Below are 144,179 nucleotides of genomic sequence, written 5' to 3'. Positions count from 1 at the left end.
GCAGCTGTTCCTGAACCTGGCGGTGTGGGACTTCAGGTTTCTGTACCTCCTGCCCGATGGGAGCTACGAGAAGATGGCACGGCCCGGATGGTGGATGTTGCCTTCTTGAGGCAGAACCCTCCTGTAGATACTACCGATGGTGGGGAGGGATGTGCCTTTGATATATTGGGCTGAGTCCACTACTCTCTGCAGCCTCTTCCTGTGTATTCGAATTGCCACACCAGACCATGATGCAACCAGTCAGGATACTTTCAACAGTACAGTTTGTTAAGAGTTTTCGGTGACATTGCTGAACCTGCAGCGGTTAGCATAACGCTATTACAGCGCCAGCGACCCGGGTTCAATTCGGGCCGCTGTCTGTAAGGAGTTCATACGTTCTCCCTGGGTGTCTGCGTGGGTTTCCTCTGGGTGCTCTGGTTTCCTCCCACATTCCAAGGACGTACGGGTTAGGAAGTTGTGGGCATGCTATGTTGGTGCCAGAAGTGTGGCGACACTTGTGGGCTGCCCCCAGAACACTCTACACAAATAGATGTATTTCACTGTGTGTTTCAATGTACATGTGACCAATAAAGATATCTTAAAAAATCTTAACCTTCTAAGAAAGTAAAGACCCAGCAGTTTTTGATTTATTTTATCTCGTCTTTTGATTTGGCTTTACAGGAGCTGAATGATATCAGATCGTAACCATGCTTTTTCAGGCAGTTACTGCCTCTGGTGTTGTGACTTGTAGCTCCGTCAATTCCTGAACCTTATGGCACACGGGAAGCCCCCTTAGCTTGCTGTATTTTTTCCTTGTCCTACAACTCACTCTGTTCACCGCACCGTTACCCCTTTAATCATTCCTGCTCCCAGCCGGTTGGCTGTGTAATTCAAGCACGCGTCTCCAGGCAACGCTGCCCATTAGAGGCAGGGCAGGGCCCAGCTTTCGGTTTGCCCAGATGCACTTCGAAGCAGCAAATGGCTTCAATTTACTCCGGCAACAGCAGGGGTTTAAACAGTGAAGGAAACAGAACATGTGGCAGGAAACACAACAACTTGTACATGGGACGAGCTGCCAGAGGAAGTGGTTGAGGTAGGTACATTAACAACATTTAAAAGGTACTTGGGCGGGTACCTGGATGGGAAAGGGTTGGACGGATACGGGCTAAATGTGGGCAGGCACAGTAGTGTAGCGGTTAGAGCAAGACTATTACAGCGCCAGCGACCCAGGTTCAATTCCCGCTGCTGTCTGTTTGTATGTTCTCCCTGTGTCTGTGTGGGTTTCCTCCCACATTCCAAAATAAAAAGGACTTATGGGTTAGGAAGTTGTGGGCATGCTATGTTGGCGCTGGAAGTGTGGAGACATTTGTGGGGCTGCCCCCAGATGCATTTCACTGTGTGTTTCGATGTACACGTGACCAATAAAGACAGCTTAAATGGGACTCGCTTTCATGGGCACTCTGACTGGCATGGACCAGTTGGGCCAAAGGGCCTGTTTTCCCTGCTGTGTGGCTCTAACTTCACCCGGTGAGACCAACGCATTTGTAGTGACTGGGTCACGTGCAAGCTAAGCTCACGAAGTCAGGGCCGATTGATAAGGAGCTCCCTGATGGAGTCAATGAGTCGCACAGCACAGAAGCAGCCCATTCGGCCCATCACGTCCATGGCTACCCTAATCCCATGTGCCCGCACGAGGTCTGTGCCCTTCTACACCTTGCCTATTTAAGTGCCTCTCAAGCATAGCGACTCTATCTAACTCCACACCTCAGATCTTTCCCCCTTCAGATCCCCTTTAAAACTCCTTCCTCTCGCCTTTAACCTGTTCCTGTGTTGTTGATTCCCATACTGTGGGTAGGAGATTTTGACTACCTCCCTTCTCTATGCCTGGCAGAATTTTATATACCTCCATCAGGTCACTCCTCAGCACCCCCCAGTCTATCCAATCTCTCCCCATGACTAAACTCCTCCAATCCAGGCAAGATCCCGGCGGATCTCCTCTGCTACCATCTCCGTTGCTCCCGTTGACTCTGGGCGTGCCTCTTAAAGTGCCCACGTCCTGATTCACCTCGTCCGCCCACCAGCCCCTGTCGCTGGCGAGCCGTGTCCGCTCCCGCGGAAGCGACACCCCCGTCTTAGATCTCTCGCCCTCCCTTTCGAATCCTGCCTGGCTCTGCCCCTTTTTCCAGTCTCCCTAATCACCTGCAGCCTCTGAGATTAGCAGCACGTCGCACGGGGAGAGAAGCTGCACCGGCACGTTAGGTCATCCGGTCTGGAGCAGTGTCCCTGAGTTGCTGGTTGCTGCCACTGACCTCCTACACTGTTACAACGAGACCCCATGCAAGCTTGAGGGATAGCACCTCATAGAGCCAGACCGCATGGGAACAGGCCCTTCTGCACCATGTAGAAACCACGGCCAAGAAAGTTCACCAGTGCCTCTACTCTTTCAGGAGGCTAAAGAAATTTGGCATGTCCCCTTTGACACTCACCAAATTTTATCGATGCACCATAGAAAGCATCCTATCTGGATGCATCATGGCTTGGTATGGCAACTGTTCTGCCCGGGACTGCAAGAAACTGCAGAGAGTTGTGGACACAGCCCAGCGCGTCACAGACACCAGCCTCCCATCAGAGTCTATACTCTTCGTTGCCTCGGTGAAGCAGCCAGCATAATCAAAGACCCCACCCTTCCTGGACATTTTCTTCTCCCCTCTCCCATCGGGCAGAAGATACACGTACCACCAGGTTCAAGGACAGATTCTATCCCGCTGTTATAAGACTATTGAACAGTCCCCTAGGACGATGAGATGGACTCTTGACCTCACAATCTACCTCATTATGACCTTGCATCTTATTGTCTACCTGCACTGCACTTCCTCTGTAGCTGTGACACTTTACTCTGTACTCTGTTATTGTTTTACCCTGTACTACCTCAATGCACTGTGTAATGAATTGATCTCTATGAATGGCATGCAAGACAAGTTTTTCACTGTACCTCGGTACAAGTGACAATAATAAACCAAAACCAATACCAACTTGTCCATGTTGACCAAGATGTCAATCTGAGCTAATCCCATTTGCCTGTGTTTGGCTCATATCCCGCTTAAAGCCTTCATAAAGCCTTCACATCCACGTACCTGACCAAATGTCTTCTAGCAGCCTCCCCTCCATGGCTTCCACCTCCACTTCCCGCTGCCTCGGGAGAGCAGCCAACATAATCAAGGACCCCTCCCACCCCAGGCATTCTCTCTGCTCCCCCCTCCCGTCAGGCAGAAGATACCAAAACTTGAAAGTACGTACCACCAGGCTCAAGGACAGCTTCTATCCCGCTGTTATAAGACTATTGAACGGTCCCCTGGTACAATAAGATGGACTCTTGACCAGATCTCTCATACACTAAAACACTTTATCTTCCAATCCACCTCGTTGTGGCCCTTGCACTTTATTTGTCTGCCTGCACTGGACTTTCTCTGTAACTGTAACACCATATTCTGCATTCTGCTCTCGATTTTACTCCCTAAATGTACTCATGTCTGGCATGATGTGCCTGGATGGCATGCAGCCAAAGCTTTTCACTGTACATGTGACAATAACAAACAAATGTTACCAATATTGCCTGTCTGGGACAGTCTCCATATCAAATTTTCCAACTTTAGATAACTTTCTCTATCAGGATTGGCCATTTCTGCCCATTGTCATTTTGGCTCAGACCTTTTTCCCCTTTCTGTTTCTATAGACGGGTCTGTTGGGTGTGTCTCACAGGCCGACACATCATACAGAGCAGCTTAACCTGTCTCTGCCACATTGCCATTTGGTCTCGCCTTATCACAGATATTCCCTTCATCCCACCTGTCACCCTCTCCCACCTTCTCATACGGTTATACAGCACAGAAACAGGCCCTTCGGCCCAACTCGTCCATGCCCACCCATCTGAGCTAGTGCAGGCCCACCTAGGGCAGGCACAGTAGTGCAGCGGTTAGCGTAACGCTATTACAGCGCCAGCGACCTGGGTTCAATTCCAGCCGCTGTCTGTAAGAAGTTTGTACGTTCTCCCTGTGTGTCTGCATGAGTTTCCTCCGGGTGCTCCCGTTTCCTCTCATTCCAAAGATGTACAGGTTAGGAAGTTGTGGGTGTGCTGTGTTGGCACCGGAAGCGCGGCGACACTTGCAGGCTGCCCCCCAGAACACTGTACTCAAAAGATGTATTTCACTGTGTGTTTCAATGTACATGTGACTAATAAAGATATCTGATCTTATTTCCAGCATCTACAGTTTACCCTCCACCCTCTGATATCCATCCCCTTCCTCAAACCCCACCTCTGGTGTCACCCCACAATTACACCGTCCAGCTGCTGGGATTCTGGAAACCTCTCCCCACCTCCCTCTCCTCTTAAGATGTCACTTAAAACCTGCGCTCTTTGACCTTTCCCTCGATCCTTCCAACGTGGCTTGTTGTCACATGCCCACAGTTAAAGATGCAGAACAAAGACCTCCTCTACGTCGGTGAGACCAAACGCAGACCGGGCGACCGCTTCGCAGAACACCTGCGCTCCGTCCGTAACCACGATCTGCATCTCCCCGTTGCCAGTCGCTTCAACTCCCCCTCCCACACTATCACTGACATGTCAGTCCTCGGCCTCCTCCACTGCCGGGAGAATTCCAAGCGCACACTGGAGGAACAGCACCTCATTTTCCATCTTTGGACCTTAGAGCCTAAAGAGGTGAACATTGAATTCTCCCACTTTAAGTAAACCAAACCTGCACCAGCACCACCCCCCTTCTTTTCTTCCCTTTCCTAGCCTCGCTCTCTTTTATTTCCACGCCATTTTTTTCTCTCTTTTTCCTCCCCTCCCCCTCCCTCTCCATCCCCCTCCCCTGCCATCTCCCTTCCCCTGGTCTCCCCTCCCTCCTCCCTTCCCTCCCCCTCTGCCCTCCCCTCCCCCTCTGCCCCCCTCCCCTCCCTCTCCCTCCTCCCTGCTCCCTCCCTCTGCCCTCCCCGCTTTCGCTCTGCCCTCCCCTATCACCCCTCTCCCCCTTTCTCCCTCCCCCTCCCTCTCCTCCTATGGGGTGCATACCTCTCTACCTTCGACCCACCCCCCAGTGGGCCGCCCTCCGCACCTCCCCCGCACCTGCCTATCACCACCCTGTGCCCGCCCCTCCTCCCCTCTTTTGCCCTCGCCCACTCCAACCTTACCTCTTCTGAATGCTCTGCTCTCCACTCCCTCCGCACCAACCCTGACAGGCAGGGACGTTGGATTCTCCCACTTTAAGCAATCCTCCACCACCCCCACCCCCCAACCACGCCTCTTCCCTTCTTCCCTTTCCCAGCCGACCTCTCTTTTTTTCTACCCCCCCTTTTTTCTCTCCTTACCTTTGATCCGTCCCCCGGTGGATCTGCTCTCCCCTCCTCCCCCCCACCTGCCTATCACTGTATCTCACCTGCATCTACCTCTCACCACCCTGTGCCCACCCCGCCTCCCCTCTTCTGTCCACCTATCACTGCTCTGCTTTTCCCTCCTATATATCGGGCTTCCCCCTTTTCCTGTCTTCAGTCCTGAAGAAGGGTCCTGACCCGAAACGTTGACCGGCTGAGTCTCTGCAGATCCTCTGCTTCACTGAAGCCAAATTGCTCCTCTTGTGATTCACCGGCTGTGCAATGACGTCACGCAGGCGGCTGCCTGGATTGATTGACGTAAACTGAAGACCAATGGGGACCGGCTACCCGATTGCGTTCGGAAGAGGGCGGGACCAATCGCCAGCCGGCGCGGTGGGCCTCGGCCGGTTCGTTGCGGTGCAGCCGCGGAGGGGATTTTTCCGGCGGAGCGGATTGCCGGTTGCAAGAAGGAAAATGGACCGGGTGTTTCGTGCAAACCACGGATTGCAGAGTTTTATGGGACCAGGGTGAAAATTGCAACGGTTTGAAACCTTGTGAGTCGGCCAAGTCATTTTCGGGAAATTGTTGCTTTCACGCTTGAGAGGACATCCGCAACTGCTGCCTTCTGATCCAACGCAGCCGCTTGCAGTCACTCACAGGTATCGAGAAGATGAGTGGCCACCCCTCAGATGGGGGGATCGGTCTGCAGAGCGCCTGCGTTCCTCTGGGCACCATGTCAGAGGCGTCGGTGCTTGGTGCATCGAACTGGGTTCAGGAACGGCTACTTCCCTTCAACCATTCGGTTCCTGAACCAGCCGGCACAACCCTAATCACTGCCTCAGCAGAGCAACACTATGACCACTTTGCACTAAAATAAGACATTGTTTTGGTGTTCTTTCTTGTAAAAATTGCGTGTAATTTGTGTTTTTCTCGTGAATGCTGCTAATATGATGCTATGTGCCCGTGATGCTGCTTCAAGTCAGTCCTTATTGCACCAGTGCATATGACAGTAAACTCAACTTTGACTTTGAATGTATTCACCAACGTATAGAATTGACAACACTATCAATGTATAGACAGGGTAGCATTGAATGTAAGTAAAACCACATACTGTTTCGTATTTATTGTACATATTTTCATGAATAAAGTTTATTTTTGGTTCAAAAATAAGTGTTCCTCATTGTTTACTGTGTGGTTGCAAAGGAAGTCTGGAAAAGGGTACGAGGATCCTCGTCGAGGTTCATCCCGAGCAGCCGATCTACGGGATGTTCCCGGGGTCACGCACCGAGACAAGCATCGAGTGCTGCTGGAAGATCATCAGCTCGGTGAAAGATGCGCCTTGGTCTGCCCGAAACTCGTTGGTTTTCCAGCACCGCGAGATGTCCGTCAGGGAACGTGGCCGACTGGCACATTCTGGGCTGCATGAGGATTAGTGGGGGACGCGCTGAAGCTCGGTGCAGCCAATGCAAAGGCTCTGTGGGGAAGGACCACAGTCTGGGGTCCGGGACAGTAGGGGCTGGGACCTGTGTAACAGCCTCTCGAGCACTTTATGGGTGTATTGCTGGAAGGGGCTTTGATGCATTGCAAATAGAATGTATTGGTTTGACAACACAAATGTAAGGAAGGGTGAGAAAGACTTTCGATCAGCTTTTCCTCACTGCTGTCAGACTTCTGAACCAGTCCCCTCTTTCACATCCCCAGGAGCCTGATGGCACGTACCACCAGGCTCAAGGACAGCTTCTATCCCACGGTGATAAGACTATTGAACGGTTCCCTTATACGGTGAGATGGACTCTTGACCTCACAATCTACCTTGTTGTGACCTTGCACCTTATTGTTTACCTGCAATGCACTTCCCTGTAGCTGTGACACTTTACTCTGTACTGTTATTATTTTTACCTGTACTACCTCAATGCACTCTGTACGAACTCAATGTAACTGCACTGTGTAATGAATTGACCTGTACAAACGGTTTGCAAGACAAGTTTTTCACTGTACCTCAGTACAAGTGACAATAACAAACCAATTCCTTCCCAGTGGTGCTGCCATATTCTCGGACTACCTCTGTCGGTTATTGCATTATTGTCACTAATTAGCATTTCTATTTGCACTACCTCAGATTGCATTACAGTCTCTGCACCATTCTGCTGTCCTATGCTTGTCACTGTATTGATTGCTATATTTATTATCACACTGTTTACTCTGTGTGATTCAGGCAAGCAAGGGATTTCACTGCACCCTGGTGTATATGACAACAAACTGGCAGGCACGGTAGTGTAGCGGTTAACATCATGCTTTACAGTGCCAGCAACCCGGGTTCAACTCCCGCCACTGTCTGTAAGGAGTTTGTACGTTCTCCTCGTGTCTGCGTGGGTTTCCTCCAGGGGCTCCGGTTTCCTCCCACATTCCAAAGGCGTACGGGTTAGAAAGTTGTGGGCGTGCTATGTTGGCGCCAGAAGCGTGCGGACTGCCCTCAGAAAATACTACGCAAAAAGGTGCATTTCACTGTGTGTTTCGATGTACATGTGACTAGTAAAGAAATCTTAGCTCTTCATCTACTCATTGCATTGTATTTCCTCTCTATTTTTATGAGTAAAATTTATTTCTGAAATAAAAAAAATCCCCGTGTTCAGTCCACTAGGAGTGACACTCAGCTCCCTGGTCCCAGCCACCTTAACTCCCCACTCCCACTGGGACCCACCGGTCTGTGGCCTCCTGTACTATTACAATGAGGCTCCAGCACAAGCTTGATGAACAACAACTCGTCTTCCACCTGGGTGTATTGGTGGAGGTGCATCTGGTACAGCTGCTGCCTCACCACTCCAGTGACCCAGGTTCGATCCTGACCCTGGGCGTTGCCCGTGTGTGGAATTTGCACGCTCTCCCTGTGACCGCATGGGTTTTGCTGTGGGTGCTCCGGTTTCTTCCCATGTCCCGAACTCGCGTGGGCTGGTAGGCTAATTGGCCGCTGTAAGTTGCCCCTGGTGAGTGGGAGAATCTAGGGGGAGTCAGTGGGAATGTGGAGAGAATAAATAATGGATTGGTGCAAATGGGTGCTTGACAATTGGTACAGACTCAATGGGCTGAAAGGCCTGTTTCCCTGCTACGACTGTGCCCTTTCTGCATCCTCTCCAGGGCCTTCACACCCCTCCTAAAGCTAAGTGACCAGAAATGGCACAAATCTCCAGATGTGGCCAACAAGTGGCAACTCTTTGAAAATACTGTCATGTAAAATGGGTGTGGCTGCCAAGATCAAGGGTCAATTGCCCAATGCTAAAACTGAGTGAATTCATGAGTCATTTTGTAGAGCAGTCAATAACCCTCACCAGTTTTTATCCATACACCATAGAAAGCATCCTATCCGGATGCATCACGGCTTGGTATGGCAACTGCTCTGCCCAGGACCACAAGAAACTGCAGAGAGTTGCGGACACAACCCGGCGCGTCACGGAAACCAGCCTCCCCTCTGTCTACACTTCTCACTGCCTTGGTAAAGCAGCCAGCATAATCAAAGATCCCACCCACCCTGGACAGGCTCTTTCTCTCTTGCCCCCACCCCTCCTTCCCCCCCACCCCCCCGGATAGAAGATACAAAAGCCTGAAAGCACGTACCACCAGGCTCAAGGACAGCTTCTATCCCGCTGTTATAAAACTATTGAACGGTTCCCCAGTACAATAAAATTGACTCTTGACCTCACAATCTACCTCGTCATGACCTTGTACCTTATTGTCTGCCTGCACTGCACTTTCTCTGTAGCTGTGACACTTTATTCTGCACTCTGTTATTATTTCACCTTGTACTACCTCAATGCACTGTGTAATGAATTGATCTGTACAAACGGTATGCACAACAAGTTTTTCACTGTACCTCGGTACAAGTGACAGCCATAAACCAATTCCAATTCCAAGCATAGATTTATGTTGATTGGTAGAAAGATTAAAATTCGAATTTAACATTAGAATTTACTCCCTAAGAGGGTGGGAGAGTGGAACTCAGTGTCCGGAAGTGGGGGTGGGTGGGGGGTGAAGGCAGAAATCCTCATCTCATTTTTGAAAGAAGTACTTGGACGTCAGCTCGAAGAACTGTAACCGACAGAGCTTCAACTCTGGAGCTGGGATTAACTTGACCTCACAATCTACCTCATCGTGGCCCTTGCACCTTATTGTCTGCCAGTGCTGCACTTTCTCTGTAACTGTCACACTATGTTCTGCATTCTGTTACTACTTTTCCCTTGATGTACTGATGTGGTGAAATGATCTTTATGGACGGCATGCAATACAAAGCTTTTCATTGTACCCTGGCATATGTGATAATAATAAACCAATTACAACTGCTCCATTTTTAGCCGGTGTGGATGTGATGGGTGAATGACCTGTTTAATATATTCCTATAGTTCAAGTAATGGAGAGATACGGGACGGAAACAGGCCCTTTGGCCCACCAAGTCCCTGCTGACCATCAACCACCTTTTCACATGAATCCTCCGCTAATCCCATTTTTTTATTCTTCCCACATTCTCATTAACCTCCCCCGGATCCACCTACACACCAGGGGTTAGTCTACAGCGGCCAGTCAACCTACCAGCCTGAACATCTTTGGGATGTGGGAGGAAACCGGGACACCCAGAGGGAGAATGGGCAAACTCCATGCAGACCGCGGCCGAGGTGGGGATTGAACCCGGGTCTCCGGCGCAGTGGGGGAGCGGCTCTACCAACTGCACCATCTGCAAGCCGACCACACTGCCGTGCACCTGGACTTCCACGCAGGCGAGACTGGAGCAGGAGGGCACTCTCCCTTCTCTGAAGGACACCAGTGAACCAGGCGGGCTTTTACTATCCTGTGGTTTCACAGTCACGTTATTGATCAGAGCTTCCCTACACCCCACCCACATTTACTTAATTCTCTCTGGAGCAAAGTTGGCTGAGGGGAGATTTGAAATAAATTGGTATTGGTATTGGTTTATTATTGTCACTTGTACCGAGGTACAATGAAAAACTTGTCTTGCATACCGATCGTACAGGTCAATTCATTACACAGTGCAGTTACATTGAGTTAGTAGGCACGGTAGTGTAGCGGCTAGTATAACGCTATTGCAGCGCCAGCGACCCGGGTTCAATTCTGGCCGCTGTCTGTAAGGAGTCTGTACGTTCTCCCCCTATCTGTGTGGGTTTCGTTCGGGTGCTCTGGGTTCCTACCACATTCCAAAGACGTACGGGTTGGGAAGTTGTGGGCGTGCTATGTTGGCACCGGAAGCGTGACAACACTTAGAACAATAGAACCATAGAACAATACAGCACAATACAGGCCCTTCGGCCCACCATGTTGTGCCAACCTTCAAACCATGCCTAAGACCCCTTCCTCCCACATATCCCTCTATTTTAAATTCCTCCATAAGCTTATCCAACAATCTCTTGAACTTGACCAATGTATCAGCCTCCACCACCACCCCAGGCAGCACATTCCATGCACCAGCCACTCTCTGGGTGAAAAACCTCCCTCTGACATCTCCCTTGAACTTCCCACACATTAACTTAAAGCCATGTCCTCTTTGTATTGAGCATCGGTGCCCTGGGAAAGAGGTGCTGGCTGTCCACTCTATCTATTCCTCTTAATATTTTGTATACCTCTATCATGTCTCCCCTCACCCTCCTTCTCTCCGGATTGAACTCCATCTGCCACTTGTCAGCCCAGCTCTGCATCCTGTCAATATCCCTCTGCAAGCTTCGACAGCCCTCCACACTATCCACAACACCACCAATCTTTGTGTCATCTGCAAACTTGCTAACCCAGCCTTCCACCCCCTCATCTAAGTCGTTAATAAATATCACAAAAAGTAGAGGTCCCAGAACCGACCCCTGTGGGACACAACTAGTCACAGCCCTCCAATCCGAATGCACTCCTTCCACCACAGCCCTCTGCTTTCTACAGAGGCCACCCATGGTTCCTTTCCACACAGCCAAGCCTCTCTGGATCCCTTGGCCTCTGACCTTCTGAAGAAGCCTACCATGCGGAACCTTGTCAAACGCCTTACTAAAATCCATGTAGACCACATCCACTGCACTACCCCCATCAATCTTCCTGGTCACCTCCTCAAAGAATCCTATCAGGCTAGTGAGGCAAGATCTTCCCTTCACAAAGCCATGCTGGCTGTCCCTAATTAGTCCATGATTCTCAAAATGCTCATAGACCCTATCTCTTAGAATCCTTTCTAACAGCTTGACCACCAGAGACATAAGGCTCACTGGTCTGTAATTCCCTGGACTATCCCTACTACCTTTCTTGAATAAGGGGACAACATTCACCACCCTCCAATCCTCCGGTACCATTCCCGTGGACAAGGAGGACTCAAAGATCCTAGCCAACGGTTCAGCAATCTCCTCCTTCACCTCATGAAGCAGCCTGGGGAATATTCCGTCAGGCCCCAGGGACTTATCTGTCCTAATATTTTCTAACAGCTCCAACACATCCTCTCTCTTGATATCTACATGCTCTAGAACATTACCCTCACCAACACTGCTCAGCATCATCAAGACCCCTCTCCTTGGTGAATACTGAAGAGAAGTATTCATTGAGAACCTCACCCACTTCCACAGCTTCCAGGCACATCCTCCCACCTTTGTCTTTAATCGGACCTACCTTTACTCTAACCATCCTTCTGCTTTACATGTACGAGTAAAAAACCTTGGGATTCTCCTTAACCCTACTCGCCAAAGCCTTTTCATTTCCCCTTCTCGCTCTCCTCAGCCCCTTCTTAAGTTCCTTCCTTGCTACTCTATATTCCTCATGAGCCCTATCTGATCCTTGCTGCTTACTCCTTATGTATGCTGCCTTCTTCTTCCTAACTAGTTGTTCCACCTCTCTTGTCACCCATGGTTCCTTCACCCTGCCATTCCTTCTCTGCCTCACCGGGACAAATTTATCCCTAACATCCTGCAAGAGATCCCTGAACATCGACCATATCTCCATAGTACATTTCCCTTCAAAAATGTCATCCCAATTTACACTCTCAAGTTCTCGCCTTAGAGCCTCATAATTCGCCTTCCCCAATTAAATATCTTCCCATCCTCTTTGCTCCTATCCCTGTCCATGACAATCCTAAAGGTTATGAAGCAGTGGTCGCTGTGCCCCAAATGCTCATCCTTCGAGAGATCTGTCACCTGACCCAGTTCATTACCTAAAACTAGATCTAATATGGCATTCCTTCTAGTCAGCCTGTCAACATACTGCCCCCAGAACACACTACACAGAAGATGTATTTCACTGTGTGTTTCGATGTACATGTGACAAATAAAGATATCTGATCTTCTCTAGTACAGGGTAAAAACAATAAAAGTACAGAGTGAAGTGTCACAACTGCAGAGAAAGTGAAGTGCAGGTAGACAATAAGGTGCAAGGTCATAACAAGGTAGATCGTGAGGTCAGAGTCCATCTCATTGTATAAGGGAATTGTTCAATAGTCTTATCACAGGAGTTGGAAGCTGTCCTGGAAACACTCAGCAGGTCAGGCAGCATATGCTCCAAGGCCAGATAATGACCATCAAGTTTAACAGGGATGAGCCAAGGGAAAAATATTGAGGTGTGGATACCCGGGGGCAAAAAAACTCTGTGGATTGATAGAACATCAGAGGATCTCCTGCATCCATCTGAGGTCAAGAAAGTGCATCAGGCATGTACTTTCTCGGGTGTCTGAGAAGATTCAGTGTGTCCACGAGGATTCTCTCAAACAAGACGATAAGAGGCATAGATCGAGTGGACAGTCAGAGACTTTTTCTCAGGGCGACAATGGCTAAAACGGGGGGGGGACATAAATTTGGAGGAAGGTATAAGGGGGATGTCAGGGGTAAGTTTTTTACACAGAGAGTGGTGGGTGCATGGAACGCACTGCCGGCAGAGGTTGTGGGGGAAGATACATTAGGGACATTTAAGAGACTCTTAGATAGACATATGAATGATAGAGGAATGGGGGGCTATGTAGGAGGGAAAGGTTCGATAGATCTTACAGCAAGATAAAATGTCAGCACAACATTGTGGGCCGAAGGGCCTGTACTGTGCTGTAGTGTTCTGTATTCTACAGATGCACCATAGAAAGTATCCTGATGGGTTACATCTCAGCCTGATACAGCAACTGCTCTGCTCTGGAGCAACAGAACCTGCAGAGAGCAGTAAACACAGCCCAGTCCGTCACCGGCTCCTCACTTCCTCCCATCCTGTCCATCTTCAGGAAGGCTGACGGTATCGACGAGGATCCCTGCCACCCTGGCCATTCCCTCTTCTGTCTTCTGGGAGGAGCTTGAATGCCCGGTCGCCCAGACTCGAGTACGGCTTCGTCCCCACTGCTGTCGGAGACCTCTGAACCGATCACCTCTTTCACATCCCCTTCCCGGTGGTGCTGCCGTGTTCTCAGACTCTTAACTCTCCCTCTTTCGGTTATTCCATTATTGGCACTTCGGCATTTCTTTTTGCACCGCTCCAGACTGCACTGCTATCTCAGCACCATTCCGTTGCTTTGCGCTCGTTGCTGTATTTACTGATGTATTTATTATTACCATGTATACTGTTTATTCTGTGACCTTCATCAGAACAAGGAATTTCATTGCACCCTGGTGTATATTTCATTGTACCCTGGTGGGCAGGCATGGTAGTATAGTGGTTAGCGTAACTCTATTGCGGTGCCAGCAACCCGGGTTCAATTCCGGCCACTGTCTGTAAGGAGTTTGTACGTTCTCTCCGTGTCTGTGTGGGTTTCCTCCGGGTGCTCCGGTTTCCTCCCACGTTCCAAAGACGTACGGGTTAGGAAGTTGTGGGCGTGCTATGTTGGAGCTGGGAGCGTGGCGACACTTGCGGGCTGTCCCCAGAACACTCTACGCAAAAGATGTATTTCACTGTGTGTTTCGATGTACATGTGACTAATAAAGATATCTTCTTATCTTATCTTATATGACAGTAAACTAATCTGAATCTGAGAGAACAGACCAGGCCTCCTCTGACAGACTCTCGGTATGGCTCGGGGGCGTAAGGCCAGATTTTTACCCTCAGCCACTCCAACCTTACCCTCCCTGAATGCTCTGCTCTCCACTCCCTCCGCACCAACCCTGACAGGCATGGACGTTGAATTCTCCCTTTAAGTCACCCCCCCCCCACAACCATGCCTCTTCTTCCCTTTCCCAGCTGATCTTTTTCCTCCCTCTTTTTTCCCTCCTTACCTTTGACCCATCCCCTGGTGGATCTGCTCTCCCCTCCTCCCCCGCACCTGCCTATCACTGTCTCTTACCTGCATCTACCTATCACCACCCTGTGCCCACCCCGCCTCCCCTCTTTTGTCCACCTATCACTGCTCTGCTTTTCCCTCCTATATATCGGGCTTCCCCTTTTCCTATCTTCAGTCCTGAGAAAGGTCCTGACCCAAAACGTTGACTGCCTGCTTTTCTCCACGGATGCTGCCCGGCCTGCTGAGTCCCTCCAGCATCACACTCAAGTCTGAGGAGTCAGGGACACCTCTCTAAGTGCAGGGAGAGGTGGAGGCGCCATCCCTTTAAGCTGCACACTTTTTCAGGAGACTCTCTGACGCCCCAGCAGCGAAAGGCTCTGGAGAGCAGGGGTAAATCTTTGTTTGCTTGTTGTTTAAGACTGAATCTTGGGAGTACATTTCAGGACGTCTTTGCACTCACTGCTCCCCCACCCCAGTCCTGGGCGATCGATCATTGTCGTAACACACGAAGCGCTGGAGGAACTCGGCGGGTCAGGCAGCATCTATGGAGGGAAATGGACAGTCGACTATTCGGGTCGAGACCCTTCGTCCGGCTGCCCGACCCCCTGAGTTCCTCCAGCACCTTCTGTGTTGCTCCAGATTCCAGCATCTGCATTCACTTGTGTCTCAATAGTTATCGTGACAAAGCTTTGTGCCCCGCCTTGGCAATCCGGGAAGGTGTCTGCGGCCTGGGTTTAGTAGCCAGTGAATCAACCTTTTTTTTCCTTTCAAAATACCTGAACGGTAAACTGGCGCCTCTCGGCGTATGTAACAGCACTCGGCATCCGGTGGATCACATGCTGACATTTGGTCTCTTGACAATGATGAGCATTGTATAAAAGCAGCATTCTTGTGAATGATGCTCTGTGCCTGTGATGCTGCTGCAAGTAAGATTTTCATTGCACCTGTGCACACATGGACTTGTGCAGATGACAATAAATTTGACTTTGACTTGTGTTTCATGGGCCTGCTTTTGGCAGGGGTCTTCGAAGGACGTAGTGTGCTTCAGCTGCGGTGCACTGTTCAGTAAACACAAAACCAGCGTCGGCGACAGTCCACAGCAGGATCTGAACCTCTCTCATCTTCTCTTCCAGCTCCGCCTGCCCTGTTCGGGATGCTCTACTGAACAACTCATCACCAGGTCACAAGGGGCCACAGCACGCACACGCGCGCTCTGTGCCCAAAAGGCTGGAGGTCCGAAGGCCGTTTGCCTTCTAACCTCTTCCTTGGTGCGGGTCCCAAGTCAGTCAGAGCACGACACGCTGATCTGGTGACTCTGGATCCTTGAACAAGAGCGCGTCAGCTGAGGAAGAGAGGCAACGATCGCCAGACCGATGATGTGATTGGGATCGCACCCTGGGCGCTTCCGAATTCCATTCCTGATGTCGAAGCAACACCTGGGCCCCAGGATTCGGCGAGTGAAGGAGTTAGAACCGGAGTGTGTCCTGGTTCTATTGCCTGATGGTGTTGGATCCCCAGGTCTCAGGATTCCATCTGTAATGTTGTTGGAACCCCAAGTCTCTTAAGATTCCAAATGTAATTGTGTTGGATCCTGGAATCTCTCAGGATTCCATATGCAATGGTTTTGGAACCCCAAGTCACTCACGATTCCATGTACAATGGTGTTGGAGCCTCAAGTCTCTCGGGATTCTGCATGTAATGGTGTTGGAACACCGAATCTCTCAGGATTCCATATGTAATGGGGTTGGAACATGAATCTTTCAGGATTCCGGATGTAATAGTGTTGGAACCCCATATTTCTCAGGATTCGACATGTGAAGGAATTGGATCCCCCATCTCTCAGGAATCCATATGTAATGGTGTTGGTGTCCCAAGTCTCTCAGAAATTTATATGTAATGGTTTTGATACCCCAAGTCTCTCAGGATTGCATCTGTCATTGTGTTGAAACCCCGGAGTCTCTCAGGATTCTACATGTAATTGTGTTGGAAACCCGAGTCCCTTGGGATTCCCTGTGTAATCTTGTTGAAATCTGGAGTCTCTCACGATTCTTCAAGTAATGGTGCTGGAACACGGAATCTCTCAGGATTTCATGAGCAATGGTGTTGAAACCCCGAGTCTCTTGGGAATCCGTGTGTAATGGTATTGCATCACCAAATCTCTGGGGATTCAAAATGTAATGGTGTTGGAACACTGAATCTCTCAGGATTCCATATGTAAACGGGTTGAAATCCACTGTCTCTCCAGATTCCATATGGAACTGTGTTGGAACCCTGAGCCGATTAGGATTCCATTTTTAATCGTGTTGGAACCTTCACTCTCTCAGTATTCCACATGTATTAGTGTTGGAACCCTGAGTCTCTCAGGATTCCCTGTGGAATGGTTTTGGAACCCTGAGTCTCTCAGGATTCCACATGTAATGGTGTTGGAACCCTGAGTCTCTCAGGATTCCCTGTGGAATGGTTTTGGAACTCCGTGTCTCAGATTTCCGTGTGTAATGTTACTGGATTCCCAAGTCTGAGGATTCCATATGTAGTGGTGTTGGAAACAGGATATACTGGAAACACTCAGCAGATCAGGCAGCACCTGCAGGAGGAGAAACAGTCAACACTTCAGGTCAAAGCCCTTGGTCGGAAGTGGGAAAGAGAGAAATTTGCTTACTTTCAAATTGCAGAGGTTGGGGGAGGAATGGATATGAGACCTGGGTTGCCATAGGGATAAACTGTACAGGCCGCCCCTGGGTTACGAACATCCGATTTAGGGACACCCCTCCCTACGAACCAGCTCGCATATTATTATTAAATTCAGTCCAATGTAGGTTTGCTCTAACCAATGGTGCAACTGGCTTCCTCTGTCTCCCCAGTTTTAGTAATTGTTCTTTCTTGTCGGTCTTATTGCTTTTGATGGCATTCTTTATCATACTGTGGAACTGTGGTTACCGTATCGAGTGATCTTTGTGTATTTTCCGACTCGTGGACAAAATCGACTTACGGACGCCTGAAGCAGAGTCAGAATCCGATTTATTATCACGTGAAATCTGTTTCTTGTTGTATTGTGGCAGCAGTACAGTGCAAAGACATAAAGATCTATAAATTACAAAAATAGATAAATAGTGCAAACAAAAAAGGAATAACGAGGCAGTGTTCAAGGGTTCATGGACCATTCAGAAATCTGACAGAGGGGAAGAAGCTGTTCCTGAATCATCGACTGTGGGTCTTCAGGCTCCTGTACCTCCTCCCCGATGGAAGTAACGTGAAGAGGGCATGTCCCAGATGGTGATGGTGGTTAGTGATGAATGCCGCCTTCTTGAGGCACCGCCTCTTGAAGATGTCCTTGATAGTGTGGAGGGTTGTGTCCGTGATGGAGCTGGCTGAGTCTACAACCCTCTGCAGCCTCTTGCGATCCTGTGCATTGGAGCCTCCATAGCAGGCGGTGATGCAACCAGTCAGAATGCTCTCCACTGTACATCCGTAGAAATTTGTAAGCGCCTTTGGTGACATACCAAATCTCCTCAAACTCCTAATGAAGTAGAGCCATTGGCAGGCCTTCTTCATGATTACATCAATGTTTTGAGCCCAGGATAGATCCTCTGAGATGTTGACGCCCAGGAACGTGAAACTGCTCACCCCTTCCACCGCTGATCCCTCAAAATGAGGACTGGTGTGTGTTCTCCCGACCTCCCCTTCCTGAAGTCCAGTCAATTCCCTGGTCTCGCTGATGTTGAGTGCAAGGTTGTTGTTGTAACACCACACAACCAGCTGATCTGTCTCCCTCCTGTACACCTCCTCATGGCCTATTAAAACGGAACCTGTTGGTTATCCGGGGATGCTTCTTGCATTTTCTTTCATTTCTAACCACTGATTCTGAGTAATTGTTGGAAGGTTTAAGGAACGTACAAATCAGGAGCAGGCCACTCGGCCCCTCCAGTCTGTTCCCATTCCATCAGATGTAATGGTAACCTCACCTCTGCATTCCCACACACCCTGATATCAGTTTATCTCCCCTACGCCCACCTATGTCGCCTTGGAAAATGTTCAAAGACTCTGCTTCCACCAGTCTGAGCTTCAAAGACTCACAGAGACACAGGAGACGGCAGATGCTGGAATCTGGAGCAACAAACAATCTGCTGGAGGTACTCAGCGGGTCGAGCAGCACCTGTGGGGGGGAGGAGCGGGGATTGACATTTTGGGTGCAAGCCCTCCATAAGGTCAATGACTGATCTTCATCAGAGAGAAACAAAATGTCTAATCTCTGCCTAAAATGGGTGACCCCTTATTTTTAAACACTGACCCTAGTTCCTGATGGTCCCACCAAGAAAAAAAATGCTCCCCACTGCCACCATGTCTCTTAGGATCATATATGTTTCAGTCCAGGCCTCCCTCATTCTCCTACACGCCAACAGATACAAGCCTCGTCTGTCCAACCAATCCTGCCCAGCCCAGGTATTAGTCCCAGACATAGGACAGTACAGCACAGGAACAGGCCCTTCAGCCCATCATGTTGTGCTGAACTAATAAAACTAGTAATTAAATGCCTCACTAAACTAATGCCTTCTGCCTACACAATGCCCATATTCCTCCATCCTCTGCATATTCTTGTGCCTAAGAGCCTCTTAAACACGTCTATCGTATCTGCCTCCACCACCACCCCTGGCAACACATTCCAGGCACCCACCGCTCTCTGTGTAAAAACACTTGCCCCGCACATCCCCTTTTGAACTTAACCCCACTAACCTTAAATGCATGCCCTCTGGTATTAGGCATTTCAACACTGGGGAAAAAATACCAGCTATCTACTCTGACTACGCTCGTAAGCTTCTCCCCTCAGCCTCCGCCGCTCTGGAGAAAACAACCCAAGTCTGTCCAACCTCTCCTCACTGCACATGCCCTCTGATCCAGGCAGCTTCCTGGTAAACCTCTTCTGCACCCTCTCCAAAGCCTCCACATCCTTCCTATTATGGGACCCCAAGACTTCTCTGAACTGTTTCTGCAGCATTCACATCTTTTGCAAAGCAGGGAGAGCAATGCTGTACACAGCACACATGCCAAGTTCGGTCTCACCAATGCCCTTTATAACTGGACCATCCATTTTTTGTGTCCATGAATGCATCCAAACTGGCAACGTCAGCAGTCGTACAGTGAGCTATTGCAGGTGGGCGTTGGGAGGGGTGGTGATGAGATCATGTGTTAGGAATAGAACTGCTGTCTTTTTGCACTAAGATCCACAGATGAGTTGAAGGAGGGCAGTGAGGCTGATGAAACTCCAGGGCATTCTCACCGGGGTGACCCCAGTCAGTTGTACAAGCCTCTCGTTGTCTGTGGTGAACCAAGCCCACTGTCACTGATATCAACCACCACCTTGGATCCCACCGAGATCTTGTCCCAAATCCTGGTCGATATTGAACATAATCCCAGTAATCTGTGCCAGCAACTTCTCCGTTCTCTTGCTGAAGAGATTTCTGTGTGGAAGACGGGATCCAGGATTTGGGGATTCTCCTTTCTGCAGCTATTCAGTTCCTGAGAGTTCCCACCACATCAGTTACTACCCTCAGTCATGACCGGTCAATGTATTCCAATGGGAGAATTTAATGTGGATTGTTTCTTTTAAAATCTAGATTCATTTCTCATAGAGCCGTAGCGTTATACAGCACAGAGGTAAACCCTTTGACCCAACTCGTCCATGCTGACCAAGACATCTACCCAACTGCCTGCGTTTGGCCCATAACCCTCTAAACCTTTCCTATCCATGTACTTGTCTAAATGCCTCGTGTCATAATTGTAGCAGCCTCGACCACTTACTCTGGCAGCTCATTCCACAGATCCACCACCCTCTCTGTGGAAAAAGTTGCCCCTCAGCTCCCTTTTCAATCTTTCCCCTCTCACCTTAGATCTATGCCCTCTAGTTTTAGACTCCCCTACCCTGGGAATGGTGCCGAAGATGATTATTTTACTCTAAACCAATTCAGGCTGATTAAGCTAAAAGGAGAGCTCACAAACCGTGGTCCTGACAGGGACACTGACCAACTCTGAGCCACGTGAAACACTTAATTCACAAAATGTGCTCTGAAGAAAATTTATTTGACCAACACCCATGACACCAGCCACCTCCAGCGATTGTCACTGTGAACAAACTCCAGCTCTTGCACTGGGTGCAGTTCAGCGCTTAAAGTCACTAACCATGGCAACAGCAGTGCAAGTTAACCCCTGCGGTCACTTGTGAGCTCGCTGGTGCCTCAGCAGGAGGAAGGCCTGTGTGTATCCCCTCCCACACACGGCACAGCTGAACGGCCTCTCCCCGGTGTGCATCAGCTGGTGCTTCATTCTCTCCGCGTACCTTTTGAAGCTTCTCCCGCACTCGGAGCACTTGAAGCACCTCTCGTCGCTCTGGCTGCAGTGGTGCTTCAGCAGGTGGGAAGAGCGGGTGAATCCTTTCCTGCACTCAGAGCAGGTGAAGGGCCTCTCCCCGGTGTGGACGGTCTGGTGTTTCAGCAGGTCACTCGACTGCCCGAAGCACTTGCCGCAGTGAGAGCACCGGAAACGCCTCTCGCCCGTGTGAGTCTGCTGATGGATCCTCACCTCCCCGGGGCTCTTGAAGTTCTTGCCACAGTCCGGGCAACCGAACGGCCTCTCGTCGGTGTGAACCCGCTGGTGTTTCAGCAGGTGGGACGACTGCGTGAAGCCCTTCCCGCACACGGAGCAGGGGAACGGCCTCTCGCCGGTGTGGCTTCGCTGGTGTCTGACCAGGTGTGAGGAGTGGGTGAAGCCCTTCCCGCACACGGAGCAAGTGAACGGCCTTTCACCGGTGTGGATGCGCTGGTGCCTCAGTAGACTGGAGAGCTGGGTGAAGCCCTTCCCGCACACGGTGCAGGAGAACGGCCTCTCCCCGGTGTGTGTGCGCCGGTGAGTTTCCAGCTCAGATGGGTAACTGAATCCCTTCCCACAGTCCACACACTTATGTGGTTTCTCCATGGTTCGGTTATCCTTGTGTCTCTCCAGGTTGGATGATCCGTTGAATCTTTGATCGTACACTGACCAAACGTACAGTTTCCCACTGTTGTGAGTGGGCCAGTCTCTCCACACTGTCCTGGTTAAAAGTCTGTCCTCAGTTGGTGCACTGCTTCACTGTGTGTGTGTTAGTGTGTGTGTGTGTGTTTGTGCATGTATACGTGCGTGTGTGTGAATGTTTGTGTGTTAGTGTGAGTGTATGCATGTGCGTGTGTGTATGCGTGTGTGTGTGCGTTTATGAATGTGTGTGTCAGAGTGTGTGTTTCCAGTCAGACTGCTGTTTGAAGTCTCTTCTCACTGACAGAACAGGTGAACATTTCTTCTCGCAGGTACAAAAGGTACAAAGAGATATTCAGCTTCCGATGAATCAAGAGACTCTCCCAGTACTCGACTGGACGTTAAGTTAAAACTGTCGATCTGCAAATCCTCCCTTTCTAATACCCTATAAAAAGGAATTTACAAAAGTTAATACTAAGGAATTCAGAACAGAAAATTTGATGCAATACTTCACTCCTTTGTAAACATCCCTGCCGCTTGCAAGCTCACTAAGAATGAGGAACCCTTCACGAAAATTAAGGTTTGCAGTTATCTTTATCCAATGCAAATCACCTCCTGCTGTTAGCATAGGAGCTGTTTGCAATACAGCCAAGCTTTCTGAAAAGGAAGAATGATTTGCATTCCTACACTGCCTTTGGGCTCCGTTCTGGATGACATAATGCATCAGTCACCCTGTGAAGTATTTTAACCCTTACCTCGTATTGCAGGAAACACACAGCAATTTGAGCCAAGCAAGTTTCCTTGAAGTAATAATGGCCAGGCGGCTGGTTTTAATGAGTCAAGAGGGGGATAAATATTGACTTGGGGGGCAAAACTCCCAAAGCTTTACATTCACCTGAGCAAACAGTCGAGGTCACCACATAACTTGTCTTCTGAAGGAGACTCCCTCAGGGACATTTGGACAGATTTTTTGTGCTCAAGTCTCAGGAGCAGGATTTAAAGCATCAACTTTCTGACTCAGGGACATCTCTAAGAGAGCAGAAGATGCCACCCCTTTAAAAGCTGCACGCGTTTTTAGGAGGCTGACTGATCCTTTCATAATGGAGGACACTGGAGGGCAGAGGCAGATGCCAGTCCACACCAGGGTCCGAACCCCCTGGTCTCCTCTTCCGGCGCTAGTGATAACTGAGGCTCCACCTGCCCTGTGTTGTAAGAGGAATTAAAGGGGAATATTTTTACCAAAATGGAACAAGACTGGAAATGAGCGAAGTACAAAGTGATCGAGGTGTTGAGAATCACAAGAGACTGCAGATGCTGGACTCAGAATCTGGTTTATTATCACTGATGTATGTTGTGAAATTTGTTTTGTGGCAGCAGTACAGTGCAAAACATAAAGACCTAAAAATTATGTTAAAAAAAGAAATAGTGCAGAAGAGGAATGATGAGGGTGTGTTCATGGGATCATGGACCATTCAGAAATCTGATGGCAGAGGAAATCGGGAGCAAATACTTAACTGCTGGAGGAACCCAGCCAGTCAAGCAGCATCCACGGATGCAAAGGGATGGTCAACATTTTGGGTTGAGACCATGTATCAGGACTAAGAGTATAGAGAGAAGATAGCCAGTACATAGAAGTGGGAGGGGGAGGTGAGACAGAAGCTGGTAGGTGATAGATGGAACCAGATAAGGGGAGGGCGGAACATTAGGCAGGGGGAACCAGGTAGGGGTGTGGAAAGCATCCAGGTGTTTGTGTGCATGAATCACAGAAAATTAGCCATCAGGCGCACCAAGTAGTTATGAAATCAAATGGCATGTTGGCCTTTGTTGCAGATGGGTTGGAGCTTAGATGTTGCATTTTGGGAGGTCAAATGTTAGAGGAAAGTATCCAGTAAATGGCAGGACCCTCAGGAGAATTGATATACAGAGGGCTCGGGCTGCAAATCCATAGCTTCCTGAAGGCACAAGGGTGGTAAAGAAGGCGTATGGCACACTTGCCTTCATCAGTCGTGGCGTTGAATATTAAATTTGAGAAGTCACGTTGCAGGTTGTGTAAAACTTTGGTTAGGCCACATTTGGAGTACTGTGCGCAGTTCTGGTCTCCTCGATACCCCAGAAGGACGTGGAGGGTTTGAAGAGGGTACAGAAGGGGTTCACCAGGATGTTGCCTGAATTACAGAGTATTAGATGTAAGGAGAGGTTGGACACATTTAGATTGTCTTCTCTGGAGCGTCACAAGCTGAGGGGAAAGCTGATAGAAGTATATAACATTATGAGAGGCACAGATAGGGTAGACAGACAGAATCTTTTTCCTGGGGTGAATTGGCAGGTACAAAAACAACTTTGAAAAGACAGTTGGGCATGGATAGGAAAGGTTTGGAAGGATTTGGGCCAAATGTGGGCAAATGGGACTAGCTTGGATGGGCATTTTGGTCGGCATGGACCAGTTGGGCCGAAGGGCCTGTTTCCATGCTGTCTTACTCTACTGTTCTAAATAGGGAAGGTTCATTACAATTATACAGGGTGTCACTGAGGGTGCACATTTCTGGTCCTCTTACCTAACAAAGGAAATTAGTAGCTTTGAAGAGAGTGGAAGACAGATTCACCAGCGTAATTCCTGGGATGAGATGATTGACCGATTAAGTCAGGTTCAGCAGGCTGGGTCTGTAGTCTTTGGAGTTTGGAGGTACGACCTTACTGAAACATCCAAGACATTTGACATGGCAAATGTTGAGATGTTTTCACCAGTGGGAGAATCTCGAATGAGGAGACACGATTACAAGATGGGGGGGGGGGGGGGCGATCATTTAAAACAGGTGCACAGAAGTTTCTCCCTCAGGTGGGAAGTGAATCTCTGGAATCCTCTGCTGTCGAGAGTTGAGGAGGCCAGATCATTAGAAGTACTTAAAGTGGGAGTAGATAAATATTTGAAAGATCAGGGGCATGAGGGCGATGGAGGAGAGTCTTGGGGCAGTTCAGCCCTGATCACGTTGAATGGCGGGGCAGATTCCTGCTCCAACTGTGTTCCGAGCTTCGCTGCCGGTCTTCTCACAGAGATCTTCACCAGTCAACAAAGGGGCGGCAGAGCGCAGGCGCGGGCTCTGCCTCCGGTGGTCTCGGGGGAGGAGGGCAGAGCAGCCCTCAGGTTCGTCGGCGTTGGGCTGCCCCACCGGGGTCCCGAGATCCCAGCTGGCAGACTGTGGAGTGGACTTTGCCTGGATGCCGTCCCCTTCCTCGTGAGGTGGCCGCTGCTCCGCGCCCACCACACAGACGGGATAGTGGGGCTTTCATACGGCAGCGAGAGGGACCTAAACAAACAGGAGGCCAGATCAACAGGACACCGGCGTGGCGTTAATGCTCACACAGTGGTGGGCCCACACTCACGTCTTGGCTCGCAGGGTGAGCTCGGCCACAGATACCCCTGCCCACTGCCCGCTCCTCGTATGCCCCCGCAGTCCTCCCTGTTCCGGAATCTCATGTTTTTGCATACCCGTCCCCGCCCGCTCCTAACTCTCCCCCTTCCACAGACAACCCCGCACTCCCTCCCTTCTCTCTGTGCACATTTGCTCACGCTCCCGGCCACGCTGAGATCCCCTGCACCGGGGCCGCGTATCCAGTCGCCCACCCGGCCCGCCGGCCGCAGAACCGCCTCGCACACAGATCCCCACCTGCCCAGGTTCCCGGTGGAGGAGCGCTGTGCTCAGTCATTTGCCGAGAATGAATGGCTGAGGCAGAAGGCGACGAGCGGCTCTCACCCCGACCTCCTCTGCATCTATTGGCGGAAGGTAGAACGGCCCACTCTTGACGTCGAATCACCTTATTGGTGCAGCCCCCGTCAGTCAAAGAGCGCTGGGCTGCCTCTGGATGGTCGAACCAGGGAGGTTTCAGCTCAGGATGGAAGTTAAGAGAGAGAAAGAGAGAGTGGGGTGGGGACAGGGACCAATATTCACCGCATCGGTCATTGAGTCCCTCTGGATCCCACGGAACCTCGGCTCTCTCGGGGTTCCACGGGTAACCCCGATGGAACCTCGGCTCTCTCGGGGTTCCACGGGTAACCCCGATGGAACCTCGGCTCTCTCGGGGTTCCACGGGTAACCCCGATGGAACCTCGGCTCTCTCGGGGTTCCACGGGTACCGCTGGTGGAACCTCGGCTCTCTCGGGGTTCCACGGATAACCCCGATGGAACCTCGGCTCTCTCGGGGTTCCACGGGTAACCCCGATGGAACCTCGGCTCTCTCGGGGTTCCACGGGTAACCCCGATGGAACCTCGGCTCTCTCGGGGTTCCACGGGTACCGCTGGTGGAACCCGGCTCCACAATGTTTCCATGGGTAGCATCAATGGGCGGCGCAGACTCAGCTGGTCGAACCGCTGCCTCGCAGCACCAATGACCCGAATCCTTCCTGACATTCGTTGCTACCTGTGTGGAGTTTGCACATTCTCTGGATATTAGGCTTTTCTCCGTCATCCTAAAGACGCGCGGGTTGGTGGGTTAATTGGCCATTGTAAATTGCTTCTGGCGTAAATAGTTTGTAGAATCGGGGGGGGGGGGAGGGGTGAATGGGGTAGGAGGGAGGTTACAGGAAAAAATTTAGTTGGGGTGGGATTGCTGTCTGGACTGGCATGGATTGACTGGCGCCCTTCTACGTGGTAAGGAAACGCGGAAGGCCGGCTCTTTCGGGAGTCCACAGGTAATGCTGATGTCCCTCAACGATTATGCAAGCTTCACCATTAACAATTCATTATGCAGACCCACAACCTTAATGTGCTTGTAAAATACAGCCGTTAAACCACTTCCATCCATCCCAACACATCTCTTCCCCTACCTTCTCTCTGAGAGCTAACTTGGATCTCTTCCCCCCTCCCCAGCCACCCCAACCCCCCATCCCACCCCATCCCATCCTGGTTCTGTCGAAAGGTCGCAGATATGTTTCTCTTTCCACAGATGCTGCCCGACCTGCTGAGTTTTCCCAGCATTTTGTTGTTCCATGTGATAAGTGATGCCAGTCCTAAAGTTACCCTTAGTTTGAACTCTGTCCCCGTGTCCCACCCTCTTTGCGGTTCTGCTGATTAAACTTTGTCACAGCAGGGAATGGAATTCCATTCCTGTGGATCCTTTCACAATCCTTAGGCTGTCCCAAAGTCTTCCAGCGCCACTGTTGTGACGTAGGGAGCCAACCTGTGTACAACATCTGGACAGACATTTATAGGCATTTAAAAAAAACAAGATGAACGACAGGCAAATATTAGACTCCGTACAGCTAGAAGAATTCGCTCTCCTGCCTACAGTGGCCATGGAATTCTTTAGTTCCTCCCTCAGAAGGCTAAGGAAATTTGGCATGTCCCCGATGACCTTCACCAATCCTTACAGATGCACCATAGAAAGCATCCTGTCCAGCTGCATCACGGCTTGGTGCGGCAACTGCTCTGCCCGGGAGCGCAAGAAACTGCAGAGAGTTGCGGACACAGCCCAGCACATCACGGAAACCAGCCTCCCCTCCGTGGACTCGGTCTATACTTCTCACCGCCTCGGGAGAGCAGCCAACATACTCAAGGACCCCACCCACCCCTGGTTATTCTCTCTTCTTCCCTCTCCTGTCGGGCAGAAGATACAAGAGCCTGAGAACACGTACCACCAGGATCAAGGACAGCTTCTATCCCGCTATAAGACTCTTGAATGGACCTCTTGTATAATAACGATGAACTACTGATCTCCCAGTCTACGTTGTCGTGGCCCTTGCACTTTATTTGTGTACCTGCACTTTCTCTGTAACACCATATTCTGCATTCATTTTTTTTCCTTTTGTACTACCTGGATGCACTGATGTATGGAACGATCTGCCTGGATGGCATGCAAACAGAACCTTTTCACAGTATGTCAGTATATGTGACAATAATAAACCAATTACCATCTCATTGGGTGCCTGTGAGGTGGTGTCTTTGATGGTGAAACACTCCCACAACGTGTCTGCCTTTGGGGCGCTCAGCTCTCCAGAGAAGTCTTTTCACGTTTGAGAACACCACCACTAAAACCACATCTAAAACCACACTGAAATCTCACAAGCAGCAGACAGCCTCGCTTTGAGGGATTGGTACGTGTCTGTGGGTGTGAAACCCGAGGTGCCAAACCTTGCCTCCGGAAACCGCACCTCGAGTTCTGTGGGCGAACTGTCAGGTGACTGCGCAACAGCTGGGAGCCTGACAAACATCGAACGAGACTGTCTCGCAATGAATTATCGCAAGGCGGGTCGGATTCAGTTGGAGGGAGGACACTCAATGGCCGTCTGCGAACAGATTTACCGCTTTGGAGACCAAAGAGATTCTGCAGATGCTGGAAATCTGGAGCAACACAAAACGCTGGAGGAACCCAGGTCAGGCAGCATCTATGGTGGTGGTGGTGAGGGGGGGGTTGATAATGGACAGTCGACATTTCAGGTCGAGACCCTTCATCTGGACTCAAAGATAGAGGGGAGAGAGCCAGAATAAAAAGGTGGAGGGAAGGGTGGGGCAAAGAGGTGGATCCAGGGTTGATAGGCAGATGAGGGAGGGGGGAGACGGGAACAGCGTCAGAAGCTGGGAGGTGATCGGTGGAAGTGCCAAAGGACTGAAGATGATGGAATTTGACAGGAGAGGACGGTTGAGCATAGAATCGAGGGAGGGAGGTGGGGAGGGCAGAGGGGAGGGGAACCACTGTGTGGACAACAGGCAGATGGAGAGGGTGGGGGAGAGGGAGAGACGTGGTGGTGGTGGTGGTGGTGGTGGTGGTGGGGGCCAGGTGGATCAGGAGGAGAGAAAAGGGACAGAGGGGGAGCATTTACCGGAAGTTGGAGAATTCAATGTTTGTGCCGCCAGGTTGAACTGCTGTTTTGCCTGAATACCTCCCAGTTATTGGTGGGAACGGCTGATGGAACCCCACTGCATTCTCATCAACAAGGCCCCAGCCTTGTGCTGCAGTCTGTTTGCTGAGAACCCCTCCTGTCGAATCCATAGAACAGTACAGCACAGGAACAGGTCCTTCGCCCCACGATCAAGGTAGATGGGAGAAGAGAGCCGGAGCAAGGGTTTGGATGATCAGCTGTGTTCGTATTGAATGGTACAGCAGGCTCGAAGGGCCAAATGGCCTTGTCCTGTTTCTATTCTCAATGTTTAATGTCGACGGTAGAATTTTTTAATATTAAGATTCATTTTTAACTGGAGGATTTTATTAGAAAAGAAAATGCAGCTGATTAAACGAAATGGAGGGCTCACAAATTTTGGTCCTTACAGGGGCACCCACCAACTCTGAGCAATGTGAAACAGTTAATAATTCACAAAATGTGCTCTGAAGAAAATTTATTTGACCAACACCCATGACATTAAGCACCAGCCGCCTCCAGCGATTGTCACTGTGAACAAACTCCAGCTCTTGCACTGGGCGCGGTTCAGCGCTGGACGTCACTAACCGTGGCAACAGCAGTGCAAGTTAACCCCTGCGGTCACTTGTGAGCTCGCTGGTGCCTCAGCAGGAGGAAGGCCTGTGTGTATCCCCTCCCACACACGGCACAGCTGAACGGCCTCTCCCCGGTGTGCATCAGCTGGTGCTTCATTCTCTCCGCGTACCTTTTGAAGCTTCTCCCGCACTCGGAGCACTTGAAGCACCTCTCGTCGCTCTGGCTGCAGTGGTGCTTCAGCAGGTGGGAGGAGCGGGTGAATCCTTTCCTGCACTCAGAGCAGGTGAAGGGCCTCTCCCCGGTGTGGACGGTCTGGTGTTTCAGCAGGTCACTCGACTGCCCGAAGCACTTGCCGCAGTGAGAGCATCCGAAGGGCCTCTCGCCCGTGTGAGTCTGCTGATGGATCCTCACCTCCCCGGGGCTCTTGAAGCTCTTGCTACAGTCCGGGCAACCGAACGGCCTCTCATCAGTGTGAACCCGCTGGTGTTTCAGCAGGTGGGACGACTGCGTGAAGCCCTTTCCGCACACGGAGCAGGGGAACGGCCTCTCGCCGGTGTGGCTTCGCCGGTGTCTGACCAGGTGTGAGGAGTGGGTGAAGCCCTTCCCGCACACAGAGCAGGTGAACGGCCTCTCCCCGGTGTGGACCCGCTGGTGGGTCAGGAGGGCGGAGGACTGAGCAAACCCCTTCTTACACACGGTGCAGGGGAATGGCCTCTCCCCAGTGTGAGTGCGACGGTGGACCTCCAGCTGGGAGGGGTAGTTGAATCCCTTCCCACAGTCCCCACACTGATAGGGCTTCTGCGTCACTTGGTGCTCCTTGTGTCTCTCCAGGGTGGACGGTCGGTTGAAGCCCCTTCCTCAGCAGAACGCATGCATGGATTCTCCCTGTGGTGAGTGTGGAGACGTTACGTCAGGTGGTATAACTGGTGTAATGCACTTAGTCATAGAGTTGTACAGCTTAGGAACAGGCCCTTCGGCCCAACATGACTATGCTGACCACCATGATGATCTATAACTAATCCCACTCGCCTGCATTAATTCCATATCCCTCTGTGCGCTGCTCATTCAAGTACATCCAGATGCCTCTTAAATGTTGTTACTGTTCTGCATCTATCAACTACAACTTGTGTAAAAACGTACCCCTCTCACCTTAAACGTATGCCCTCTAGTTTTAGACAGCCCTTTCATGGGAAACAGGCTCTGGCTATCTTCCCCATGTCCGTCACAATTTTATATACCTCTATCATGTCACCTCTCAGCCTCCTTCACTCCAGGGAAAGCAGACCCAGCCTATCCAATCTCTCCTGATAACTCAAGGCCTTAAATCCAGTCATCATCCTTTTCTGTACCCTCTCCAGCTTCATCACTTCCTTCCTGTAGTGTGTCGACCAGAACAACGCAGAATACTCCTCCTACACAGCTGAAACATGATGTCCCAACACTTGTACTCATTGCCTCTGCCAATGAAGGCAAGCGTGCCAAATGCCTTCCTCCCCACGCTGTCTACCAGTGTTCCCATTTTCAGGGAACTATGTACTTCTACCCCGAGCTATCTTTGTTCAACAATGCTCCCCAGTGCCCCGCCATTCACTATGCAAGCCCTGCACTGAGGTGGAACTTTCCAAAATGCATGACTTTGCACCTGCTGAGTTAAATTCCATCCCCACTTCCCCAGTTGATGCTGCTGTAAACCTCAGGCAACCTTCTTCACTGTCCACTGCATCACCAATGTTGGCGTCATCCATAAACTTACCATCCATGTCACCTGGCAAACAACAGGGGAGCCAGCATCGATCCCTGAGGAAAACCACTGGGCACAGGCTCCAATCTGAAAAACAACCCTCCACAACCACCCGACTCCATCCACCAAGGCAATTTTGCATCCAATTTGCTAACTCATCCTGGATCCCATGTGATCTCACCTTCTGGACCAGCCTACCGTGTGAGACCTTGCTGAGTGTAGGGAGAAGATGCCTCCTCAATCCTCTGGGTCACTTCACAAATTCGTGAGAAATGCCCTCCCACACACAAAGCCACGATGACCATCCCTAATCAGTCCTTGCCTTTCCAAATGCAAAAAAAAATCCTGTCCCTCAGAACCCGACCAGTAATTTTCCCCACCACTGATGTGTGCCTCACCAGCCTGTCATTCCCTGGCTTATCCTTGCAGCCCTTCTTAAATAAAGGCACACATTAGCTATCCTCAGTGTTCTGACACCTCACCCGCGTCTAAGGAAGATACAAAAGTCTCTGCTGAGGCCGCAGCAATCTCCTCTCTTGCTTCCCATAACATCCGAGGACACACCCGGTCAGGCCCCAGGGATTTATCCACCTTTATGCATTTCAAGACCTCCTGCGTAATGTTGACATGTGCCAGGATATCTCCGTCCCCTTGCCTGTACTCACTACTTCCACGTCCTTCTCCATGGTGAGTACAGATGAGAAGTATTCACTGACAATCTTCCCAGTTCCCCCATGGCTCCATGCAGCCTTGCCCTTCACTCTAACAGGAACATGTTGGCCCTGAGCTCTTCCCATCTCACTTTTGAAAGCCTCCACTTGCAAGACGTCCCTCTGCATACTAACAGCCTCTCCCAATCAACAATTCCTGTCTGATGCCATCAGAGTTAGCTTTCCCCACCAATTTCGAATGACTCAAGGACCGGTCCTCGTGTTTTCCATAACAATCTTGAAACGAAGGGAATTACGGTCACTGGTCCCAACGTGCTCCCCCCACCAACACATCAACTAATTGTTCTGCCTCATTTCCCAAGAGTGTAGCTCCTTCTCCAGTAGGGCCTTCTACATATTGCTTCAGAAAACTTTTCTGGACACATTTAACAAATTCCACCCCACCTAATCCCTTAGCACGATGGTGGTCCCAGTTAATACCAGGGAAGTTAGAATCAGCTACTATTACAAATATATGATTCCTATACCTATCTGTGATTTCCCTGTACATTTGCTGACTATTGGGGGTGGGGGGAGGCAAAGAGGGGGCAAGAGTACAATCCCATGAAAATGATCACCACTTTCTCATCTCTAAGCTCTACACATAGGGACTCACTGGATGCTCCCCAAGGTATATTCTCTCGAAGTACTGCAGTGATGATCTCCTTCATCAATAGTCCAACTCCCCCTCCTCTCTTACCTCCACCTCTATCACACTTGTAGCATCTGTACCCCGGACCATTGAGCTGTCAGTCCTGCCCCACCCTCAACCACGTTTCCATAACCTCTGTAATATCACAATCTGCCAATCAATGTTCCAAATTCCTCTGCCTTACCTGTCGGGCTTCTTGCATTGAAGTAAATGCAGTTTAGCCTTCCATGCTCCTTGTCCTGCCTCTTGCCCCTGCCTGCTCTAACCTCTGTATTTGCTCCTAATTTCTCATCTGTTGAGACTATTGTTTTGGGTCCCACCCCTCTGCCACACTAGTTTAAACTCACCAGAGTGGCACTAGCAAATTTTGCCGCAGGGATATAGGTCCCCCTCCAGTTCAGATGCAACCCGTCTCTCTTGTACCTCTGTCCCAGAAGGGATCCCAATGGTCCAAGTAGCTGAAGCCCTCCCACCTGCACCAGTTCTTTAGCTAAACATTCATCTGCCCTATCCTCCTATTCCTTCCCTTGCTAGCATTTGACACACCTCTACTGTTCTAATGATTACTCCATCATTACAACAGTAGAGGTCCTGCTTTTTAACCTTCTGCCTAACTCCCTGTATTCACTTTGCAGGACTTCATCCCTCTTCCTGCTGATGTCATTGGTTCCAATATGGACCACGAGCTCTGCCTGCTCACCCTCCCCTTTCAGAGACCCACTCTGTACCCACTTAAGTGTGTGTTTCTCAGAGCTTCACCATTCTCAGTGATTTTTTTTTTGAAGTTACTCTCTGTCTTCAACTGGAATTTCTCATCTGCAAATCCTCCCCAACCATCATTCCTATAACAACATTTATAAAGTTCAGTGCTGTGGCTGAGTACAGACAAGTGTGAGGTAATAGATTCTGCTGTGTCAAATACCAACAGAACCTAGAGTTGTGGACACAGCCCAGCACATCACGGAAACCAGCCTCACCTCCATGCTCTGTCTTTACCTCTCGCTGGCTTGGTGAAGCAGCTAGCACAATCAAAAACCCCACCCACCTGGGTCATTCTCTCTTCTCCCTTCAGGCAGAAGATACAGGAGTCTGAGGGCACGTACCACCAGGCTCAAGTTCAGATTCTATCCCACAGTGATAAGACTATTGAACGATTTCCTTATACGATAAGATGGACTCTTGACCTCACAATCTACCTTGTTATGACCTTGCATCTTATTGTCTACCTGCACTGCACTTCCCTGTAACTGTGACATGTTCCTCTGTATTCTGTCATTGTTTTTACCCCATACTACCTCAATGCACCCTGCACTACCTCAATGCACTGTGTAATGAATTGACCTGTATGATCGGTATGCAAGACACATTTTTCACTGTACCTCGGTACAAGCGACAATAATAAACCAATACCAACAAATGGCAGGGACCTTAGGAGTATTGCACAGGGGGACTTGGGGTGCAAATTCATAGCTCCCTGAAAGTGGTGACCCAGGTGGATGGAATAGTGAAGAAGGCATTTGGCACACTTGCCTTCATAGGCCAAGCCATTGAGTTTAAGAGTTGGGATGTCATGTTGGAGCTGTAGAACATGTACAGTTCTGGTTGCCACACTACAGGAAGGATGTGCCAGCATTATAAGGAGTGCAGAAGAGATTCACCAGGATGTTATCTCGTGGGGCCTTCCACATATTGCTTGAAAGAACTTTCCTTGATGCACTTAACAAATTCCACCCCATCTAATCCCTTAGCATTATGGCAGTCCCAGTTAATGTTAGGGTGCTGAGGGGAAACTAATAGAAGGACGCAAGATTACGAGGGTCAGGGTCTTTTCTCCAGGGTGGGGGAGTCTAAGACTCGAGGGCATGGGCTTAAGGTAAGAGCGGTGAAATTTAAAGGGGACCTGAGGGGCCTGTTTTCACACAGATGGCAGTGCGTATGTGGAACGAGCCACCAGAGGTGGTGACTGAGGCAGGTACAATTACAACATTTAAAAGGCATTTGCACAGGTAGATTGGTTTAATATTGTCACACGTACTAGGGTACTGAGGTACAGGTACACAGTAGTGTAGCAGTTAGCGTAACGCTATTACAGCGGCAGTGACCCAGGTTCAATTCCGGCCGCCGTCTGTAAGGAGTTTGTACGTTCTCCCCACGTCTGCGTGGGTTTCCGCCAGGTGCTCCGGTTTCCTCCCACATCCCAAAGACGTACGGGTTAGGAAGCTGTGGGCATGCTATGGGCATGAGCTGTGGGCGCCAGAAGCGTGGCTACCCACAGAACACTCAACGCTTGCGGGCTACCCACAGAACACTCAACGCAAAAGATGCATTTCACTGTGTGTTTCGATGTACATGTGACTAATGAAGATATCTATCTATCTAAACTTTGTTTTGCATGCCATCCATACGGATCATTTCATTACAACAGTGCATTGAGGTGGTACAAGGCAAAACAATAACAGAACACAGAATAAGGTGTTACAGTTACAGAGAAAGTGCAGTGCAGGCAGGCAATAAGATGCCAGGTCATAATGAGGTAGGTCGTGAGGTCAAGAGTCCATCTTATCATCACGGGGATAGGAAAAGAGCAAAGGGGTAAATGGGATGAGCATAGACAGGCATCCATATTGGCATGGATGAGTTGGGCCAATGGACTTGTTTCTATCCTGTACAACTCTACATGAAGGAATGACAACTCTGGTTTCTGTGGAACGTCAAGGGGCAGCACAGCTGGTAGAGCTGCTGCCTCTGGTGACCTGACTTCAGTCCTGACTTCCGGTGCTGCCTGTGTGGAGTTTGCAAGTTCTCCTCGTGAGTTTCTACCTGATGCTCTTGTTTCCTCCCTCTGTTGGTTAATTGGCCGCTGTAAATTGCCCCGAATGTGTAGCTGAGTGGTCAAATCTCACAGTCGTAGCAAGATACTGCATTGAAACGGGCCTTTCAGCCCACTGAATCTGCACCGTCCATCGAGCCCCAATCTGGGGTGAGTTGAGGAGAATGTAGAGGGGAGGGCGTAGATGGTCGATGTTTGATTCAGTGGGCCAGAAGTCCTGTTTCTGCACAGTACGACTCCATTCATTTATTTCTCATTTTACTTAAACTGTTGATTTCCTGTCCAACATACTCGTTCCTCTCCTAGAGTCAGAGTAATACAGTACAGAAACAGGCCCTTTGGCCCAACTGGTCCATGCCAACCACAATATCCTCCCTGCTAGTCCCAGTTGCCTGCGTTTGGCCCATAACCAAGCACCCCCCCCCCACCCTATCCAAATGTCTCTTAAACGTTGCAACTGTACCTGCCTCGACCACTTCCTCTGGCAGCTCATTCCAGGTCCCTCATTATCCTCTGTGTACGGAAGTTACCTCTCAGGTCTCAGTTAAATCTCGCAGCCCCTCTCTTCTTGTATCTGTGCCCTCTAGTTTTAGGCTCCCCAACCCTGGGGAAAAGACTGACCGTCCACCTTATCCTTACCCCTCATGATTTTATGAACTTCCATGAGGTCACCCCTCATTCTCCTAAACCCCAAGGAATAAAGATCCAGCGTGGCCAACCTCTCCCTATAACTCAGCATCCCCGTAAATCTCTTCTGCACCCTCTCCAATTCCAGTGTGTTGTATACCACAGGAATTCCTAGATGAAAACACCATTTGGTCTGGACAAGCACTCCTCACTGTGGATGATCACTAATCAATTAGACCACAATAGATTGAGACATGGATTAAGAATACCCCATTTGCTGAGCTCTTGAGGGATCTTTAATATCCACCCAAGAGGGCAGAGAACAATCCTTTGTATACTATCTTTTCCAAAAGACAAAAGCAAACATAGGCCAGGGAAACATTGTGGATTCTGTATTGGCCTGCAGACACAAATTCAAATCCCACCACAGCAAATAGAGAGTTTAAATTTAACATGTTTTTAAAACCCTGCGACAAAAAGTGAGCGTCTGAGTGACCAGAACACTTTCAAATGCTTGAAAAAGAAATCTGATACACTAACGTCCTTCAGGAAAGGAAATCCACTCTACATATGACAGCCTACGCCTGACTATCCGTTCCAGTCACGGGGGATGAGGGGGAAAGTGCCGGCACGGACAATGGAGGAAACTTGAACAGAATGCTCTCCACCTACGGGGGCAATTGGGCCACAGTCCCTGCCGTTTGTCCACTAGGTTCTGGGCATTATAAATGCTGAGCTTGCCAGCGTAACCTTGTGAATAGATACGTAAAGATCCCTTTGAGGTTGCTCAAGGGCGCAGTGGAGGAGACGTCATTATTTCCAAAAGCTTTTACCCAATGATTGGGGGAAATATGCATTGTCCTTTTTCAATCCCGACAGCAATCTCATCGTCCGTAACCATTCGCACAAGAAGCCATAGAACCTCAACTCCCTGCATGTTAAAAATTCTACTTAAAATACATTTTTTTACTCACTTGGTTCCTGATTGGGAGATTTTTCAAAACATCCCAACCACTGCCATTCCTCCTCATCCTGAACCAGCCCCGTCTCTCTTGTCCTGTGTTAGACACCTGCAAATCCCATCCTTCCCGTGCACCGATTGGTGGAAGAACCTCGGCCGGTTGGTCCGCCAGCCGGTTACTCCTACTCTGATTGGCTGATCGTACACGTCAATCACACCTCCCGACGACATTAAGCGGCTGCCCTAAATATTGTGATTTGCGTAGCTGAGGATTTTACAGTGAACAATTGAATGCAATCGTCTTCGGAAAACGGAGGGAAAAATAAATGCAAATTACTTCCTAACTACCAACCTTGCCTAAATGTTGTAAAATGGCGATCTGCTCCAGGACAGGGACAGGACGTGACATGAGGGTTTCCGGTACCCAGCTTTCTTTTTGTTTATACCCCGCCACATGCTCTACTTTCCGATCCGCCCTCTGCCCGTCTTCAGGTCGCCTGAATGGCGGTGCTCATACCCAGAATGCGCAGCGCGCCAAAAGGCGGCCTATCTGTGATTAAACGGCCACAAGTGCGCAGGCGCGAAGGGCCCCTCCTCGGAGGTGACACAAGCGATTGCAGATGCTGGAATCTGGAGCGGAAACAAACCGCTGGGGGAGCTCAGCGCCATCTGCGGAGGCAACGGGAGGGTCGACTATTCGGGTCGGGACGGATAATGTGGAGGGAAGACAGCCCATATAACGAGGTGAGAGGGAAGGTGAGACAGGGGCTGGTAGGTGAGGTGGAGGAGAGGGAGAGGGAGAGAAGGCGGTAAGCGGACCCAGATAAGGGAGGAATGATGGGCAGATGAAGCTAGATGGGAGGAGGGGTGTTGAGAGACAGATGCTGCTGGCAAACTGTTAAAGATTCATTATGTGGTTCCACATCACCTCCCAGCCTCTTGTCTCCACTTCCCCCTTCCCTCCCGGCGCTGTCCGCCTACTGGTCTGTTTCCACCTATCACCAGCCAGGAAAAACACCATCCCCATGTCGACTCTGCAAAGTCCTCTCAGAATTTAATGTTTGAATGAGGTCACTTCTCATTCTTCAAAACTCTCGAGAACAGTGAGCTAGCCGTCTCATCTGACAGACCTATCAAACAAGGAGCCAGTCTGGTGAACCTTCACTGCAGTACTTTCCTATGAAGCAGCACTCCTACGAGCTGCATCATTCTGCCACCCCAAACCGATTGATTGGCTGAGCCACCTATAAGCACCTTTAACATAGCAAGATGTCTCAAGATGCTTTACAAGAGCGGCTAGCTAACCACATTTAACTCTGAGTTACATATGGAGGTATTAGGGTAGATGACCAAAAACTTGGTCAGTAATGGGTAGCGCATTGAAACAGTTGGTGGAGCTGCAGTTTCACAGCTTCAGTGACCTGGGTTCAATCCTGACCCTGGCTGGAGTTCATATCTTTTCCCTGTGACCGCATAGGTTTCTTCCCAGTGCTGTGATTTCCTCACACATCCCAATGACATGTGTTGGTAGGTTAATTGGCCGCTGTAAATTGCCTCCTTGGTTTTTTTTTATCTACCTGTCTCCTGGTCTGCTATTCTTGAATCAAAGACTCTTGGCAGCAGATCTATCCCCACCATGATCCCGGGTGACCAATGACAGGTGGCTCTTCACAGAGAGCTCTGTCTGAGAGAAATTGGGTTCTGAGAACCTAGCGCACAACCATAGCATCTGAACTTAGAGAATGGGTGCACAGAATGGAGGTGTTGGAATTGGGTGTTTATTTGATATTTAAAATAACATATTTATGCAGTCCCTTCAACATCGTATGCCTTGTACGGCTGTTATAGAAAATGTGCCTCTGAGCTTCATGAGGAGTCAGGGTGGAATTTAGAGTAAAAACAGAAAATGCTGGGTCCTTCATCAGACCCAAAGCACCAATAGTTTCTCACTCCACAGATGCTGCTTGGCCTGCTGAGTATTTCCTGCATTTTCTGTTATTTTTATTTCAGATTTCTGGCATTTTGCAAACTTACAGGTCTTTTTTGATATCCAGAATTTGAGGTTGGCTGGAGTCCCATTACCCAAATCACTGCCTTCAAATAAGAAACTGCCAGCGACCTGGGTTCAATTCCGGCCGCTGCCTGTAAGGAGTTTGTACGTTCTCCCCATGTCTGCGTGGGTTTCCTCCGGGTGCTCCGGTTTCCTCCCACATTCCAAAGACATACGGGTTAGGAGTTGTGGGCGTGCTATGCTGGCACCGGAAGTGTGGCGACACTTGCAGGCTGCCCCCAGAACACTATGCAAAAAGATGCATTTCACTGTATGTTTTGATGTACATGTGATTAATAAAAATATCTCATCTCAAATGATATCTGGAAGGAAGGCCTTTTTACTGTATAATTTTCCTAGCCTGGGTACTTGACCTGGAAGGAATAAGTTCTGGGATTGGTCCTGAGGTGTATATGAATTTGAAGCAAATATTAGCACCTCAAGCCCGTCTGAATATTCAAAATGGCCACGGCTGCTCGGATTCAGTTCTACCTTTCACCCCTTGCTTAACAAGAATTTATCTACATTTGATTAAAAAATATTTAGATTCTGCATCTGCCCCCCTTTTGAGGAAGGGAGTACCCAAGACTTGTCAGCGCCTTTGGCCTCCTAATTCTAGATTTCTCCCACAGGGGGAAACACCCTCTCCAAAACTATCCTGTCAAGAGTTCCCAGGAATGACGTCAGGACCTGGGCGCTATTTGGTACAGATTTACCCCACAGGTACACGGGCCTAGGAATTTGCTGTTGGCAAAGAGCAATGCCAGTCTGTCACCCACCTTCAAATTATTTGAAATCTACCCCAGGGAACTTACAGGAGGAACTTGCAGTAACAGTCCAAATCCTTCCTAGTGAGGTTTAAAAATAAGATTATGTCCAGAATCTACCCCTTGCTTTTGAAATATTATGTTGGCAACCCCAGCACAGGGAGCTGAAAACATGTTCACAGAGAGGGGTTTTAGGGAACAACTTGAAAGAGGCAGAAGGGTTTAGGAAGAGAATTCCAGGGAATAGGGACCTAGTGGCTGAAGGCAAGGTTACTGCTGGCGGAGAGACCTAATGAGGCTGAGCAAGTGCCAGAATTGAAGGAGGATGTAGATCTTGGAGTGTTGTAGGTTCTGGAGGCGATTCCTGAAATAGCACGGAGAAAGGTCACAGAGAGACTGCAAAATGGCGAGAATTTTAAAACTGCTTAACCAGGAACCAATGGAGAACTGGAGCACCAAAGGACCAAATGGAGTGGGAGAAAAGTGGGACACTGGCAGCAGAAATCTGGATGTACTTGAGTAAGGTAAGGGATTGTTGTGTTGGAATAGTGGAGTCGGGGGTAACAAAGACGCAGGTGAGGTTTCAGCAGCAGATAAACTGAAGCAGGAGTGTATTTGGGCAATATTCTGGAGGTGGGAATAGGTGTTCATAATGACTGCATGGAGATATGGTCCAAATATCATCCTGGAATCAATTATGTCATCAAACTTGCAGTCTGGTAGTTTCAGAATTAACAGGAAAGAATAAGTAGTTTAGAGAAGGATTCCTGAAAGTGTGCAAGACTTCACTTTCAAGGACTGTGTGTGAATACTTAAAGGGAGAGGGATGATCTGCTTATGAGTACTGGCATGTGTCAGCTCCATATATTAAACCGGGAAAAGCATCTTAGGAATAGCAACTTCAGTTTGTTAAATGCCAGCTCCTTGCAGTAAAGGGAACAATGCATCTCAATCCTCTCCGGTGTTAATCACTCAACTACTTATGGCTGCGTCTCCAGCTGTCGAACCCCTAAGCTCAGAGATTCCCTTTCGAAACCTCCCTCTTTGAGACATGCGTTAAAATTTACCTCGGAGTCATTCTGCATGGAAACAGGCACTTTGGCCCACTAAATCCACGTCAACTCTCAAGCACCCATTCGCATTAATCCTTTTTTATTCTCATCAACTCTTACCCCACCCCCCCCCCACCTCAACTCGTGCATCTTTGAGACGTGGAAGGAAACTGAAGCATCCAGAGGAAACACACACGATTGCGGAGGGAATGCGTGAACTCTACAATGACAGTACCTGAGGTAGGACTGAACCCGGGTCTCTGGGCTCTGTGAGGCAGCGGCTCTACCAGCTGCACCACTATGATGTCCACAGTGATCATTCTCCTAAGGTCAGGAATTTGCAACTGAAGTTATTTTACAAAGAATTTACCTTTTCGATACTTGTCACAAAAGTGTGGGCAGGCACGGTAGCGTAGCTTCTGGTTAGTGCGACGCTATTACAGCACCAGCGATCCAGGTTCAATTCCTGCCGCTGTCTGTAAGGAGTTTGTACGTTCTCCCCGTGTCTGCGTGGGTTTCCTCCGGGTGCTCCGGTTTCCTCCCACATTCCAAAGACGTATGGGTTAGGAAGTTGTGGGCATGCTATGTTGGCGCTGGGAGCGTGGCGACACTTGCAGGCTGCCCCCAGAACACTCTACGGAAAAGATGCATTTCACTGTGTGTTTCGATGTACATATGACTAATAAAGAAATCTTATAATCTGCAGTCCAAAATGTACAACTTGTTGCTTGAAGGATTCTGCTTATTAAAATTGCCAACTAGACTTTGCTGAGATTTTCTTGCTAACTTGAATATTAAACAGAGTGAGACCTTTGTGATCCAAAGAGAAGAGTCCCAGGTGGGGATAAGAAATGTTAATTTGAATTGTTTATAACTGTCTGCACATTTATCAGTGAGACTACACCAGTGTTTGGCAGCTGGGGTGGGTGATGAGGCTTTACCTGCACAGGTTGGAGGAGAGTGGACTTTCTCACTGTGGTACCTGTGCAGAAAGGCAGCAGGTACTGCAGATCAACTCAAATTTCCATTTCCAAGAGGGACAGGAAAAATAGTGAGGATGCTGAAAATCTGAAATAAGGGGAAGAGACTTTGGAAATGGATCAGCTGTTTGGGTAACCTACATAGTGCGGAAATCGGCCATTCAGCCCACGGGGTCTGTGCCAACCATCATGTACCCATATACACGAATCCTACACTACTCCCATTTTATTCTCCCTACGTTCCCATCAGTTTCCCCAGATTCGACCACTCATCTACACACTGGAGGCAATCTACAGTGACCAATGAACCTACCAACCTACACGTCTGTCCTGCCATCTTGTTGATGTTAGCTTTGCTGTTTGTTGTACTCAGCTTGGCCTTGAGACATTCCTACAATAATTTTTTTGGAGACGGGACACTTAGCAGAACCATCATTTAACAAGCTGATCTTTTCCTGTTTATCTCGTAGAGACTCCGGGCTGATTTATAGGTGGCTTTCTTTGGCACATACCGCTTACTTGTACTCAAATTTGTCCTGTGCCTCAAACATGCTCTTTTCTTTTATCTTCTCATGCTGGGGCTTGCCCCCGTTGTCCACGATGTATCTGCTCAGTGATGCTTTCAACCAATCCCGTGCATGGGACTCAATGCTCCACATTCGCCTTCAGCAGTTCCTTGCTTTGCTTCATATTCCTGTTTGATTGCCTTCCTTCTGCTGCTCTGTCACTTTGGATGCTCTCCTGGAGAGGGCGGGGGGGGGATGGGGCGGGGTTTATTTCCAGGGTAGATCACCATTAGTCACCGGGCTGCCATTACGTTCTGCCTTGACCTGCTCTTTAGCCTCTTGGCTTCTTTCTCTGCCATTCTCTGAAGAGTTCTGAGTTTACCTGCAATATGTTTAATGGTCTTCCACTTCTGTATTTGCATTGACAACTAATGCATCCACTGTTTCCATCTTCCAAACCTTGGGAAGCAGATCATCTAGTCTTGATGGTGGTGGTGTGGGGAGGGGGGGGGTGGGTGGTCTATCGGCTTACGGTGCTATTAATTCCTCCAAGATTTAAACTAGTCCTTTTTTTAAAAACTCATCATTGATGATCTTTCATGAGAACTGGAAAAGATAATAAGAGATCCGACTGAAAGCAAAACCCCAGCCTTGGTTGTCATCTTTCAAAATTCCAGATTCTGGACGTCACACACCAGGATCCTCCTTGGGCGCAGTAGTGCAGCGGTTAGCATGACGCTATTACAGCTCAAGCGACCTGGGTTCAATTCTGGCTGCTGTCTGTTAGGAGTTTGTACGTTTTCCCGTGTCTGCGTGGGCTTCCTCCCACATTCCAAAGACGTACGGGTTGGGAAGTTGTGGGCAATGCTATGTTGGCGTCGGAAGCGTGGCGACACTTGCGGGCTGCCCCCTGCACACTCCACGCAGAAGATGCATTTCACTGTGTGTTTCAATGTACATGTGACTAATAAAGAAATCTTACCTTACCATCTGAAAACCTCTCTTTATTTTTACAAATTACTGGATGCCTGTGTCCCTTCTGATGTCTCAAGCCGATTTTGGACAGAAAGGACTTAATGGGCAGATTGGAAAGGTTCGTATCTCTTTCATCCTTGGTAGGAATCTTCATGCCTTAGAACTTGGAAGGTGAAAATATAATGCAGGTTATGGCAGGGTTCTGTTCCTGAGATCTGTTCATAACCTGAACCATTTGCAAGTTGGAAATGTGGCTGCACGGCATTATATTTAAATAAAAACATAGGCCAACCAAGGGCAATGTGTAGTTAAACCAGGGCATTTAACTCAACCATTCAGAATTCTCTGCAAGATGCAATAATATTACTGCAAACTGAGTTCTCACCTGACAGATGTCTCCTGCCTCGCAGCAGCCAGCAAATCCATCCACCCAGTCTCCCAAACGCTTGTTCACTTGTATGGGCTGTACATAAATTGGGCGTTTGTAACTGGGGAGGACCTGTATCATTATTTAAGAAGAAAGAGAGAGACAGGAAACAAGGAACGATAGATTATTTGGATTGATATCAATCAAAGGAAGAATGCTATAGAAACAAGTGGAGACAGGGCACTTAGAAAATAATGGGAGGGTTAGGCAGAGTCAATATGGATTTGGAGATGGACATGGACAACATGGATGTTAGGAAAATCACATCAAACAAATCTGTTAACATTGTATCTAGCAGAAGAGACAAGGCTGGACCGGTGGGAATAGTATACAGGGATTTTCATGGTGCAAAGGATTCAAATGGTGCAAAGGCCTCAAATGGTGCAAAGGCCTTTGAGAAATGCCATCATTAAACAAAATTTGGGCACATGGGATTGGAGATGTTTCTGTGGATTGAGGACTGGTTAACAGGCAGTAAGAGTGATTAGTGGGAATGGTACAGGGTCCATGATGAGAAAGGGAATGGGATGAAAAGGACTGTTCCCCTGAGAGCCAGTATTAACTTGATAGGCTGACTTGCCTTCTATATGTTGTTAGGATGGAGAAATACAGTTATGACAAGAGAATGTCCAGGCTGCCAATGTCTTCCTTGGAGACAGTGGGGAGATTTAATTGAGATGTATAACACTTTGGGAGGCCCGGATAGGGTGAAAAGAGCTGCTTCCCTCAGCAGAGAGATCAGTAAGTTAAATGTGAGAAGGATGAGAGAGAAGTTGAGGAAAAATTAATTTACTCAATGAGTCCTGAGAGGCATCTACAAAACAATGCACAAGTGTGGTAGAGGCAGAAACCTGGACTGTGTTTAAAAAGTAGCTGGGGGAGCCTCAGAGTAGCGCAATTAACCATGTCCATCTTAGCCATAAACAACATGAGAAAATATCGGAAGCACTCAACGGGTCAAGCAACATCAGCAGATATTTCAGATCAACGACTGGTCATAGAATTGGAAAAGTGAGTTGCAGAGAGGGGGAGAAGTGGAGAGAATACAGGTCTGTAACAGGGTGTGGACCAAAGTTGCCAAGGTACTTTTTTAAAAAAAATAGGTAAGAGTCAGAAGAGGAAACACATTTAAACAGAAAGGTACAGCCAGATCAAAGTCAGAGTTTATTGTCACATGCACAAGTACAGGAATGCACAGGTACAATGAAAAGCTTGCTTGCAGCAGCATCACAGGCACAGAGCATCATATACACATTTGCAAGAAAAGATCACAAGATCACAAGACCATACAATTAGCAACATAAATTATATAAGAACTGTGAAGAGAAAAAACATGGATGATTGTCCGAAATTATTAAATCCCTGACCTTGCCAGCATAGGTTTGATGGGCCGTAGGACCGTGACCTGTGCGGAATATTGCAGGACGCTCTCCTCATTACTGGGAGCAGGTCGGCAGCAAGGACCATGAAGCCCCGCCCCCATGGACCTCACCAGTATGGCGCCCGCGCATGCGTCCTCCTACGCCCACAAAAAAGATGGTTGCCAGTCCCCATGGCAACTCCGGCCGTCCCTTATTCCCGCGGACCGTTATTCGGAGCCGGTTACCGCGCAATTGGGGGCGGCGAACCTTCCCTCGTTATTTTTAAACGGTGCGAGGGTTTGAATTAATCCTGAAAATGATCACCTTTTCCTCCTCCTTCCCAACCGGACTCATCGGCCGGGGCAGGTTTGCGCCGCTCGGCGACGGCGAACCTGCCAGCGAGAGGACGGAGCGCTCCTGCTGATGATTGACGTGGCTCCCGACCAATAACGACGGGGGATAGCTCCCAGCGCCCAGTTGCTCCTCCAACCAATCACAGCCATCGAAGCCTTGACTTCCTGCCGCTGGGCGGGCGCACCCGAGGTGACCCGTTGTCCTTTGTCCGGCGCTGGAAGTCAGCCCGGGCATCCGTTGCAGAGATTATGAGCAAAAGATGCAATCAAATTTGTTCTATGCACAAATATAAATTTTGTGGAGGAAGATGTTGGCTGTGACTTTGCAACAGACGCTGTGAGCTTTGCGAGTAAAACAGAAGGTATCGGTGTGAATTAATATTGTGTTTAAAGAGGGCGGCGGGGTGCAATGAGCAAGGGTGACACGATCCTAAACAGGGAGTGTGGGTGAAGCTGGAGGCTGACTCCCAACCTGAGGGTTAAAGCAGACTTCCAACGAGCAGGGTCAGCGCAGGAAGGATCCGGTCAGGGGGATGGAGTTGGTTAAGGTCCTGAGGAGGGGAGCCATTCAATAAAGGGGATGGGGTGGAATTGGGTGGCGCCCAAGTAGAATGTAGGGGAGATTCTGTGCATGGGATCGGGGTGAGGAAGGGCGACAAAAAGTCCTCATTGCTTAACGTATGAGGAGCCTTGGGTGGCTCTGGGCCTGTGCTCGATGGAGTGCAGAAAGCTTCTCATTGAAACCTACCGGATACTGAAAGGCCTGGATTGAGTGGATGTGGAGAGGACACTTCCATCCGTAGGATGCGAGGGCACAGCCTCAGAATAAAGGGGCGTTCCTTTAGAACAGAGATGAGGGGAAATTTCTTCAGAGGGTGGAGAATCTGTGGCCACAGGAGGCTCTGGAGGCCAAGTCATTGGGTGTATTTAAGGCAGAGATTGATAAATTCTTGATTGGTTAAGGGGGTTAATGGTTACGGGTAGAAGGTGGGAGAATGGGATTGAGAAAAATCAGCCAGGATTGAATGGTGGAGCAGACTCGATGGGCTGAATGTCCTAATTCTGCTCCTATTATTTTATGGTCAGGAGTCGGTGTGGCTAGAATGAGCGTGTCTAAAGAGGTGGATTGGGGAATGGGGCAGGTGCCTGAAACAGAGGAGTGCAAAGGGGTCAAAAATGTTCTTTAACAGGCTGTTCTGAATCTTTACCCTGTGTATAAAGTGATCACTGGTGTAAACTCCCTTTATAGGAATTTAGAAGTGGATTTGCAGAGGTGTGATCACAAAGTCAGCATTTTGTTAAGAATCACACGATTCATCAGATTACCAACCTTTCAACGTGGAAGGAGAAATGTTTGTCTGTTCCATCCCTGGAAAAAGATCTCTGATATTGCTGTGACCTGGAAAGCACCGAGACCTGCTGATCATAGTGAGACCATTCAGTGCCGCAACTGTAGAATAAACTTCAACCAGCAACGCAGGAAGGTTTTCACCCTATTGATAGTGCAGTGAGGCCTTGACCAGACCGGTTTTCCAATCTGGAGGAACACAAGGACCTCCGCGGCACGGAGCGACCGTACAAATGCGGCGACTGCGGGAAAGGATTCAATTACCCGTCCCAGCTGGAAACTCATCGGCGCACTCACACCGGGGAGAGGCCGTTCCCCTGCTCCGTGTGTGGGAAGGGGTTCACGCAGTCCTCTGCCTTGCTGACACACCAGAGTGTGCACAGCGGGGAGACCGTGTTCAAGTGCTGCGTGTGCGGGAAGGGGTTCACCCACTCCTCTCACCTGTTCAGGCACCAGTATGTCCATGTGGAGGAGAGGCCGTTCACTTGCTCTGAGTGCGGGAAGGGATTCACTCAGTCCTCCCACCTCCTCAAGCACCAGTGCGTCCACACTGACGAGAGGCCGTTCAAGTGCCCCGACTGCGGCAAGAGCTTCAAGAACTCCAACGAGCTGAAGGTGCACCGGCAGATCCACACGGGTGAGAGGCCGTTCAGGTGCTCCCACTGCGGCCGGAGGTTCGGCCAGTCGTCCAACCTGCTGCGGCACCAGCGGGTCCACACCAAGGAGCGGCCCTTCACCTGCTCCGTCTGCGGCCGGGGCTTCGCCCAGTCCTCCAACCTGCTCACTCACCAGCGCGTCCACACTGGTGAGCGGCCCTTTGCTTGCTCCGAGTGCGGCAAGGGCTTCTCCCGCTCCTCGCACCTACTCACGCACCAACGGGTGCACACCGATGAGCGGCCCTACCGCTGTGACGGCTGCGGGAAGAGCTTCAAGCGGCCGGAGGACCTGCTGAGGCACCAGCGGGTGCACACCGACGAGCGGCCCTTCCGCTGCCCGCTGTGCGCCAAGCGCTTCCGCCACTCCTCCACCCTGATGAAGCACCGGCGGGTCCACACCGGCGAGCGGCCCTTCACCTGCTCCGTGTGCGGGAAGGGCTTTGCCCACTCCTCCAACCTGCTGAGGCACCAGCGGGTCCACGTGTGATGCACAGGGGTTCACGCCAGCCACTCTGCTGACGTTCCACACCCCCCCCCCCCCAACTCCCCCTCATTCCCTCCCACCCACCTGTAGACATAGCGAGCCCCCCCAGTGCCCGATACCCCAGGTTCAATCCTTCCCCTCCTCCATGAGCCGGGTTTGCCCCGTGACCGGGTGCTCCAGTTTCCTCCCCCATCCTTAAGACGTGTGGGTTGGTGGGTTAATTGCCCACTGTAAATTGCTGCTGGTGTGTAGGTGAGTGGTAGATTCTTTTGGAGGGGGGGGAAGGAATTGGTGGGAAGAATCCACCCAAAATGCTGGAGGAACTCAGCAGGTCAGGTATTATCCTTGGAGGGAAATAAACAGTTGACGTTTCGGGGTCGAGACCCTTCATTGGAAGCGTGGGGTAGAAACTGGGATCGATGCAGGACTGGTGCGCAAATGGGTGGTTGATGGGCAGCACAGACTTGGTGGGCCGAAGGGACTGTTTCCCTGCAGTGCGACTCTGTGACCAAGCAGCTTATTCAGTAAACCCAGTCCACCTGGGCCACTGCCGGGACGTGACCCTGCCTCGTCTTCTGTTGGGTTATAAACACCGCCTGGCTGGCGGGACCTGTCGACAGGAGCTAGCGGGACCTGCCTGTGGTTTGCGATGGAGCCTGGTGGTCTGTCTCACTGCTAGGGACCTGGGCTGTCAGCAGTGAGCACAGCCCAGCAATAACGATGGAAATTAAACTGTCCCTTCCAAATATCAACTGCCCTCCTTATTTGGGTTGGGACTTCTGGTGGTGGGTCACACACCCAATCCGGAATCTTGATCTCTGCTGACTGTTTTTCTTTAGAATGTGTTCCCACGAACAGAGGCCTAGATTAGTGGTACCATTACTGGGCCATTGCTTCTCAGGCCTAGATTAGTGGTACCATTACTGGACCATTGATCCACAGGTCTAGATTAGTGTTGGTATTGGTATTGGTTTATTATTATCACTTGTACCGAGGTACAGTGAAAAACTTGTCTTACAAACCGATCTTACAGGTCAATTCATTACACAGTGCAGTTACATCAAGTTAGTACAGAGTGCATTGATGTAGTACAGGTAAAAAAAAAACAATAACAGTACAGAGTAAAGTGTCACAGCTACAGAGAAAGTGCAGTGCAATAAGGTGCAAGGTCACAACAAGGTAGATCGTGAGGTCATAGGTCATAGTCCATCTCATTGTATAAGGGAACTGTTGAATAGTCTTATCACAGTGGGGTAGAAGCTGTCCTTAAGTCTGGTGGTACATGCCCTCAGGCTCCTGTATCTTCTACCCGATGGAAGAGTAGAGAAGAGAGAATGTCCCGGGTGGGTGGGTCTTTGATTATGCTGGCTGTTTCACCAAGACAACGAGAGGTAAAGACTAAGGAGGGGAGACTGGTGTCCGTGATGCGCTGGGCTTTGTCCACAACTCTCTGCAGCTTCTTGCGGTCTTGGGCAGAGCAGTTGCCGTACCAAGCCGTGACACATCCTGATAGGATGCTTTCTATGGTGCGTTGGTAAAAATTGGTGAGAGTTAAAGGGGACAAACCAAATTTCCTTAGCTCCTGAGGAAGTAGAGGCGCTGGTGAGCTTTCTTGGCCGTGGCATCCACGTGGTTTGTCCAGGACAGGTTGTTGGCGATGTTCACTCCCAGGAACTTGAAGCTGTCAACCCTTTCGACCTCAGCACCATGGATGTAGACAGGTGTATGTACACCACTCCCTTTCCTGAAGTCAATGACCAGCTCTTTAGTTTTGTTGACATTGAGGGAGTTGTTGTTACGGAGCCATTGATTCACAGGCCTGGATTAGTGGTGCCACAACTGGGCCATTCCCAGGGAATTTTACCCAGGGAAGGGCGAGGAAAAGGGAAGAGGAAAAGGGAAGAGGAGAAGCAGCATGGTGGGGGGAGGAAGGGGGGAAGGGTGGGGATTACCTAAAGTGGGAGAATTCAATGTTCACAGTGCCAGACTAGAGTCAAACTCAACAGGGTCTTCTTTCCCTGCTGATTCTGCCAAGCCCGTTCCCTTGGCTGTGGTTTCACTAGATAGTAGGTAGGGACAGTGGGAACCTTGTTCATCCATTCATGTGCGTCACTAATTAGATGACGAGGCATTTGGCTATTTGGAAACACACCAATCCAAAAGATTGGTTACGTGCACTTTTCGCGGTTTAATGTGTCGCGTCCACAAGATGTAATCCGATAACGAGATCGGGTCCCACCCTCGCAATAAGGGAACAAAGACAGCCAGGTGGAAGGCAGTCATAACAGTCAAAATATTTAACTCTGGCTTGTTCATCACCAAGCGAACGTGAGCTTTACATACTAGGTCACCCTCGTCATATTACCACTAGCTATCCTGACCACAGGAAGCGCGGGGGGCATAGTATGCTCAATCTTTACTATGCACATGGTGGTACAATTTACAAAAGGCATACTATAAATAAATATCATGATCCAAATCCATCGGTATCAATGGCGATATTAGATCTTCAAAGCCGCCTTGATACAACTGGTTTCAATATCACTTGTCCATAAATACCTGTAGTAAATCTATGGTCAGTCTAATAGTTAGACTACAGATACTTGCGGCAAATGTCTTGTGTTTACTTATTCCCAAAAATTTCATCAAAGTATCGTTGTCTTTAGCCCACAGACCGCGAGCTCCGATGACAAATCCAAAAAACTTGACGATCTGTACCTTCGTCAGATCTTTGACTTGTTTAACAAGATGTCGGTACTTATTTCGTTTTTCAGACCAGGCTTTCGAGATTGAGTCGTTGTTGTTCTCAAATCTGATGGTGACGTCTACTACGGCCGCCCTATTTCCTTTTACAAAGATTACGTCTGGCTTCCATATTGCGCCACCATCATCCCTTAGATGTGGTTCAATAAAAGGCTCCCACTGATATTGTTCTACCTTCATCTTCAATTTATCGACGATCTTGTTATGTCGTTTTATGTGCATATCTTTAACCGCCAAACACTTGCCGGAGATGTGCGCGAGATGGTCTCATTGGCGAAGCCATACCTCTGGCATACTTTCACTGCATCAGGAACCCCTCGACTATGCGTATACCTTGTGGGATACTGCCCGCACCTTAACAGAATGGTGTTCACGACCTGGTATCCCTTCCAGGTTTGGTTGTTACTCAGCCACATATTTGAAGTCGCGTCATTTTTAAATTCCTTAATACCGACACCTTGATAACTCCATCTATTAAACTCTGCCGACCGCCAATCGATGTTAAATTTCGGCGGTCTGGCTTCATTCTCGTTCTCTTGTCCAAAATCAGCTTCCAATTTCTTGTAAAGACTCTCCGGGGGTCTTTCTGTTACTCTGGCTTGCGTAAATAGATCTTGAGCAATAGTGATATCTTGTATCACTGCAAGCTTCTTAAATTTTTCAACAGTGGCCTCGTTGTTTTCTCCAGCCCATTCGAACGAATGCTCGATGATGATGTCCTTGGATGTCTTGAGAGCCTGTCGTTTTCTAATTATCGCAATTGGAATTTGGATTTCTAATTTAGGTATACACAGTCCCCCATCTCTTATTTTGGAATATAAAATTCCATCCGTTGTATCTGGGGGCGAGGTGCAGTATATCTTTGACGGTCTTCTTAATAATTCTATCAAGTTCTCTAAGTGTGTTCTGAGAAGCTTCTGTTAAGATTAGATGGTAATAAATCCTTGGTATCATGTAGGTATGGAGCAGTACAACTTTTTGCATGGGTTTAAGTTTTGATCTTTGTAATTTATTGAACCATGCATCGAGTTTGGACGCTATATTTTCTTTTGAAATCCCGCACCAGAGGTTGACCTTTGCTCCAAGATATTTTTCAACGTCCCCTGGTGGTATATATGTTAGTTTTTCTGGTCCAAATCGCCGCTGTTCTTTAGAGTTATAAACGTACGTCTTCTGAGCACTGATGCAGTGAAAGCCCTTTGTTTTCTTGATGTTAACGTCCAGGCCGGTGCCTTTACAAAAGTCACTCAAGATCTCAATATTTCTGGCCATACCCTCATAGGATCCACTTAAAATTGCAACATCATCTGCAAAAGCAAGTGCCGTGCAACGCGATCGTCCACTTGATGTTATAATCTCCACTTCGTGGCCATGGTGTTCCAGCGTCCTGATGAGGGGGTCTATAGCGATATTAAACAGGATCGGCGAGAGGGGATCGCCTTGCTTCATGCCCCTCCTAATCTCGATTCTGTTTGTTTTACCCACACCGACTTCTACTACAGTAGAAGTGTTGTTATATAAATCCATTACAAGGTCAATGAAGACCTTCAGCGCGCCCACCCTCTGTAGAGATCTCATTATCAATTTATGCCCAACCGAGTCGAACGCCTTCGCTAGGTCGACAAAAAGAACAGAGAGTTCCTTACCACTACGTTTGGAACCTTTTATGATGTTTCTGAGGATGGTGATATTCTCATTACAGCCAGGTGTATGCAGTAGAAATCCCTTTTGTCGATGACTGATTTTCACCGACTCATTTAGTAGTTTCGCCAAGATCTTGGTAAACAGTCAGAGGACCATTGGGCCAATGGTGATGGGCCTCCAATTGTCCAGACTCTTGAGCTGTTCTTTTGGGATTAATACTGTCCTGCTTTTTATTGAGGCACTCCGGTATGGCACCCGACCTGAGCCACAACGTAAACAGTCTTGGTAATAGGTCACCTTCGTTGTTTAGTAGACCTTTGAGACCTTTCTTCTTAATTCTGTCAGGACCAGCAGCACTGTCTTCCTTTATGCCATGCAGTGCCTCGCTGACCTCAGATTCCTTGATCTTCTTCAGGAGATTCTCTTTATCAAAGTCAGCAGTATGCTCTTCGAGTTTTCTTAGGTCCGCCTTCTGCAAGGTTCCAAGACGGAAAATGAGGTGCTGTTCCTCCAGTTTGGCTTTGGAATTCTCCCGGCAGTGGAGGAGCAGAGGACTGACATATCTGTGATTGTGTGGGAGGGGGAGTTGAACTGACCCTTGATCCAGTTGTGGTGCTCACAGAAAGGCTACAGCACTAAGAGTGGCCACAAGTCTGTGCTGCCTCAGGGAGGCCTTCACCCCATAATCCTGCAAGTTTTCTTCTCAGTACTTATCCAGATCCCTTTTGAATGCCACAACCGTATTTGTCTCCACTGTTCCTCAGCACACTGTATTCTGGGCCATGAACACTCAATGTATTTAAGAAAACAACCCGTGTGTTACCTTTGGTTGTTCTGCCATCCGTCTTCATTCTCTGCCCCCTGGAAATCTTGAGCTCTCTGCCAGAGAGGAAAAAATTCTCTCTATCTACTTTGTTGATCCTGTTTATTATTTTAACTGCCCCCCATCCCCTTTGTGACATCCTCTGCTCAAGAAGGACAATCCTAGCTTCTCCACACTGTGAAGTCAAGTCCCTTATCCCTGGAGACATTTCGGTGAACCTCTTTGGCACCCTGCCAAAAGCCCTTGTACATTTCCTAGCACGTGGCTCCCAGACTAGACACAATATTCCAACTGTGGTCATACCAGTGTCCTCTGAGGGTTCAACGTGACTTCCTCATGCTCTGTGCTTCTACTTACTAAAGCAGTTTCAACAACCTGGATGGGGTGATTTCTCCAACTTCAGTGCAGCTAGCCTCTCCAGTTCCTTCTCCACTCTTTATCTCTTTTTTGTACACCAGATAGAATCTTACCTTGCATTACCTTTTGGTAATTGGTTTATTATTGCCACATGTACCAAGAAACAGTGAAAAGCTTTTGTTTGCCTGCCATCCAGATAGATCATTCCATACACAAGTACAGTGAGGTAGTACAAAAGGAGGACAAAAAACAATGCAGAATATAGTGTTACAGTTACAGGGAAGGTGCAGTGCAGGTAGACAAAGTGCAGGGGCCTGATGAGGTAGATTGGGAGATTAAGAGTCCATCTTTATCATACAAGAGATCTGTGTTCAAGAGTCTTATAACAGTGGGGTAGAAGCTGTCCTTGAGCCTGGCGGTACATGTTCTCAAAGTTTTGTGTCTTTTGCACGTAGGAAGGGGGGGGTGGTGAAGAGCATGACCAAGGTGGGAAGGGTCCTCGGTTATGTTGGCTGATTACAAGGCATCAGGAAGTATAGACGGTCAATTGAGGGGAGGCTGGCTTTCAAGATGGACTGAGCTGCATTCACAACTCTCTGCAACCTCTCGCCATCTTGGGCAGAGCAGTTGCCGTACCAAGCTGTGATGCATCCGAATAGGATGCTTTCTGATGGTGCATCTGTAAAGATTGGTGAGGGCCATCGGCGGCATGCCGGATTTCCTCAGCTTTCTGAGGAAGTAGAGGTGCTGGTGTGGCTGGAATTGTTGCTGATGTTTACACCAAGGAACTTGAAGCTCTCAAGTTGCTTAGATTCCGGCAACAACATCGTTCTTGGTGTAGATTGCAGCAGTCATTTAATACTTCAGCCACTCCTTTGGCCTCCATGAATGGATTTCCTTCTTGGCCTCACTCCTGCACCCACATTCCCATTCATGTGCCCACTGAATACTTTTATGTTCGCTGCCAGTCATTCCTCGCGCACTTCCTTTGCTTCTCTAATTTCCTCTTTGTACTTCCCTCTGGGCTTTCTGTAATTAGCCTGGTTCCCACTTGTGTTAACAACCTGACACTTGGCCTGGTCCCCCTTTTAGAATTGTGCCCCCTAAGTTTACATTTCCTCTTCACATTCTTCCTATTTTAGCGCAACACTTCACATTTCATGTGTTCTGTTGTTTTCTGCTTTACTCTTGATCATCGAGGGAGTTCAGAGGTACAGTGCAGAAACAGGCTCGTTGGTCCACTAAGCCCATAACAATATCAACCACCCATTCTCCCCACATTCCCATCAACTCCTCAGATTCTACCAGTCACCTACACACTGGGGGCAACTTTCAGTGGCTAATTAATCTTCCAATCTGCATGTCTTTGGGATGTGGGAGGAAACCCAGGCGGTTAGAAGAATAAGCAAACCCCACCTGAGGTCAGGATTGAACCCGGGTCTCTGGAGCTGTGAGACAACGGCTCTGCTGACTGCGCCACTGTGCTGCTTAATATTCTGAATTTAACTTTCCTACCCTTCTCCCTCCTGGGAATGTGTCAAGCCTGCGACTGAAACATCTCCACCGTAAAGGACACGCGTTGTTCAATCCCAGTTGTGCCTGCCAAGCATCAACTCCAATCTAATCGTACTTGATAAGACAGTTGGCCTTCTTGCCCATTCTTCATATCCCTGATTCCCCTATTGTCAAAAAAACTCCACCTTGAATTTATTTGATGGCTCCACCTCTGCAGCTCAAAATGTTTCTCCTCCTATCAGCCTTAAATGGTGGACCCTTCATCCTGAAAATATGATGCCTCCTTCCAGACTTGCCCTCTCTTAGGTAGTCCGCAGGGTTGGGGATGACTTGCTTCCATTTGTGTGGGTCCAGAGCTGTTTGTGGGATCGACAGATTCTGCTGCAGATGAGGTAGGTTGTACTTAATGGCACTGGGTGGGTTGTTGGTGTTGTGCTCTATTTCTGCTGTTTGCACAGGCTCCTGCATACTCTTGTCGAGGAGACTCGAGGTGCTCTGTGGTGTAGCTGCCTCACAGCTCCAGAGTCTCCCTCCCCAAGGTCAATCCTGACCTTGGGTGCTGCCTGTGTGGAGCTTGCCTGGGGGAATTGATGGGATTGCTCTGAGCACCTGCATCGATTCATTGTCTTTAGTGTCATGTAAATTCCGGGGTACTCTATTTTGAGCAGCAACAGGCTGGGGATCCTCACAAGTTTAAAGAGATTTTTTTTAAAGGAGACTTTGAGAAAGTCCTTGAAGCATCACAACTTGATAGCCAGTGAAAAATCTTTACAGCATCTTAGAAATCATAGAATTGTCGGGATGAGTTTGTTTAGGCAATCATAGAATTGAAAGCCATGCACCTCACTGAGGCAAGTACAATTTGTTACTCACTTTATTCCTGTAATCTGCAAATTTTCCCCAGAGTGCCTGTCCAAATTGTTTCTGAAAGTTCTGACTGACTCTGCTTCCAACTCCCTCACAGGTAGAGGCTTCCACTCTCCATTTAAAAACATTTTCCTTCAACCTTGCTTTATCTTCTGCTGAACACATTAAACCCGTGTTTCCTGGCCCTCAAACCAACCTAAACTCCCCAGAATCTTGTATGATCATTTTGCTTAGCACTGGCCAATCTTATTTGACCTTTCCTCATGAGGCAATTCTCTCATCTCAGGAATCAAACTAATGAACCTTCTGGGGTGATACGTGTCCTTTATGAAGGAAACCACATGGTTTGTCTAAATTTCATTCCATAAATTTTCATCAAGAAACTGTTTGTTTCTTTCCCAATAACCTTGGTTAAAGAGCTGATAAAGCCCCCATATCTATCCCACTCCTTCAGTGTCTTCAATAACAACGTTCCCCCAATTGAGCCAATAGGTACCAATAGTCACTTTTAGAGTTGTGCGTTGGTTCTCCAAAACAGTTGAATTGCTATGGTTTAATGATTTAAAAAAATTAGAACACAGACATTGGCTCTTTTTTGATTCAGAAACAGTTTTGACTGTTGTCAGTTCATAGGGACTTTGGAGAATCCTTCTTCAGTTTGGCTGCCCAAAGAAATTTGCCTGTACCTTAGGTAATGTGTAAACAATGATGTGAACTAACAGGACCACAACAGACCCACTTTCAGTACAGACTGGTGTCAACGAGGGTGCCTCATTGCCTCCACACCTCCCCTGATCCTTCTCAGCCACAATGCTGCACCTCACAGCCAATGAGCTTCCTGCCTTAGTGAACGTAGGCAGATGCAGGATAGGCCATTTGGCATCGCCTCTGCCATCCAATTAGATCAAGGCTGATCTTTTACCTCAGAGCCATCTTCCTGCACCAACACCGTATCCTTTGATTCCCTTAAAATCCAACAGCACTTATCTCAAATGTACTCAGCAACTGAGCCTCCATCACCCTTGGGTAGGGAATGCCAAGGAGTCACCATCATCTGGGTGAAGAAATTTCTTCTCACCGCTATCCTGAATGGCTGACTCTTTATTCTGAGACCCTGACCATTGTTTCTCAACACCCAAACTAGGAGAAATAATATCCCTACATCTACACTGTCAAGCTCTCCATGAATTTATACATTTTGATGAGGTCACCTCATTTTTCTAAAGAGTATTTACCTTGGAATGTTAATCTCTCCTCATACAACAAAGTCATTATCCAGGATTCAAACTGGTGAACCTTGATTGCGCTCCCTCCATTGTATGTACATCCTTCCTTAGGAAGGGAAATAAGATGTGTTCACAATATTACAGATACCCAAGGGCTCCATACAATTGGAGCAAGATGCACTCCAATCCTATTGCAGTAAAGGGCAAAGAACCATTAGCTTTTCCAAATGGCTACTGAACCTCAAGTATTAACTTTGAGTAAGTCACATACAAGGACATCTAGATTCCTCGAAGCAGTAACACCTTTCAAGTTCTCAGCATTTAAAAAAATACTCTACCTATCCCTCAGGTAGTGAAACTTTGATGAAAAACACTATGATGCTGGAGGAACTCAGCAGGCCAGGCAGCATCCGTGGAGAAAAGCAGAGTTAATTCATTTATGAGATTTATCGGGTAACGTAATTCTCAGCTGTGCTGGAAATAATAATGCTGGATGGTAATTGCTTTGATAGAGACGCGACATAACTGGTTTGTAACTCAGTCTCTCTTTCATAACTTCTGAGGTATAATCTTCAACCAAATGAAACTTCCATTGTTTGTATTGAATCATTCCACGACGACGAGCAATTCGTATCAAATGTTCTTTCATACTAACGTAGTGCAATCTCAATATTAGTGGCTGTGGTTTTTGCTCTGGCGAAGGCTTTTGTCTTATTGCTCGATGAGCACAATCCAGAATAGGCTGAGCAGAAAACAATTCAGAGCCAAACACATCGACCAGAGGTTTAGAAAAGAATTCAATGGGGTTGCCAGTTTCAGCATTTTCAGAAAGACCGATGATTCTTACATTCTGTCTCCGACTGCCGCTCTCTAAATCAATAATCCTCTGTTTTTGCTGTTCCAGCTTTTGTGTGGTCGTAATCAAATCTTTTTCAAGTGAGTTCAGTCTGGAATCTCTCTTTTTACCAGCTTGATCCAGCTCGTCAATTATTTGCTGCTGTTTAGCGCTTTCCTGAATGAGTGTATTTTTTCTGTCTTCCATATCCTTTAAAAGTGTTTCCAAATCAGCAAATCTTCGATCAAGCTTTTTATCCAGTTTAGAAATAGCTTCCAAAGTAGGTTGAGGATCTCCGTTATTCTTGCCATTAGCTCCAGCTTTGGATCTGGTATTCATTTTGACAGTTAAAAATTAAAATTAATCTTGTAACAGTATTGTAAAAGTCTTATTAAAGGGTATTACATAAAAGTTAAATGGAGCAGAGCCAATATATGTCTTACTCCATGCAGCGCCACCAATAGACTCCACCCGTGGAGAAAAGCAGGCAGTCAACGTTTCGGGTCAGGACCCTTCTTCACGACTGAAGATAGGAAAAGGAGAAGCCCAATAACATAGGAGGGAAAAGCAGAGCAGTGATAGATGGACAAAAGAGGGGAGGCGGGGTGGGCACATGGCGGTGATAGGTAAATGCAGGTAAGAGACAGTGATAGGCAGGTGTGGGGGAGGAGGGGAGAGCAGATCCACTGGGGGATGGGTCAAAGGTAAGGAGAGGAAAGAAAAACAAAAGGGGGTAGAAAAGAGAGGCTAGGAAAGGGAAGAAGCATGGTGGGGGGAATGGGGACCTGAAACTTTACGCATTATATTTCCACCTTGCTCACATAGCCTCTGCGTCCTCCAGTAGCCCACACTCCCACCTAACTCTGTGTCATCGCCAGACTTGGAGATAGATTGTGGTCAATCCCCTCATTCCAAATCATTAATGTGGATTGTGAACAACCAGGTCCCCATCACCGATTCCAATGTGAAAATCACTCATTTGTTCCTCTTCTGGTTTTTTACCTTTAACCAGTCCACAATCCAGGCCAGAATATTAGTGAATCTATCCACAGGACAAATGAGAAACTGTACAAACTATACTTCCTCCATCCCAGAACCAACCTCAGTCGTTAAGGTGAATATGCCTTAAACTGAGTGTATTTAGCAGGATAAATGGACAGTGGCAGCTAAAATTGGGCTCTCGTGTTTACTAGAATCCTGAAAAAGACACTCCTGGCTCTGGTCATGGTAAGAGACAAGGTGAATGATGCTTGTACAGGAAAGCAAATGGTATGTTGGCACTTATTATGAGATGATTGAGTACAAGTGTAAAGATGTCTTACTGCATTCATACACAGCCTTGGTGAGACTGTGTACAGTTTAGGTGTCCTTACCTAACGATGGGATATACTTGGCATTGAAGGGGCGCAGCAAAGATTCACTAGACCTGTTCTGAAGATAGCAGGTTTGCTGTGTGATGAGAAATTGTGTAAACTAGGCTTGTATTCCCTAGAGTGCAATGAAAAAAACTTACTTGCGATGTGCCTGTGATGCTGCAGCAAGTAAGTTTTTCGTTGCACCTGTGCATACATGTACTTGTGTGTATGACAATAAACTCGACTTTGACTTTGAATGAAAAAAAATCTCATTGAAATTTACAAGACCCTTACAGAGCTTGACAGGCTGGATGCCTGGGCAGGTGTTTCCCCCTGCCTGACCAGTCTAGAACCATGGGTCACAATCTCATAATAAGAATTGGTCAGTTAGGACAGAGATGAATAGAAATTTTGTTCATGCAGAGGGTGTCAAATCTTTGGAATTCTCCACCTTGGAGGGTTGTGGAGGCTCACTCATTTAGCATATTCAACAGAGAGACTGATGTATTTCTGGATATTAGGGGGAGGTGGGGATAGTGCAAGGAAATGGCATTGAGGTAGAAGGTCAGCCATCATTTTGAGTAATGATAGAGCAGGCTTGAAGGGTCACATGTTCTTTTGTTCTTATTTGGGTAAATTTAAGAGACTGAACTCCACGTCACCATCGGCATTCACTGAAATATTTGACAGAATGAAAGGTCCTCTACAACTTGACCTGCTGTACAATACTGCTACGCCACCCTCCCCCCCCCACCGGCCAAGACAATGAGTCCACGACATGTTGTAGAAAACACAGTCCACTTCCCACTACTTGGGAGCCACCTTTCAATGAAGACAGGCATTGAGGATGAAATTACCATTGGCCACGAGCATTGTGCTTGAAGATCACGACCTCATCCTGACATGATGCTTGTGGTCTACCAGGCAGCACTGATCCGTGCTGCCTTGTATGCTACAGTATTCACCTTAAAGCACAGGAGATGTACCGGCAACACGGTCTCTGCAAAATTCCTCCAAATCCACTGGTGGGATAAATGGACCAATGGCAGTCTCCTCTCCCAGGTTAACATCCCCAGCACTAAGATGCTAAATACGCTCACTTGGGCCATACTGTTTACTGGACTCCTGAAACAGACACTCCTGGCTCCATCAGGGCAAGAGATTATCAGCAGGGCAGAGTAAATGATTCAAGGAGGTTCTCAAAGCCTCCTTTGCAAAAAAAAGTAAAACCATCCCAACTCACAGAGTTGTCCATGACTGTCAGAAAAGAAGAATTCAGGATAGCATTGAAAATCTTGAGTTTATTTTCTGGGAGCACACAGAAGCCCCTGTGCAAAGGCAGAAGGATTGCACCGCCTCCCAGAGTCTTCCTTCTTTCCTAGTTCTGGATTTTGATGGCCTGAGACATCAACTGTGTTTGTCAACCCACTGATGCTGTTTGACCAGCTGAGTGCTCCCAGCATTCTCTGCTTTGGTTTTGCATTTGCAGTCATCTGCTCCGACTACCTCCCCGCCCATACGCCTGCTCTGTCCGGTTGCGACCCCCACCTCCGCCTCATCAGTTGCCTCCAGACCCTGAGAACTGCACAGGAAGCAAGTAAACCAAACCCCAAGGTATGGCATGGGAAGATTTTGTTTGAAAACATTGCATTGCTTTATATAAAAATTTGTATAAAAATTACATGAATAAAGAATCCTGAACCAATTATCTGCAGAAAGAGCTGCTAAGTGGATTATTATGGATGGGTATCGATGCTCAGCATGGGAGTGGTGGGGCCAAAGGGTCTGTTCCGTGTCTGATTCCACAACTTCATGGGGAAACCTGGGCTGCTGGAGCAACTGAGAAAGGGCTGACCCTTGTTTGCAGTAATTGGCAGAATTGAGAGACTGGCCAGCAACAGCCACATGCTCTGCTTGGAGCCATGAGTAAAGCAGCCTCTTCAATTCTTCCTCCCAGTCCCACTCTGAGCTACACTGAGACCCAGTATAGATCAGGGTTGAGGAATGCCACCTCATCTTCTATTTGGCGACTTTGCGACATTCTGGACTCAATATCGAATTCTCCAACTTTCCATAACTCACCGCCTCTGTCCATATCAGAACCAGCTACCTTTGCTGTACATTTATCTGTGATCTTGGTGCAGACTTTTTCACCCCTCTCCTTCAGCACACCCTGGCCTACTATTTGCAACACATCACACTTCTTTGTTTACCCTCTGACATCCCCATTTACAAGTCATCCCCGCAACGATCCTGCCCTCACCCTATTACAGATGATCTCTTTTTCCCACCCATCTCTCCTCCACCGGCTCTGCCACTTAAACCCGAGTAATTCTCTCTTTTCCAGTACTGGCAAAGAGTCTCTGCCCTGAAACATTAAACAAGAGATTCTGCAGATGCTGGAATCTGGAGTAACGCACACAAAATGCTGGTGGAACTCAGCAGGTCAGGGCAGCATCAAGAGGGAAATAAACAATCTGTCCTGAAGGGTCTCGACCCGAAACGTCGACTGTTCACAAGATCACAAGACAAGAGAGCAGAAGCAGGCCATTCGGCCCATCGAGTCTGCTCCAAGGAAAGGGAAATAGAAATGAGAAATGGGGAATGGGGGAAGAAGAAGAAGAAAAAAAAACTATTCTAATCCCAATTTCTGGCCTTATCCCCATATCCCTTGATATCCTGACTATTTAGATATCGATCTATCTCCTCCTTGAACACCCCCACTGATCTGGCTTCCACTGCTGTACGTGGCAAGGAGTTCCACAAATTCACCACCCTCTGGCTAAAGAAATTTTTCCTCATCTCTGTTTTGAAACTGTACCCTCTAATTCTAAGATTGTGCCCTCTGGTCCTGGACTCACCCACCAAGGGAAACAGCCTAGCCACATCTACTCTGTCCTTTCCTATCAATATTTTAAATGTCACTATGAGGTCCCCTCTCATTCTTCTGTACTCCAGCGAGTACAGTCCAAGAGCCGACAAACGCTCCTCATACTTAAGCCCTTTTATTCCTGGAATCATCCTCGTAAATCTCCTCTGAACCCTCTCCAACGTCAACACATCCATCCTAAGATGTGGGGCCCAAAACGGCGGACAATATTCCAAATGAGGCCTCACTAGTGCCCCGTAGAGCCTCATCAACACTTCCTTACTTTTATACACTATACCTCTCGAAATGAATGCCAACATAGCATTCGCTTTCTTTACCACCGATCCGACCTGGTGGTTAACCTTTAAGGTATCCTGCACGAGTACCCCCAAGTCCCTTTGTACTTCTGTGCTTTAGATTTTCTCTCCTCCTAGATAATAATCTGCCCGCTTATTTCTGCTTCCAAAGTGTACAACTGCACATTTCCCTACGTTGAATCTCATCTGCCATTTCCTTGCCCATTCTCCTAAACTGTCTAGGTCCCTCTGCAACCTTCCTAGCTCTTCAATACTCCCTACTCCTCCCCCTATCTTGGTGTCATCCGCAAACTTAGCGATGAAACCATTTATTCCATCATCCAAATTGTTAATGTACAAGGTAAAAAGGAGCGGTCCCAACACCGACCCCTGTGGCACACCACTAGTAACCGGTAACCAGCCAGAACGAGATCCTTTTATTTCCACTCTTTGCTTCCTGTCAACCAGCCAATGCTCCGCCCATTCTGTTATCCTACCCATAATTCCATGACCTCTCATCTTATTAATCAGTCTCTTGTGAGGCACCTTATCAAAGGCCTTTTGAAAGTCTAAATACACAACATCTACCGCCTCTCCCTTATCCACCTTGCCTGTGATTTCTTCAAAAAACTCCAATAGGTTGGTCAGGCAGGATCTTCCCTTCACAAAACCATGTTGGCTAGGACCTATCCTGCCCTGCGCCTCTAGGTATTCCGTAACCCCGTGTTTGAGGATAGATTCCAATAACTTTCCCACCACTGACGTCAGACTAATAGGTCTGTAATTTCCTTTATGCTGCCTCCCTCCTTTCTTATACAACGGAACTACATTCGCGACCCTCCAGTCCTCCGGAACCACGCCTGAATCTATCGATTTCTGGAAAATAATCGCCAATGCCTCCGCTATCTCTACAGCCACCTCCTTCAGAACCCGGGGATGCACCTCATCCGGTCCGGGAGACTTATCAGTCTTTAGTCCATTTAGTTTTCCTAGCACCTTCTCCCTAGTAATCTTGACTGAACTCAATTCCCTTTCGTGAGACTCCTGACTAACCAGCACATTGCTGATGTCCTCCACGGTGAAGACCGATGCAAAATATTCATTCAATTCCTCTGCCATCTCTCTATCGTCCATTATAATAGCTCCTGCACCGTTATCAATTGGTCCTATATCAACCCGTGTCTCTCTTTTACACCTTATGTATTTAAAAAAACTCTTAGTATCCTTTCGAATGTTATCCGCCAACTTCCTTTCATAATTCCTCTTTTCTTTCCTAATGACCTTCTTAGTTTCTCTCTGCAGGTTTTTAAAAGCTTCCCAGTCCTCTGTTTTGCCACTAATTTTTGCTTCCTTGTACGCCACCCCTTTTGTTTTTATTTTAGCCTTCACCTCTCTCGTTATCCACATTTGTGCCTTTTTTCCATTAAAAACCTTTTTTCTTGGAATATATCTATCCTGCAATTTCCTTATTTCATGTAGAAATTCCTTCCATTTCTCCTCTGCCGTCCCTCCAGCCAGCTTACTCTTCCAATCAATTAGGGCCAACTCCTCTCTCATACCATTGTAATTTCCTTTGTTCCACTGAAATATCGATACACCAGTTACCAGTTTCTCCTTCTCAAACTTGAAACTGAACTCAATCATATTGTGATCACTGGTTCCCAGTGGTTCCTTTACCTTTAGTTCCCTAATCACCTCTGGTTCATTACACAGCACCCAATCCAAAACAGCCGATCCCCTGGTGGGCTCTTCAACAAGTTGCTCCAGAAAAACGTCCCTTAGACATTCCACAAACTCCCTCTCCTGAGTACTACCGCCATTCTGGATTTCCCAGTCCACCTTCATGTTAAAATCCCCCATAATTATCTTCACATTGTCACTCTGGCATGCTTTTTCTATCTCAAACTGCAACTTATCGTCCACTTGCTGACTGCTATTAGGGGGCCTATATATGACTGCTACCATTGTCCTTTTACCCTTGCTATTCCTTAGCTCCACCCACAAGGATTCCACCTCCTCTGACCCAATATCCTTCCTTTCTATCGATTTTATATCACTACTAACCATCATGGCCCCCTCCCCCTCTGCCTACCCGCCTATCCTTCCTATACACTGTTTACCCCTGGACATTCAGTTCCCAATCACATCCGTCATAAAGCCATGACTCGGTGATTGCCACAATGTATTTATTAACCTGTAGTTGTTAAATTGAACTTAATTTCCCTCCATAGATGCTGCCTCTCCTGAGTTTCTCCAGCATTTTTTGTGCCTTGACCTAAAACGTTAACTCTGTTTCACTTTCCACAGATGCTGCCTGACCTGCTGAGTGTTTCCAACGTTTTCTGCTCTTGTTTCGTATTTACAGCTTCTGCTGTTATTTTGATTTTCATTCACGGTTGAACTGCGGGACTGGCAGCAGAATTCCCACACTGTCCCTGCAACGATTGGTGGAGACGCGTGATTGGCGGCGGAGCTCCCACACTGTCCCTGGAACGATTGGTGGAGACGCGTGATTGGCGGCGGAGCTCCCACACTGTCCCTGCAACGATTGGTGGAGACGCGTGATTGGCGGCGGAGCTCCCACACTGTCCCTGCAACGATTGGTGGAGACGCGTGATTGGCGGCGGAGCTCCCACACTGTCCCTGCAACGATTGGCGGATCCACAAGATTGGCAAAGGTTCCGCCTCCTCCCCGCTCAGTTTCCCTCCTTGATCTCCAGTTCTATGAGCGAAAGAAACAACAATTGCGGATTAAATCAAAACTAATGGGCGCTAACGACACCGAGTTAGGCGAATGAAAAATATCAAGCAACATAAATACTGTAAATACTCCAACTCACCAGCTGCAAGGCGGCGACCTGCCTGCCGGCTGCGTGACGTCGATCGACGCATTACGTCATCAGCGTGCCTCCGGGGGTGCGTTGCCCCTGGCAACGAAGCGGAGGGCCCACGATGTGGACCCCGCAGAGTTGGCCGGCTCTTTAATTCCCCCTCTCGGTGTAATGTTAAACCCCTCTCTGAAGTCGCCTGCAGGAAGGCTCAGTCAGCACCCCGAGAAATCCCTACCGGGTTGGGGGAGCGAAAGGGCCGCGGATCCAGGCGGGATGCCTCTCCCGGCCGTCTGCCGGGAATGCGCGTGCGCAGTGTGTGTCAGTCAGCCGGCGCGGCAATTCACTGCGCACGCGCAAGGTGGCTGCATGACGTAGGAAGGTAGATCAAGTGGTGGGGGCGTATCAAGAGGTGTGTGATTGGGCTCCGCCCCCGGTGATTGACAACGCGCTCGGTTGTCCCTGGCAACGCGCTCGGTTGTCCCTGGCAACGCGCTCGGTTGTCCCTGGCGCAACGCATGCCAAATACCAGAGGAGCTCAGCAGGTCAGGCAGCATCTATGGAGGGAAATAAACAGCCGACGTTTCGGGACCAGACCCTTCATCAGGACGGATTGTTCATTTCCCTCCATAGATGCTGCCTGACTTGCTGCTGTTCCTCCAGCATTTTGTGGGCGTTGCTCCACATTCCAGCATTTGCAGACTCTCTTGTGTCTCCGGTTGTCCCTGGCAACGCGCTCAGTCGTCCCGGGCAGCATAAAACAGCACAGGAACAGGCCCCCAGTCCCACGATGTTGTGCCGAACTGATCTAGTCCCTTTTGCCGACACGATGTCCATATCCCTCCATTCTCTGCACAGTCATGTGCCTATCTAAGAGCCTCTTAAATGCCTCAGTTATATTTGCCTCCGCCAACACCCCTGGCAGCGCATTCCCTCTACGTACAGACACCCACTACTTTCTGTGTGAAAAAAAAATACTTGCCCTGCACATCTCCTTCGAACTTACCTTCCTCACCTTAAATGCACGCCCTCCACACAACGCAGCTCCATTTTTGTATTCGATGCACTTTTTCTGCGCTCACCCCGCATCAAGCACAGACCCCGTGTTGTTTCCCTGAGACCTGCACGAGGTCTTCACGGGCTCATTGCAAGAATGAACTAATTGATTTAGATTGAAAGCCCCTGGCATTGAAGGCTGAGTGCTGGAGAAGTGGAATTAATATAGGCAGGTACCTGATGGCAGGGATACGGTGGGCCGAAGGGCCTACTTCGGTGCAACAATACTCTAATCCCACTACCCATGTTCCTGTGTAATTTTCCTCTTTTTCATTCAATTTCCCCATTTATATTAAAAATTTTAAATTTAAAAAAAATTTAAATTAAAGTTTTTTAAAATTTTATTTACAGCATGGTAACAGGCCCTTCCAGCCCAATGAGTTCGCGCCGCCCATTTTAAACCCAAATGAACCGTACGCCTTTGCAATGTGGGAGGAAACCGGATCACCCGGAGGAAACCCACGCAGACACGGGAGAACGTACAAACTCCTTACAGACAGCGACGGGAATCGAACCCCGATCACTGGCGCTGTAATAGCGTCGCGCTAACCGCTACGCTGCTGTGCCGCCCTTAAAAGGATACAATGCTGGAGGTGGTGGATCAATCAACACCTGTGGAGAAAGAAACAGATTAAATGGTCCATGTTAGGTCACTGACCTGAAATATTAAATTTATATCCTTTCACAGATGCTTCAGGACCTGAGTATTTGCAGCATTTTGTTTGTTTTTATTTGAGGTTTTCTGCATCTGTAGTTTTTTTTGCTTTCTTTTGATGGATGTTATTGCATTTGTATCCACTATCTTTTCAGTACATTCTATATCTTCACAGCTTCTTGTACAGATTTTCCTAATGATGCCTATTATTTTTCTTGCATTCACCTTCAATTTCTTTTCTCTGTCAATATTAGTCTTTGTAAATGGTGTCTCCTTACTGGATCTCTTTATAATTTTAAAGACCACTATCAAGTTTCCTCTTTGTTCTCCTTCAAGCTCAAAAGACTTCCCTGCTTTTCCAGTCTGTATGCATAACTGTCAAAGTTTTCTGTATTCTTTACAAAAGTCATTGTAACCTTATGCAACAGAGAATATGGCTGAAAATGTGCTGGAAATACTCAGCCAGTCAGGCATGTTCTGTCGCAAGAGCATATTTGGGGTAGATGGAATACATTGGTAAGGGAATTAGCATATGGTAATAAAAAAGTAGGAATAAATTGCACAAAGGAATGGGAGTGTTAGATAGAATAGAGAAGGAAGTAATACCATATTATATGGAAGGAGATTGAAAGACAACAAGTGGTAGATGTAATGTAAGATAGGGAAATGTGAGGTACTTTGCGGAAAGAATAAACAACAGTCTGAAGGGAACATAGGTGCAGAGGTACCTGGATTTGTACATGTGCATAATTCCTTGAAAGTGGAGGGGCATGTTAGCGCGAGTGATTGGTAAAGTGTGTGGGATCCCAGACTCCACCAATGGAGGTATAGGGTAGGTATGTTGAACTTACACAAAACAATGATTAGACCACAACAGGAGTCTTGTGTTCAGATCTGGTTGCCACACTTTAGGAAGGCTGTGAAGGTTCAAGAGAGGATGCAGAGAAGATTTACTGGAACGGCTCTGGGGATGAGGGGTTTCAGTGTAAGATTAGTTTGGAGCCACTGGGGTAATCCTTGGGAGCAATGAATGTTGGAAGGAGATTTACAGTGTATGAGATTGGCTTGGGGTAAATAGAGTGAAGATGTTCTTGTGACCAGGAACATTTATCACACAACAAAAATTTTAAAACCAAGAGGGATGGGGGGGAAAAGCATTTTTAATCAGCGCAGTTAGGATCTGGAATTCACTGTTCTTCAGGTTGGTTGAGACAATCAGTCAGTGCCTCTAAAAGGAGATTGGGCAGACACATGAGAGAGAGAGAGAAATGCAAGGCTATGAGGAAGGAGTGGGGGAATGGGACTGAGCAGGGGTTTTGGCCTGGAGCCAGTGCAGACTTGAGGGGCAGGCTATAACTGCACAGTTTTCCTATCCTCAGGAAGCGGTGGGTGTTGAGGACAGTATTGTCACTGTACTGAAACAGTTTGGCTAGGGGCGGCACTGGTTCTGAATTAGAGCTCTTCACTGTTACGGCCAGCACGTGGTCTTGTTCTATAATTATTGCAGTGTCCAGAGTCCTTTGTTTTTTTTTGGTATTGTGTGAAGCAATAGGCTTAAAACTGGCTTCTGTGAATCTGGGGCCATCAAGAGCAATATGAGATAGCTCATACACTTGACATCTCTGGAGGTGGTTACAAATGATTCACCTTTGACCTTACCACTCATATACAGGGTTGGTATTGGTTTATTATTGTCACTTGTACCGAGGTACAGTGAAAAACTTGTCTTGCATACTGATCGTACAGGTCAATTCATTACACAATGCAGATACATTGAGTTAGTACAGAGTGCATTGAGGTAGTACAGGTAAAAACAATAACAGTACAAAGTGTCACAGCTACAGAGAAAGTGCAGTGCTATAAGGTGCAAGTTCACAACAAGGTAGATCGTGAGGTCAGAGTCCATCTCATTGTATAAGGGAACCGTTCAATCGTCTTAGTGGGGTAGAAGCTGTCCTTAAGCCTGGTAGTACGTGTCCTCAGGCTCCTGTATCTTCCACCTGATGGAAGAGGAGAGAAAGGAGAATGACCCGGGCGGGTGGGGTCTTTGATTATGCTGGCTGCTTTACCAAGGCAGCGAGAGGTAAAGACAAGAGTCCAAGGAAGGGAGGCTGGTTTCCGTGACGCGCTGGGCTCTGTCCACAACAGTCTGCAGTTTCTTGCGGTCCTGGGCAGAGCAGTTGCATCCAGATAGGATGCTTTCTATGGTGCATCGATAAAAGTTGGTGAGTGTCAAAGGGAACATATAGAATTTCTTTAGCCTCCTGAGGAAGTAGAGGCACTGGTGAGCTTTCTTGGCCGTGGCATCTACGTGATTTGACCAGGACGGGCTATTGGTGATGTTCACTCCCAGGAACTTGAAGCTCTACGTTATTTTCACTGTTTAATTTATTTTAAAAAGCGTTCCGTGATCCAGTGAGCAATCACACGAGGACATTGAAAAAGCCTGTCTGCACCTGGTGTTGAGGGTTCTGCTTGTTGAGGACCTACGTGCCTCAGGTTAGAACTGAACCCAGCAAGTGCTCAAACCTAGAGGAAAGTAGAAGCAGTGGCATTACGAGAACTTCAAACTTGGACTGCATGCAGACCGGCAATTGAACAAATCGCCGGTGATTCTTCTCCCTCGCTGGTATCAGGTTGATGCTGGTCCCCGGCACAGGTGTGCACGCATGCTCAGACGGCCGATGGTCACTGCGCCTTTAACCACTTACCCAGAGGGCTCCGCTGTGCGGAGCTCCGGCGCATGCGCGAACTGTTTGTGTGTCGCCGCGCTTGGAGGTTGAAGCTGCGAAACCTTTGGCTGGTGAGTGCGGGCGACGGTAGGGCGTCAGTAAACCTGCGGTTAGATGTCGCTATGTGGGACTAATGATCATGGGAGTGTGCCTACACATCCCGAAGACGATCCAAGAGCTTGGAGTGCGTGTGGTTGCCGGACAACAGCAACACAACTGTTACCCGGGCGGTTCGGTCGCCATCTTGGTAGGGGCAAGAAGGGCAGTGTGGGCAATCAAGGCGCATGCGCTGCTTTCATCGTGACGAAACAAAGTAGCCTCAGTGACGAAACGGGTGGGGCCTCGGTGAGGGATCCGGGTGGGTGGGGTTTCGGGGTCCTAGTGGGCACCCATGTGAGGCTAATTGACAGCAGAGCATTTGGCTACAGAGGCATCACACTCAATTGCTGTTGCACCTTTAGCATAGAAAAAGATGAGGTCACTTACTCTGGGTTTGCAGTCAGATAAGTTAGTGTGCTTTCTAAAAGGCGGGAAAGAAATTGCCAAAGAAATTTGGAAGTTTATTTACACCGTTGCCATGTGATAGTTGGATAGATTGTTGTTAAATGCATTAGGGGATGTGGGGCTGATCATAGATCAGCTATAACGTCATTGAACAACAGATCAGAGTTGAGGGGACAACCGGCTTGATCCTTTTCCTCTGTTTTAGAACCTCTTTTGATCATCATCTGGTACTCCTCAGTGTCAAAGGATGTGCGAACATGCTCCAGTAAAAGCTCTGTATTGCTGTAAAGGCAGTTTATAAATTCCAGTCATTGTCGAATTTCAGTGCAAATCAAGATTTTTGAGGTGGGGAAGTGATAGTCAGGTACCTCATGCAGAATCGCAGAGTGACTGTGTAGCGAAGACAAAACGTGCCATGGGGTTGCAGCTTTGGATAAACAAGAGAGGGAAGAATATTGAAACTAGAATTCTGTTCTGAAATTCTTTTGTGAAACTGATCTGACAGTCACTCGATTCAACAGGACCCGAATGTCGTCGGCCTTTGAATGTGGAAGGAGAAATGTTTGTTCTGTCTGTGGGATAGAATTTCAGACATCAGTGTGACTGGAAAAGCAGCAAAACCCATGGACTGAGTGAGTGTTCCATTGCACTGACTGTGGAAAGAGTTTTAAGTCTGACTGCATCACACCGTTCACAGTGGGGAGAGACTGTGCACATGTCCCTTGATCGGGCAAAAGTTCAATTGATTGTACAACCTGGAGAGAGACAAGGATGCTGGCACCACGGAGAAAAGATATAAATGTGAGGACTGTGGGAAGGGTTACAATTACCCGTCCCAGCTAAAAATTCACCAGCGCACTCACACTGGGGAGCGGCCCTTCACTTGCTCAGTGTGTGGGAATAGATTTGCTGAGACATCTAGCCTCCTGTCACACCAGCGAGTTCACACTGGGGAGAGGCCATTCGCCTGCTCCATGTGCGGGAAGACGTTCACCCGGTCGTACAACCTGCAGACCCACCAGCGAGTTCACACCGACACCAGGCCTTTTAAATGTCCTCATTGCGGGAAGAGTTTCAAAAGCAAGAACAATCTGCAGACGCACCTGCACACTCACACTGGGGAGAGGCCAATCACCTGCTCCATGTGTGGGATTGGATTCACCAACTCGACTGACCTGCTGACGCACCGGCGAGTCCACACTGGGGAGAAACCCTTCACCTGCTCCGTGTGTGGGAAGGGATTCGCTCGCTCGTACCATTTGCTGACTCACCAGCGAGTCCACAGTGACAGCAGACCCTTCAAATGTTCCGAGTGCGAGAAGAGCTATAAGACCGCAAAAGATCTGCTGATGCACCAAAGCACTCACACCGGGGAGAAGCCGTTTTCCTGCACTGAATGTGGGAAGGGATTTGTTCGGTCGCAGCACCTGCTGAGACACCAGCAAGTTCACACCAAGGAGAAACCGTTCGTCTGTTCTGTGTGCGGCAAGGGGTTCAGCCAGAAGTCCCATCTCTTTGGACACCAGCATCTCCACACGGGGGAGAGGCCATTCATGTGCTCCGTGTGTGGGAAGGGGTTTATCCAGTCATCCCACCTCGTGATTCACCAGCGGGTTCACACTGGGGAGCGGCCGTTTGTCTGCCTGGTGTGTGGGAAGGGCTTCACTCTGTCGACCTCCCTGCTGAGGCACCAGCAACTTCACCCGTTACCACAGGACTTTGGATCCCTCTCTTAATCACGTCCTGGACTGAACGGCATTCATCCTGATGTTTGGGGTTTGTGCTTTTGATGTTAACTCCTGTTAGTGAGTTGGGATTAAGAATAGCAGGTGTATGTTTCTCTACCCACCTCCACCACCAACACCCACCCCCCCCCCTCCCCCCCCCCCCGATCCTCCCTCCTCTCCCCAGGTTCCCACCTTCATAAAATATCTGTCTCAGGCTAACGTGTGCTCAGCGCAGCAAAGGATGCAGCCTCCACTAACATCCCCCTCTGGTGTTGAAGGTGCACTCACTCTAGCCCCATCTATCTGAGCCATTCCAGTGGCGCTGCAACATGGGCATCAGTGTGGAGAATTGTCAGTAAAATGCCAGAGCACATGAGCAGTGAGATGAGACAGATGAACAAGGTCAGACAAATGGTGCTAGTGGGTGGGCTGTAGATACCTGGAGCACTGGGATCTGCAGACATTGGGTGGATTGGTTCCAGCTCTGCTGGCATTTGTCATCCTTGTGGAGAACGTCAGATCCGTGGGTTTGGGGGCACAAGAATGAGCCGCTGGAGATGAGCAAATAGCCAGGGAACTTGTGAGACCAAACAGCATTAAAATTAATAACTTAGAAGTGGACATTAGGTGCTTGCATGTAACCATGTGGAGTAGTGAATTAGATTAGTGAGCTGCAGAGGCTTGCATTGTGGTAGGAGTAGCGGGTCACTTTGAATTTGGCTCAATAAAGGGCTGGATTCAGCACTAAGTACCCCCTGGCTGCAATGTAAAACACGATGATGCTGGAGGAACTCAGCAGGCTGGGCAGCATGCGTGGAGCAAAGCAGGCGGTCAACGTTTCGGGTCAGGACCCTTCTTCAGGTCTGAAGATAGGAAAAGGGGAAGCCCGATATATAGGAGGGAAAAGCAGAGCAGTTATTTAGACAAATGAAACAATGATATGTGTCATTGGGGCATGTGACTTTGAGTTCCAAAGCTATTTTTCCATGTAATGAATTGCTTGCCACATTCCATGCAGAAGAACACATTTCGCCCAGCCTTTTTGCTTTGCAAAAGTTCAGTTGAAAATGTTTTCCAGGCACGCATCCCTTCCGTAAATTGAGGAATGGCTATAAACGGTCCCGTCGGGCACTCCCAGGGCAGGTACAGTGTCGTTTTGGAAGAGTATAAAGCTGTTGGCTGAAGGAAAACCTATGTTTTCAGTCAGAGAGGAGAAGATGTTGAAAGCCTGCTTTATCTGTCCACAGTCTTGGATTGTTTGGGATTCAGCAATGATGGAGCAGATGCTTCCTCCAACTATATATTGGGAGGGCCAAAGCCACTTTGTTTGAGTGCTGCTGCTGACTACAACCCTCTCCCTGGCACATGTGAAATTGACCCAGACTGTTGAACCTTGTTGCGCGATTAGCTTCCAGCTAACTGTTATATTTTCACCACCTGCAGCAGGCAGAAGCCGTGGGTTCCCTTAATTTGTTCTGCGGGTGTGAGCCTGGGTTGGATTAGGTTTCCTCTCCAGATGCAGACCTGGCCACCATCCCTGTGCTCCGTTCCCCTGATGTTTGTGTGCTGAGCCTCCCCTGATTCAGATAAGGCATAGTCCAGACCACACATTGTTCTGGAAAATCTCCAGTATCGTTTGCTGGCTGTAAATTTATACATTGCTCTTTATTTATAAATAGACGTAACCGTACAGATTTACTTGGATGTAGAAATCCCAATGGTTCGGCATCTGGCTCACTGGGTGCTGATTCCCATACTCCCTCTGGTGCACCGGGGCCTGGTTCCTGTGCTTCAGATTAACTTGTCGGGACCCCGATTCCTGTGCTACCTTCTAAGGTACCAGGTCCCCAGTACCTGCGTTGCCTTCCAAGACTAAGATATCTTTATTTGTCACGTGTACATCGAAACACAGTGAAATGCATCTTTTGCGTAGAGTGTTCTGGGGGCAGCCCGCAAGTGTTGCCACGCTTCCAGCGCCAACATAGCATGCCCACAACTTCCTAACCCGTACGTCTTTGGAATATGGGAGGAAACCGGAGCACCCGGTGGAAACCCACGCAAACGTGGGGCAGCATGGTAGCGTAGCAGTTAGCGCGATGCTATTACAGCGCCAGCGATCGAGATTCAATTCCTGTCACTGTCTGTAAGGAGTGTATGTTCTCTTGAGTCTGCGTGGGTTTCCTCCGGGTGCTCCAGTTTCCTCCCACATTCCAAAGACATACAGGTAGGTTAATTTGGGTTTAAAATGGGCAGCATGGACTCGTTGGGCCGGAAGGGCCTGTTACCACGCTGTAAATAAAATTAAAATATTTAACACTGGGAGAACGTACGAACTCCGTACAGACAGCGGCTGGAATTGAACCCGGGTTGCTGGCGCTGTAATAGTGTCATGCTAACCGCTACACTACCATGCCTTGCCTCTAACACACCGGAGTCCCAGTTCCTGCTCTGCCTTCCAAAAGACCAGAGCCCCAGTTTCTGCACTCCCTGGAAACTTACCAGGTTTCACAATAAAATTTATTATACAACTGTACTGTAACATCTAAAAGAATTAAAGTGTGTTGGAGTTTTAACTGGAATAACACCCAGTGGTCTGGAAAATCTGCCGGTCTGACTTCATTGAAGTCCTGAGTGCGTCTGACTGATGGAATTTTACAGTATTGGGAATGAAGGAACTGACAAAGGGAGAGGCTTCTTTGGATCTGCACACGTGGGTGGCAAGGTCATGACAGAAATTGCAGCTGCCAGTTTGAGGCACGTGGAGCAGATCGGGTGCATGTTCCCCTCTCATTTTGTTCCCTAGATTTGAATTGTTACAATTGTGCTCAGTGAACAGGAGAGAATGTAAAACTGGCTTTGTTGGATAAAGTGGAGTAGGGAAAAGAGTCAGGAATTTGGACACCAGCTGGTGAGTCTTAAACAAAGCAGGAGAGAGGTTGTGACTTGCAGTCTTGATGTATGAATGGGGAAAGAAAATTCTGCAGAAACTGGAACTGTCTGTACTGTATTTTTGTCCTGTTATTAGTGTTGACTTTTCTGAACATTTTTTACAGGGTATTAGGTGTGGAGGATTTGCAGATGGAATATTCAATCTAAGCATCTGTCAATTAAGACCTGACAGTCACTCCAGTCATTGGCCTTTGAAAGTGGAAAGAGAAATGTCTGCCTGTTCTGACTGTGGGAAGAGATCTCAACCATCCATGTGACTGGGGGAAAAAAAGCTCCGGGACACGCACACAAATGAACTCCCCCACCCCCTCCCCCAGGGGAGAGTGTTCCAGTCACTAACCCAGAAACGGCTTTAACCGGTTCCACGGACTGTCAAACACTGTCCCCTTCACGGTGGGGAGAGACTGTACCGTTTTATTCTGTGCGCAGACAAGGCTACAAGTGATCGTCCAACCTGGAGAAACACAAGGACACTCGCACCGCAGAAAAACCGTGTAAATGTGCGGACTGTGGGAAACGATTCAATTACCCGTCCCTGCTGGAAATACATCGGCGCAGCCACACTGGGGAGAGGCCGTTCACCTGCACCATATGTGGGAAGGGATTCACTCAGTCTTCCCACCTATTGACACACCAGCGCGTTCACACTGGAGAGAGACCGTTTGCCTGCTCTGTGTGCGGGAAAGGATTCACACGCCTGTCTAATATGTTGACACACCAGTGGATTCATACTGGGGAGAGGCCGTTCACTTGTTCGTTGTGCGGGAAGGGATTCACTCAGTCTTCCACCCTTTTGACACACCAGCGGGTTCATACCGGGGAGAGGCCATTTACATGTCCCCTGTGCGGGAAAGGATTCACAAGCTCTGCCAACCTGCTGACTCACCAACGTCTGCACAGTGGAGAGAGGCCGTTCACCTGCTCCACCTGTGGGAAGGGGTTCACCCAGTTATCACACCTGCTGACGCACCAGCGGGTCCACACTGGCGAGAGGCCTTTCACCTGCTCTGTGTGTGGGAAGGGATTCATAAGCTCGTCCAACCTGCTGACCCACCAGCGGGTCCACACTGGGGAGAGGCCGTTCACCTGCTCCGAGTGCGGGAAGGGATTCACTCAGCTGTCTCACCTCCTGACTCACCAGCACGTCCACACTGGAGAGAGGCCCTTCACCTGCTCCATCTGTGGGAAAGGATTTGCCGTTTCGACAAGTCTGGTGAAGCACCAGCGAGTCCACAGCAACAAAAGACCCTTCAAGTGTTCGGACTGCACAAAGAGCTTCAAAAGCACCAAGGAACTGTTGAAGCACCAGCGTACCCACGCCAGGGAGAAGCTGTTCTCCTGCTCCATGTGTGGGAAGGGCTTTGCCCAGTCATCTCAGCTCCTCACGCACCAGAGGGTCCATGCCGGAGAGAGGCCGTTCGCCTGCTCCGTTTGCGGGAAGGCCTTCACTCACTCGTCGCACCTCCTCACACACCAGCGGGTTCACACCGGGGAGAGGCCCTTCACCTGCTCCGTGTGCGGGAAGGGCTTCACTCAGTCATCCAACCAGTTGAGGCACCAGCGGGGTCACGTCTGATGACGGTGGGGAGGGGGGGTGGGGGTGGATTAGAGGAAGAGTACTTTGGCCCTTTTTAAGCCTGATCACGGCTGGTCTCTACCTCAATTCCATTAACCAGGCTTCGAGCAGCGGACCTTGACACCATTACCCTGCACAAACGTGTCTTAAGAATTTGATTAACTGCTAGGTTCCACTGCAGGGGCAGGTGCTGCCTCAGTTCTGTCATAAACTCGAGGATGACTCTTTAAAGGAAATTCTCCCACTCCATAACTGATTTATTTCCTTCCCTGTCATCAGACTCAGCTGTCTTATCTGTGTGTTTAAAAAAAATATAGATCTTTGTAATGCTTTATTGTTTTTATCTTGGCCACAGAGTCAAATACTTTCCTTCTGTCGACAGTTAAATGAGATGAAATAACCATTGGTGAAATAATGAGGTGCTTTTCCACAGAAGGAATTATTTTCAGTCAGTGAGCTCAACTTTCCCTCCCCATCTCTCACTCTCACTCGCACTCGACAATTTATTTCTTGTGATCTTATTGAAAATTTTTTTTTTTATCAGTTTTCACTAAGTGACCAATATCAAAGTTGAGGACATCACTTTCTCATCTGACGTGTACGATTCCAAGATCGATGGGCTGCTTAGTAGTTTGTCAGATGTAATCTGGTTAGTTACAAATACTTGGCATGATGTAAATATGCTGCACACAAGCTCTCTGCAGAGAAAATTGCAGGGTTGGGATCTTAATTGTGCAGAATAATTAAAAAGGAAGATTTGTATTATATAAAAAGAATAGTCTTGGTATCTTATGATTCTGATTTCTTGTACGTGGAGGCCCTTGCATTGTCTCACTCTTGCAGTCATAGAAAATTGGGGAGACGGGGAGATGTTTGGCTCATCGTGTCTGTGTTGGTTGAGAAAGAACTCCCCAGACTAATCCCAGCAGTAGCTCTGTTTCCCTGTCGGTCACAGCTTTTGAAGCACACACCCATGTACTTATGATATGCAGCAAGAGTTCCTGCCATCTTTCAGGCAATGAGTTTTAGATATTTGTACTGGGTCTCTGAACAAAAAGATCTCCTCTTGGATTGATATCATGCAGGTGAAGTTAGTAATACAAGGCAGTGGATGTACCAGGTTACGAAGTGAAGAAGGTGGGCTAACATCAGCAGAGGTATCATTTGTAATATGGTGAGGACCCAGCCTGATCTGAGGAACAGGAGTTTGGTGAGTTGTTTACATGAATAATGTATCATGGAATTAATCAGATTTACTAATGAGATTAATGAGTGTCTCAGTTTCAGTAGATAAAGGCAGACTCTGAGAAGGATCCTCAAATGAGTGTTTCATTGTGTGGACATAGCCCTTACTGTAATTCTCCAACATGCAATATGACATCCAAGCATCTTTATCCTTGTTGGACCTGTTAAACCTCAGGAGGTGCCCAAGTCAGGGACTCCACAAGGACAGCAGTGGAGGTTAGGACTGAACCTGGCTCTGCTAGCTGTGCCATTGAGATTACAGAGAAGCACAAAAACCATGGAGTAGTTATAATGAGGGACTTTAATTGTTCCAATGTAAACTGGGATAGAAGTGATATTAAGGTCAGTGGGGCTGAAGGTTTCCTAAAATGCATCCAGGATCATTGGATAATTTTCTAGAACAGCATGTTTCTGGTCCAACAAGGAAGCAGGCCTTGCTTGGTCAAGTGCACCAAAATGAAGGGGAGCATCTGGGCAACAGTGATCATAACGTCAAGAGATTTCAGTTAGCTGTAGAAAAGGAGAAGCCACAATCCAAAGCAAAAATTATTATTTGGAGCAAGGCCAATTTCAATGGGATGAGTGTGAATCTGCCCAGATAAATCAGAGCAAAGAAAGCATGAACAAATCCAGAGCTCCCTGGATGACTGAAGAGACACAAGTGAAAGAAAGTGGGCAGGTACGGTAGTGCAGCGGTTAGTGTAATGCTATTACAGTGCCAGCGACCTGGGTTCAATTCCCGCTGCTGTCTGTAAGGAGATTGTACGTTCTCCCCATGTGTCTGCGTGGGTTTCCTCCCACATTCCAAAGACGTAAGGGTTAGGAAATTGTGGGTGTGCTATGTTGCCACCGGAAGCGTGGTGATACTTGAGGGCTGCCCCCAGAACACTCTACGCAAAGGATGCATTTCACTATGTGTTTCGATGTACATGTGACTAATAAAGAAATCTTAAAAGCTGCTCAGAACAAATGCCATAAGTACCAAAGAGAACCAGGCTGATTACAAAATAGTTAGAGGGGAAGGGAAAACAAAAATAAGAGAGGTAAAGGCAGAGGCAAAGGTGGCACGGTAGCGTAGCGGCTAGCACGACACTATTACAGCACCAGTGATCGGGGTTCGATTCCCGTCGCTGTCTGTAAGGAGTTTGTACGTTCTCCCGTGTCTGCGTGGGTTTCCTCCCACATTCCAAAAGACGTACGGGTAGGTTAATTTGGGTTTAAAATGGGCGGCGCGGACTCGTTGGGCCCGAAGGGCCTGTTACCACGCTGTAAATAAAATTTAAATTTAAAGTTTAAATATAAATAGTAAACAGGTAGTGCGTGGAGGAGTGGGACCTATTAGGAATATAAATGGGAACTTGCATATGGATATAAGGGAGGTATGAAGATACTGAATGAGTACTCTGCATCTCTCCTCACCAGGGAAGGGGATGCTTCCAAAGTATTAGAAAAAGAGGAGAAGGTAGCTGAGACACCACGCTAAAAGCTGATAACTTGGAAGAGTTGGCTGAACCTAAGGTAGGTGAGTCACCTGAACTGGATGGGATGCGCCATAGGATTCTGAGGGGAGGAAATCAAACCTCGGTGGATGTGGGGGTGGACGGTAGTGTAGCGGTTAGGGTGGGATGTGGGAAACTTTCATTTGGTGTGGGTATTGGTTTATTATTGTCACTTGTACCGAGGTACAGTGGAAAAACTTGTCTTGCATACTGATCGTACAGGTTAATTCATTACACATCAGGGAGAGGGGCAGCAACTACAGGCTGGTCAGTTTAACCCTGGTGGTGGGAAAACATTTAGAAACAGGATTAATTATCACCCGGAGCCAAATGGGGTTAATTAAGGCAAGCCAGCATGGATTTGTTAACGGCAAATCACTCTTAACCAATTTGGTAGAATTTATTGATGAGGTAATGGGCAGAATCAATGAGGGTCATGCTGTCAGTGTTGTGTGGGTGAAGTTCCAGATGGCTTATTGCTGAGTTGAAGCACATTATATAAATGGGAAATTGACAGAATGGCTACAAAGTTGGCTGCATGACGGTGAAGACTGGAGGGTGGTGAATAGTGGTTTTCCCAGGGATTGGTGTTAGAGCCATTGCTTTCTTTAAAAACAGATTAATGAGCTAGACTTGAGGGTGCAAGCCACAATTTCTAAACTTCTGGATGACGTGAAAGTTGACAGTATCGTGAACCACACGGAGCATTGTGATAAATTGCAGCCGGACATGAACGGGCTCGTGGAGTGAGTTGATGGGTATAAGATGAAGTTTAATGCGGAGAAATGTGAGGTGATGCATTTTGGTAGGAAGAATGAGGAAAGGCAACGTAGAATAAAGGATATTATTGCGAATGGGACGCAGGAGCAGAGGGACCTATGGTATGGGTGCACAGGTCAGTGGAAGTGGAGGGGCACCCATACCATAGCCTTCTAGATCTTCACCCACACAACATTGACAGCATGACCCTCATCGATTCTGTCCGTGAAAGACATGCACAGTTCTGGACTTCATCAATAGAAGCCTCAAGCATAAAGGCAGGGATGTCGTGCTGAAAAGTCATAAAACACTGGTTCAGCCTTAAGTGGAGTGTTCCATTCATTCTGGTTTGCCTCATTATAAGGAGAACGTGAAAGAATGGGCATGTGTCCAGAAAAGATGAACGAGAATCGTTCCCAGAAGGAGGGACTGCAGTTACAAGGATAGATTGGAGAGGCAGTGACTGTCTTCTTTAGAGAAGTGAAGAAGTATATCAAATGGTGAGGGATCTGGATAGAATGGATGGGGGGAGGCTCTTCCTTTGCAGGTGGGGTCAAGAATGAGAGGTCACCGGTACAGACTAAAGAAGAAGAGAATTTAGAGTGACATGAATGAATTTTTTTTACACTGTGTGGTTGGAATCAAAATGCACTGACTGCAGATGTGGTGGAGACAGGGTCCACGATGACTTTTAAGGAGGAACTGGATTAACATATGGTGGAAAACTTGCAAGACTACAGTGAAGGGCGGTGGGAGTGATGGTGGAATCAATGTGGTGCAGTGGCAGGGAGCTGACTCGGAATTGATGGGCTGAGTGTCCTCCTTCTGCGCGTTAACTATTTTATGAACTTCGATCAGGACAGGCCCAATCCACAAATGGGGACAAGAAGTCCCACATGGAGTTGAAGAGTCTCAGAGCAGGCTCTCACCACAAGAGGGTGGTGAATATTTTGTAAGAGCTGCAAGGAAGAGGTGGTGGAGGCAGACACAATTACAACGCTTAAAAGGCACTTGGACGGGTACTTGGGTGGGAAAGGAGCAGAGTGACATGGGCTCAATGCAGCAATTAGGAGCCGTGTAGATAAGCATAATGGTTCGCATGGATGAGATGGGCTGACAGAGCCTGGTTCTGTGCTGTACGTTGCTACGATGAGAACGTATACCCATGCTGTTCTATACCCTCCATAGTTTTCTCATTTCCTTCAATCTGTCGGTTGTTGCCGGCACCCAGCAGAGCCGTCAGTCCCATTTCCCTGCAACCCGCTCTTTCTTCACATGCCCATCAACTCCCCTTGAACCTGTTGCCACCTACGTAGAGGGGTGACTGACAGTGGCCAATTCAGCTCCCAGCACACCACTGGGGTGTGGGAGGAAACCCAGAGCTGCCGAAGGGGGTGGGGGAAACCCACGCGATCACGGGAAGAACATACAGACTTTGCATAGGCAGCACCCAAGATCAGAATTGATAAGATATCTTTATTAGTCACATGTACATCGAAACACACAGTGAAATGCATCTTTTGCGTAGAGTGTTCTGGGGGCAGCCCGCAAGTGTCGCCATTCTTCCGGCGCCAATATAGCATGTCCACAACTTCCTAACCCGTACATCTTTGGAACGTGGGAGGAAACCGGAGCACCCGGAGGAAACCCACGTAGACACGGGGAGAACATACAAACTCCTTACAGACAGCGGCCAGAATTGAAGCTGGGTCGCTGGCACTGTAAAGCGTTACGCTAACCACTACACTGCCTGGGTCTCTGGAACTGTGGGGTGGTAGCATTACTTGCTGAATCACTATTGCCTCCTTTTTTAATTGCAGTCCTGTTCAGTGTAATCCTGCTCACTCCTCGCTCCTGATGTCCTTCAACGTCTCTTCCCCCCCCCCCCCACCGCCACCAGCCAAATCCCACTTGCCCCTCACTCCCTGTACCCTTTCTGCCACCTTCAGGCTAATCCTATTTGCTGCTCCCTCCTCCACACCCTTCAATATTCCATTTGGTCCAATCCCACATCCCTTACTTCCCTTGCCCCTTCACAACCCACTGAGCTGAATCCCACAACCCCCCTCGCTCCCTGTACTGTTCAATATCCCACTCACCCCTTGCAATTTTTCTGCTTTAAATACCTGGTGTAATCCCTCTGCTCACTCTCTGAGAGCTGGTTACGCTCTGGATGGCATGCAAACAAAGGCAGGCACGGTAGTGTAGTAGCGGTTAGTGTAACGCTATTACAGTGCCAGCAACCCGGGCTCAATTCCCAGCTGTTGTCTGTATGGAGTTTGTACGTTCTCCCTGTATCTGCGTGGGTTTCCTCTGGGTGCTCCGGTTTCCTCCCACATTCCAAAGACGTATGGGTTAGGAAGTTGTGGACATGCTATGTTGGCGCCAGAAGCATGGCGACTCTTGTGGGCTGCCCCAGAACACTCATCGCAAAGAGATGTATTTCACTGTGTGTTTCAATGTACATGTGACTAATAAAGATATCTTTTCACTGTATCTTGGTACATGTGACGATAATAAACTAATTACTACCTGGCTGCTGCACAGCCAGGATCCTGCTCCCTCTATAGGTGCCTCCAGGAAACTGCAACTCCATCCATCCACCCACATCTCCCCAACGTCCGGCACTTCCCAGACCCCAGAGTTATCTGTTCTGAATTACAGGGCAGCACGATGGTGCAGCCAGTAGAGCTGCCACCTCACAGCTCTAGTGACCTGCATCCGAGCCTGCCTGGTGGAGGCTGCACGTTCTCCCGGTGACCCATGTGCGTTTCCTCCGGATGCTCCGATTTCCTCCCACATCCCACAGTTGTGTAGGTTGGTAGGTTAATTGGCCACTGTAAGTTACCCCTGGTGAGTGGGAGGATCTGTGGGGAGGGGAGTTGATGGGAATGTGGAGAGAATAAAATGGTAAGGGTTGGATTAGTGTAAAATGAGTGCTCAATGGTTGCTGTAGACTTGGTGGGCCAAAGGGCTTGTTTCCATGCTGTATCTCTCTCTCTAGCACACTCTGCATTTCCATCCTTTCCTTGCATCACGCTGGAAAAAGCTTCAACCAATGGAACAGCCTGAAGAAAATGATATTTATTCATTAGTCACATGTACATCAAAACACACAGTGAAATGCGTCTTTTTGTGTTACTGAGAATGCGCTGGGGGGCAGCCCACAAGTGTCGCCACGCTTCTGGTGCCAATATAGCATGCCCACAACTTCCTAACCCATACGTCTTTGGAATGTGGGAGGAAACCGGAGCACCCGGAGGAAACCCATGCAGACACGGAGAATGTACAAACTCCTTACAGACAGCGACGGGAATTGAACCACGTCAAGGATGAAGCTTCGCCCGACCATCCAACCTGGAGGGTCTGTCGGTATGGAGACAGAAGAGCTCCAATTACCCAGTCCGGTTGGAAACTCACCAACGCATTAAACCGACACATCGCATCTCCTTAGTCAATACCCTGCATGGGTATTGTTCACGGTGCCCACTTCTTGTGGCAAGCTCATGCTCTGGTGTCCCTGGAGAGAGGATGGTGTCTGCTGGTGTGCTGAAGCTCAGGGGGATTTCAGAAGGACCAGGTACTTGATGGAGTGTCAAAGGCTCACGCCACTGTGCCCTTCACACTCCTCTAAAGTGGTTCACGGGGCTCTATTATTCCCAAATATGGTCCAATTGGTGTTTAATGACATTGCCATTGCCAGCTCTGACCACTTCGAAGTTAACTCCAGAGATGGGACCCAGAGCACTGTGAGCTGCTCCACCATTCACTGAGGTTGGGGCTGACTCTGAGATCGGTTTCTCCACTTTACCAACACCTCCCTGCCTCTGCTCTTGCAAGATTCCCCAGGAGTTTAAAAAAATTCATATCTCACACTTCTCAAAACACAGGAGGAAGCTGTTTGGCCCATTTAGTCTGTGCTGTTTCACCAAACAATTCCATTCCCAACTAAGTTTTCTTGTAACCTACTCTCACCATATTCCCTCCAACTCCTCCAACTCCCCCACCTCCCCCCCCACCCAGGTTGTACTGCTCATTATGGACAAGTTACGCCTGCCAATCAACCCACCAGCCCTTGCACCTGTGGGGTGCGGGAGGAAGCTGGAGCGCCCGGAGGAAACCCACGCAGGCTGAGGGAGAACATGCAAACTCCCGGAGACGCCACCTGAGGTCAGGATGGAACCTGGGTCGCTGGAGGGGTGAGGCAGTGGCTGTGGGATGCAGGAGAAAGAAGACCGAAGTGCTGGTTATGCTCTCAGTGTGCCTACGAGAGACTGTTTGTGCTGAGGTATGTTTCACACCGTTCAATTCTTTCCCAGGTTGTGGCTTAATTTCCAGCAGGTGACATCAATACCCAGCTGGGAATGTCAAACAAAAAATGATTGAAACAGATTTATTTTTGTAAGGCCAATCTATCAGGGGTTACAGCCCTAAAGGATCAGAATCAAGTTTATTATCACTGAGATATGTTGTGAAATTTGTTGTTTTCGCAGCAGCAGTACGGTGCAAGACACAAAAGTTACTATAAGTTACAAAAATAAATAAATCATGCAAAAGAGGAATAACAAGGTTGGGTTCATGGACCTTTCAGAAATCTGATAGCGGAGGGGAAGAAGCTGTTCCTGAAACGTTGAGTGTGGGTCTTCAGGCTCCTGAACCTCCTCCCCGATGGTAGTAACGTGAAGAGGGCACGTCCTGTGTGGTGAGGGTCCTTAGTGATGGATGCCAACTTCTTGAGGCACCGTCTCTTGAAGGTGTCTTCAGTGGCAGGGAGGGTTGTGCCCGTGATGGAGCTGGCTGAGTCTACAACCCCCTGCAGCCTCTTTCAATCCTGTGCATTGGAGCCTTCAGACCAGGCAGTGATGCAACCAGTCAGAATGCTCTCCACTGCACATTTGTAGGTTCACTGTTGGGGCCTGACGCCTTGAAGGGTGTTCTGATGTTGACCTCCAAGACAGAGATCACAGGGTTGCTAGATGCTGTGGGGATTCACACAGGTGTAGTGTTATTCTCCCTTTCAAAGCATACGTAAAAGGCATTGAGCTCATCAGCGAGTGAAACATCACTGCCGTTTATGCTGTTAGTTTTCGCCTTATTGGAAGTAATGGCATGCAAATCTTGCCACAGCTGTCGTGCGTTCAATTGTGCCTCTATCTTCACATGGAATTGCCTTTTCACTCTTGCAATGGCCTTCTGTAGGTCGTACTTGGACTTCTTGTAGGGTTCTGGATCGCTAGTCTCGAACACCACGTTTCTAGCCCTCAGCAGAGTACGAATCTCCTGGTTCATCCAGGGCTTCTGGTTTGGGAAGGCTTGGTATGTTCTCGAAGGCATGCACTCATCCATGCAAGAGGGCCTGTCCTGGATGGTGTGGGTCAGTGATGGATGCTGCCGTCTTGAGGCACTGCCTCTTGAAGACATCTTGAAGTAACCAGGAATAACTGGTGCAGAGGCAACAATCTGCTGGGGGATCTCGGCAGATCGAGCAGCATCTATGGGAGGAAAGGAGTTGTCAACATTTCAGGTCGAAACCCTGCAGTGGCATTTCGACCCGAAATGCCGACAGTTCCTTTCCTCCCACAGATGTTGCTCGACCTGCTGAATTTCTTCAGCAGATTGTGTGTTGTTTCAAAATCCAGCATCTGCGGTCACTTGTGTCTCTAACCGGTGCAGGTGGCCAGTGGGAGAATCCAGGAGATGTCAATGGGCATGTGTGAGAGGATAGGTTCCGGGGAAATTAGTGGGAGGAATGGGATTGATGGGATCTGAACCTACGTGCCTGCAACACTGCTGCAAGCAAGTTTATCATCGTACCTGCACCTCACCGTACTTGTGCACATGACAATAAACTTGACTTGCTGAGACACAGTGTAGACTTGATGGGCTGAATGACCTCCTTCACAGATATATGAAACCTGCTCCATCACCATCATGACTGAGCTGGGCAGAGCTCAGCCGTGACACGATGGCGATGGAGCAGGTTTGAGAGAAAGAATGGTCCCGTTTCCCTGTGCTCCCATTTTACAGAACACTTCCTTCCAGCCCACTTACTTTCAGCCAAAACAAACCTCGGCTGTAAGGATGAACTGACATTAGCTCCGGGGTATGATCAGTAGTGCCACGCAACGCAGCCTCTTGTGAACCCTCTGGTACGTCAGCGAGTGAGCAGACTGCGGGAATCCTCTTTCCCCCCACACGGAGCTGGTGAATGGCCTCTTACCCCATATGAACTTGCTCCTGTGTCAGCGGGTTTGATAAGTGACTCAGTACAGGTGAAAGGCTTCTCCTCCTGTGGATGTTCTGCCGGGTCAGAAGGTGGGATGAACTGCTGAATCCTTTGCCACAGACACGGCGGGTGAATGGCCTCTCCTGGTGTGAACTCGCTGGTATTTAATGAAGGTGGAGACTGCCTGAACCCCTTCTCGCAGTAAGTGCGACTGAATGGGGTCTTGTCCATGGATGGACTTGCAATGAGAGCAGCTAAAGGGCCTTGTCACTGATCAGCCAACAGGTGGAACAAAGCACCGAACCTCTTCCCATGTGGGAAGCAAACAAGTGGCTCCTCTCCAGGTGTTTCTGGAGGGCAGAGTCTGCAATGAATCCCTTTCTACATGTGGAGCAGGTAAATCTTCTGGCCTCACGTGAAGGTGCTGGTGTCTCAGGATAAATGACACAGTGAATCCTTCCCTACACACAGAGCAAGAGATCGGCCCCTCTCTGGTGTGAGAGTGTCAGTGAGTTTCCAGCTGATACGGGTGATTGAATCCCTGCTCATCATCCCCACGATTTCACTGTGGCGCCAGTATTCTTGTGTTCCTTCACACCCCCGCATGGTTTCCCACCACTGTGAATGAGGTGGTGTTTTTTTTTAGCCTATTCAATTGCTTAAAACTCTTCCCAAAGAACACTCTCAGGCAGGCACAGTAGTGTAGCGGTTAGCGTAACACTTTACAGCGCCAGCAAACTGGGTTCAAATCTGGCCTCTCTCTGTAAGGAGCTTGTGCGTTCTCCCCGTGTCTGCGTGGGTTTCCTCTGGGTGCTCCGGTTTCTTCCCACATTCCAAAGACGTACAGGTTAGGAAGTTGTGGGCATGCTACGTTGGCGCTGGAAGCGTGGCGACACTTGCGGGCTGCCCCCCAGAACACTCTACGCAAAAGATGCATTTCACTGTGTGTTTCAATGTACATGTGACTAATAAACATATCTTACCTTATGAACCTTATCTTATCACATATGTTTGTGTCTCAGTGATTTTACAGTCTCAGTCGAGTTTGGAATTATTCACCCAGGCAGAACAGATAATAATTTCTCTTTCCATGTTCAAAATCCTATGATATTTATGCCTTGATAAACAGAGTAACTCGAAATGATTATGGATAGAAAATAGAAAAAAAAACCTGCAGGCGTTAGAAGTCTGAAAAACATCCTCCCCAGATTATGCACACCCGTCTCATGTACAGCCCTTACATGTGCACATAGGTTCGGATGGATTTGCCAGCTGCTGCAGGGCTGCAGCCCATCTCCTGCTGTGCGGAAACTCGGTTCACCGCCTTGTCTCCGACTTGCAACCGGTTTGGGTGTACAAACGGTTCATGGGAATGGAACCCTGCTGTAACCTGGGGAGGACCTGTGAAAGCAGAAAATGCTGGAAACACTCAGCAGGTCAGGCAGCATCTGCAAAGAGAGAAACCGAGTTAACATTTCAGGTTCAAAAACCCTTTATCAAAACTGGGATAGAGAGAAAACAAATTTGTTTTCACTTGCAGAGAAGGTTGGAAGAGGGATGAGTAGAATAAAGGGAATATCTGAGATAGGGCGAGACCAAAGAGAGGCAAGGGAGGATATTGCTGGAGCCTTGCTGAGATTAGATTTCTTTATTGTACATCGAAACACACAGTGAAATGCATCTTTGCTTAGAGTGTTCTAAGAGCAGCTCACAAGTGTCACCACGCTTCTGGCGCCAACATAGCATGCCCACAACTTCCTAACCCATTCATCTTTGGAATGTGGGAGGAAACCGGAGCAAACCCACACAGACACAGAGAGAATGTACAAACTCCTTACATACAGTGGCTGGAATTGAACCTGGGTCGCTGGCGCTGTGCTAGCATTACCCTAACTGCTACATGACCGTGCCTTTGTTTTACACCTTTGTTGTCACACTGAGGTGCTAGATGACTGGAGGAGAACAAATATTGTTCCTATGTTCAAGAAGGGCAGCAGGGATAAGCCAGGTAACTACTAGCCAGCGAGTCTCTGTGGTATTGAAAAAAATTCCAAGGGACAAGATTCATCTTCATTTGGAAAGGTAGGAAATGATTGGGGATAGTCTCACTAATTTGACTGAAATTTTTTGAAAGGTAACTCAGTATATTTGTGAGGGCAGTGCAGTAGATGTTGTCTGTGTGGACTTTAGTAAGCTCTTGGACAAGGTCCCGCAAAGGTTAGGGCCCATGGGATCTGGAAAACTGGATCCGTAATAGGAAGCTAAGGGTGATGGTTGAGGGTTGTTTCATTGATTGGAAGGCTGTGACCAATGGTGCACTACAAGGGTCAGTGCTGGGACCTTTGACTTGTAAGGATATTTTTATTAGTCACATCTACATAGAAACACACAGTGAAATGCATCATTGTGATATTCATTAATGACTTGGAAGTGAATGTACGAGGTGTGATTAGTAAGTTTGGGGATGACATAGAAATTGGTGATGTCATTGGTAGTGAGGAAGGTTTTCTAAGTCCACGGCAATTGTACAGATCAGCTGGAAAGTTGGGTGGAGCATTGGCAGGTGGACTTTAGTGTAGCGGTTAGCATAACGCTACTACAGCGCCAGCAACCTGGGTTCAATTCCAGCCGCTGTCTGTAAGGAGCTTGTACGTTCTCCCTGTGTCTGCGTGGGTTTCCTCCGGGTGCTCCGGTTTCCTCCCACATTCCAAAGACGTACAGGTTAGGAAGTTGCGGGCATGCTACGTTGGCGCCGGAAGCGTGGTGACACTTGCAGGCTGCCCCCAGAACACTCTACACAAAAGATGCATTTCACTGTGTGTTTCGATGTACATGTGACCAATAAAGCTATCTTATTTTATCCTGACAAGTGCAGGGTGATGCATTTTGAGTGAGCAAACAAGGGTAAGACATACACTGTGAACGGTAGGGCTCTAGGGAGTGTTGGTGAATAGAGAGGGACCTTGGGGTACAAGTCCACAAATCCCAGAAAGTTGCAGAACAGGTGTGGAGAGGGTGGTAAAGGTTTATGGGCTGCTTGCCTTTATTGGCCGTCGCAAAGAACGTAAGAGCTGGGATGTCACGTTACAGCTTTATAAAATATTGGTTAGTCCGCACTTGGAGTATTGTGTGCAGTTCTGGATACCACACCACAGGAAAGATGTGATTGTACTGGAGAGGGTGCAGAAGAGACTCTCCAGGATGTTGCCTGGATTGGAGCATTGCAGTTATAAGAAGTGATTGGATAGGCTGGATTCATTTGTTTCTGGAGCGGAGAAGGGTGAGAGGTGTGTCAAATTATGGGGAATAAGAATCTTTTTCCCATGGTTGGGGTGTCTCAGACAAGAGGCATAGAGGTAGGAGGTTTGGGGGGGATCTTAGGGGTATTTTTATCAAACAGAGAGTAATTGGAATGTGCTGCCTGAGGAGATGGTGGAGGCAGGTACTCTCAGGATACTTAAGAAGTGTCTAGACGAGCACTTGAATTGCCAAGGCATAGCAGGCTGTAGATATAATGCAGGTATATGGGCTTAGTGTAGATGGATACAATAGTCAGCATCAACAAGGTGGGCCAAAGGCCCTGTTTTACGTGCTGTTTGACTCTATGACAAATGGGTTGGTGTGGCAGTTAGAGGCTGTTCTTTGTGTTGTGTGTTGCTAACAGCAGCACCGTGGCGCATGCCCAGCAGGTTGGGTTGACATAATGGAGAGAGAAAACCCTGTTGTACATCACTAGTTCTCACGTCAGTCCGCTGTGAGATGCTGCGCCTTTTCCTGCTGAGGCCCCATTCCCTGGAAATCCACCCCAAACACCACCCCCCCACCCCACCCCACCCCCTGAAACCACTCCACTCACTTCTGAAATTACCTCCCAACACCGAACCTTTGGTGTTAAATTTTCTTTGGTAACATTAGAATCAGACGGTAGAGAAATAGGCCCTCTGGCCCACTGTGTCTGTAACAACCATCTAGTAGGCATCCACTCTAATCTGTCAACTCCCCCTTGCTGGATTTTGATCTTCAGTAGAGAGGATTAAGTGACGTTCAAGGTCAGGATTGGGTGCAGGTTGGAGGGGAACCTGCTGGTGTAAGTGTTCATACCCACTTCCCACTATTGTCCTTGTTGGTGATGGAGGTTGCTGGCTTCCCAACAGATGAAAGAGTTTCTCTCAGCTTCTCACCACTCTCAGAACCTTCAGTGGCTCAAACCCCTTGATCAGCCCTCTCATTAATCCTACATACCAGTATAATGGGGAGAGGGGAGGGGAGGGGAGACAAGGTCGGTATGTGCAATTTGTTCTGATAACTCAGCTCTTCCAGTTCCAGTGACGTGAACCTGCAGCATACCAGAGCTAATTATATCCTTAGGGAGGTGCCCTGGGCTGTCCACAGGCTGTCTGGGGGTTTACCCCGACCTCTCCAATTCTACTCCTGTCCTTGGTGTTCTGCGCCACATCAGTACTGCTACCCATCCCGCCAGCGCAGCTCTCCCCACCCAACTCACCTCCCGACCCAAGACTCACCCTGCCCCGCAACACCACAACCACCGCGCTCTGTCCCCCCGCCGACCAGACACTCCCACCCTACCCCAGAGCACCTCATTCTACCCCCCACCCCATCCTACTCCCTCACCCCAACCCTACCTGACTGTCCCCCACCCCACACTCTATTCCCTACCCTACCCCCCACTGTACCCCCCACCCCACACTCTCTCCCCTCTATACCCCCCACACTCCCCACCAGCCCCTCCGTATCCCCAAACCGCTCTCAACCTACCCCATCTCCGGGTCACCCAGCCACACACCCATCTTACCACCCCCTCCACCTCACGTCACCAACCTTGTTCCCCGCCCGAACCCTAACCCCGCTCCGGCGCCCACCCCACCCCTTCCACCAAGAGCCTTTCCCATGAAAGCTCAGGGCTCTGTTGGATGTATACAAAGAGGAATCTTCTGCGTAGATCATCGGGAAGGTCCCTAATTACTAAATGAACTGTGGACATAATCTAAACTAACGCTTGCTGCCCGGTCCATTTCCTCGCCCTGGTTACCCAATCCTCCAGACCCGCTGCTGTCAATCACCCGGCCCTTGCGTTCCGCCCTCGTCACAGCTTTCGCCTGCCCCGCCTCACGATCCGGCGGAGCGGTTCACTATTGGCCTGGACCATCCGTCAATCATCCCGCCCAGGAGCCAATGAACGCAGACTACCACGGGAGCCCCGAACCGCGAGTGTGAGACCCAATCAGAGCGGGCGCAATGGAAAGCAAGAGCATCGATTGATGTCCTGGCACCAACTGATTACAATTTTATTAAAACAAAAAAAAAATACATAAAATGCTGGGAAAACTCAGCAGGTCGGGCAGCATCTGTGGAAAGAGAAACAGTCTGTGACCCTTCGTCAGAATTTTTGATTGCAAGTATGATACGAGGAGCGCATGCGCGTTAGTGATACCCTGGCAGTAGGGCTGAATGTACTTTATATAGAAAGGCTACAGTATCGGGTCGGCGGCTCACTGCCACCTTCTTATTGGCAATTAGAGATGGACAGTTTTAAAATATGAACCTCTAGTTTCTGTGGACCAGCATTTCACATTACCCTCAACTATAGTTTTAAAGCCCAAAGTATATATGACCACATACTTACCCACGCTGAAATCTATTTGCTGGTTTTGCCCACTTGTTTCATCTGTTACTATCTCTGTACTCTAATGCTTCCATCCACACTGCTTACAAAACTGCCCGTCTTCTGTCATCATCAAACCCGATACACATGGCTCTCTGTCCCATTGTCTGAGCAGTTCCAGTGAACAGATGAATCACCAAGAGGTTCCTTTGGGATGCCACCAGTCACTTGTTCCCAAGTTTAGTACCTGCCCATTATCCCATTGCCACTCAGCCAGTTTCCCAACCAGGTCAATAACATATCCAGTTCCATAATCTGCAGCTTCAGCCGATGGTCTCCAGAGAAGCTTGCTTGATGCCTTCACAAAGTCCAGATAAATAACACCCAGAGATATTCTCCCATCAATAATACTTCAGTAATTGCTTCAAAGACTGTCATGCGTGACCAGTCCTTTACAAATCCAGGCTGCTCGCTGTGGTCAGATGAAAATTTAAGGCATTTTCAAGTGGCTAAATTACTGGACCAGTAAATGAGAGGTGTGGACTAACATTCCAGCAATCTGAGCTGGAATCCCACCAAGGTGGCTGCGGAATAATGATTCTGAATCACTGACCGGGTTCCCCCAGTTAATAATCTTGGGAGGGAGGCAATTAGTAATAGTACTGGCTCCAGCGGAGGAAATCTCTCTGCCTTAACTGGTTTGGCGTATATGGCTGGTCTCTCAAATATCCTGAGTGGCCTCACACACAAGTCACTGAATTCAAGGGCAATTAAGGATGATAAGTGGAGATGCAACATTTGAGAGATATTTGGACAGGTACATGGATGGGAAAGGTTTAGAGGGATATGGGCCAAATGGAGCTTAGATGGACATCTTAGTCAGCATGGACGAGTTGGGCTGAAGGGCCTGTTTCCGTGCTTTATGACTCCGTGGCAAGAGACTGCAGAATCTGGAGCAACAAACAAACTGCTGGAGGAAATCAGCAGGTTGAGCAGCATCTGTTGGGGGGTGGTTTCTGGAGATAGGAATTGTTGACGGTTTTGGGTCGAAACCCTGCATCAGGACCGAGAGTGGAGAGGGGAGATGGCCAGTATGAGGAGGAGAGGAGTGGTGAGACTGAGGCCAGAGGCGATTAGTGGATTGGGGGTGGGGGGAGGGTGTTGAAAGATGATGGGCAGATCGAGCCACGTAAGGGAATTGAGTTGGGAGACACGATAGATGGAGGCAGACAAACAAAGAAGGAGGAAGATGGAGCCAGGAGGGGGTTGGGCTGGGGAGGGTGAAGGTGGAGACAGCCGCTGGAGGCACATAAGTAGGAACACAAAGGCTACCAGAGCTGGAATCTGTTGTAAGGAAGGTGAGAGTGGGAACCATTAGGGGGGAGGTGAAAGGCAGAAGGAACCAGGACCAGATGGAGGGGCAGGGGAAGCCGGTGGGTGAACTGTGCGGGCAGTAGGTGTATGGAACCCGGGGGATGGGCTGAAGGGGTTGCGGGAAAGGGAATACAGAGAGTTGGGGTGGTGGTGAGAGAAATGGAGGTGAGGGTTACAAGTGCTGGCCTTGCCTGCGATAGCCACGTCCCGTACAAAAGGGTCACATTGATTTTAGTGTGCGCCAATATCAGTTTCCTTGCCACATCTGTCATGCTCTCTTGTACTGTAAACTCCACAAAAAACTAAAGAAATTGCCTGCCATTTCCTTACTTTTATTCACCAAGTTCAGCTGTACGTAGATTTTGATACATCTTGCATGTTTCTTTATATCTGCCCTATCTCTAACTTTTACTAGCATTCTTTAAATCTCTCCACATTGCCCGGACAGGCTTTTTTGTTAGAAAATATAAAGGAAAAGCATCCTGTTGTTTAAGTCCTTGATTACCTTTTGTCTGGACAAGGAAAGGTTATTTTAAATTGAATAAAGCCTGTACGCTTGGAGACACAAGGGACTGCAGGTGCTGGAAAATGGAACAACAAACAATCTGCTGGAAGATCTCAGCGGGTCAAGCAGCATCTGTGGGAAGGAAAGAGATTGTCCAGGCTTCGGGTTGAAACCCTGCCCGCTGAGTTCTTCCAGCAGATTGTTTGTTTTTAAGTCCGTACACTTACTGGTTCTGGGACATACTATTGCAGAAGGTTATCCTCCACACACTCAAAAACATTGGCGTCAGAGCGCAAGATAGGAAGGAGTGCTGTGTGGCTTCCTCAGTGTGTCCCAGATATGGTAGCGCAATGCAAAGTGACTTTACCACACCCCCCCCCCCCCCCCCACCCGATTGTCCTCTGGGCTTCAGCTAGCTGATGACAAACACTCAAAAGTGAGGAAGTAAAGGGTTAAAAACTGTCACCATACCTATAGCTGATGGAAAAAATACCTTGCAAGCAAGAGTACACAAGCTGCTGACTCAATGGATAAGGTGTTAATTACTTTGTCCAGGACCTTGGTCAGTCCCGTTATGCTAGACAATAGGAGTACTGGGTGCAATAAACAACGAGTGGGAAGCTTGTCCTAAACAATGAGGGGTGATACCTGTCTTTGAATTTCTTGATTATAACTCAATTATGCTGGACAATAGGTACGATGTCTGTCTCGGGATCTCTGTGGCCTGACCGAAACTCGTGGCGCCGCATGCATTTAAGTGTGCGTGACAATATCTGTATAAATTTCTGTCTGCTCCTTTGTACGGGGAGACCTCGGGAAGCAACTCATAACGAGTGCCAAAGAGACCTCTCCTTAGCGGTGCACTGCAAATAAACACGTTTTATCGAATCGACCTCGTGGCACTGTGTTACTTTACAGCAGACAGAAGTGAGAACTTAATTTCCAGACGACAATTTGGTGAGCCAGCCAGGAGTCAAAGACGAGGTCTCGGAAGTGGCGTGGGCGATCGACGGGGATAACGACTACCTGAGATGGAAGGGCCCACAAGGTACGATTCACCTTGATCCCTCTCAGGGAGTTGGACACCTGATCGATCCCTTCGCTTGTCGAATATCCTCTGACAGACTCCTCGAGAACCTGTCCGAGTGCCACAGGTAAGAGGGGTTCGAGTCCCCAGTTAAGTTAATTTCATGTTCGGGGTTCAAGTCCCCAGTTAAGTTAATTTTGTGTTCAGGGTTCGAGTCCCCAGTTAAGTTAGTTTCGTGTTTGGGGTTCGAGTCCCCAGGTTTGGGTTTTAAGTTTGCGAATTGAGCTCTAGGTTTTGAGATCGGTTCTTCGGTACTACCACCCTGCCTTAGACCGGTTCTTAAGAGGGGAAATCCCCCATGGGAAGGTCAGGAACCTGCAGTGGGTGAAGGAAAGAGACCAATCTTATAGATAATCGTAGTGATTTGTACTGTACGATCGGGAAAAAAAAGAGACAAACCCTCGATAAGTCTGGGTCCAATACCCCACTATCTAAGTTATGTAAAGACGATCCGAAAAATGAGAGTAACTTCCGTGAATTATCGGCATGCCTCAGTAAAAAATTGGGAAATGAAAGATGGCCATTGGGGGGATCTTGGGATGTGGATAAGTGCCTAAAGGCAGAAAAGGCGATTTGGGAGCGCAATACGGGGGGAGAAATGGGAAATATTAATGTCTACTTGGAGAAAGACGGCCAAAGACCTAACAAATAAATCTAAACAGAATAGTTGGGAACATATGTGCGCAGAAGGGGAATTAGTGTGTGTGATGAAAAGGGAAATCCTAAGAGTTGGGAAGTCCTGAAGTCTCAGTGCGGAGACCACGATGCTGAGAGGAACAGAAGGGAGATGGAAGGGGTAGATCAGGAGAATAAGGAAAAACGTAGGAATAAAAATAAAAGAAATAAGGATAAAGTGGAGGTACCTCCTGACATGTCTGGCATGTCCCTGTTGTTCCAAAGTAATGATACGATGAAAATGAGAAGCATTGGATGGTCCGACCCACCGACCCTACCTACCCCCCCCACAACCCCCCCGTTTCACTGCCGCCCCCATATAATGCGACTAGTCCGCAAACCGTTCCGCTCTCACCACCGATGACTGCTAGCCAAGTCCCGTCCCAAGGACAATTCCATGGACCTATTGTGTCGCGAACCAGGGATCAGCTTAGACAGAGAGAAAGCCCGCATACGAACGGCTCTAAGGACACAGACAAGCGGCGGAACTTTTTGGTAGGGGACAGACCTTTAGTACATCCTCAGACAGACACCGATTATGACTCCGATTCTACCCCTGATTATGACGACCCTAAAGGTCCCGGCCCACCACCTATGTTGAATAAAGGGAGTCGAGGCTAAAAGATAATTCCCCAACAGGAGTGTTCCCAATCCCAATCCAACCCAAGCGAGCACTAATCCTACGATCCAAATCTACAGCCCTTGGAAGCCTCAGGAGATGTGCCTAAGCATGAGTCAGGCGCCCAACCGTAAAACCAACCTGGAGGATTTCATAGATTATGTGCTCGGAACAATTCAGATGTATCAGGCCACACCCCAAGACCTTTTCAGTCTTTGTTGCATGGCCCTTACAACTAATGAGGCGGAAAGATGGAAAGAACACTTGGGAAACTATGCGGACCGGACAGCCTTTCAAGTGGCCGTCTGGCCTCAGGACCAGGTAACCACCATTAGAACTGCCCTTCGTAAAACCCTTCAACAGCCTATTGACATAACTAAGGTTTTAGAATGCTGACCGAAACAGGTTGAGGACGGCCCAGATTTTTGGGACCGTTTCTGTTCACTTTACGGTACCTATGTGGGGGATGATGCCTACAACAGAGGCAACGCCTCCCCCCAGTTTAACGCCCTCCTATTACAATGCATCCCTGAGGGAGTGGCGTCAGCTATCCGCACTAATAACCTGAACTGGCCTGACCACACATGACAAGCCACGAGGAGGGCTCTCGTCCACTTCTGGAGTAACGGGTGCGATTCGAAAGCCACAAAGGTAAAACAGGAAATGGTCCAGAGACCCCCTCGGCCCCAACCTCCTTACTCCGATAATATGAGGTATCAAATGGAACAGCAGTTTTGCATTCCAGGAGGGGTTGACCGGCCTGGTAAAAGGTATCCACTGTACCCCAACAACCCAAGAGCCCCAGCGTACGGGCCCCCTTGTGAGCCACCACCACCCCCTCATAATTACCCCGGACCCAGGGGACCCCAACAACCCGCACTGGCGAGTGTCAGGTCGACAGGATGCTACCTAAGCGGGGCACCTGACCATTGCCGGCGGGACTGCCCCCACTACTGCCATCAGCAGACTAGATCCCCTAGTAGACGACAACCTTTTTCAACTAGTAACCCGTTTTCTGCCTGACGGTTTCTGAGCTATGGGGAGTAGCCATTCCATGTACCCTACCCTCACTGATAACCCGGTCGATGCACCCATCGTCAATTTCTTAGTTGAGGGAAAGCCGATCCCCTTTATGATAGACATGGGGGCAAATACTTTGACCCTCGAAGCTCCTTGTATCACCCAGCATGATTTTAAACTGTCCACTGCTTCAGTTCCATTGAGTGGGCTGGAGGGACAAGAAAGATCCTACCCCTTAACTGAACCTTTACAAGTTGGATTTGGAGATCGGGAATGTCTGCTCCAATTCGCAGTAACCCCAGACCTAGGGGTTAACTTGGCTGGGAGGGACCTGCTCTGCTCCCTCCAACTCAAAATACAATGCCTGGATGAAGGAATTACCATTACTGGTCCTAAACCCCATAGGATCCTCTGGATTCGCCAGCCTCCTCAGTGATGGATGGTGGACTTCACGAATGGAGATTTTGACCCACCCTTGAAAACCCCTGACCTGCATGTGATGCTAGCTTATGACCCCACAGGGGTCTCAAGAGAGCTAGAAGGGTTGTATGCTCCCCTCCTGGGTAGCATGGTGACTGTTACTATTTTAGGGGAAGTAGTGGGTAAGGAGGGGGCAGCACTTTTAGTTCAAGTGCCTAATGAGTTGTGGAATCAGTCAGGCTTGATGTCCCCTCACATTACCCTGTCAGTTAATGAGGGTCATAAACCGAAAGAGCTGGGATTCCTAGCCCACCAACTTGAGGCACAGGCAGACACAGGCCTTTACGGGGTTCCCCAGATACTGCCAGAAGGGACCCTGACTTATTACCTCACCCCTTTCTCGGTGACAGGCTGTTTATGCCACCATCAGCCCCACTGACTCCCTTCAGACGAGCCAACCGCTGATTTATGGGCTGCGTTGAAAGCTGAGGTAGGATTCACCCCAGTGACCCCAGTCCAAATCCGTGTAAGACCGGGAGCACAACTGCCTTCCGTCCCACAGTACCCGCTTCGGAGAGAGGCAGTTGACGGAATAACCCATTTAATAGATTCATTCTGCAAACAGGGCATTCTAATTCCTTGCCAATCACCTTGCAACACCCCCATTTTACCCGTCCCCAAACCCGGATGGATGGAATGGCGCCTTGTACAAGACCTGCGTAAGGTCAATGAGACAGTGGAGCCACTACCTCCTGTGGTCCCGAACCCAGCCACCATTCTCAGCAGCATCCCTGCTGACTTCTGTATTTTTACTATTGTGGACCTGCAGCATGCATTTTTTGCAATTCCCCTATCTCCCGACTCGCAGTACCTGTTTGCTTTCACCTTCCAAGGTCAGCAATACACGTGCACGCGTCTCCCGCAAGGCTTTATACACTCTCCGACTATTTTCTCCCAAGTTTTGCATAAACAACTTCAAGGGTTGCAACTTTCTGACAAATCCACCATTGTCCAGTATGTCGATGACCTTTTATTGGCAAGTCCCTCGGAGCCCGCCAACATCGCTGACACCAATAGACTACTTAATGCACTCCGCTCTTGGGGATACGTAATACCTCCACAGAAAGTACAACGAACCCAGCGTCAGGTGAAATTTCTGGGCACCCTCTTAAGTTCTACCAAGCGGCGGCTCACTCCTGGACATATTGCACCCATCATTGCTACCCCACCACCCGCTACCCCGAAGGGTATGCGCGCCTTCTTAGGTTTAGTAAATTTCTGCAGACAATGGCTACCTAATGTGGCCCTCCTTACCAAGCACCTCACACTCTTGCAAGCCAGTCCGTGGGACCTTTTGAACTTACCGAGGAGCAAAAGGAGGTCTTTGATAAGCTCAAACAGGCCCTTGCCAGCGCCCCGGCCCTGGGACACCCTCTGTATGATCGCCCATTTCAGCTTTTTGTGAATGTTCTGGAGGAACAGCCGTCCTTACTCAAACTCATGGGGATAGAAAAAGACCGGTGGCATATTACTCCACTCGGCTGGACCCGGTTGCTAGGGGGCTCCCGCCGTGCTCACAGATGCTTCCAGCAATCTACTCCCTGGTAACAGCAGCCTCCAATATAACCCTGCAACAGTCAGTGGTCGTTCATTCCTCCCATACCGTAACAGCACTCCTGACCTCCCATCAGACGCAAGACCTTACCCAGGCCCAATTAAACAGATATGAGGTAGCACTCCTGAATAACCCACTCCTCACTTTTGCCTACTGCACCACCATTAACCCTGCCACCTTTTTAGAGGCCCCACTGGAGGATCTTGCAGATCCACCACATGACTGTTCAATGCAAACCACTTTTTGACTACACCCCGTCCGGACCTTTCGGATGAGGCCTTCCAGTCAGCAGACTTAAACCTTTATGTGGACGGCAGTTCCTACGTCTCTGAACAGGGAATCTGCCTTTGCGGCTGCGCCATATAAACAACTCCCATGTTGTGGAGACTGCGTCTTTGCAGCCACCAGTCTCAACCCAAAAAGCAGAACTCTTTGCCCTGACCAGAGCTTGTATTTTAGCCAAGGACAAAGTAGCTAACATCTTCACTGATTCCCGCTATGCTTTTGGAGTTGCCTGTGATTTTGGCCAACTCTGGGCGCACGGGATTTTTGAACTCTACAGGTAGCCCCATACAGAATGCGGCTTACGTAAAGAACCTCCTCCAGGCCATCCTCCTCCCTAACAAATTGGCCATCATTAAGTGCTCGGCTCACCTTTCAGATGCCTCCCTAGTAACACAGGGCAATAGCCGGGCAGATGCAGAGGCTAAATTGGCAGCACACTAGGGGTGTAAAATCGTTTCGACTGCAGAAAAACAGGCAGTTGCTTGCAAGCCAAAGGTAACAACGCAGGGCACCCCAGACATGGTCACTGTGCAGCACTTACAGGGGGACGCCCCTGACTCAGAAAAACAAATGTGGAAGGCGCATGGGTGTATGCACTCTGCACCACACGGCCTGTGGATTACTCCAGTTGGTCAAGTATGTATACCTGATTCTTTGTTACCAATGCTTATTGACTGCCTACATTCTGACACCCACATTGGCAAGGAGGGAATGAGTAACATCTTACTACGTACCTGGTGGCACCCCAGATTGGAGGAAGCAGCACAAGGCAAAATACGATCATGTTTGATATGCCAACAAACCAATGCTGGGAAAGGGGTGAGGTGCACCCCAGGCAAAAGCCCCTTGCCAGGGGGTCCTTTTGAATGTATACAACTCGACTTTATTGAATTAACGTGTGTACATTGTTATAAGTACTGTCTCGTTATCATTGATGTATTTAGTAGATGGATTGAAGCTTTACCAACCACCAACAATAAGGCCTCAGTGGTGGTGACATTATTGCTTACAGAGATCATACCAAGGTTTGGGGCACCCTGACAGATAAGTTCAGACAATGGTCCCCACTTCAGAGGGAAAATAAATAAGGAGTTGTGCGAGGCACTGCATATCGAACAACAGTTCCACTGCACCTACCACCCTCAGGCAGCAGGTATAGTAGAACGAGCTAACAGCACCCTGAAGAATAAACTAACTAAATTAGTATCAGAGACGGTCTAAATTGGCTGAAGGTTCTCCCCTTAGCATTATACCACATGAGAATTACCCCCCACTCAGCGACCAGGGTGTCAGCTGCCGAAATCATCTATGGACGTCTGGGAAGAACCCCATGGGATGCTGACACCCAGTCCCCCACCCAGGTTGACCTTAATATCATGGAGGATGAACTACAAAGGTATTTCAGACAACTTAAGTCCTCTCTAAAGTTTCTTCATTCACAGATGGAGAGTGCCTTTAAAAGGACTGCCCGACGTGGAAATCGGAGATTCGGTACTGATACGAGATTGGGAGCGCCCTAAACTGGGACCTCGGTGGAAGGGCCCCCTCCAGATACTACTCCAAACTCCTACAGTTGTGAAAGTACAGGGCCAGGAATGCTGGATTCATCTGAGTGACTAAACGATGGCCGCCAGAAGAAGGATGATATTTCTTAGATTCGGACTCCTCACCATTACCAGTACTCTTGTGTGGGCATTAGAGGATAACTTGTTTTACAAAATACATATGCAGCTACATGGGAATCGCACCGTTTGTTACCCCTTGGCAGAGTCAGTGGAAGGTCTTTTTGTAGCCACACCAAGCTGGAGCCCCAGGGCCCTCTTAAAGTATGAACACTCAAAAACAAAAGAGGGGAACTTACAGGAGGATGTTGCCGGGTAAATGCTTGCAGGGAACAGTAACAGGTCCTAGCAGCACAACCAACCACCAGTCCTTCTCTCGCTGCTTCACCGGTAAAGGATGGGGTTGTGGGATAGCGATCGTACAGCACACGATATCATGTGCCACCACCTCTTGTACAGAGACAAAATATGGATTTGGGCGGGATGGTTTAGGTGTGAATGTGCCGCCACTAGGTGTGTCACGTTACTTGCAGGGGAGCGATGGGTTTGTGGGGAAGGGAACAGGATCCACGTGAAATTGTCTAATGTCTCTTTAGAATGGCTAACCAGGGAGAATTACTTGAGAGAGCATGGGAGAGATGTTGCTGGAATCTCTTGGTATTCTCAGATGCCCAGTCCACAGCAATCGGGTAATGTAACCTGTTACCGGGCTAAGGAAGGGTATGTGTTCCTCTTTAATGGTACTTACACTACCGCCACCCCCACTCTGCCAGCCTGGTTTGCAATGGGAACGATCAGGCCGGTCACGGTACCCTGCCCCCGGAAGGCTCATGTCCGATGAAGACCTGTGGTGCGGTCAGTTAGTGGGGAGTTCTGTGAGGACTGGAGGGAGCCTATTACGTTGGGATCTCCCTTATCATCGTTAGGCTATGGGTTTCTGAGTACTCTCTCTCTGGAGGGTTCGGCAGGAACTATAGCCGCAAAAAACCGGAACTACCTTATTTGTGGACTGGTCGTGCAGGGAAGCAGTACTATGAAGGGCCTGGAGGCAGTGAACAGGGAACTGGCGGAGCTTTGACTTTATGCCCAGCAGACCCAGTATGCTGTGGACTACCAGTTGGCTCAGCAAGAAGGAGTATGTGCCGTAGTAGGGGACAAATGTGTCACCAATGTGAGAGATGAGTCCTACAACATTTCCCATGCCATTCAGGACATTCAGAAGCAAGTAGATAGCTTTAGGCAGGGTCTTACAGGAGGGGCAGGTTAGTTGGCGTGGCTACTAGGAGGATCGTGGGCATCATACCTGCTGCATGGAGCAGTGGGGCTAATCATTATTATAATAGTATGCTGCGTGGTGCTGGCCTGTCTAAATACCTGTTGCAAGGTCTTTATTAATAAACTCCCGGCCCCGTTCTCAGCACCCCTCTAGGTTATCATGTAATGATAAAAAGGAGGGAATGAGGAAGTATAGGGTTAAAAACTGTCACCATACCTATAGCTGATGGAAAAAATACCTCGCAAGCAAGAGCACGCAAGCTGCTGACCCAATGGATAAGGTGTTAATTACTGTGTCCGGGACCTTGGTTTCAGACCAGTTATGCTGGACAATAGGAGTACTGGGTGCAATGAACAACGAGTGGGAAGCTTGTCCTAAACAATGAGGGTGATACCTGTCTTTGAATCTCTTGACTATAATTCAGTTATGCTGGACAATAGGTGCGACGTCTGTCTCGGATCTCCATGGCCCGACCGAAACTCGCGGCGCCACATGCATTGTGTGCGTGACAATATCTGTCTAAACTTCTGTCTGTTCCTTTGTACCGAGACACCTCGGGAAGCGACTCTTAACGACTGCTGAAGAGACCTCTCCTTAGCGGTGCACTGCTAATTAACGCGTTTTATCGAAGCGACCTCGTGGCACTGTGTTACTTTACAATGGACCGAAGTGAGAACTTAATTTCGAGACGGCAAAAGGATCTGTTGAAAGGTCAACTCTGTTTCCCTCTGCAGGAAGTTGGTGAATGAAAGTGAAGAAATGGCAGGCAACTTTAATTTTTTTTGTGGTGTTTATGGTAGAAGATAGCATGACGGATGTGGCAAGGAAACTAATACTGAACTACTGAGTAATCCAGAATCTGCAAATTATTTTTGCTTTTTGGATGCTGAACACTCAGAGGGGGAAAGATGAAATTTACAACACCGTGTTTAAAACCATGCCGATTTATTTACTGTGCATTCTAAATATTAAACTCTATCCCAGTTATATGAGAGAATTAACATCAGAAGCGAATCCCACCTGACAGAATGAACATGGTTCAGTCCTGGATGCGATGGCCAACAACACTAAGAGTAAACTCGGGCGGTCACATGTGAACCCTCTGGTGTGTCAGGAGGTTGGATGACTGAGTGAATCCCTTCCCACACACAGAACAGGTGAACGGCCTCTCCCCGGTGTGGAGTCGCTGGTGGGTCAGCAGGCTGGAGTGCTGAGTGAATCCCTTCCCACACACAGAACAGATGAACGGCCTCTCCCCAGTGTGAACCCGCTGATGTCTCAGCAGGTTGCCAACCAGCGTGAATCCTTTCTCGCACACGGAGCAGGTGAACGGCCTCTCCCCGGTGTGAACTCGGTGATGCGTCAGCAGGTCTGACGACTGGGTGAATCCCTTCCCGCACAGGGAGCAGGTGAACGGCCTCTCCCCGGTGTGAACTCGCTGGTGTCTCACCAGCTCTGCTGAGCTTTTAAAGCTGTCTGCACAGTCAGAGCATTTGAAAGGTTTCTCCCCAGTGTGAATTAGCTGGTGCGTTCGAAGGGGGGACGAGTGAGTGAATCCCTTCCCACACACGGAGCAGGTGAACGGCCTCTCCCCGGTGTGAACACGCCGGTGTGTTAACAGGTGGGACGACTGAGTGAACCCCTTCCCGCACACAGAGCAGATGAATGGCCTCTCCCCGGTGTGGGTCCGCCGATGAGTTTCCAGTTGGTATGGGTAATTGAATCCCTTCCCACAGTCCTCGCACTTACAAGGTTTCTCCGTGGTACAGGTTCCACCCTGCTCCTCCAGGATGGATTATCGGTTGAAACTAAAACCACAGGCAGAACACAGAAATGGTTCCTCCTGGATGCAGATGCTATGACCTCCCCTCTGGGTGTGTAACCAGTCAATGCTCCTTCCACACGCTGCACACTGGGGCAGTGTCTCTCTTCCACTTGAAGCTTTGACATTCACACAGAGCTCTGAATGATTTCCTCAGAGACAGAACTGACAAACATTTCTCCTCCCACGCTCAAAGGTCAATGATATTTTTACTGTGATCTGTCAGATCTCAACGTGATGCAGAGTTTAGGTTTCGTGTCTGCAAATCTTCCCCTGTAAAACGAGTTTACAAGTGATTAGTGCAAGAAATAAAGCGGAGGTTTTCCTAGTTCCTTTGGAATATGAAATTCCGATAGTTACAAATCCACATCTATCAATCACCCTTTTTTCTGCAAATACGTAACCGGTACCATCTCAGTTTTTATTTCCCACTCCCAGTTTTTAAATCCACTAAGATTAGCTGAGCTCAGTTCACCCCCTGAACGTGTTGACTCTATTTTTGCTCCACACTGTTGGTTGCCCATGTCACTCAGGAACCCCTCTGCAGCAACTTGTGTGACTAACTGTATCTGCACACAGGTTGATGCAGCTCCCTCACACCATCACCTCCCCAGCGCCCTGTGTGACTGACTGTACCTGCTACAGGTTGATAGAGCACCCTCACACTGTCACTCAGGGATCCTTTTCCCCAGCACCTTGTGTGACTGACTGTACCTGCTACAAGTGAATGCAGCTCCCTCACACCATCACACAGACACACCTTTCCCCAGCACCCTGTGTGACTGACTGTACCTGCTACAGGTTGATGCAGCTCCCTCACACTGTCACCTCCCCAGCTCCATGTGTGACTGCCTGTACCTGCTACAGGTTGATGCAGCTATCTCACACTGTCACCTCCCCAGCTCCCTGTGTGACTGACTGTACCTGCTACAGGTTGATGCAGCTATCTCACACTGTCACTCACGGACCCCGCTCCGCAGCGCCCTGTGTGACTGCCTGTACCTGCTACAGGTTCATGCAGCTATCTCACACTGTCACCTCCGCAGCGCCCTGTGTGACTGCCTGTACCTGCTACAGGTTCATGCAGCTATCTCACACTGTCACCTCCCCAGCTCCCTGTGTGACTGACTGTACTTGCTACAGGTTGATGCAGCTCCCTCACACTGTCACCTCCCCAGCTCCCTGTGTGACTGACTGTACCTGCTACAGGTTGATGCAGCTATCTCACATTGTCACCTCTCCAGCTCCCTGTGTGACTGACTGTACCTGCTACTGGTTGTTGCAGCTCCCTCACACTGTCACCTCCCCAGCTCCCTCTGTGACTGCCTGTACCTGCTACAGGTTCATGCAGCTATCTCACACTGTCACCTCTCCAGCTCCGTGTGACTGACTGTACCTGCTACAGGTTGATGCAGCTATCTCACACTGTCACCTCCCCAGCTCCCTGTGTGACTGACTGTACCTGCTACTGGTTGATGCAGCTCCCTCACACTGTCACCTCCCCAGCGCCCTGTGTGACTGACTGTACCTGTTACAGGTTGATGCAGCTCGCTCACATGTCACCTCCCCAGTGTGCTGTGTGACTGACTGTACCTGCTACAGGTTGATGCAGCTCCCTCACATGTCACTCACGGACCCCGCTCCGCAGCGCCCTGTGTGACTGCCTGTACCTGCTACAGGTTGATGCAGCTCCCTCACACTGTCACCTCCACAGCTCCCTGTGTGACTGACTGTACCTGCTACAGGTTGATGCAGCTCCCTCACATGTCACTCACGGACCCCGCTCCGCTGCGCCCTGTGTGACTGCCTGTACCTGCTACAGGTTGATGCAGCTATCTCGCACTGTCACCTCCCCAGCTCCCTGTGTGACTGACTGTACCTGCTACTGGTTGATGCAGCTCCCTCACACTGTCACCTCCCCAGCGCCCTGTGTGACTGACTGTACCTGTTACAGGTTGATGCAGCTCGCTCACATGTCACCTCCCCAGCGCCCTGTGTGACTGACTGTACCTGTTACGGGTTGATGCAGCTCGCTCACATGTCACCTCCCCAGCGCGCTGTGTGACTGATTGTACCTGCTACAGGTTGATGCAGCTCCCTCACATGTCACTCACGGACCCCGCTCCGCAGCGCCCTGTGTGACTGCCTGTACCTGCTACAGGTTGATGCAACTATCTCACACTGTCACCTCCGCAGTGCCCTGTGTGACTGACTATACCTGCTACAGGTTGATGCAGCTCCCTCACACTGTCACCTCCGCAGCGCCCTGTGTGACTGCCTGTACCTGCTACAGGTTGATGCAGCTCCCTCACACTGTCACCTCCCCAGCTCCCTGTGTGACTGACTGTACCTGCTACAGGTTGATGCAGCTCCCTCACACTGTCACCTCCCCAGCTCCCTGTGTGACTGCCTGTACCTGCTACAGTTTGATGCAGCTATCTTACACTGTCACCTCCGCAGCGCCCTGTGTGACTGCCTGTACCTGCTACAGGTTGATGCAGCTCCCTCACACTGTCACCTCCCCAGCTCCCTGTGTGACTGACTGTACTTGCTACAGGTTGATGCAGCTCCCTCACACTGTCACCTCCCCAGCTCCCTGTGTGACTGACTGTACCTGCTACAGGTTGATGCAGCTATCTCACACTGTCACCTCTCCAGCTCCCTGTGTGACTGACTGTACCTGCTACAGGTTGGTGCAGCTATCTCACACTGTCACCTCCCCAGCTCCCTGTGTGACTGACTGTACCTGCTACAGGTTGATGCAGCTATCTCACACTGTCACCTCTCCAGCTCCCTGTGTGACTGACTGTACCTGCTACAGGTTGGTGCAGCTATCTCACACTGTCACCTCCCCAGCTCCCTGTGTGACTGACTGTACCTGCTACTGGTTGTTGCAGCTCCCTCACACTGTCACCTCCCCCGCTCCCTGTGTGACTGACTGTACCTGTTACAGGTTGATGCAGCTCCCTCACATGTCACTCACGGACCCCGCTCCGCAGCGCCCTGTGTGACTGCCTGTACCTGCTACAGGTTGATGCAGCTATCTCACACTGTCACCTCCGCAGCGCCCTGTGTGACTGCCTGTACCTGCTACAGGTTGATGCATCTCCCTCACACTGTCACCTCCCCAGCTCCCTGTGTGACTGCCTGTACCTGCTGCAGGTTGATGCAGCTCCCTCACACTGTCACCTCCCCAGCTCCCTGTGTGACTGACTGTACCTGCTACAGGTTGATGCAGCTATCTCACACTGTCACCTTCCCAGCTCCCTGTGTGACTGCCTGTACCTGCTACAGGTTGATGCAGCTATCTCACACTGTCACCTCCCCAGCGTCCTGTGTTACTGCCTGTACCTGCTACTGGTTGATGCAGCTCCCTCACACTGTCACCTCCCCAGCGCCCTATGTGACTGTACCTGCTACAGATTGATGCAGCTCCCTCACACTGTCACCTCCCCAGCTCCCTGTGTGACTGACTGTACCTGCTACAGGTTGATGCAGCTATCTCACACTGTCACCTTCCCAGCTCCCTGTGTGACTGCCTGTACCTGCTACAGGTTGATGCAGCTATCTCACACTGTCACCTCCCCAGCGTCCTGTGTTACTGCCTGTACCTGCGACTGGTTGATGCAGCTCCCTCACACTGTCACCTCCCCAGCGCCCTATGTGACTGTACCTGCTACAGGTTGATGCAGCTATCTCACACTGTCACCTCCCCAGCGTCCTGTGTTACTGCCTGTACCTGCTACTGGTTGATGCAGCTCCCTCACACTGTCACCTCCCCAGCGCCCTATGTGACTGTACCTGCTACAGGTTGATGCAGCTCCCTCACACTGTCACCTCCCCAGCTCCCTGTGTGACTGACTGTACCTGCTACAGGTTGATGCAGCTCCCTCACACTGTCACCTCCCCAGCTCCCTGTGTGACTGACTGTACCTGCTACAGGTTGATGCAGCTCCCTCACACTGTCACCTCTCCAGCTCCCTGTGTGACTGACTGTACCTGCTACAGGTTGATGCAGCTCCCTCACACTGTCACCTCCCCAGCTCCCTGTGTGACTGACTGTACCTGCTACAGGTTGATGCAGCTCCCTCACACTGTCACCTCCCCAGCTCCCTGTGTGACTGACTGTACCTGCTACAGGTTGATGCAGCTCCCTCACATGTCACCTCCCCAGCTCCCTGTGTGACTGACTGTACCTGCTACAGGTTGATGCAGCTCCCTCACATGTCACTCACGGACCCCGCTCCGCAGCGCCACCGCTCGGCCCCTCACTGCAGTGACGTGCCCCGCGGATAAACTGCGCATGCGTGAGCGCCCGGCTCCTCTCGTCCGCTGCGTTACCCACGGTGAAGCGGACCGGCAGCCGCCCCGCACGCCGCTGAATCGCCTCCCACCGACATAGCCCGCTGTCGGTGAGCGTTCGATGTTTGCGGAGCCTCCGCGCTCAACTACAAACCCCCGAAGTTTACCCGCGAACCCCCCTCCTCCCCCTCTCACCTCAGCCGAGGTCGACGTCTCAACGGACACTTCCGGCTGCGCATGCTCTGATCGCGCCTCTTCTCCGCGCCGGCGCAGTCCGGACCTCGCTGTGGATAGGGGCCTTTCTGCACCCAGCTGCATTCTGGGTTGTTTCCACCGCCATTGTCAAGTGTCAGATTTATTATCATTGACATATGATGTGATTTGTTCTTTTCCGGCAGCAGTACACAAAAATCTATAAATTACAGAAATAAATATATAGTGCAAAAAAGGAATAACGAGGTGGAGTTCAGAAATCTGACGGCGGAGGAGAAGAAACTGTACCTGAATTGTTGAGTTTGGTTCTTCAGGCTTCTGTACCGGGTCCCTGATGGAGGTAATAAGAAGAGGGCATGTCCCAGATGGTGAGGATCCTTAATTACGGATGCCACCTTCTTGAGGCACCATTGCTTGAAGATGTCTTGATGGAGGGGAGGATTGTGTCCATGATGGAGGTGGCTGAGTCTCTGACCCTTTGCAGCCTCTTGCGATCCTGTGCATTGGAGGCTCCATACCAGGCAGTGATGTAACCAGTCAGAATGCTCTCCACCATATATTGATAGAAATTTGTAAGAGTCTTGGTTGACATAGCAAATCTCCTCAAACTCCTAATGAAGTAGAGCCGCTGGCGTGCCTTCTTCATGATTGCATCAATGTGTTGGGCCCTGGATAGATCCTCTGAGATGTTGACGCCCAGGAACTTGAAGCTGCTCAGCCTTTCCACTGCTGACCCCTCAATGACACCTCAATTCATTGTGTGTTTAGTCAGAGGCCGTATCAGCAGATGGCAGACCACACAACCTACCAAAATGTTTCCTCCATCATCATGGAGGAGCAAGTCCATTTATTATCTTCATAGACTGATAGATCTATACAGCACAGAAACAGGCCCTTTGGCCCAACTCAAAAAAATGGTAGGGCACTGAGGAGTGCAGAGGAACAAGGGATCTGGGAGTTCAGATACATAATTCCTTGAAAGTAGGTTCACAGGTAGACAGGGTTGTAAAAAAGGCTTTTGGCATCCTGGCATTTATAAACCAAAGTATTGAATATAGGAGTTGGAATGTTTTGGTGAGGTTGTATAAGTCATTGGTGAGACCAAATTTAGAATATTGTGTGCAGTTCTGGTATCCGAACTACGGGAAGGATATCAGTAAGATTGAAAGAGTGCAGAGGAGATTTACAAGAATGTTGTCGGGTCTTCAGGAGTTGAGTTATAAGGAAAGATTGAGCATGTTAAGACTTTACTCCTTGGAGCGGAGAAGAATGAGGGGAGATATGATAGAGGTTTATAAAATGATGAGGGGCATAGACAGGGTTAATGCAAGTAGGCTCTTTCCACCTAGATTAGGAGATATAAGTACGAGAGGACATGGCTTTAGAGTGAAAGGAGAAAGGTTTAGGGGGAACATTAGAGGGAACTCCTTCACTCAAAGAGTGGTGGGAGTGTGGAATGGGCTGCCATCTGATGTGGTAAACTTAGCTCTTAACTTTTAAAAGTAAATTGGATAGATACATGGACAGGAGAGGTCTGGAGGGGTATGGGCTGGGGGCAGGTAAATGGGACTAGCCGAATAATGTTTCGACACAGACTGGAAGGGCTGAATGGCCTGTTTTCTGTGCTGTAGTTTTTCTATGGTTCTATGGTTCATCCGTGCCGACCAAGGTGCCTACCTGGGCTAGTTCCATTTGCTTGTGTTTGGCCCATATCCCTCTAAACCTTTCCTATCCATGTACCTGTCAAGTTGTCTGTTAATTGTTTTTGTTTATAAGATTATGAGAGGCATAGGTAGGGTAGACAGCCAGAATCTTTTTCCCAGGGTGGAAATGTCAAGTACTAGAGGATGTGCATTTAAAGTGAGAAGGGGAAAGTTTAAAGGAGATGTGCGGGGCAAGTTTTTGAACACAAAGAATGGTCAGTGACTAGAATGGGCTGCCGGGGGTGTTACGTACCAGCAACAATAGAAACATACCGAGTCATGTATAAGTGTTAGAAACTATTTTATTAATAACTACTTATGATAATAAGAAAAGTAAAAATGTTAGATATTAAACATTGACCCCAAAACTAAACTTGAAGCGTGTGTGTGGCAAATTCCCAAACTCCGTCCGGGAATCGTTCTCAAAGTTTAGTTCAGCAAGTCATAAGGTGAAATGTGAGCAAAGGCTTCTGCAAAACCACCGTCGACTGAAGAGAAAATGTAGAGAGAGAATAGAGAAGTTACGAAATCCAAATGTTCCGCGATGGAACCCATACGACACCTCAGTCACTGATGATCTCCATTTACTTTGTTCCTAAGTATCTGCCACCCCGAAGGCCTTCAATATGTGGCCGCCCACACAAGTACCTGTTTCCCACTACAGGTTAACGACAAAGTGGACTCCACTTGTTTGCTCCAAAAATCCATACATGGATTGTGGTGACAGACACAGTTATCGTTCTTCATCCATTGTTACAGAGACCAGCAGGCAGTCTCTCTCTCTCCCCACACCCATATCTCTCTGTCTGTCTCTCTCTCTCCCTCTCTCTCCAAACAAAATGAGTCAGCACGTTGTCTTCTGCTGTCGTGATGACACCACACATACACACCACTACTCTACTGTACTATGTCTTAAAGGGACATTCACCAAACAGCAACCTGATCTGTAACAAGGGAAGTGGTGGAAGAAGATATGATAGTGGCATATAAGAGGCTGTTAGACACACGAATATGCAGGCAATGGAGGGACTACCATCGTTACCACGATCGGTGGGGGGTTGGGGGTTATGGAGGTACAGGAGCCTGAAGACCCACGCTCAGTGTTTCAGGAGCAGCTTCTTCCCCTCCGCCATCAGATTTCTGAACAGTCCATGAATCCATGAACACTACCTCGTTATTCCTCTTTGGCACTATTTATTTATTTTTGTAACTTATAGTAATCTTTATGTCTTGCACTGTACTGCTGCCGCAAAACAACGAATTTCACGACATACGTCAGTGATAATAAACCTGATTCTGATTCTAATATGGATCATGTACAGGCAGAAGAGAATTAGTTCAATTTGGCATCGTGTTTGGCACAGATACTGTGGGCCGAATGGCCTGTTCCTGTGCTGTATTACTGTCCTGTTCTATGTTTAAATGTTGCAATTGTACCTGCCTGTACAGCTTCTTCGGGCAGCTCATTCCATTTACGCACCACCCTCTTATGTGAGAAACCTGCTCCTCAGGTCCTCTCTAAATCTTTCCCCCCTCACCTTAAACTTATCCCCTCGAGTTTTAGACTCCCCTGGGAGAAAGAGTGCCACCATATGCCCTCATATGATTTTATAAACCTCTATAAGGTCACCCCAGCCTCCTGCGCTCCAGGGAGAAAAAGCTACAGCCTATCTAGTTTCTCCTTAGAATAGTGTTCAAACTAGTGAATGATTATCTAGTAGCTCAGAATATTGATCCAAATTGGTATTGGTATTGGTTTATTATTGTCACTCGTACCGAGGTTCAGTGAAAAACTTGTCTTGCATACCAATCGTACAGTTCAATTCATTACACGGTGCAGTTACATTGAGTTCGTACAGAGTGCATTGATGTAGTACAGGTAAAAACAATAACAATACAGAGTAAAGTGTCACAGCTACAGAGGAAGTGCAGTGCAGGTAGACAATAAGGTGCAAGATCACAATAAGGTAGAACATGAGGTCAAGAGTCCATCTCATAAGGGAACCGTTCAATAGTCTTATCACAGTGGGGTAGAAGCTGTCCTTACGTCTGGTGGTACGTGCCCTCAAGCTCCTGTATCTTCTGCCTGATGGGAGAGGATAGAAGAGAGAATGACCTGGGTTGGTGGGGTCTTTGATTATGCTGGCTGCTTCACCATGGCAGTGAGAAGTAAAGACAGAGTCCAAGGAGGGGAGACTGGTGTCCGTGATGCGCCGGGCTGTGTCCACAACTCTCTGCAGTTTCTTGCGGTCCTGGGCAGAACAGTTGCCGTACCAAGCTGTGATGCATCCAGATAGGATGCTTTCTATGGTGCATCGATAAAAGTTGGTGAGTGTCAAAGGGGACATACCGAATTTCTTTAGCCTCCTGAGGAAGTAGAGGCGCTGGTGAGCTTTCTTGGCCGTGGCATCTACGTGATTTGAACAGGACAGGCTATTGGTGATGTTCACTCCCATGAACTCGAGATCCAATCCCATCATGTCAGCTGGAGAACTTAAATTCAAGGAATGAAATAGATGTGGACTTTTTTAAAAACTTGCTCCAGTCATGCTGACCCTGAAATCAAATGATTGTCATAAATTCATCTGCCCTTGAGGGAAAGAAATCTGCCTTTTTTTATTTTTCAGGATCTGGGTGCCATTTCTTGCTCCGCCCAACGGCCCTCCAGAAAGTTTGTGGTGGGACACCCTCCCCACCTGCTGTAACGCTTCCGGCGAAGGTGCTCCCGCAGCGTCGCTGGGGAGAAGGTTCCAGAACTTCGAGCCGGTGACAATGGAAGAGTGAGTGACTTAGGGCAGAACGTGCGGGGATTCTGATCCACATGCTTCCCTTGCCACTCTCGATGGCAGACACTGTTGAAACAGCCTAAGTCTGTGACTTCAGTGCAGTTTGTCAAGGGCAAACAGCCCCGTGCTCTAGTGGCAGACGGAATGAAGGTTCAGGGTGTCAATCAATCCAGCTATTTTTTTTCCGGATGGTGTTGAGTTATTGGAATTTTTTTCAAGCTGCACTCATCTGGGCAAGTATTCTGTAATGCACAAGTTGTACCTTGCAGATGGTGGAAAAGCTTTGGGGTGTCAGAAGGTGAGTCACTCGCTACAACCCAACCTCTATGGCAATGGTATTAATGTGGCTGAGTTTCCAGTCAATGAACCAGCAACAAAAGAAACACACTGGGTCATGATTCAGTGTTAAAAACTATTTTATTAATCACTACTTATGATAATAAGAAAAATAAAAGTAAAAATGTTAGTATATTAGAAGTAAAAATGTTAAACCTTGAACATTAACCCCAAAAACTAAACTCTTCGTGTGTGTGTGGCAAAGTCCCAAACTCCAAGTCCAGGAATGGTTCTTAAAGTTCAGGTCAGCAAGCCATAAGGTGAAACATGAGCAAAGGCTTGTTCAACAACCACCGTTGTCTGAAGATAATATGTAGATGTAAAGAACATAGGGAGAATAAATACGAAATCCAAATGTTCCACGATGGAACCCAAATGACACTTCAGTGTTTACTCGGAAGTGACTTCCTCACCCCGAAAAGCATCCGAATCGCGGTCGTCCACACAAATACCTGTTTCCTTCTACAGGTCAGCAACAAAGTGAACTCCACCGGATTACTTCCAATTTCCATACATGGATTTCAGTGGCAGACACAGTTATTGTTTCTCATCCATCGATAGAGAAAAACTAGCAGGCTAGTGTCTCTCTCCCTTTTTTCTCTCTCTCTTCGACTTCGACTGACCTCCAGGATGGTGGGCTCTCAGAGACGGAAATACCATTGAAGATCAAGGTTAGGTGCTTAGACTTACTTTTGCTGGAGGCAATTATTGCCTGGTTCTAGTGCGGCACAAAATGTTAGTTGCCACTGAACATCCCATGCTTGGAAATGTTGTCTAGGTCTTGCAGATGTAAGCCGTTTAACAATGTGAAGAGATTTGAAAAGTCTGCAGTCATTGGTGGTCATCCTCACTTCTGGCCTTATAATGGAAGGGGGGGTGGGGGTCACTGGTGAGACAGCAGAAGATGGTTAGGCCTTAAGACACTTCCCTGAGGAACTCCTGCAATGATGTCCTCGGCCTATAGGACATCTACAGTGACAACCATCTATCCCTTTGTGTGAGATGTGACTCTAACTTTAGGGACGTTTCCCCAGGATGCCCATTGACTTCACTTCTATCAGGGCTCCTTGATACCACACTTAGTCAATGCCACCTTCATTGGTCGCTCTCACCTTACCTCTGGAATTCTGCCCTTTGGTCCATGGTTGTATTGAGATCTGGAGCCAAGTGGTCCTGGCAAAACCAAAGGTGGACATCATTGAGCAGGTTATCGACCTCTGATAGCACCGTGGACAATACCTTTCACTACTTTGCCAATGGTTGACAGCAGACTGGACAATAATTAGCCAAAATGGATTTATCCTCCCTTGTATGAACAGGATGTCGGGTAAGATACTAGTGCTGTAACTGTACTGGAGCAGCTTGGCTAAAGGCAAAGCTGGTTCTGGAGAGCAGGTCTCCAGTGCTACAGCTGGGTCATTATCAGGCTGCAAAGGCTTTGCTGTATCCAGTGCTCTCGGACATTACTTGACGGGGAAGACTGAATTCTGTGCTGGTGGGGAACTCAGATAAGGTAAGATATCTTTATTGGTCACATGTACACACAGTGAAATGCACCTTTTGCGTAGAGTGTTCTGGGGGGGCAGCCCGCAAGTGTCGCCACGCTTCCGGCGCCAACATAGCATGCCCACAACTTCCTAACCTGTACGTCTTTGAGATGTGGGAGGAAACCGGAGCACCCGGAGGAAACCCACGCAGACACACAGGGAGAACGTACAAACTCCTTACAGAGAGTGGCGGGAATTGAACCCGGATCGCTGGCGGCTCACATGTACCGAGCCACGGTGAAAAACTTTGCCTTGCAAGCCATCCACAACAGATCATTTCAAAACATAAGTCCGTTGAAGTAGTTACATGGGAAAAGCAATAACAGAATCCTGTTCGTCAGCATGAGAACGTTGAATCAGGAGAAGGCCATCTAGCCCCCGTAACTGCTCCACCATTCATGAGTTCACGACGGATGTTCCCTTTCAGTGCTACTCCCCTAAACTTACCCCTATCTCTGGATTTCTTAAAATTCAAGAATCTGTCTTGAATATACTCAGCAAAGTCTCCACGGCCTCACGAGAACAGAATTCCACACATTCACTGCTCTCTGGGTGGAGAACTTCCTCCTCTCCTCAGTCCTGAGTGCTCTGCGCCTGATTCTGAGACTGACCCTGAGTTCTACGCCCCACAGCCACATCCTTGCAGTCACTTTGTCAAGCCCTGCAAACATCTCGTACATTTCAATGAGATTTCCTCTTACTCTTACAGGCAACGTAGGCTCAGTCTGCGTAACTGGCTCCTACGTGACAAACACACCCTGCCAGGAATCAATCTGAGAAACCTTTGCTGAACGCCCTCAGTCACTAGTCTCCTTATGTCGGGAAGCCAGATCTTTATGCAATATTCTAGATTTGGTCTCACCAGGCCTCTGTGTAATTGGAGCAAGACATCTCAACACTTGTACTTAAACCCTGTTGTAATAAAGGCCGACATACCATTTGCCTTCTCATTTGTTTGTTGTCAACTTCCAATGAATCGTGAGTGTGGCGCAGTCAGTAGAGCCACTGCCTCACAGCGCCACTCCTGACCTCGGATGCTGTCTGTGTGGAGTTTGCACGTTCTCAGTCTGGTCTTCCTCTGAGCGCTCCGGTTTCCTCCCATGTCCCTAAGACCTGCGGGTTGGTAGGTTAATGGGCCACTGTAAATTGCCCCTAGTATGTAAGGTGAGTGTTAGAATCTGGGGGGGAGCTGAGGAGAATGTGGGGAGAATATGGGATTAATGTAGGATTAGGAACTGGTTTCTCATTGTCACATGTACCGAGATACAGTGAAAAACTTAGTTTTGCAAACCATCCATACAGACGATTTCAAAACATGAGTAGATTGAGGTAGTACACGGGAAAAGCAATAACAGAATGCAGAATATAGTGTTGTGGTTACAGTTACAGAGAAAGTGCAGTGCAGGCAGACAATAAGATGCAAGGAGGTAGATTGTGAGATCAAGAGTCCATCATTAACGTACAAGATGTGAAAGGGTGTTTGATAGTCACCGTGAACTTGTTGGGCTGAAGGACCCGTTTCCATGCCGCATCTCTCAGTGACTTTTCAAACTCTCACTATTTTGAAAAGTACCGTTTTTCTATCTTTTTCCCACTGAAGCAGATGACCTCACAACTTCCCACATTGTATTCCACTTGCTGTGTCCCCCCCCCCCATTCAGTTGACTTGTCCATACCTGGCTGAAGCCCTTCTGCATCAGTCAGTTGTCCGCTGTCATTGACAAATAGATGTAGGATGACTGGAGGCTTTTGATCTGATCTGTAGGTCGTGAGGTTGCCCAGCTGTGTCCATTGTGTGCTGTTTCTGCTGTTTATATCCCACTGTCATAAGACTATTGAACGGTCCCCGAGTATGATAAGATGGACTCTTGACCTCACAATCTACCTCGTTATGACCTTGCACCTTATTGTCTGCCTGCACTGCACTTTATCCGCAGCTGTGACACTTTATTCTGCATTCTGTTATTGTTTTATCTTGTACTACCTCAACTACTGTTGTAATGAATTGATCTGTATGGACGGTATGCAAGACAAGTTTTTCACTGTACCTCGGTGCATGTGACAATAGTAAACCAATTCACCAATTTCTTTAGTGCAGATGTGGTCCTATGTTGTAATGCTGGGACCTTGATTTTAGGTACTGTTGATCCCAGCAGAGGGTGGGGGTCTAAGCTCATTGGAGTTTAGAATGAGAGGTAATCTTGAACAAGATTCTGAGAGGGGGTAAGTTGGATATTGAAAGGTTGTTTTCTCTGGCAGAAGAGTCTAGAAGCAGCGGGTATGGTCTTAGGGTGTGGTCAATTATTTGGGACTCGAATGCTGAAAAATTTCTTCACCCAAATCTCTACATTTCCCACCTGGCATGGGCAATGGAGTCAAAGCTGAGTTTATTGTCATCTGCACAAGTTCATGTGTGCACAGGTGCAATGAAAATCTTACTTGCAGCAGCATCACAGGCACATAGCATCAGATATGAAGCACTCACAAGAAAAGCATAAATTAAACATAAATTATACACAATTTTTACAAGAAAACACAATTAGAACAAAAAAAGAATGTCCATTTTGGTGCAAAGTGATCAAAGTGGTCATAGAGTTGCTCAACTGCAGTGATTAGGGTTTTGCTGGTTGGTTCAAGCACCAAATGGTCGAAGGGAAGTAGCTGTTCTTGTACCTGGTGGTGTGGGACTTCAGGCTTCTGTACCTCCTGCCCGATGGTAACTGCGAGAAGATGGCATGGCCCAGATGGTGGGGATCTCTGATGATTGATAGTGCCTCCTATAGATACGACCGACAGTGGGGAGGGATGTGCCCGTGATGTATTGGGCTGAGTCCACTACTCTCTGCAGCTTCTTACGTTCCTGCACAATTGAATTGGCATACCAGACCATGATGCAATCAATCAGGGATACTTTCAACAGTACATCTTTTGAAGTTTGTTAGAGTGTCCAGTGACAAACTGAACCTCCTTAACCTAAGAATGTAAAGATGCTGGCACGCTTTCCTTGCGATTGCATCTATGTGCTGGGCCCAGGACAAGTCATCCGAGATGTTAACGCCCAGGAATTTAAAGCTGCTGACTCTCTCCACCGCTGATCCCCCAGTGTAGACTGGCTCATGTTCACCCTCCTTCCTCTTCCTGAAGTCCACAATCAGCTCTTCAGTTTTACTGACGTTGAGCGAGAGGTTGTTGTTGTAGCACCACTCAACCAGGTGTCCTATCTCGCTTCGGTAAGCTGACTCATCGCCACCTGTGATCCGTCTAATAACAGTGGTGTTGTCAACGAATTTGAAGATGGCATGGGAGTAATTGGAGATACACAACTTTCACAAGAAAAACATAAATTACCAACATTAATTATGTCCCACTGTTAGAACAAAAAAACAAAGTCCATTGTATTGCAAAGCAGTTAAAGTGGTCACAGTGTTTCTTTACTGAGGTAGTGATTACAAGGTTGTGCAGGTTGGTTCTAGAACCGAATGGTTGAAGGGAAGTAGCTGTTCCTGAACCTGGTGGTGTGGGACTTCAGGCTTCTGTACCTCCTGCCCGATGGGAGCTGTGAGAAGATGGCACGGCCCGGATGGTGGGGATCTTTGATGATGGACGTTGCCTTCTTGAGGCAGCGCCTCCTGTAGATACTGCCGATGGTGGGGAGGGATGTGCCCGTGATGTATTGGGCTGAGTCCACTACTCTCTGCATCTTCTTACATCCCTGCACATTCGAGTTGCCGGATACTTGGTCGTTGCATATGGTCCTGGCTGAGAGCAGCGGATGTTTGTGCAGTGGAGGAATTGAGGGTTTTGGGATTGGACGGGAATGTGGTAAGATCGACCGTTACCGACTTCTGACGAAAGGTCATTGCCCTGGAAATGCTGTCACTGTTCCTGTCTCCAGGGACACTGCCCGCTGAGTGTTTCTGTCTCAGTTCTCCCTCTTAACTGACTTCAGGCATCTGTTTTGCTTTTCTCGATCTCCTTCAATGACCGGACATACCCTTCATCTCTGCCCCGTGGCCCGGTTCTGGTGTCAAACCAACGGCCCATCTGCCCTGTCAAGTGTGAAAGATTCCGTGATCCCGTGAGAAGAACGGGATTTCCTCCCAATCCCACTCGGCCAGGCCAACATCTACACCTGACCCAACCGCACTGAAACCGATTTTCTGACCACAATGACACTCCAGTTTTGGACAAGGCTCCATGTTAGTTCATGCTGCATTTACAAAGTCACAGAGCACAGACCCAGGCCCTTCAGCCCAATTCATCTATGCTGAACAAGATGTCTACCTGAGCAAGTGCCGCTTGCCCACGTTTGTCCCATATCCCTCTATATTTTCCTATCCACGGACCTGTCCAAATGTCTTTTAAACATTATACCCACCACTTCAACTTCCTCTGGCAGCTCCTCCCATATACCCAACACCGTCTGTGTGAAAAAACTTGCCCCTCAGGTTCCTTTTAAATCTTTCCACTCTCACCTTAAATCTATGCCCCCTAGTTTTCGACTCTCCTACCCCGGGAAAAAAGACAGTGACCATCCACCTTAGCGACGTCCCTGATGACTTTATGTAGCCCCTGTCCCAGTAACATCATCGTGAATCTTTTTTGCACCCTTTCCAGTTTAATGATATCCTTGCTGTAGCTGGGCGAGCAGAAATGAGCGCAGTACTCCAATTGTGGTCTCGTGGAACGTGTACTGTACAGGCCCTTCAGCCCACAATGTTGTGCTGCACTAATTCAATGAGTAATTAAACACCTAACCAAAGTAATCACTTCTGCCTACACAAGGTCCATATCCCTCCATTCTCTGCACATTCATGTGCCGATCTAAGAGCCTCTTAAACATCTCTGTCATACCTGCCTCCACCACCACCCCAGTGCTGACCAATGACTTATACAGTCGCAACATGATGTCCCGACTCCTGTACAGTGTTGATGAAGGCAAGTAGGCCAAATGCCTTCATGTGTTGCCACTTCCACAGTGTACCTGTACCCCAAGCCCTCTCTGTCCCACAACACTTTCCAAGGCCCTGTCCTTTACGGTGGAAGACCTGCCTTGGTTTAGTTTCCCAAAATGCAGCACCTCGCACTTGTCCGAGTTAAATTCTATTTGTCATTCCTTGGCCAACTTCCCTGTTTGATCAAGATCCTGTTGTAATCTTCAAACCTTCTTCACCGACCACCGCACTACCAACTTTGGTGTCATCTGCAAGCGTACTCATCACATTAACAGCATTGTCACTGTAAATCATTAGTCCGGCATGGTAGTGTAGCGGTTAGTGTAACGCTATTACAGCACCAGCAACCCAGGTTCAATTCCCACTGCTGTCTGTAAGGAGTTTCTACGTTCTCCCCGTGTCTGTGTGCATTTCTTCCGGGTGCTCCGGTTTCCTCCCACATTCCAAAGACATACAGGTTAGGAGCTGTGGGCATGCTATGTTGGCACCGGAAGCATGGCGACACTTGCGGGCTGTCATCAGAACATTCTCAGTGACGCAAAAAGATGCATTTCACTGTGTTTCAATGTACATGTGACTAATAAATAAATATCTTAATATTGTATATGACAAACATCAGTGGACCCAGCACTAGGAGTTTGAGGAGATTTGGTATGTCACCAAAGAACCTTGCAAATTTCCACAGATGTACAGTGGAGAGCATTCTGACTGGTTGCATCACCACCTGGTATGGAGGCTCCAATGTGCAGGATGGCAAGAGGCTGCAGAGGGTTGTAGACTGAGCCAGCTCCATCGCGGGCACAACCCTCCCCGCCATCGAAGACACCTTCAAGAGGCGGTGCCTCAAGGAGGTTGCATCCATCACTTAAGGACCCTCACCACCTGGGACATGCCCTCTTCATGTTACTACCATCAGGGAGGAGGTACAGGAGCCTGAAGACCCACACTCAGTGATTCAGAAACAGCTTCTTCCCCTCCACCATCAGATTTCTGAACGGTCCATGAACCCATGAACACTACCTCGTTATTCCTCTTTTGCTCTATTTATTTATCTTTGTAACTTATTGTAGTTTCTACATCTTTATGTCTTGCATTGTTCTGCTGCCGCAAAACAACAAATTTCATCACATATGTCAGTGATAATAAACCCAATTCTAATTCTGACCCATCCCTGCAGCCACAACACTGGTCGCAGACCTCCAGTCTGAACAACCATCTGCTCCCACCCTCTGACTCCTTCGACTGAGCCAAATTTGTCTTTCTGCATGGAGTACTGAATATAAAGGTGTACGGGCTGTAATTTACTTGGGGCATCCCTTGGCAATGAAGGAGAGGAATCATTTTCAGCAATTCAATTAGTCTTGTCAGATTCAACTCACTGCATTTGGAATCAGCTGCCTTATTTCACTCAGGATGTTGATCTCCAGCTCAATTAAGGGGGACATCAAAAGCAGCTGAATGACTATGTTGAGGCTTCTGAAGCTCTTTAGACCTTTTCAATCTCTTCTCCCGGTCAGAATTTCGAAATGGCTTCTCCTTCAGTGTGGTGTGAGAGACCCATTAGGGGATCAGCCTCTCCTTGTTGTGAACACTCTGCTATGTCAGCAGGAAGGATCAGTGATGCCCCTTCCCACAACCGGAGCTTTGTCCTCGGGTGTGAACCCAAGGTCAAATTTGAGTCCATTGTCATCTGCACAAGTCCATTTGTGCACGAGTGCAATGAAAAACTTACAGAAACATTGCAGGCACACAGCATCAGAGACACAACATTCACAAGAAAAACATGAATTAAACATAAATTGTACAAAATTATACAAGAAAAATTATAAAGAAAGAAAACAATCAGACCAAAAAAAATACAGAATCAGAATCAAAATTTATCACACTGACATAGATGATGTGAAATTTGTTGGTTTGCGGCAGCAGTACAGTGCAAAGATATAAAAATCTATAAATTACAAAAATAAATAAATAATACACCCAAAAGAAGGAATAATGAGGTTGTGTTCATGGGTCCATGGATCGTCTAGAAATCTGATGGCAGAGGGGAAGAAGCTGTTTCTGAAACATCGAGTGTGGGTCTTCAGGCTCCTGTATCCCCTCCCCGACGTTAGTAACGTGAAGAGGGCATGTCCCGGGTGGTGAGGGTCTTTAATGATGGATGCCGCCTTCTTGAGGCATCGCCTCTTGAAGATGTCCTCAATGGTGGGGGCGGGGTTGGGCCCATGATGGAACTGGCTGAGTCTACAACCCTCTGCAGCCTCTTCCGATCTTGCATGTTGGAGCCTCCATTCCAGGCGGTGATGCAACCAGTCAGAATGCTCTCCATTGTACATCTATAGAAATTTGCAAGGGTCTCCTCAAACTCCCAATGAAGCAGAGCCGCTGGTGTGCCTTCTTCATGATTGCATCAATGTGTTGGGCCCAGGATAGATCCTCTGAGATGTTGACACCCAGGAACTTGAAGCTGCTCGCTGGTGTCTCTGCAGACGGGTGTCCAAGTGAATCATTTCGCATGCACAGAGGAACCAAGCAGCTTCCCCTTGGTATGTGTGCACTGATGGGTTTGCAACTGGGATAAGTGACTGAATCCTCACCCACATTCCCCCATGTTTCCATGGTTTGTCCGGGGTTTGAGTGTTCTTCTGACTCTCCAGGTTGGACAACCAGTTGAAGCCTTGTTCACACACAGAACAGGTGCACGGTTTCTTTGTCTTGTCAATAGTCTGATGGTTTTCCAGGCAGTAGACCTGATTAAAAACTGTTAAGAGAGAGTGCACTTTGAAGAAGCATTGAAAGTAACAAGGACACAGAGTGCACACTGGGCTTGGGGACTTCAGTGAGGAGGTATGAGGCAGGATCTTGGGACCATAAATTGGGAACAGATGTTCTCAGGGAAATGCACAGAAGACATGTGGAGGCTGTTTAGGGAACACTTGCATAAAGTTCTGGATAGGTTTGTCCCACTAAGACAGGGAAAGAGAAACAAAGGACTGCAGATGCTGGAATCCAGATGAAAAACACGGTGATGCTGGAGGGACTCAGCAGGCCAGGCAGCATCCGTGGAGAAAAGCAGGCGGTCAACGTTCCGGGTCAGGACCCTTCTTCAGGACTGAAGATAGGAAAAAGGGAAGCGCAATATATAGGAGGGAAAAGCAGAGCAGTGATAGGTGGACAAAAGAGGGGAGGTGGGGTGGGCACAGGGTGGTGATAGGTAGATGCAGGTGAGATACAGTGACAGGCAGGTGTGGGGGAGGGAAGGAGCTTAAGAAGGGTCTTAGGAGAGCCAGAAGGGGATATGACAGGGCCTTGGCGAGAAGAATTGTTAAACCCCAAGGCGTTCTATACGTACGTGTAGCACAGGAGGATGATTGGGGTGAGGGTTGGACCGCTCAGGGATAAAGGGGGTAAAATGTGCCTGGAGGCGGAGGAGGTAGGAGAAGTCCTTAATGAATACTTTGCTTCAGTACTCACTAGGGAGAGAGACTTTGACGAACGTGAGGTCAACATAGAACAGGCTAATGTGCTGGAGCATGTTGAGGCTAAGAAAGAGGTAGTGTTGGAGATTCTGAAAAACATTAGGTTAGATAAGTTCTTGGGATCCAGACAGGATATACCCAGGTTACTACAGGAAGCGAGGGAAGAGATTGCTGGGGCATGGACGATGATATTTGCATAATGTTGTTCCCTTGTTCAAGAAAGGTAATAGGGATAATCCTGGGAGTTATAGACCAGTGAGTCTTATGTCAGTGGTAGGCAAGGTATTGGAGACGATTCTTAGGGACAGGATTTATTACCACTTGGAGAAGCATGGTCTTATTACAAATAGTCAGCATGGCTTTGTGAGGGCAGGTTGTGTCTCACGAGCCTTATTGAGTTTTTCAAGGAGGTGGCAAAACAAATGGATGAAGGTAGAGCGGTGGATGTGGTGTATATGGACTTCAGTAAAGCATTTGACAAGGTTTCCCATGGTAGGCTCATCCAAAAAGTCATGAGGCAAGGGATCCATGGAGACGTGGATGTGTGGATTCAGAATTGGCTTGCCCATAGAAGGCAGAGGGTGGTGGTAGATGGAGAATATTCTGCCTGGAGGTCGGTGACCAGTGGTGTTCTTCAGGGATTTGTTCTGGGACCCCTGCTCTTTGTGATTTTCATAAATGACTTGGATGAAGAAGTGGAGGGATGGGTTAGTAAGCTTGCGGCTGACACGAAGGTTGGAGGGGTTGTGGATAGTGTAGAAAGTTGTCGTAGGTTTTAACAGGATATAGACAGGATGTAGAGTTGGTATTGGTTGGTATTGGTTTATTATTATCACTTGTACTGAGGTACAGTGAAAAACGTCTTGTGTACTGATCGTACAGGTCAATTCATTACACAGTGCAGTTACATTGGGTTAGTACAGAGTGCATTGATGTAGTACGTAAAAACAATAACAGTATAGAATAAAGTGTCACAGCTACAGAGAAAGTGCAGTGCAATAAGGTGCAAGGTCAAAAGAAGGTAGATCATGAGGTCAGAGTCCATCTCATCATATAAGGGAACCGTTCAATAGTCTTATCACAGTAGGGTTGAAGCTGTCCTTAAGTCTGGTGGTATGTGCCCTCAGGCTCCTGTATCTTCTACCTGATGGAAGGGGAGAAAAGGTAGAATGACCCGGGTGGGTGGGGTCTTTGATTATGCTGGCTGCTTCACCAAGGCAGCGAGAGGTAAAGACAAGAGTCCAAGGAGGGGAGGCTGGTGTCCGTGATGCGCTGGGCTGTGTCCACAACTCTCTGCAGTTTCTTGCGGTCCTGGCCAGAGCAGTTGCCGTACCAAGCCGTGATGCATCCAGATAGGATGCTTTCTATGGTCCATTGATAAAAGTTGGTGAGTGCCGAAGGGGACAAACTGAATTTTTTTAGCCTCCTGAGGAAGTAGAGGCGCTGGTGAGCTGAGAAGTGACAGATGGAGTTCAATCTGGACAAGTGTGAAGTGATATACTTTGGAAGAACGAACATAAAGGCAGAGTACAAGGTCAATGGCAGGATTCTGAGCAGTGTGCAGGAACAGAGGTCCAAGTCTATAGATCCTTCAAAGTTGCCATGCAAGTTGATAGGGTGGTTAAGAAGGCATATGGTGTGTTGGCCTTCATTAGTCAGGCGATTGATTTCAAGAGCTGTGAGGTAATGTTGCAGCTCTATAAGACTCTGGTCAGACCGCACTTCAAGTGTTCTGTTCAGTTCTGGTCACCCCATTATAGGAAAGACGTGGAAGCTTTAGAGAGGGTGTGGAGGAGATTTACCAGGATGCTGCCTGGATTAGAGAACATGTCTTATGAGGAAAGGTCGAGTGAGCTTGGGCTTTTCTCTTTGGAACGATGGAGGATGCGAGGCGACTTGATTATGAGGGGCATAGATAGAGTGGACAGCCAGCATCTTTTCCCCAGGGTGGCAATGGCCAACGCCAGAGGACATCAGTTTAAGGTCAGAGAAGGAAAGTTTATGGGAGATGTCAGAGGTAGGTTCTTTACACAGAGAGAGGTGGGTGCCTGGAACTCACTGCCGGGGGTGGTGGTAGAGGCTGATACAATGGGGACATTTAAAAGGCTCTGAGAAAGGCACATGGAGGTAAGAAAAATGGAGGGTTATGGGTTGTGCAGGAGGGGTTAGATTGATCCTGGAGGAGGTGTTCATATAGTTCGGCACAACATCATGGGCCGAAGGGCCTGTACTGTGCTGTATTGTTGTGCCTTCTATGTACAGGAGCCTGAAGACCCACACTCAACATCTCAGGAGTAGCTTCTTCCCCTCCGCCATCAGATTTCTGAACGCCCCATGAACCCATGAACCCCACCTCATTATTCCTTCTTTTTGCACTACTTATTTATGTTTGTAGTTGATAGCAATTTTATGTCTTTGTGCTGTACTGCTGCCGCAGAACAACAAATTTCATGTAATTTGTCAGTGATAATAAATCTGATTCTGATTCAATGTCTGTAACCAAGAGTAATTTGATAGCACCAGGAATGACTAAGTTGGCTGAGTCCCAAAGGATCATGAGATATAGGAACAGAATCAGGCCATTTGGCCCATCGAGTCTGTTCCACCATTCAGTCATGACTGATGGTTTTTTTCTCAACCCCATTCTCCCGCCTCCTCGTAACTCTTAAGCGCCTTACCAATCAAGAACTTATCAATCCTTGCCTTAAATACGCCCAATGACCTGGCCTCCACAGCCCTCTGTGGCAACGAATTCCACAGATTCACCACCCTCTGGCTGAAGAAATTCCTCCTCATCTCTGTTCTCGAGGGGCATCCCCTTATTCTGAGGCTGTGCCCTCGGATCCTAGAATCTCCCACTACTGGAAACATCTTCACGTCCACTCTGTCCAGGACGTAATGGCCAGTCTGTGTCTGCAGCAGGTAGTGAGTGAACCAACTCGAGGGATATACCGATTCGACCTCATCCTCACCAACCTCCCTGTGGCAGGAGGGAAAAAGTACCAAAGTTGAGATGAGAAACATTTTTATATACGCAGCGAATGGCTAGAGTCTGTAATGTACTGCTGGTGGAGTTGGCTGTGGCATTCGGAAGGGAATTGGAGAAGTACTTGAGAGAAAAACGTTTGCAGAACCTTGGGAGTGAATCCAGTGGGACCTGCTGATGCGTGATGCTGGGAATGGGTTTAATGGCCTCCTGCCTTGCTTTAACCTACCTGTGTTTCTCTGACCTAGTGTCACCACTGTATCTTGGTTGACAAAGCTCCTGGCCCCCTTTCTCCATTCCTGCTCCATTTACCAACACTCGATGACCCGACGCCACTTCTCCTCCATTCACGGGTGCACCATCAGCTGCCAGTATTTCTCCACCCCCTGACCTTTCTGTATTGCTCCTCTGCTTAAACACTCCCTGGCCCGATGCCCTTTGTCCTCCATGTACAGACGCTCCCTAACCATTGACCCTTTCTCCCCTCAATCCCAATACTCCCTTACCTCTCCGAATTTCTTCGCTATTTACAGATGTTCCCTAACCATTAACCCTTTCTCCTGATCCTAATACTCTCTTACCTCTCCCATTTCTTTATTTATAGATATTCCCTAACCATTGACACTATCTCCCCTGAATCCCAATACTCTCTTATCCCTACCTATTTCTTCCCTGTTTACAGATGTTCCCTAACCTTGACCTTTTCTCGTCTGGATCCAGATACGTCCTTACCTATTCCTGTTTCTTTTCTACTTGCAGACACTCCCTGACTTGTCACAACTTCCTGCCCGCTGACAGACACTCCCTGGCCGCTTGTGGCCACACAGACTGACTCTGGCGTCCAGCTTCCCTTGCTCTGGTTATCGTTGGGACCTGAGTTGCCTTCGTTATTAAGTCTAAGCAGGCTCTTCCCATTTTCCAGTTCAGTTTCAACTCTGGCCGGAGTTAACATGTTCAGCATGTTGCTGCTCTCAGTGCTCACGATGTGACCTCCTCCATACTGGTGAAACCAAGTGTAAACTAGGTGACGGTTTTGTGAACCGTCTGCACTCCGTCCACAACTTCTGGTTGCACGCCGTTTTAACTCTCTTTCCTGCTCCCACACCGGCCTTCCCTGTTGCTATTGGCGAGGCCAAAAGCAAACTAGAAGAACAACACCTCAAGTTCTGCTTGGGTAGCCGACCACCCAATTTCAGGTAACCCCACACTCCCTGGTGCTCTTCTCCCTGCACTTACTCACCTGTCCACCCAGTTTTCTGCTCCCTTTGTTCACCTTTCCCATCCCCTCCCTTCACCTGCTTCCATCAGCCCACCGTCCCGTCCCCAGCAGCGTCCACCTGTCACCCACCTGCTGTTGACTGGCAATCTTTCCTCCTCTCCCTCGGTCCTAAGGCAGGGGTCCCGACCCAAAACGTGGACTTCCCTCCACAGACATCGCTTGACCTGCTGAGTTCCTCCAGCGTCGTGTCTGTTGATCCAGATTCTAGACTCTTCTGTCTCCTCAAAGATGATAACAGGCAAAGATCCAGTGGACAGTCAGAGACTTTTTTCCCAGGGCGACGATGGCTAACGCGACGGGGCATAATTTTAAGGTGATTGGAGGAAGATATAAGGGGGATGTCAGGGGTAAGTTTTTTTACACAGAGAGCGGTGGGTGCCTGGAACGCACTGCCGGCAGAGGTTGTGGGGGCAGATACATTGGGGACATTTAAGAGGCTCTTAGATAGACACATGAATGATAGAGGAATGGGGGCTATGTGGGAGGGAAGGGGTAGATTGATCTTTTAGCAGGATAAAATGTCAGCACAACATTGTGGGCCGAAGGGCCTGTACTGTGCTGTAGTGTTCTATGATCTATGATGATCTATGATCTTAACCTGTTCATTGCACTCTGCTGGGACTGTGCTGAGTTGGGACGTTGTTATGACTGGTCCTGGGCTCCATTCAGGGTGTGCAGCCTGAATTTAGGATGGAGTGAACTGGCTGGCTTATTGCGGTCATTATTCTCTGCTGGGATTGCGCTGGGGCCGGGACAAGGTGCAGCTATCCTGGGCCCTGGCCCGCACTCATTAGTTGACCTCTCTCACCCCTGACCTCCCACCCCACCCCTTCCAGCCAAGAGCAGACAACCAATAAGAAGCCCTGACACGCCACACTCAGCCCTCACTGACCAAAGAGCTTCCAGCACCCGTGCATGTATTAGTAACAATAAGGCTTCTGGATTTGCTTACAACATAGAAGGAGGCCGGTTCAGCCCATCAAATCTATGCCAGCGATCCCAAATCCCACCAGTTTTCCCTGTACTCCATTCCCCCAACATTCCCATCAACTGCCCCACCCCCAGATTCTGCCACTCACCGATAACTCACTTGGCACAACTTGCAGTCAATTCTATGACTCTAAGATGGCCTTGCACCTTATTGTCTGCCTGCACTGTCTGTAACCCATTATTCTGCATTCTGTTATTGCCTTCCCTTGTTTTACCTCCATTAATCCAGGTACATGTGGACCCTCCCCTGTGACTGGTCTTTATATACTCTTACTTACATTTCTCACAACCCACCATCAACCACGCACGCACACACACACACACACACACACACACACACTTCATGGCATGTCTCCTTCAACTATTTATTCTGACTAGTTCAATACTCTGAGGATTGGAATGTCGCAGAAATCTGAGGATGTTTATGCATTAACTGAGCTCTAATACTTTCCGTTTCGCAGAACACCTGCGCTCTGTCTGTAACCACGATCTGCATCTCCCCGTTGCCAGTCACTTCAACTCCCCCTCCCACACTATCACTGATATGTCAGTCCTCGGCCTCCTCCACTGCCGGGAGAATTCCAAACGCACACTGGAGGAACAGCACCTCATTTTCCGTCTTGGAACCTTGCAGCCTAACGGCATGAACATTGAATTCTCCCACTTTACGTAATCCCACCCCCCTTCCCCACAACCCCCCCCCCACCCCCACCAGGCTTCTTTTCTTCTTCCCTTTCCTAGCCTACCTCTCTTTACCCCTTTTCTCCTCCTTACCTTTGACCCATCCCCCAGTGGATCTGCTCTCCCCTCCTCCCTCCCACCTGCCTATCACTGTCTCTTACCTGCATCTACCTATCACCACCCTGTGTCCACCCTGCCTCCCCTCTTCTGTCCACCTATCACTGCTCTGCTTTTCCCTCCTATATATCGGGCTTCCCCTTTTCCTATCTTCAGCCCTGAAGAAGGGTCCTGACCCGAAACGTTGACTGCTTGCTTTTCTCCACGGATGCTGCCTGGTCTGCTGAGTTCCTCCAGCATCATCGTGTTTTTCATCTCGATTCCAGCATCTGCAGTCCTTTGTTTCTCTACTTTCCAAAATAAACCTCCTTTCTCTTGTCGAGCTGTGGTAATACCGTAGAACTAGAACATTTATTGCATTAGTAATGACTGCTGCTTCTAAACATGACCAGCACTAATTTTCCAGTTAATGTGTTACCTTTAACACTAACAAATCTTTGCAAAACTGTTTACATGATGTTGGTTATGATACAGTTTGCAGCTTATTGCTTCAAAATTCAAAATGTGAATTCAAATGGGAAGACAAGGTATACTGGAAAATTTATACTTTGCGACTGCTACCAGAATATATACGATCACTTTTTTTAAAAAGATGATCTAGCTGTGAGAATTGGAAGGAACAATGTACTTTGGTCCATGATTGTTAGATGCTACAGATAATTGACAGATCGTGCTGATGGCTGGCTGGTGGTGTCTTGAGTCAAGAGGCCGACAGCAATGATCTGAGCTGAGAGTTGGATGCACTTCATCTGACACCTCGGTTTTACGTCGACCACAGCCCCTGCACCTAAAGCAGCAAACCCTCATTCAAAATGGTGGCAAGTGGTTTGCTTTCTATAGCTTTAGTTAACATTAATAGGAGATCAATGGTGCTGGAGTGTGGTGACTCACTGCAAGCTGCTCTCTGTAGATCTATTCATTACTTCTATTATAATTGGTGTATTGGTTAGCGTAACGCCATTACAGCGCCAGCGACCCAGGTTCAATTCCGGCCGCTGGCTGTAAGGAGTTTGTACGTTCTCTCCGTGACTCCGTGGGTTTCCTCCGGGTGCTCCAGTTTCCTCCCACATTCCAAAGACGTACGAGTTAGGAAGTTTGTGGGCATGCTATGTTGGCGCCGGAAGTGTGGCGACACTTGCGGGCTGACCCCAGAACACACTACACAAAAGATGCATTTCACTGTGTGTTTTGATGCATATGTGACTAATAAAGATATCTCATCTCATCTCTTTTAAATCTAAATTCTATGACTCTAAGATGGACTTACACCTTATTGTCTGCCTGCACTGCACTTTGTCTGGAGCACTTCATTTTGCATCTCTGTTATTGCCTTCCCTTGTATTACCTAGATGCACTGTTGCAGTGAAATGATCTGTACGGATGGCATGCATAACAAAGATTTTTCACTGTACCTTGGTACGTGTGACAACAACAAACCAATTTACCAATGTACCCTTGTGCAGGGGAACAACGATCCTGCCATGCATGTCCAACTGTTGGTGACTACCCTCCGCCCCAGACATGTTCAGGTTATCTTTGCCATTCTTATGGAATATTATAAGATCTTTATTCATCACATGTACATCTAAACACACAGTGAAATGCATCTTTTGCATAGAGTGTTCCGTGGGTAGCTCGCAAGTGTCGCCACGCTTCCGGCACAAACGTAGCACACCTACAACTTCCTAACCCATACGTCTTTGGAATGTGGGAGGAAACCGGAGCACCCGGAGGAAACCCATGCAGACACGGGGAGAACGTACAAACTCCTTACAGACAATGGCGGGAATTGAACCCAGGTCGCTGGCGCTGTAATAGCATTATGCTAACTGCTACACTACCATGCCTGTACATTGAACCGCACCATGCATTCTAGGCATGGAACTGATGTAGGTTGAAACTGCACTACTGGCAGTGCGGCACTCCTCAAAGGGTCAGTCAGGACTTTTGTGTTCAAATCTCTGGGGTGGGACTCGAACCCACAACCTTCTGATTCAGAGGCGAGAGTGCTGCCAACTGAGCCACAGTGAGGGCTACAGAACTAAAAATGTGCACACGCATTAATAGGAGGTCAATGGCACTAGAGCATGGCAACTCACCACAAGCTGCTCTCTTCAGATCTATGCAGTACTTCGATTATCATCCTTCTACTCTTTTAAATCTAACTTCTATGACTCTTGCACTTTGTTTACACCAAATTGTGTTTGACAAGGTCCCTCACCCAGAAGATTAAGATGCATGGGATCCAAGGTGAATTGGCCATTTGGATTCAGAACTGGCTTGCCCGTAGAAGACAGAGGGTAGTGGTCGAGGGGACTTATTCTAGCTGGAGGTCTGTGACTTGTGGTGTTCATCAGGGGTCTTGTACTGGAACCTCCGCTATTTGTGATGTATATAAATGACCTGGATGATAATGTACATGGGTGGGTTAGTAAGTTTGCAGATGATATGAAGATTGGTGGTGTTGTGGATAGTGTAGAAGACGGGCAAAGGATACAGCAGGATATAGATCAGTTGCAGATATGGGCAGAGAAGTGGCAGATGGAGTTCAACCCGGCCAAATGTGAAGTGTTGCACCTTGGGATATCAAAAGTAAAAAGGCAAGACCCTTAACAGTGTTGACGAGCGGAGGGATCATAGCTCCCTGAAAGTGGCTACACAAGTTGATAGGGTGGTAAAGAAGGTATATGGCATGCCTGTCTTCATTAGTCGAGGCATTGAGTTCAAGAGTCAGGAAGTTATGCTGCAGCTTTGTAAAACTTTAGTTAGGCCGCATTTGGGGTATTGCATTCAGTTCTGGTCACCCCATTAAAGGAACGGTCGAGGCTTTGGAGAGGGTGCGGAAGGGGTTTACCGAGATGCTGCCTGGATTAGGGGGCATGTGCTATGAGGAGAGGCTGGACAAACTCGGGTTGTTTTCTCTGGAGCGGCAGAGGCTGAGGGGAGACCTGATATAGGTTTGTATGATCATGAGAGGCATAGATAGAGTAGACAGCTGCCATCTTCTCCCCAGGATTGAAATGTCTAATACCAGAAGGCATGCATTTAAGGTGACACGGAGAAAGCTCAAAGGAGATGTGTGGGGCAAGTGTTTTACACAGAGAGTGGTGGGTGCCTGGAATGCACTGCCTGGGGTGGTGGTGGAGGCAAATATGATATGGGCATTCAAGAAGCTCTTAGATAGGTGCATGTATGTGAGGGAAATGGTAGGATATGGACATTGTGTAGGCAGAAGGGATTAGTTTAGTTGGGCATTTTATTAATAATGTCATTGGTTTGGCACAACATCGTGGGCCAAAGGGCCTATTCCTGTGCTGTACTGTTCTAAGTTCTCTGCTCATACTTGAAGGCAGCCTCATAAATTCGATTCGGAGGTTGGGGCAGAGTGTGGATAAAGGGAGTTCATGCTGATTGCCAAGGTCTGTAATACGGCTGAAGCTTTTCAGTGGGTCCAACCACAGAAGAAGCAAAGGAACCAATGAAGGCAAATGGAGTGGTGCATCCACCTGGCACTGCCTGGAGCCATAAGAAGTTGTGCAGACAGTGACAGGAATTTACAGGGGGAATAAAACCAGAAAATGCTGGAAATACTCAGCAGAAACTGAGTCCTGAAGAAGGCTCATTGTCCTGAAATGTTAACTATTTCTCCATCCATTGATGCTGCTGAGTATTTGCAGCATTTTCGTTTTTTTGGTTTCAGATTTCCAGCACCTGCAGCTTTGTTTTCTTTTAAGTGACAAAGTCAAGTTTAATGTCATCTACACAAGTCCATGTGTGCACAGGTGCAATGAAAATCTTACTTGCAGCAGCATCACAGGCACAGAGCATCAGATAAGCAGCATTCACAAGAAAAACATAAATATAGATAAACAATTTTTACAAGAAAGAACACAATTAGAACAAAAAAAAACAAAGTGCATTTTAGTGCAAGGTGGTCACAGTGTTGCTATACTGAGGTAGTGACTGGGGTTTTGCCAGTTGGTTCAAGAACCGAATGGTTGAAGGGAAGTAGCTGTTCTTGAACCTGGTGGTGTGGGACTTCAGGCTTCTGTACCTCCTGCCCAGTGGTAGCTGCAAGAAGATGGCATGGCCTAGATGGTGGGGATCTTTGATGATGGACGTTGCCTTCTTGAGGCAGCACCTCCTGTAGATACTCCCGATGGTGGGTAGGGATGTGCCTGTGATGTATTGGGCAGAGTCTGCTACTCTCTGCAGCTTCTTATATTCCTGTGCATTCGAATTGCCGTACCAGACCATGATGCAGCCAGTCAGGATACTATCAACAGTACCTCCGTAGAAGTTTGTTACAGTGTTTGGTGAAGTGCCGAATCTCCTAAGAAAGTAAAGACACTGATCAAAGGGCCCTGATTAAGTGAGTGGACTTTGACTTGCGGTATTTTCTAATGTCAGGAGATTTAAAGTCACAGGAAAATAAATCAGAATATTTTCTGAAAGTGAGAAATTGGGAATTGTGGAGGTGGAGAGAGAGAATTTAGGTGTCGTGTGGAAAACATGGTAACATGGCAAACTCCCACAGAGAACCACACAACCAGCTTCTTCCCCCCAGAAATGCTACAGTTGTGTGAAATCTGCATTCTCTGCGAGATCAGGCCTTCACTGCAATGCTTCAGCAACAGAATGTTGCTCAGCTTGTTCCAAGAGAAATGGTGAGAGAGGGAGAACATAGAGACAACAAAGAGGCAAGGACTGCCGCACAGAGGGATGGGATTACAGTGTATAGCCAAATCAGTGGGATGGGCCTGGGTCAGAAGTCAGTAAATACTAAGAATGGGAAGGGAAATGGTGGACTGCCTGAGGTCATGTTAGCCTGCCCCTCTGCTGAGGGACAGTCAGCAGGTTGTGGTACCAGCTCCCAGGGCTGGTTCAAGTCGAGTGTGAGAGGGAGCGGATCAAGCATCCATCCTCTGCACCATCAAAATGCCAAGTGGTCACCCAGCCTCAAACTCCCTGAACAATGGTGATAGATGGCTGGTTCTCATTAGGGCCCAGAAGACAAGATGTCAAAATTGTTTCAAAATTGTAAGAAGTATTTGTGTAGTTCATCCTATTTACCCCAAGAAATAAATATCCTGGCTAATTGTGACAATTGAATGCTTTCAATAAATTATCGCTATTACCTTTCTGCAGTTTTGCCAGCCTTACCTGCACATTGTTGAGCTCCATCCCATAATTTAGGTGGGACATCACGGTTGAGGTTTGGGTATTGAGCAGGCACGGTAGTGGTGTAGCAGATAGCATGACACTATTACACCGCAGGCAACCCGGGTTCAATTCCGGCCACTTTGTACATGCTCCCCGTGTGTCTGTGTGGGTTTCCTCTGGGTGTTCCGGTTTCCTCCCACATTCCAAAGACATACGGGTTAGGAAGTTGTGGGCATGCTATGTTGCTTGTGGGCTGCCCCCAGAACATTCTACGCATAAGATGCATTTCACTGTGTGTTTCGATGTACATGTGACTAATAAAGAAATATTTTATTGGTCAGGACATTGGGAGGAATTCCCCTGCTACTTCATGAAATAAGTGACAAGGGATGCTGAGAGAGCTTATGGGGCCTTGGTTTGACATCTAATCAAAAAGATAGCACCATTTCATCAGTACATTAGCCTAGATTGCTCTGGTGAAAGTGCTGGAGTGGCATTTAACCCCTTACAACCAGCAGACTGAGATGCAAGAGTTCTCCTCACTGAGTCTCAAGTGAAGGTGTTGACTCTGGTAGATTCAGTTCCGCTTCTGGTTCTTCCCTACTCCCGCTTGAAGATGCTGGCTGGGTTCATCTCTAAACTCTGTTTCTTCTCCAGAAGAATAAGACGATGGTCTTTGCTTTCTGTCAGGGATATAATGATCCTGGGAAAACAGGAGGAGCCGAGTCACTTCAGCCTAGGTCAGTTAGACAAACAGTAGATCTACAATCCAACTTGAAGTGGTCTCCCGAAGGATGTTAAGGCAATAATGGAAATCATTTAATGGCCAGCATATCTTGTAGACTTTGCTTCTTAATGATTATAAAATGGTGGTTCAGGTCTGAAGTCACATGTGGGGCAGACTGGATACATTGTGTTAACGGTAGCGGTAAGCGTAACACTTTACAGCACCAGTGACCTGGGCCGCTGTCTGTAAGGAGTTTGTACGTTCTCCCTGTGTGTCTGCATGGGTTTCCTCTGGGTGCTCCGGTTTCCTCCCACATTCCAAAAGACGTACAGGTTAGGAAGTTGTGGGCATGCTATGTTGGCACCGGAAGCGTGGAGCCACTTGCAGGCTGCTCCTAGAACACCCTAAGCAAAAGATGTATTTCGCTGCGTGTTTTGATGTACACGTGACTAATAAAGAAATCTTAGCTAATCTTAACTTCAAAACTTTCCAGGGAGTCAGAATAAGAATCAGATATATTATCACTGATTTAGATGATGTGACATTTGTTGTTTTGCAGCAGCAGTACAGTGCAAAGACATAAAGTTACTATAAATTACAAAAACAAATAAATAGTGCAGTAAAAAAGGAACAATGAGGTAGTGTTCATGGGTTCATGGACCATTCAGAAATCTGAGTTGAACAGATCTTAACTTACCCAGCTGCTCTGCTGAAATGTGAAGACAGAGACACAAGAGACTGCAGATCTGGAGCAAACAACAAACTACTGGAGGAACTCAGCAGGTCAGGCAGTATCTGTGGAGGCAACGGGAGAGTTGACATTTCGGGTCAAGACCCTGCATCAGGACTGAAAGTGTAGGGGAAGATAACCCATCAGTCAGGTCTCACCTCTCCCTCTCACCTCTTTATATCTTATTCTATTTTTTATATGTAATTTTATATTTTATAGTCATTTTATGTTTTACAGTAATTTTGCACTGTACCGCTGCCACAAAACAACAAATTTCATGTCATATAAGTCAGTGATGATAAATCTGATTCTGATTCACCCTACACTCTCAGTCCTAATGCAGGGTCTCGACCCGAAATGTCCACCGTCCCTTTGTCTCCACAGACGCTGCCTGACCCGCTGAGTTCCTTCAGCAGTTTGTTTCTTGATGCTGAAATGTAAACACGTCTCTTTGGATCGTTAAACCAGGCCTCCGGACTAACTCTAGTCAATTCACCAATACTCTTATCATTCCAAGAGATGGGAGCAGGCAGGTCACAGGGTGACTGGAAAAGATGAGAACATTTCAACGAGCCTTTGGTGTCCTTTTCTTCAATACCTTTAAGGACTATTGTTATCCTCTCATTTAGTCAGGATTCCTGGTTCATCATTCACTTTTCCTTCACTCAGAAAAGACAGGTTGTTCCACTATTTACCGGTATCTCTAGACTGGCACCATTTTTCTTTTACTTATCCTGATCATTTTTTCCCCCATTTATAGATGCTCCCTGACTTTCTTTAACTGATGTCTTCCTGTGCCAATTTTCCTTCAGTTAGCAAACCCTGATTTTTTTTTCATTTGGAGAGTTTTTGTTTTTTTTGTTCACAGATGCTGAACTTCACCATTATTCCTTCCTTCCACAGAGCCTCCTGAGGTACTTTTTTTCCCCTTTCACATTCATGCACTGAGGCCACACCTGGAGTACGGTGCGCAATTTTAGTCCTTTTATTTAAGTATTGGAAGCCAGGCAAAGAGATTCACTGGGCTAATTCTTAGGATGAGAGAGCTGTCCTATCACAAGCAGCCGATGAGATTAGATGGCACCAGGAGCGTGGCGACACTGGCGGGCTGCCCTAGAACACTCGACGCAAAAAGATGCATTTCACTGTGTGTTTTGATGTACATGTGACTGATAAAGATATCTTATCTTAGATCCATATTCTTTGGAGTTTAGAAGGGGTAATCCTCACAATAGGATAGATGTCGAGATCCATATTCTTTGGAGTTTAGAAGGGGTAATCCTCACAATAGGATAGATGTCGAGATGTTTCCAGTGCTGGGAGAACCTCAAATAAGGGGCTATAATAGGATTGGGGGGGATCATTTGAAACTGTGGTGCGGAGAAACTTCTTCTCACAGACGGTGGTAAATCTGGAATTTCTAAGCCAGAGGGTTGTGGAGCCTGGATCTTTGGGGGTACTTAAAGAGGAACTGGATACTTTATTTTATAGATCAGGAAAAGGAAGGCGACGGGGAACTGGCGTAGAAGATGGGATGAAGCCTGGGAAAGATCAGCCACGAGGTCAAATCGAATGGTGGGGTGGGCTTGAGAGGCCAGTGACCCACTCCTGCTCCCTATTTCTTATATTCACCCCTTCTCTCCATGGGTGCTGCCTGACCTGCTGAATTCCTGCAGCACTTTTTTGTATGTGTTGATTCACCCCTTCTCCTCGATTTAGGGACCCTCCCTAACCATCACTTTTTTTCCCTCCAGATTCTTCTTGCTCCAGATTCCAGCACCTGCAGCCTCTTCTGTCTCTATCACTTTTTCCTCTTTGTTTGATGGGCGCTCCCTAACGAGCCATTTGTTTTAACATTTACGCTGGTGTCAGATTGTATTTTCTTCCGTTTACAGACGCTCCCTCAGACTCGTCCAGTTTCATTCATTTACACACGCTCCCTGACTGACGCCAGCTCTGGAGTATCTCTGGCCGCTTGTTGCTTCTGGGATCGGAGGGACCGGGACATTGGAGACAAAATTCACAGGTTTGTGTTCGGGCTTGCGGCCGAAATTAATTGCTTGGGTGAATGTCTGAGACAGCAGTGTTTGCATCGGTCGCCGAAGACCGGGCCAACACCCATCAGATGTCCCAGTGACTGACGTGTAATACTAACCAATAAGAAGAAGGGGCGGGGCTGGAGGACCAGAAACCCTCCAATCACTGGGAACATGTGGGGCGGGACTCAGCCTGGATCAATTTTAAAACAAGTTGCGGGAGAAAATTGTAGCTTTTCGTTCTGGTTTTGGACAGAAAGTGGGAACAATCCTTACATGATGTGTTAGTAAAATTGCTTACTTCATGACATGATACAGGAATGAGGGACAGGATGATTTGCCCCTGTGACCGACTCAGGATGTCCCAAAGTGTTTTACAGCAGGTGAAATATTTTTTGATTTGGAATCAATGCGGCAACTTCTCTATTTCTTGCATCTGGCCGGAACTACACGAAGCATCTCGCCTGAAATCAGCAAGTCACGGTGTAGCATTCTCAGATTGGGAGAATGTCTCACGGAAATCGCCGAATAATTTGTCTCAAGGGCAGGTGGTGATGATGTGGTCTGTGTTTGATTAGGGTCAGCCGGCTCACAGGTAGGGGAGGGTTTGATTTACCACTTATTCATTATGTGGCCACATTGTCCCCGTGTTTGTTTGGAATCTACTTAGAATTAGCTATGACGATGAAGCAGGTGAAATCCAGAGAGCCTTGCTGTTGGGTCTTGATTGGTTTTGGTTTATTATTGTCACTTGTACCGAGGTACAGTAAAAAAATACTTGTCTTGTAAACCGTTCGTACAGATCAATTCATTACACAGTGCATTAAAGTAGTACAGGGTAAAAACAATAACAGAATACAGAGTAATGTGTCACAGCTACAGGGAAGTGCAGTGCAGGTAGACAATAAGGTGCAAGGTCATAACAAGGTAGATCGTGAGGCCAAGAGTCCATCTCATCGTATAAGGGAACCATTCAATAGTCTTATCACCGTGGGATTGAGCCTGGTGGTACGTGCCCTCAGGCTCATGTATCTTATCCCTGATGGGAGAGGGGAGAAGAGAGAATGACCTGGGTGGGTGGGGTCTTTAATTATGTTGGCTGCTCCAGCAAGGCAGCGAGAGGTAAAGACAGAGTCCATGGAGGGGAGGCTGGTTTCTGTGATGCGCTTCTTATTTAGAGTCAGAGAGCATGGAAACAGGCCCTTCAGCCCAACCAGTCCATGCCGACCAAGATACCCATCTAAGTTTGGGCACTGCTGCTGCAGAAAGCAAATTCCCATGGCATTTCTACCCTGGAATGTAGGAGTCTTTATTTTCTTAGAAGGTTATGGAGGTTCAGCATGTCATCGAACACTCCAACAAACCTCTACAGGTGTACGGTTGAAAGTATCCTGACTGGATTTCAAACAGTTCAGGCATTAATTCATTTGTGATCTATGAGAAAGTGCTGGGGTGAAAGATGACAGCAATTTTGCAGCCCACCCATAGAAAGCACCCGATCCGGATGCATTGCAGCTTGGTATGACAACTGCTGTGCCTGAGGCTGCAAGGAACTGCAGGGAATTATGGACACGGCTCAGCACAGCGCGGACGCCAGCCTCCCCTCCGTGGATTCTGACTGCACTTCCCGCTGCCTCAGTAAAGCAGCCAACGTAATCAAAGACCCCACCCACCCCGGACATGGTCTCTTCTCCCTCCTCTCATCGGACACGATACAAAAGCCTGAAAGCACGTCCTACCAAGATCAGGGACAGCTTCTATCCCACTGTTATAAGACTATTGAACAGTCCCATAGTACGATAAGATAGACCCTTGACCTCACAATCTATCTAATTATGGCCCTTGCACCTTATTGTCTGCTGGCACTGCACTTTTTCTGTAACTGTAGCACTATATTCCGCTTTCTGTTATTGCTTTTCCCTTGTACTACCTCGATGTACTGATGCCGTGAAATTATCTGGATGGCATGCAAAACAAAGTTTTTCACGGTACCTTGGTACATGTGACAATAATAAACCAATTTCCAAGTGGAACACCACAACTGATCTCATCAAATTGACGATCAAATGTTAAAAATCCTCCCTGTTAACAGAGCCATTTTATGACAGCAGTTATGTTTATGTAGAGCAAGATCCCCAGAACAGCAATCCAATAACCTAATCAAATAGGTTATTGATGTTGGCTGGAGGATCAATACTGGTCAGGGCACTCCTCTGACCTTACAGAAATTGACATGAGATCTTACTTGCCTGCCTGAGAAGGCAAACGAGCCCGGTCACCCTCTCAGAGAGACACGCAAGATTCTGCAGATGCTGGAATCTGGAGCAATGCCCACAAAATGCTGGAGGAACTCAGCAGCTCGGGCAGCATCTATGAAGAGAAATGTTGACTGTTTATTTCTCTCCACAGGCGCTGCCTGAGCTGCTGAGCTCCTCCAGCATTCTGTGTGTGTTGGTCAACCTTTCAGCTCACACAGAATGTCGGTACGCTGTGGCGGTAAATGAAATGTGATGGGTGGACTGGAAAGATTTATGTGGTACAGGAGGTGTATGGAAGGCCATGCCCGTGACCCCCTAATGCTTGAACAATTTCTCTCTCAAGGTCTTGCTCCTTTCAAAGATTGATACAGATAAATACACCAAATACACAGCGGTGTCAACATATTCAACTCACTCCTTGATCACCGTGGCTTTTGCAGGTATTAATCCTGACACACGTTACTTAAAAGACAGAGACACAAGGGGCTGTGGAGTAAGAAACAAAACTGCTGCAGGAACTCAGCGGGTCAGGCAGCGCGAGGGTAGGAGGAAATGGACAATCGATGTTTTGGGTTGAGACCCTTCACCCGATGACCTTTCATTTGCCTCATGACCTGCCCATCTATTCCCCACCTCCTTCCCTTTACTCCATGGTCCGCTGCCCTCTCCTACCGGATCCCTCCTCCTTCAGCCCTTTTGAGGAAGTCAAGGGTTAAGAATTGCAACCATACCTATAACTGGTAAACAAAATATATATATATGCATTTATATTTCTCTAGCAAGGACTAGCAAGCTGCTGACCCACTAGTTAGGTTGGAATGTTAAGTATGTTAACTGCCTTTGTTTCGGGTAACGAACCATTCCGATATGTCAGACGGTGGCGATACTGAGTGTAATTAACATCGAGGTGAAGACTTGGTCTGAACAATGAAGGGTGATACCTGCCTTTGAATGCCTTGATTATAACTCAATTACACTAAGACAAAAGGTGTGATAGCTGTCTCGGGATCTCTATAGCTTGACCGAAACTCACGGCGCCGTTTGCATGAGATGTGCTTGACAATTCCTGTATAAATGTCTGTCTGCCCTTTGTTCGGGGAGAACTCGGGAAGCGAATGCTGAAGAGAATTCTCCTAGCGGTGCACTGCTAATAAAGGTATTTGTTCCAATCGACCTCGTGGCACTGTGTTACTTACAGCGGACAGAAGGGGAAAATTAATTTCGGGACGACACTTTGCCTCTTCTACCTATCATCTCCCAGCTTCTTGCATCTCCCCCCCCGCCCCCCCCAACCACCTACCCCTGTCTAACCTGGACTCACCTATCACCTGCCAGCCTGTGCTCCTCCCCCTCCCCTGACCTCCTCATTCTGGCTTCTGCCCTCTTCCTTTCCAGTCCTGATGAAGGGCCTCGACCCGAAACGTCGACTGTTCATCTCCCTCTCTGGATTCTACCCGACCCGCTAATTTCCTCCAGCGTTTTGTGTGTCTGGTCCTGAATGTAACCAACCTCAGAATCCAACCCCTTTTGTCCCACTCCTGTTAAGTCATTATGGGCAGGCATGGTAGTGTAGCGGTTAGCGTAACGCTATTACAGCGCCAGCGACCCGGGTTGAATTCTGGCCGCTGTCCGCAAGGAGTTTGTACGTTCTCCCCGTGTCTGCGTGGGTTTCCTCCGGGTGCTCCGGTTTCCTCCCACATTCCAAAGACGTACGGGTTAGGAAGTTGTAGGTACCAGATTCCTACCTCTTCAGCCCTTTGCCTCTTCTACCTATCACCTCCCAGCTTATTACATCTCCACCCACCCCATCCACCTACCCCTGTCTCACCTGGACTCACCTAACCCCTGCCAGCCTGTGTTCCCCCCCCCCCCCCCCCCCCTCCCAGACCTTCTTATTCTGGCTTCTGCCCTCTTCCTTTCCAGTCTCGGCCTGAAACGTTGACTGTTCATCTCCCTCCATGGATGCTGCCCAACCCGCTGGGTTCCTCCAGCGTTTTGTGTCTCTGGTCTTGAATGTAACCAGACTCAGAATCCAACCCCTGCTGCCCCACTCCTGGTTAGTCATTATGGGCAGGCACAATAGCGTAGCGGTTAGCGTAATGCTATTACAGCGCCAGCGATCTGGGTTCAATTCCCACCGCTGTCTGTAAGGAGTTTGTACATTCTCCCCGTGTCTCTGCATGGGTTTCCTCTGGGTGCTCCGGTTTCCTCCCACATTCCAAGACGTACGGGTTAGGAAGTTCTGGGCATGCTATGTTGGTGCCGGAAGCGTGGCGACACTTGCGGGCTGCCCCCAGAACACTCTACACAAAAAGATGCATTTCACTGTGTTTCGATGTACACGTGACTACTAAAAGATATCTTACTTGTGAATCCATTGGCGTGACAGGAGGTGGCTTTACTGAAAGGATCCTTTGCCACACCTGCAACAGGTGAAGGCCTCCCCCAGTGCGACGTTGTTTGTGCCTTGGCAGGCTGAACGATTGATTGAATCCCTTCCCACAGGCCGAACAGGTGAACGGTGAACAAGGCCTCTCCCTGGTGCGAGTGCCTTGGTGTTTCAGCAGACCACGAGTGCACTTTAAGTTCTCTGGTTGGAGTGAACAAACCGATGTGTGGTGAGGTGGGATGACCGAGCGGATCCTTTCCTGCACGCTGAGCAGATGAACGGCCTCTTGCCGGTATGCTTGCATTGATGAATTACCCATTCCAACGGGTAATTAAATCCCTTCACACAGTTACCACGTTTCACAATCAGAAGCAGATTTATTTTCACTAACTTACACGGTGTGAAATCTGTTGTTTTGTGGCAGCAGTACAGTCTAAAGACATAAACTTACCATAAATTAGAAGAATAAATATATTGCAAAAAAAGGAATAACGAGTTAGTGTTCATGGGTTCACGGACCATTCAGAAATCTGATGGCGGAGGGGAAGAAGCTGTTACTAGATTGTTGAGTGTGGGTCTTCAGGCTCTTGTACCTCCCCTCCCATGATAGTAACGCAAAGAGGGCGTGTCCCGGGTGGTGAGGGTCCTTAGTGATGGATGCCGCCTTTGTGAGGCACCGCCTCTTGAAGATGTCCTCGATGGCGGGGAGGGTTGTGCCTGTGATGGAGCTGGCTCAGTCTACAACCCTCTGCAGCCTCTTGCCATCCTGCACATTGGAGCCTCCATACCAGGTGGTGATGCAACCAGTCAGAATGCTCTCCACTGTACATCTGTGGAAATTTGCAAGGTTCTTTGGTGACATACCAAATCTCCTCAAACTCCTAGTGCTGGGTCCACTGATGTTTGTCATATATAATATTAAGATATTTATTTATTAGTCACATGTACATTGAAACACACAGTGAAATGCATCTTTTTGCGTTACTGAGAATGTTCTGATGGCAGCCCGCAAGTGTCGCCACGCTTCCGGTGCCAACATAGCATGCCCGCAGCTCCTAACCTGTACGTCTTTGGAAATGTGGGAGGAAACCGGAGCACCCGGAGGAATTGCACACAGACACGGGGAGAACGTAGAAACTCCTTACAGACAGCAGTGGGAATTGAACCTGGGTTGCTGGTGCTGTAATAGCGTTACGCTAACCGCTACACTACCATGCCGGACTAATGATTTACAGTGACAATGCTGTTAATGTGATGAGTACTTTTGCAGGTGACACCAAAGTTGGTAGTGCGGTGGTCGGTGAAGAAGGTTGTTAAAGATAACAACAGGATCTTGATCAAACGGGGAAGTTGGCCAAGGAATGGCAAATAGAATTTAACTTGGACAAGTGCGAGGTGCTGCATTTTGGGAAATTAAACCAAGGCAGGTCTTCCACCGTAAAGGACAGGGCCTTGGAAAGTGCTGTGGGACAGAGAGGGCTTGGGGTACAAGTACACTGTGGAAGTGGCAACACAGGAAGGCATTTGGCCTACTTGCCTTCATCAACATTGAGTACAGGAGTCGGGACATCAGGTTGCGACTGTATAAGTCATTGGTCAGCACTGGGGTGGTGGTGGAGGCAGGTATGACAGAGATGTTTAAGAGGTTCTTAGATCGGCACATGAATGTACAGAGAATGGAGGGATATGGACATTGTGTAGGCAGAAGGGATTACTTTGGTTAGGTGTTTAATTACTCGTTGAATTAGTGCAGCACAACATTGTGGGCTGAAGGGCCTGTACAGTACATGTTCCGTGAGACCACAATTGGAGTACTGCGCTCATTTCTGCTTGCCCAGCTACAGCAGGGAT

The 144,179-nt window shown here is 48.4% G+C and overlaps 3 protein-coding genes and 2 pseudogenes across 5 annotated transcripts; 2 read left to right on the top strand and 3 right to left on the bottom strand.

Moving 5' to 3' along the window:
• Positions 1 to 20,632: 20,632 nt before the first annotated feature.
• LOC127576587 (gastrula zinc finger protein XlCGF71.1-like) lies at positions 20,633 to 25,314 on the bottom strand. The gene is made up of 2 exons (XM_052027155.1): positions 25,222 to 25,314; positions 20,633 to 22,001 (listed from the first exon to the last, which is right to left on the bottom strand). The coding sequence occupies exon 2, from the start codon at positions 21,521 to 21,523 to the stop codon at positions 20,765 to 20,767; it is 759 nt and encodes a 252-aa protein (XP_051883115.1). The 5' UTR covers positions 21,524 to 22,001; positions 25,222 to 25,314; the 3' UTR covers positions 20,633 to 20,764.
• Positions 25,315 to 28,776: 3,462 nt separating this feature from the next.
• LOC127576370 (gastrula zinc finger protein XlCGF71.1-like) lies at positions 28,777 to 29,840 on the bottom strand (the record flags this gene model as incomplete). The annotated part of the gene is made up of 1 exon (XM_052026889.1): positions 28,777 to 29,840. A coding segment is annotated over one exon (813 nt), but the record flags the coding sequence as incomplete, so codon positions are not given.
• Positions 29,841 to 46,493: 16,653 nt separating this feature from the next.
• LOC127576390 (zinc finger protein 585A-like) lies at positions 46,494 to 76,043 on the top strand (annotated as a pseudogene).
• Positions 69,325 to 85,017, top strand: LOC127576369 (gastrula zinc finger protein XlCGF8.2DB-like). 3 transcript variants are annotated; one of them, XR_007957233.1, is made up of 4 exons: positions 69,333 to 69,354; positions 70,309 to 71,563; positions 78,707 to 78,802; positions 83,566 to 85,017. XR_007957233.1 is itself a non-coding variant. In XM_052026888.1 (3 exons), exon 2 carries the CDS (start codon positions 70,762 to 70,764, stop codon positions 71,521 to 71,523), a length of 762 nt encoding a protein of 253 aa, XP_051882848.1. In that variant the 5' UTR covers positions 69,325 to 69,354; positions 70,293 to 70,761; the 3' UTR covers positions 71,524 to 71,563; positions 74,568 to 75,054. The 3 variants fall into 3 exon arrangements, 2 of the variants coding, with proteins under 2 accessions (XP_051882848.1, XP_051882847.1); XM_052026888.1 differs by lacking the exons at positions 78,707 to 78,802; positions 83,566 to 85,017 and adding an exon at positions 74,568 to 75,054 and having other exon boundaries at positions 69,325 to 69,354; positions 70,293 to 71,563; XM_052026887.1 differs by lacking the exons at positions 78,707 to 78,802; positions 83,566 to 85,017 and adding an exon at positions 74,568 to 75,054.
• Positions 85,018 to 102,763: 17,746 nt separating this feature from the next.
• Positions 102,764 to 108,271, bottom strand: LOC127576389 (zinc finger protein 664-like; annotated as a pseudogene).
• Between the last annotated feature and the right edge of the window lie 35,908 nt (positions 108,272 to 144,179).

Source organism: Pristis pectinata, chromosome 12 (genome assembly GCF_009764475.1).
Source record: "Pristis pectinata isolate sPriPec2 chromosome 12, sPriPec2.1.pri, whole genome shotgun sequence".
Classification (NCBI taxonomy): domain Eukaryota; kingdom Metazoa; phylum Chordata; class Chondrichthyes; order Rhinopristiformes; family Pristidae; genus Pristis; species Pristis pectinata.
Note: the sequence above shows the minus strand (reverse complement) of the source record. Positions and strands in the feature narration are given on the sequence as shown.

Coding starts and splice junctions, on each gene's coding strand:
- LOC127576587 (XM_052027155.1), bottom strand. CDS start 21,523: ATGGAGAAACCACATAAGTGTGTGGACTGTGGGAAGGGATTCAGTTAC.
- LOC127576369 (XM_052026888.1), top strand. CDS start 70,762: ATGTGCGGGAAGACGTTCACCCGGTCGTACAACCTGCAGACCCACCAG.